Source organism: Caloenas nicobarica, chromosome 14 (assembly GCF_036013445.1).
Source record: "Caloenas nicobarica isolate bCalNic1 chromosome 14, bCalNic1.hap1, whole genome shotgun sequence".
In the NCBI taxonomy this organism is placed as follows: domain Eukaryota; kingdom Metazoa; phylum Chordata; class Aves; order Columbiformes; family Columbidae; genus Caloenas; species Caloenas nicobarica.
The window spans coordinates 5,649,536-5,788,312 of NC_088258.1; the positions used below are offsets into that span (position 1 = coordinate 5,649,536).

The 138,777-nt window shown below is 50.6% G+C and overlaps 5 protein-coding genes across 11 annotated transcripts in view; 4 read left to right on the top strand and 1 right to left on the bottom strand.

Annotated features, from left to right (window-relative positions):
• Window positions 1–154, top strand: part of TMEM184A (transmembrane protein 184A) — a 6,210-nt gene extending 6,056 nt beyond the window's left edge. The window contains exon 9 of the mRNA XM_065644914.1: window positions 1–154. This exon is cut by the window's left edge and continues 486 nt beyond it. The gene's annotated coding sequence lies outside the window, so the exon portion shown is untranslated.
• A 3,464-nt stretch (window positions 155–3,618) lies between these two features.
• Window positions 3,619–17,973, bottom strand: MAFK (MAF bZIP transcription factor K). Of its 3 annotated transcripts, none has more exons than XM_065644881.1 (3): window positions 17,923–17,973; window positions 9,647–9,726; window positions 3,619–8,536 (listed from the first exon to the last, which is right to left on the bottom strand). In XM_065644881.1, exons 2-3 carry the CDS (start codon window positions 9,680–9,682, stop codon window positions 8,102–8,104), a joined length of 471 nt encoding a protein of 156 aa, XP_065500953.1. In that variant the 5' UTR covers window positions 9,683–9,726; window positions 17,923–17,973; the 3' UTR covers window positions 3,619–8,101. The 3 variants fall into 3 exon arrangements, with proteins under 3 accessions (XP_065500953.1, XP_065500955.1, XP_065500954.1); XM_065644883.1 differs by lacking the exon at window positions 17,923–17,973 and adding an exon at window positions 16,983–17,044; XM_065644882.1 differs by lacking the exon at window positions 17,923–17,973 and adding an exon at window positions 11,774–11,858.
• Window positions 17,974–20,442: 2,469 nt separating this feature from the next.
• Window positions 20,443–31,808, top strand: LOC135994176 (lysosomal alpha-glucosidase-like). Of its 2 annotated transcripts, none has more exons than XM_065644517.1 (20): window positions 20,443–20,550; window positions 22,246–22,783; window positions 22,984–23,129; window positions 24,053–24,218; window positions 24,746–24,842; window positions 25,892–26,011; window positions 26,265–26,383; window positions 26,452–26,583; window positions 27,370–27,480; window positions 28,284–28,397; window positions 28,562–28,646; window positions 29,005–29,122; window positions 29,484–29,617; window positions 29,741–29,892; window positions 30,077–30,225; window positions 30,316–30,457; window positions 30,618–30,716; window positions 30,812–31,006; window positions 31,087–31,233; window positions 31,472–31,808. In XM_065644517.1, exons 2-20 carry the CDS (start codon window positions 22,256–22,258, stop codon window positions 31,532–31,534), a joined length of 2,817 nt encoding a protein of 938 aa, XP_065500589.1. In that variant the 5' UTR covers window positions 20,443–20,550; window positions 22,246–22,255; the 3' UTR covers window positions 31,535–31,808. The 2 variants fall into 2 exon arrangements, with proteins under 2 accessions (XP_065500589.1, XP_065500590.1); XM_065644518.1 differs by having other exon boundaries at window positions 20,444–20,550; window positions 30,842–31,006.
• Window positions 31,809–32,337: 529 nt separating this feature from the next.
• Window positions 32,338–63,065, top strand: INTS1 (integrator complex subunit 1). 2 transcript variants are annotated; one of them, XM_065644635.1, is made up of 47 exons: window positions 32,338–32,438; window positions 33,073–33,363; window positions 33,943–34,139; window positions 34,377–34,514; window positions 35,251–35,410; window positions 35,770–35,875; window positions 36,148–36,334; window positions 36,473–36,618; window positions 36,925–37,066; window positions 37,422–37,598; window positions 37,852–37,960; window positions 38,579–38,699; window positions 39,364–39,441; window positions 39,961–40,118; window positions 41,309–41,405; window positions 41,819–41,910; window positions 42,216–42,276; window positions 42,651–42,848; window positions 43,104–43,233; window positions 43,421–43,600; window positions 43,692–43,841; window positions 44,408–44,587; window positions 44,771–44,875; window positions 45,728–45,895; window positions 46,268–46,379; window positions 46,829–46,990; window positions 48,090–48,236; window positions 48,648–48,746; window positions 49,115–49,239; window positions 49,951–50,205; window positions 50,890–51,049; window positions 51,651–51,791; window positions 52,190–52,370; window positions 52,454–52,577; window positions 53,117–53,235; window positions 54,291–54,378; window positions 54,984–55,210; window positions 56,067–56,190; window positions 56,668–56,801; window positions 57,186–57,378; window positions 57,643–57,770; window positions 58,253–58,365; window positions 58,944–59,057; window positions 59,957–60,027; window positions 60,547–60,638; window positions 60,755–60,864; window positions 60,954–63,065. In XM_065644635.1, the coding sequence occupies exons 1-47, from the start codon at window positions 32,381–32,383 to the stop codon at window positions 61,067–61,069; spliced, it is 6,564 nt and encodes a 2,187-aa protein (XP_065500707.1). In that variant the 5' UTR covers window positions 32,338–32,380; the 3' UTR covers window positions 61,070–63,065. The 2 variants fall into 2 exon arrangements, with proteins under 2 accessions (XP_065500707.1, XP_065500708.1); XM_065644636.1 differs by having other exon boundaries at window positions 46,832–46,990.
• A 2,796-nt stretch (window positions 63,066–65,861) lies between these two features.
• Window positions 65,862–95,505, top strand: MICALL2 (MICAL like 2). Of its 3 annotated transcripts, XM_065644804.1 has the most exons (19): window positions 65,862–65,923; window positions 67,316–67,369; window positions 70,463–70,520; window positions 77,531–77,579; window positions 81,160–81,301; window positions 83,309–83,469; window positions 84,424–84,545; window positions 84,914–85,585; window positions 85,784–85,959; window positions 86,824–86,899; window positions 87,218–87,333; window positions 87,847–87,996; window positions 90,726–90,781; window positions 91,289–91,412; window positions 92,002–92,092; window positions 92,472–92,545; window positions 92,791–92,905; window positions 93,917–93,963; window positions 94,055–95,505. In XM_065644804.1, the coding sequence occupies exons 5-19, from the start codon at window positions 81,217–81,219 to the stop codon at window positions 94,138–94,140; spliced, it is 2,151 nt and encodes a 716-aa protein (XP_065500876.1). In that variant the 5' UTR covers window positions 65,862–65,923; window positions 67,316–67,369; window positions 70,463–70,520; window positions 77,531–77,579; window positions 81,160–81,216; the 3' UTR covers window positions 94,141–95,505. The 3 variants fall into 3 exon arrangements, with proteins under 3 accessions (XP_065500876.1, XP_065500875.1, XP_065500877.1); XM_065644803.1 differs by lacking the exons at window positions 65,862–65,923; window positions 67,316–67,369; window positions 70,463–70,520 and adding an exon at window positions 71,088–71,272; XM_065644805.1 differs by lacking the exons at window positions 65,862–65,923; window positions 67,316–67,369; window positions 70,463–70,520 and adding an exon at window positions 76,604–76,675.
• The last annotated feature ends 43,272 nt before the right edge of the window (window positions 95,506–138,777 follow it).

Genomic DNA, 138,777 nt, shown 5'->3' on the forward strand with positions numbered 1-138,777 from the left:
CCCCGCATTGCTGTGTGGGCTCTGCTGCCTCACAGCCAGTGTCTCGATGCCACCCCCGTGTCCCTGCCCACGCTGGGGGACACCAGCCAGGGAGGGGAACCGGGCTGCAGGACAGACCAGCTGCCCTCGCCGTCCTCTTACCTCCAAGCAGCACTGAGGCCTGAGAGAAATGCTTTTCTCAGCACAGTTCTGCTCTAGTTTCTCCCAATTTGAGCGAGAAAAAAAAAAAAAAATTATCTCGAAAGGCCCCATGGAGAAAACCAGCCCAGGAAGGTGACTTCACTTCACCTCAAAACCCGCTAACAGTTGAAAGACGTCATTCCTTATTTTTACATCTTCTCCCAGAAAAGCCTACGGAGTGGTGCAGAAGACCTTTACTGGGGAGGAAGAGTAAGTCATGCTCTTCTCCCTCCAGATGGGCATGCAGCTGCCTGAGTAACTCCCGCGGGAGCAGCAGGGAGGTCCCACGCGGGGCTGATGCTGGGTCTCGCAGCTGCATTTCAGAGAGCTGCCGGTGACAGAAGGGCTTGTTTACGTCTAAACCGACTTATCTCTGAATGGATCAGAAGTTGAAAGGGATTCCAGCTTCCTTATCAGAGTCTTTATTAGGGAACCAGACTGTGACTGGTGGGGGTAGGAATGTGCTTATTGGGAACTGTCTGTTCTTCCTGACTCCTCGCTATTTACCATCCCTGGGCTTTGCTCGACCTGTGAAAGGCAGGAGGGAGCTGAGTCCCGCTGGGTGACAGTGACAATGGTGGGGATGGAGAGGAGCTGGGGGCTGCTGCTGCTCGCGGCAGGACCGCTGGCAGAGGAAGATACTGCACGGAGATTTTCCCCGTATCAGTGACAGAGAGCGCACACCCATCTGTTAAACTTCCTCTCCGTTGTTTTTTTGCTGGTTTGTTTCATTTTTGTTTTCCCAATTTTTAGGCCAATTTCTATTCCCCTGTTAATCAGATGATCCCTGGGAACTCACTTAGGCACTGGCAGGGCTGTTGTTTGGTGGTGGGAGCTGAGCAGTGGAAGGACGAGGGCAAGTCTACAGCCTCAGATTTGCAGTCGCGTGGCAAACAAACCGACGGGTAAGGCTTAGAGCCATTTTACACACAACTCCTAGCAGGTTTCTTTTTTCCCTGCACTTAAGCCTGCAAAATGTAAATCACAACATGAAATTATTTTATGATTTTTTTTTTCTAATAAACAGCAATTTCTACCATGGAGTAAGCGTTTTCCCTTAGCTCAGCAAGCAAAGCCCACGTTACTGCTCTAATGCTGATGCTCTGAAGCTCAAGGTCCTCCCTGCCCCTCGATGCTGGCCCAGCAGAAATACCTGCACACGCAGCATCTTGCACATGCAGCATCCTGCACACTTTGGCATTCCCACAGGATTCGTGCTCATCTTTTTCACTCCACAAAGAGTGTGTCCCCCCCCGATTCCTCTCCTTACAATGCACCTCTTCCAACCCTTGCCTAAGCTGTGGCTGCAGCAGTTCAGATCTGCTGGAGCTGCTTTAGCCAAGCTAAGCCCAGACCAGCAGCGACAAGACAACATTTATTTATTATTATTGGAGAAATCTTATCGCGCTAGTAGCCCAGACTCCACACGAGCAGCCTGTAGCTAAGCCAGTCTTGCAAGTCCCTCTGCTCCAAAGTACCGGTGCTCATACCTGCTCAGCCAGTGAGACCTCTGCCATTTTCCCTGCAATGAGGTCCCTAAACAGGAGCCATATACTCTGTGCATCCAGGCATCCATCCAGGATCCCGAACATCCTGGGAGCAGGATCCTCTTGCTTGCAAAGTGCAGCCTCGATGCTCAGGGATGAGGCTGCTTGGCTCGGTAAGGCAGCCAGCACCAAAACAGGGACATCTCTCAGCTGAACATCTTGGTCTGCATCCCCCTGGGTGAGGGCCGGCCACAGCTGCAGGAACGGAATCTGTTCCAGCTCCTGGGGCGAGGACAGACTGCAAAGGTGACAATGGCACATCTGTCGTCATGCTCGCGGCCACTGAGATAAAGACTTGCGCAAGAACACAGCAAGAAATGTAGTTGTACTTCATTGCACAAATGATCGACTCCGGTGCATAATGGGCTGCACTCATTGCTCTTGTCAGCAGGTGCAATTCCCACTGCAGACAATAACATTTGCCTATTTATGTCAAACCCTGATTACTGTATCATATGTAAAACGGGTCTTTCTTGCAAGCAAAACAAGGGGATGGGGGGAAAAAAAAAATCAGCTGTGACTCATCCAAGTCAGTGGTGTGATACCAGCCTGAAGGAGCCATGCTGGGCTGGACACCAGCTGGCTGCTGCGCCCTGCAACAGCAGGCACGAGCTCGGCCTCCTGGTCGTCTTTTTTCTTGGAGAATGGGGAGAGGCAAGAGCTCACGGCTCAGGCTGGGTGGTGTCACAGCCCTCAAACTGTTATGCTGTCAAAACGCATCCACGGAGAACAGAAATACCAGCGGTGCTGCGGGCTGGACGCGTCCCCCGGCAGACGCGGTGCTGTGCTCCTCTGCTAACGCGTCTCCTCCACCTCCTCAGCAAGGACACGGGGAAAAGCTGGCGGCGAGCACACGGGTGACCTACACAGAGCCCGGCTGCGCCTGGAGCCACGCCAGCAGGCAGCTCGGGAGGAACAGGCTTTTGTTGCTGCCAGCAGCAGGCTCGGGTGGTCGGTGGATTTGTTCTCCGGTTGTCACTTGTCCTCAGGCTTTCCCCAAGGACAAGGCTGGACTGCAGCGATGGGTTCTCCTGGTGCTTTTTTGGGCTCAGGTCAGGCAGGTTCACAACCTGCCGCCGGCGGGGGTGCATCCTCCTAGGGCACACGCTGCCATCGCACCCTGAGAGCAGAGGGGAAGGAAAGAGCGCCAGAGCTCTCGGGCACCGCTGCCTGCCTCACAGCACCCAGTCAGAGCCAGAGACACTTTTTTGGGGTGCTGGCACCTACCAGCGAGTCCCCAGTCCCAGCTGCTGCCAGCCCCGCACCAGAGAGCAGGATTTGTGCTCCCGCGGCCCCGTTCTCAGACGTTCCTCTCCCCCCAGCCCTAGGACTTTCTCCTCCCCTACGCATGGTGCAGGTTGAGTTTCCCTTCACTGCTGAACCTCCACACGGCCCATTCCTGATGCTCTTTTCCTCCTGAACTAAAAATCGCTCCTCCACCCCACTGCCCACCTCTCTCTCTTCTCTCCGTTGGCACCAGCCCCTCGCCGCAGCCTCTGCAGGCAGGACCTGAAGCAGACGATGGTGATTTTCTTGCTCAGCACAGTGACTGCAATGGCCCCTGGGCTTCACCCGCGTCCCTGCTCAGCCAAGCCAGCCCAGCCCCAACCCTGGCACCTAATGACCATCCATTACCTGCTGACACACAAAGCATTGCTAGCCCTGCTTCTTTCCACTTTGACCATATATAATCCTACCTCTAATTCCAACTTTGGCCAATGCACCCATCTGCCTCCAACCTATTGCCTCAGCCCAGCACAGGCCAAGCGTTTTCCTCCTTCAGCTGTCTCCTAGACAAAATCCCAAGGAAAACCCTCCACTGAAGATCAAGTCAAGCTCCAAAACGCTGACCATAGACCAGGGCAAGTTCTGAAACCAGAAAATGCTTTATTGGAAAGGTACAAAAAAACCAGTCACTGCAGCTAAATTTACAGCAATAAATTACGTTGTGGCTGTCAAGAGAAAGTAATGGACACATACACAGGGCTATTCGCCTTACAAACAGGAATCCACATTGCTTGGTATATCAATAATTTATTTTATAATAAAAAAGCAGCACAAAAATAAATATTGAAATGAAATTACTGAGTAACCACAGAGGATAGAATGAGCTGGTGATAAAAAACAACTTAAAACAGAAGACTTCTATCATTAAAAAAATGAAAGCGAGTATCCACCATCTACGGAAACACCCCAGCAGACTGAAATACAGACGAAGGAAAACAAATCCACATTACAAAAGTTTTTCATTTTTGTTTTGTTTCTTTTTTCTTTTTTTTTCTTTTTTCTTTTTTTTTTTTTTAAATAAAAACAATCATGACAATGAAGTTTAAATGATTCGAGAGAGAAAAAAAAAAACCAAACAAACAAACACAAAACAACAAAATGCCACCTTCTTGTCCTCCCCGGGTCTGAGCCATCCCATGGCCTGACCGCTCCCGTGGCATCGCGCCCAGCCCTGCCGCAGCTCGGCCCTGCGCCTCGTCCCCTCCCCGGGGCTGCGGTGTCACCCAGGTCTCTAAGCTTGCTCTTTGCGGTCTCCTCTGGCAGACGGTAGAGTTGGGCAAGAGCAGAGACGCTGACTTGCTTCAAAGGGATGTGGAGCTGCCCTGGAGGGAAAGGTTCCCCGCTGCCAGAGAGAGCACGGCACACACAAGGCTACAAGAACAGCGATGTCCCCCCCGCTCCCCGTTTTGTCTTCTCCTGCCTCCCACCCAGGTCACACTGCAGATGGGGAGCAACCAAAAAAAAAAAAAAAAAGCACACCGAACACACCACCACAAAACAAAACCACACCGGACCCAGCGGAGAGGATCCCAGCACTCAAACCCAGAGCCCCCTGCATCTCAACAGCGTGGGGGGGACACAAATTAAAGAAGGGCAGAGAAGGGAGCCCCGGCATCCAAACTGCTGCAGCGAAGAGGTGAGCGAGGGGCAGGGCTGGGGGCAGCTCCCCACGCGGCGCCCGCCCCGGGGGTCGGGCTGGCAAGTGCAGGACGGAAAATAAAATTAAAAAAAATAATTAAAAAAAAAAACCAAACAGAAACAAACCGAACTCCAGAGGAATGCAATGCGACAACCCCAAGCTGGAGGGTCCTCCAGGGTGGAGGAGCTGGGCCTCCAATGCGGATAACAGCTTTCGGGTCATTCCTCCCTCCACGTTACCTTGCAATTCTGATCCCTCTGTGGAAGTTTAGCCAGGACATTTCATTCCCCTCCAGGTCACCACCCAGGGAGCCCTGGACTGGCAATTTCTTTTAATAAAGATTTACAGTATCAAACTTGGAAAAAAAATTATTATTATTATTTTTGTTGTTTTTTTACGAAAAATCTGTACGATAAAATGTATATAATTATATATTTATATATATATATTTCTCTCTCTTTAAATATTTCCATGTGGTCCTTATGGATATCCAATATGGATTACCTACCATGGCTATGGTATCAACAGCTTTAACAACACCCAGGCCTCTTGTTCTTTATCGAGTGACCAGAGATTTAAGTGCCTACCGGCACTAAACTAGCAATCACTTGGACAAGCCTTTGGCACCCTTCCAAGAACTGGAAAAAAAAAAAAAAAAAAAGAAATACTTGGCCACAAGGGAAGTGCCACGTAAAGATATGTTTCTCAACTCATTCCAACAGCAAGAAGACCTCACAGAACAAAGTTCAACCTCCGTCCCGCTCAGTGCGACTGGTCTGATCTGCCCGGCGGGGGGTCAAGGGCAGCCAAGGGTGTTCCTATCTAGCCAGGAATGTTACGGAGCTCTGGAGCTGTTTTAAAGACTGGAAGCATTTGGGCATTTTCAAGTCAACTGGCCTTTTTTTCATCAAAGTTTTCATTTCAAGCCCCAAGAGTGCCAGGAGTCTCCATTTCGCCTGTTTTCAGAGGCACCTGTAAGGTCTGGGAAAAGTTTCCAATGTTTGTGAGCTGGAGAACATGAGAGGACCAGGAAATGACAGTAACATCTTTCTCTTCCTCAGCTTCTGCTGTGGGAGTCAATAACTGGTACTGATAGACAGGACGTCAATCTGCCCACTTGGAGATAGGGAGGGAGTGGAGGAGAAATGAGGTAACGCCAAGTGTCACCCACACTCTACGTGTTAGAAAAATCACTTGAAGGAAACTCCCTGCTCCCCTCCATGGCGTGTGGATCTGGCAGGGGGAACGAGCCATCGGGAAGCGTTTCACCGACACCCTTTCTGGCTCACTAAGGTCACGGATGTCGAGGACTGAATGAGAACCAAGTCTGAGGTTTCTCTTTTCATTAACCTATTTCTCAAAGGACCCTCCTGGGAAATCCAGAGACTCCAATGACAAGGTGAAAAAAAAAAAAATTAAAAAAGCAAGCTAACAACTTCTTCCAATGACAAGTAGGGCTTCACTACATTTCTACAAACTTACTGCCATTCAAGGCGAGACAAAGCCTCAAACAACAAATTATACTGGGTGTCGGATGCCAATTCACTGTCCCCTTTGCAACAACTGTGGCACTTGATTATTCTCTTTCGGTTCAAAACGCTCATGAATTCTCCGTGATCTTCATTTTCTGGAGCCCAAATCCTCTAAGCTCTTCTCCTCATCTTAAACTTCAGCAACCTCATTCTCTTCTCACCTGTGTGAGAACAGGCATCGTCCATTCCACAAGTCTCTGCCCTGCAAAACTCACAGTCCCTTTTCTTTCCTACTTCAAAAAGAAAAACAAACAAACAACAACAAAACACACAAACACCAACATAGCTATTTTTTCTTTTTTTTTTTCTTTTTTTTTTTCTTTTTTTTTTTTTTTGTTACAGTGACCTGGAAACATTCATCTTTCCATAATCTCTCCTTTTGGCTTCCCACCTCCTGCCCACTGCCGAGCCAGAAATCCTTCTCCCAAACCATTGCTCAGAGCCATACGAACGACTTCTCCACCCCAATTCTTCCATGCCCTACACACACCGATTTTCCGTCCTGCCTTCCGTGCGCCTCTTGTGATAATTCACCCATCCCCGAGAGAAAGCGTCAAGTTTCAGGGTCACATTCACACAGGCTGGCTGAACACCGAGGGCTGTCCACTGTACTCTTTGGATCCCAACTTCAGCGCCTGATGTGCTACAGAGAGGAAAAGACTCTTCCAGCTCCCGTCTGACCTCCCCACAGCCCTTCTCTGGTCAAAAACTGGTGAGCCCAGCACTCCAGCTGGGATGTCCATCGCTACCCTACCAATGCTTTTGTCAAAGAGGAGGTTCTGCAACTTCTCTCTTCCCGTCTGAACGCTATTTGCCCTCTAGTTACGCTTCAGTGCTTTAAAAACATCTTCCCGAAATACTCTGCACAAACCCCTTCTCATAGTGCTGATCCCAGCAGAACCGTCCCACCTTCTCGCCAACAGTTCTGCCTCCACCTGCTCACACTTGCAGCATTTTTCCTCCTCGTCTCCCCTTCTCCTCCCCACCACACGGCTCTTCACAGCATTTACTGTGCCTCCTTCCCTTAAGCTTCAGTGAATCCAGAAAAAAAAAACCAAAAAACCAAAAAACCAAAAAAAAAGTCACCGTTTCAAGACTGCGGATCATTTGGAAGAAATAAACTGCATAAATATACCCAATTCACAGGCACACCTTAGGGAAGGAGCTATCGGGAAACTTGGGCTTGGAATAAAGGAAGCTGCAATGTAGTTTATAGGCCACACAGGTAATGGGGCATATTAAAATATGTAAAATATATATTTTTCCATATTTTAACAGCATAGATTGAAAACAAAAGGTTACTCCTAATGGGTGTGGTCAGACCCAAGCATTAGTCTCCAACGTCCTCCCGCTCCCATCCATTCATAGCAGGATGAAATCTAACCCAAGAAGCCTATAGCCCTGCCTTTGTAATACCAGATGGAAGAGGGGAAGGTGGGGGAGACCCTTCTTATGGGGAGTAGGATGCCACTAAAGGAAACTCTTTTTTCCCATACATTCATCTCACATGATGATTTCTACGGTCCATGTGTTCCTGGCTCTTGAGCATCATTCACAAAGACTCCGAAGGCTCCTCAGGTATCTTCTCCCAGCTGGAAAGCTGCCCACGGCTGAGAGGGGTTTGGGGAGGCAGGGGGAAGGAGGAAGCAGATCTTGCAACTTGTACTGCGTACAGAGCTCAAATCCTGGACACGAGAGGTCGATGGAGCCACTGAGTCCAGACAGAAGCAGCCAGTTAAGTTCTCTTTGTAGGTTTGGTGGGGTTTTTTTTCCTTCTCTTTTCTTAATTTTTTTGCACTTTTGGAAGAGAATTGTTAAAATGCCAATTCTTGACGTGACCAAGGACTCCGGAACAATGCATAAGAGCCTTCTCCCCTCCCCTCTGAAAGGCTGCTAGTTCCCCCCCACCGAGGGCACTAGGACGCTGCTGAAAACGGCACAGAACTGGATGAGATTTCGGCTGATTTCACGATGGTGATGACACTGGTGGTGGCAACTTTGGTCGGGGTAATAGGCCCTCGCGCCACAGTACGAGCAAAGGTCTGGAGTGCTTCGTACTTGGAGCGCAAGGCGTCCAGCTCTAGCTTCATGCTGCTGTTTTCTCTGGCCAGCTTCTCCACCTCTTGCTGCAGCTCGACCCGCTGCCTCTCCAGCTCCTCTTTCTGAGTCACACGCTTGATGCGGCAGCTGGCAGCGTAGCCCCGGTTCTTCAGCGTACGCCTCCGCTGCTTCAGACGGATGACCTCCTCTTTGGTGAGACCCCTCAGGTGCTGGTTCAGCTCCCGTACGGACATTGACACGAGTTCATCATCACTCAGCACTGGGGCATTCTCTCCTGACTCCTCCTTTACCTGTAAATACCAACAGCACAGGGGTAGCAGCAACCCGACGTGAACGGGATGCTCTTGGACAGCAAAGAGACAGGCCACCCCTCAGCAGTGTGACACCCCTACCTGGAAAACACCCCCAAAGCACTGTAGAGGGCACGTGCTCCACTGAAACATTTGGGTTAAACACGGCAGAGATCCAAGCACTGCTGTCGTCTGGGTTTGGGTCACCCTCTTAAGTTAGGGAAAGCAGTGAGTCTTACACACCCACCACGATTGTTTTAATGAGGTACATGTAAAGCAGACTGAAGCCCTTTGTGTTCCTTTGTCAGGACCCGGAATTCAAACCAAATGCTAAAGATGACACTTTTCCCCAGGATTATGCTGGGAGACCAGTGCAGTACCTCAAAAGCAGAATAGCTACTTGTATGCAGGGTTTAATTCAGCATTTTGTGGCTTTTTGTTGAAGACTGCTCATTCAAGTACTGAACAAAACCAAAACTGCTTGGCTCAAGGAGCACAGTCTGATCTGGTTTTCCTGGAGCACAGGCCAGGCTCTGAAGTTACATGAGAGACACCAAGGCCTTGTGCCTTTTTCTCCAGCAGGTTTGCTGCCACAATTATTTCCAGAACCTTTGAGACATCATCCTTTTGTCTCTTCAGAGACTGCAGGACACCTGGGATGAAGAGCCAAGACACTGAAAAGAAACTGCGACAATGCCTGCACAGACTGCCATCAAGATGGCGTATCTGAGGCATTTTTCATGGATATGAAAGACACCAGCTAGATGTGTCCCTTTCCCCAGTGCCTCCCAGTCCTAAGGGTAGAAGTACTGCATTGCTAGGCCTGGGAGCACTGGTTTCAGGATGCTGCCAAGACTTGCTATAGTCAAAAAGTCTCTTGGATAGTAACCGGGATACACTGGCCTTCACGCCACCCCAGAGACTTTATACTTTTTTCTGGGTATTGCCAGTTTTCTTCTACCCTAACCTCTCCTGTAGATAGTGGGAAATTGTATCGACACTCTCTTGTAAGTCTAAGAATGAAGAAGGACAGTCACGTATGACTGACTGAGCATGGCTCTGCGACAGCCTCCCCGCCACCCAGCACCGCCCACTCAGCCGCTTCCCTACCTTTAATGCCTTGTTCGGTTTGGGATTAGTCGTCATAACCTGAGCACAGTCTTCCGGACAAAACTGCTCAGAAATTGCAACTGGAAAAAGAAAACAAGATTTTCAGGTTATAGTAATCTCGGAGATGAAGGCAGGAGGAAGATACCCAACACACCGTCCAAACCCCCAACTCAACCACCATTAAAAGAAATAGCCACATGATTGTTTAAAACTGATCTCTGAATCCATCTCAGTGTTTACCCCATTCAGATAAAGAGAAATTTGCGTTGACAAGTGCATTGCTTTCTAATGCTAAAGACCTCAAATTTTGCTGTTAACTACACCAAGATGAAGCAGGGAAAACAGGGCAGGGATGGGGGAAAGGACACCAACTCTCGTTTGTCAACACCATCCACTGCCTTGCGATGTGCAACCCTTCCCAAGGGGAGCGCGGAGCGCGGCCCAGGCACTCGCTCACCTCCCTCCGGAGGAATCCCAGACGCTTCAAATGGCCTATTAGGGACTGAATTAAGAGTTACCTCCGCTCATAAAAGACACTAAAAAGCCACAAGACAACAACTCCCTCCGTTCTTATTTTGATTATTATTAACCCGGCTCGAAATTGAATCAGCAACCCAGAAAGGAGCTGCCTGGTTTGTAACCTGCTTTCAGTGCTGTCCCCACCCAGAGGAGACGCCACCAGAAAACCCAAACAACAGAAACAAAAGCCCCCCGACAATAAAGCAAGGCAGGAGTTCGCTTCTCCCAACCCACCAAGACTGTTGCTTCCCAATCCTCTCGGCCTCAGGCTGCGAGAGCTGACCTGCCTGATGTTTCTAGTGACGTGGAAGCATGTCCACGCTGACACGGACCATGCCCTGCCAAGACGCTGCCCTTCACTCTCACCTTAACCAGCGACTACACCTCTAACACCAACGCCTTGCAGAAAATCCACCTGCCCGCGCCTCCACGCAAACCCTTCACCCCGCGGTGACGGCAGCACGGGGGTCCGTCGGGTACCTACCGCGAGAGAGGTGACCGCAGCTGTGCCACCATCACAGCCTCTGCCTATCGCTCCCCCAGCGGGGAGGGTGCGAGGTGCTGGTCCCCCCCGAACGCAGGGCAGCTTCGAGGGCTACGCACCCCCCGGCACCGCAGAGCCCGTCTGGCGGGAGTCCTCTCTCTTCCCCCCGCCTCTCCAGCCCAGCCCAAACCCTCCCCATTTCCACGTCTGCATCGTGTCACACATCCTAATCATTCATGAAAAATCCAGCCAAAGCATCCCAAGCATGATTCCCTTCTGATAGTTGCCATGGTGACCTTGGGAAAGTAGCCAACCCGGAGACAGTCGCCATGGAAACAGAGAAGCCCAAAAGCAATAATGACTTCAGGTCATGTCTGTGCAAAGACATCACGAGGTCGTCGGAGAGTAAACAAACTCATTCATATCTGCAAACAGGGGGAGGCAGGATTGGGGGGCACACAAAGGTGGGGTGTGGGGACCAGTGGGAGCCATGCGGGTGAAGGTGCTGGCTCAGCCCGCGCTGCTGTCACTTCAATTTTATCAGTCAAGACACCTCATCGTCACACGACTTACGTAAAAATCAAGATGAAGAGCATGGGGGAATAAAAGAAAAAAACAATCCCGTAAGTGGGAAGCCGTGAGATACTATCCTAGATATTAGGGAGTACATTTAGGTGCCTCCTCTATTTTTAAGCTCCAGACAGCACAGCTCTCCACGTCTGGAGGAGGGACAAGGACAGCCGCACAGCGCACAAGCCAAGATGCTCCGTGATGAATGGACCACTTACAGCAACTGGTGTGTGCTGCATTTTCTAGAGCATCACCGAGTCCTTCCCTCCTCTCCTCCAGCACCAAACCCCACCCTGGGCACAAATCCAGCAGCCCCTGCCTCCTCATCACCGGGGCTGAACATGGGGTAAGGGAGCAAGTCCCAGTCCCCAGCAGCCACCTCCGAGAGACGGGGATGCTCCTGACCTCTGGCTGATGCCACACTGCATGTTTTGCACGAGGGCTGACTGCGGGCAGGATCTCCCGCGAGCGCAGGCATCTCTTCACGCCCCAGCGCTGCCCTTTCGCCGTCCGTCGCTTCCCCTCCACGCCGGGTGTTTGCCGCCCACCCCTACCTCCAGGCCGGAGGCGCAGACGTAGGTGTTAGCACGGAGGAGGAAGGAAAAAGCTCCTCGTCCTGGCGAGTTCAGGAGAGCAGAGCGGCTGCCAGTGCGTAAAGGAAAGGGCCGGCAGCCCCCTCCCTGCAGACGCAGAGCGCGTCGGGCGCGCAGGCAGTTGGTGCCATAGTTATGCAGTGAGTCACCAGCTGTTTACAGAGTTTGAGAGCTCACATTCCCACAGCATCAGAAACTCTTCCTTCCCTCGGCATCCCCCTCCCTCCCTCGCCGCCCCCATCCCTACAAGGAAAGGGGCACGCTGCCGTCCCGCTGGCGGCACTCCGCGCTGCTAAAAGCGGAAAAGGAAAGTCAAAAAGGAGGGGGAGGCCAACGACAGACCCGTCACACCCACCGATTACACAAAAAGCCTTTTGATCCTCACCCAGCCCGGCTTCAAAGCGCTTTCTACGCCAGCCGATGGAAAAACTGAACAGGGCTGCTCAGCTGCGCAGAGATGGAAAGAAATGTAAAATATCATGGAAAACCAGAGGTGAGGTTGTCTCCGGTGGGGGTCAGCGTGTGGGCTTATCTGCCAACCCCAGCAATGCTCCAGCTCCACCTGACCAAACCCCTTCTGGTTACCTGTTGCTCCGTGTCGTCAGAGGAACATCTCCTGACCCTGCACGCTCCTCGGGGGAAGGCACAGACACCCTTGTGCTCGCTACAGGGTCTTATGCCGCACTCGTCTCGCCCTGCACACAGAAGCATCCTGGATGGGCCGGCATCCCTCCGAGATGGGCTGAGACCCATCTTATTGAGGGTGGTGAAACACTGGCCCAGGTTGCCCAGAGAGGTGTTGGATGCCCCATCCCTGAAGACATCCCAGGCCAGGCTGGGCCAGGCTCTGAGCAAGCTGAAGATGTCCCTGCTCATGGCAGAGGGTTTGGCTAGATGAGCTTTGAAGGTCCCTTCCAACCCAAACCATTTTATGATTCTGTTGCACCAGGGACAAGGTGCCAGAGCTACCGCTGGCACAGAGATGAGCAAGGAGATTCGGGGTACTGTCAGGAATCGTGATGCGGGGCCCACTTCTAACAGGGGTGGGAGATGGGGGTCTGCCCTGACCCTAAGGGCAGGATTTGGTAGCACAAGTAGAAACACTCAAACAGGCTCGTGTTGCAGTCAGACACGAGTGCCAGGGCGAGTCTTATCTCCGCACCAGGTGAACCCTCAGGTGTGGTCCGGGCTGTGCTCGAAACCGATACAACACTCGCAACCCTCACCAACAGTCCTCCAGGCTCTGTCTGCATCTCCCCACTTACAAAATCCTTCTCATCAGGACTATCTCAGACTGCTCAGCTACCAACAACAAACAACTAATATCAGCGCAGCATCTCCCACGGTTAGAAGGCAAAACCCCGCGACACAAATCGTAAACCATCCTGCAAACATGCCATACCCAGCAGCGTCCCCTAAACATGCTGCACAGGGGTCTTCTGGGACCCTGCCTGCGATTTGATTACTAGAACCCTTTTAGTCTTTACCCTATTCCTGCCCTTCTTTTCTTAATTGTATTTGCTGCATCACATCTAAAATTAGGAGCTCAGCTTTTTGGAACAAGGACCGCATTACATCTCTGTTCTCTAAGCTGTACAACACACTTTGAACACTACATAAATAAAGCAGCGACTAGTAATACACCAACTGTAAGGGGCAAAGGCTTTTCCAGTGCAGCTCCATGCTTGTATTTAAAGCAAGCGTTTTGACTGTGGGTTACATAAAGAGCCCTTGCAATTCTGCAATAAAGTTACTCATTGAGAGCCTTGCCAATGCCATCTCCCTCTCTCAGACCACTCCTATGCCCCTTCCAACACCCTCCCAAAAACCTGGAGGTCTCCAGCTGACATCCCAAGCTGATGGTCTCAGCTTGGACCATCTAGAGATTCCCCACTTCTTTTACTCTGAAAGGGGAAGACGGCAGAAAGCCTGACTCAGGCAGAGGTAGGACAGAGCTTTCCACGCAAGGCTTGCAATTAAGAAAGAAAAACATGCCAGAATGAGATTTCAGACTTTCCACGCTACAGGGCTTTCAAAGCACATTACGCATTAAGGAATTACTATAAAGTCATTGCCGACACCCGACAACTGCGGATGAACTCGAATTTTAGAACTCTTTCTACACTCAAAGACAACCCTGGCCAGAACATGAGTGCCTGGCAGACAGCCCTGCTGGTGTTTAGCTTTCATCCTCAGACACGTACAGCAAACTGAAAACATGCAACCCTCACCTTCAGCCAGCCCAGCGACGACTTCCAGAGGGCAGAAAAACAGCATAAGGTTCAAGCAGTGATGGGGATCTCTGCCATCATGTCTCAATTCAGCACTGGCAGTTACACAGGGAATACTCTACTCATTCCCAAACGCAGCAATTTAATTCCCAGGCAGCCGTTTTAGTAAAGTTACCCAAATTTCTCATTCATCCACAAGATATTCCCAGCTCCAGAGCGCTAGCCAAACAGATGTGCATACCAAGGATAACATCAGAGCTGACAGGTGAAGGCAACTACAGATGCTTCAATCTTCATCATCATGCCTCTGCCGCTCAGAGGAACAACACGGCTTCCCAGCACATTGCAGCATGGTAGGCAGAGCACCATCCCTCTCCCCATCATTCAGAAAGGCATTCTCCTGCTCTGACAATCTTCACACATCCTGCAAGGCAGACTGACGCTTGTCACTCATTTGTAATGAGAACGGGGAGGGACAGGCTGATGGTGTGAATCAGAGAGCAGAAGCATATGCGAGGCAATATATTTGACATGAAGAGAGAGAAGACACAAGGAGGGGGTGAGTCACTGTTTACTGTTCTAGAGGAGCTCCACGCAGCCCTCACCCAGCTGGCCAGTTTTCCACTTCCCTTATGGATCGGAACCAGCATCCAGCAGCAAAGAGGAGATTCAGGAACCTTCAGAGAGCATCTGAGAGCTGCCAGGACACAGCTCTCTGAGGCACTCTCTGGGGAGGCCTGGACATGGATCAGACAGTCCTCAGTGGTTTGGTAAACAACCTAGTCAGATGCTGCAGAGAGCCTGTGGTTTGGGAAAGGAGGATACACCGTACCAGGAGGGTACGCTTGTGTGTCACCTCAGAAGCTTCATGGAGGAGGTGGCTGGAAGGGAAAGGTATGCGGCAGACAGCCCCAGCACTGATCAGCACATAGCGCTTTTTCCATCAGGCACTTATAAGCGCAGTGACAGAGCTACACCAGAATTACACCTCAGCATCACTAGCCCAGAGATGCAGCTCCTACAGACAGCCAGGCTGAGCCACAGAGTAACAAATAACTTGCTCGGATGCTCAGATGGACCCTGGGGCAGAGTTGGGATTCCCAACTTGACTGCTCCTGACCCCATGTGCCAGCCAATGAATCGGGCATCTTCACTGACTGCTAATAATGGAACATATTGGCATCGCTATTCAGGGTCCTTAAATATTGCAAGGCAGTGAGATTCGCTACACAACCTGCCCCTCTGCTCAAGAACTCAGCAGCAGGGTAATTGCTCTCGTTCCTGCCTTTCCCCCCACCAAGTCCTTACGTGGATGGTCACAGAGCTCCACATCGCTTGTGCTTGCTTCATGTCTGGAAGACTCTCTGCCCAAGTTTGAAGACAGCCTGAAACAACAGCTCAGACAGAAGTGGAAACTGCCTGCTCATCTCTGCAGGGTGCTGAGCCTGAAACTTCCTGATAATTGAAAGTGCTAGCACCACTCAAGTATTTCACAGCTGGATGTTTACAAAAATGATCAGTGAGTGAGCTTATCCCACAAATCCCGACTGCTGCGGGGGCCAGTGCTCCCAGCTGTCCTTTCTTTGCTTCCCAAACATCTCACACAGCTAGAGATTTTCAATACCAACTTCTGCAGTGCATTCCATGCCATTAATCATCTTCCAATGTTGATGGAAATCAGTGTATCAAGCTGATCTGTATTTTTCCCTTTCAGGAGGCACACAGTGGTACTGAACTCCTTTGCTGCAACAGATTGCCGAGACGGGCGACAGCACAGAAATGAGATAAATATGACAAGGCACACTGTCCTTGACAGGCGAGCAAAGGAAAAAAAGCTAACAAATTTCTGCCTCTGGTTCAGAAACACTTGCCAAGCAGGGTACAAACCTGGCGCAATATAGCCTGGAACATCTAATAGCTCAGGTGCAAAGCCCTGACAAGCTCAGAGCCGCTGAAGCAAGCCAGGTGTCCTGACAGTGAGAGTCACCGCACACCCCAACCTTGCAGCAATCGCTCTGTCGCCGCTGGACCGCCGGTCTGGCACCTCCACCGAGTACCAGCAGAGTTATCGGCGGTGCCGCGCAGCCCTGCGCGCTGCCATTGGGCAACCGCGGCGTCCATCAGCCCTAGGAAGTGACTGCACGAGGACGGCTTCTCCACAGGCAGCACCGCGTACACACGGAAGGAGAGTGGAAAAGCGGAGGAACACGCACCCGTTTCAGCAGTGAGCAAAAAAAAAAAAAAAAGAATCACAAGGTAATCTCATTTGCTGCTAAACCCTGACGGCACCGCGGTGCAATGCGCCGGGCTGGGGCACGGGGCTGCGCTTGGCCACGGACAGGGCTTATAAAGTCTGAAAGGGTAAGAAAAAGGCGTGCAGCTTTCTGGGGAAACACTTTCCTCTTGCCGGCTCCCTCTGCCTCCGCAGTCCCCGCTCAGCTTTAGGACTATGCTGGTGACGGAGGGGGCAGCCAAGTGAAAGTGAAAATGGAGGCCTTTCCCTTTTCTGTAACAACTTTGCCCAAAGTGGGGCTCGTTCCTAATTTGAGACCTCATGGCCTGCTTTCGGCAGAATCTGTAAAATAAATCCTCTGCGGAGCAGCCCACGAGGGAGGGGAGCGGGCTCTCAGCCTGAGGAAGAGGAGGAGGAAGGTCTTTCTCAAACAGACCCGGCCACACAGGGAAAGTTTGGAGATCTCAGTTCCCCTCGCTCGTGGCCTGGATGCTTCCCCACTGCCTTTACCAGGCACTCAGAAGAGGTTTCCCCCACCCACCCCATTTCTGACTAAAACCCCAAACTGTCCCGCGCCCACCCGTCACACGGCAGCATCCGCTCCCAGAATGTCCACAGGCCGCCACACAACACCCCACTTTCAGGGCTTACCCCATACACACACCCCTCCCGCCAGCTCCGGGACCAGCCCGAACGCACCACGTACCTCTCCCTCTTTCGACCCAAAAAAAGAAGCCGTGCTCGAGGGAGATAACTCCCCGCTCAGCCCTTACCCCCCCGCTCCCCAGCCCATCCGACTGGGAGCGAGGAGCCCAGCCGGCGTTTGCCACCGGCGGCTGCTCCCGCCCGATAAGGCGGGGCAGGGAGCGGCTCAGCGCGGCCGCCACCGCACCGGGGCCACCGCACCGGGGCCACCGCACCGGGGCCACCGCACCGGGGCCACCGCACCGGGGCCACCGCACCGGGGCCACCGCACCGGCTGCACCCCGGCTCTCTCCGTACTACAAAAGCTGCTATTTTTAGACAGCGGAGCGCGCGGCGTCACAACAGGTTTCTTCACATGTATTTTAAGAACCATTCAGAGGCAGGCAGCGCGCTCAACCCCGGGGCGGGGGGGGCAATAAAAACAATAACAAGGAGAGGAACGCACCGCCCAAGCGCAGACCCGCCGTCCCCTCCCGAGGGTCCCTAAGCCCCGCCGGCCCCGTCCCGCGGGCGGCTGAGCGCCGCTGGCCCCGCGCGGGGTTTGGAGCGGTGCGGAAGGTGTGCCCGCGGGTCCCGCCGAGCCCCCGCCCCGCCGCGGCTCCCCAGGTGCTCGGAGGCGGCCGGGCCGAGGCTCCGCTCGGCAGCGCTGCCCCGCTCCCCGCCGCGCCCCTCACCGCCGCCCCGCCGGGCCCCACGTGCGCCCGTCCCGGTGCGAGGGGCGGCGGCACCACGTGCCCGGCGCGGTGGTGACTCAGCACTTTTACCTCCGCCGCCCCGCCCGCCCGCGCCCAACCGGACCCCACCGGACCGAGCCAGAGCGGACCGACCCGCGCTCCCCCCCCCCCCCCCACCTCCCTCCCCAAATCGGCGGCAGCGCGCGGCCGCACGCCCCCCTCCCCCCCTCCCCAGCTCCGCCCCGCCGCGCCCGGGCGGCTCCTCACCTGCGTGCCGGCGGGAGCGCGCGCCCGGGGCGGGGGCGGCGGCGGGGGGCGGCGGGGGGGGGCGGCAGGGGCGGCGGCGGGGGCGCTGCGCGGCTCCCTCCCTCCCTGCCAGCGAGTCCCGCGGACAACAACAAGCGCGGGGCGGCCCCCTCCCCCCCGCCGCGCCGCCGACCAACCAGCGCCCCCGCCGCTTCCGGCATGGCGCGTCACGGCCGCGCGTCACCCCTCCCGGCCCCGCCCCGGCGGCGACGCGTCACCTCCCTCGGCCACGCCCGCGCGGTTCATTCATGGGGAAGGGCGCGGGGAGGGGGCGGGGCGTGCGCGGCGCCGTCACGGAGGCGCCTCCCGCCGCGGTTCGGGGCGTGCGGCGCCGAGCGCCGGGCCCCGGGACGCCGGGTTCTCCCCGGCTGCTTGCGGGCCCCTCTCCGAAAGCTCCCGCTTAGCCCGGAGCAGCCCCGGTGGAGCGGGGTGCAGTGCGGCCGTGGGGTTTTGTACCTTCACGCGTGGGTGGGTTTGCAGCGGGTTGGGGCAGGCGGCAGTGGGGGAGCGTGTCCTGGACACCGTGCGGCTCTCGGGGGTGCTCAGAGGCTATTTTGGTCCCCGGGCTCCACGAGGTGGCCGCTGGCAGGGTTTGGCCTTCTCCACCGGGCACTGGACCAGCTTTGCCCTGGCATCGCCGGGTCCCAGAGGCCCCCCCGTGTCCCAACCCTCCCCCCAGCAATGTTGCAGGGCCAAATCCTGCCCCAGGGCCAGATCTTGCACCCAAACTTCACTCTTTGCTTGTGCAATTGTGAGAGATGCTAACACAACACCTGACCCCAATGGCATGAGAGGTGTTACAGACCTTGGGAGCGCCCAACGGTGATGAAAATACATCCAAAAAATTGTAATAACACAGGCGGCTGACCCAACCCAACTGCCTCCATCAAAACTGGGCTCTCTTTGATTTTTTTGTGTTCATAACTATATTAGAAAGTCTGCGTCAGCCCTGTGCAATTTGTGCTTTCCAGCCTCGGACCCAAATATCTTCATTGGAGCAGACCTAGCGGCCATAGTTGAGGCTTTGAGTAAGATCTCATCTTTTGCTGCTCCCTTTGCACAACGTGAGCTGCAAAACATGGCAACCCCCACACCTGCCACAGCCTCACGGGAGTGAGCCCTGGCCGAAGTGGAGTTCAGGGAGACACACCTCCCTCTTGTTAAGAAACCCTGTTCTTTTTTGGAACTGAGCTAATGAGGTTGCTTACACCTCTCAGGCAATGGCATAAAGCTGCCGCCCAGTGTGACTGCAACAGCATTGGCTTCCACCTCTCCCAGATTTGCAGACTCTGGTTGAAAACCTGCCCCCAGCATGGGGATGGGGTGAGCTTGGGGCTGGAAAGTAGATTTTGACCGTCCCTGTGGTCCCCACTGATGCCTCTGAGGTTTGTCTGCAGGTCTCCTTTACATCCATGGCGGGTTCTTGTGGCTCAGAGAGCCAAGACAAGCAGGGAGAGGGGTGTGGAGTTGGGAGCCTTGGGGCCACTGATGTCTCCGGCACGGCCACTTGCCCCGTGCGCTCTCCAGTTGGTAATAATCAGGAGTGGTCAGAGCCATCCTGCATCATCCAAGGCTTCTCCCTGGGACATCCCTAAGGGCAGGAGGGATGGGCTGACTGTCCCAGCTGAGGGTCTCATCCTCTCTGGTGACAGCTCTGTGGGGTTCACAAGAATTGAGGTGTTTTCCCCCGGCTTTGCAACAACATGGATTTGACAGGTCACGTATGGCATGGAGGAAGGGGGTGGTTGTGTTGCCCAAAATTCTGTTTCTGGGTGAATTGTTCTGTTCACAACAGCTCTTATTTTTTGTTTTCATTCCCTGGGGAAAGCTACTTTGCTCCGAAGGTCTGTTGTCCTTTGCTGCTGACCTTTAGACTGCAGTGGCCTTTGATAGTAAACAACGAGCAGCTCTCCAGTCCCCCAAGAATGGGAAAGCCTGGGCAGGGAGTGTGCAATTATATACACTCGTTAACCAGATGAAAAGGAGCGCATGGGATAAAGGACCTTTGGTGAAACCCTGGATGAAAAAAGGGCTTTGCTGTGGGAAGTGTGGGGTTTTGTGGCTCTAGCCCACCCACTGTGTGCTCAAAACACAGTCAGCATCACAATTCCCTGAAGCCACAGTGGAGGATTCAGCACAGGCACCTCCTTCATGCTGCTTTGGGTAAAATGCTCTCACCCTAAAAGCTGATGACTTTTGAGACCCTGTGTGCATCCAGGCTGGGGAAAACCTAAAAAATTGGTGTTCTACCATATTCTCCACCCAGGGCCTTTTGAACATCATTGAGTGTAGATACATATATTAAAAAAACAAACCAAACCAAACAAACACAAAACAAACAAAAAACCCCCCACAAACAAACAAACAAAACCAAAGCACACAGACCAGAGGAGCAAGTGGCGAGCCGTGCGGGGAGGCGCTGCTACTAGAGAGCAGCGGTAGGAGCCGCGCGTCTTGTAGGGTTTTTACGGTGCAGCAGGCAGAGCTGCAGCGGCTGGGAGCCCTGCCTGCTGCCTGCCCGCCCGCTGCCCGCCCGCTGCCCGCCCGCTGCCTGCCTGCCCGCAGCCACAATGTCAAGAGGAGACACGTGTATGTACGCCCACGGCATGGCCGGAGCGGGGTCCAGCCCGGCCGGGCAGGGGGACCCCTGGCTGGGGACCTCCCGGCTGCAGGCGCTGGCTGTGTCCCCCTCCCACGAATGCCACCGCTGCAGGGTGGCACCGCGGGGTGGCCTGGCGTGAGCAGGGGTGCATGGGCTGGTGGCATGCCGAGGGGTCGCATACCGGCTGCGACGGTGCTCGCCGGCCGCGGCGGGTGGGTGCTGCCGCCCCCGGAGCGCCCCACGCGTGGGGAAGCTGCTGGCGATTGCGTAAGGCGGAGGAGCTGCGTGGGGCAGGCACTGGGGTGGCTTTGGAGCCAGGCCCTGGCGGGTTGAGCTATTTTAGTGCTGGAGCTGGGGGAAGGCTGCCGGGGAATAAAATCTGCTTTTCGGGGAGAGCCGTTTTGCTGAGCTTTTGCGGTTTGCGGGGCGGAGGAGAGCGGGGCCTGAGTGCCTATGGTTTGCGAGGGAGAGAAGAAAGTTGTGTGTCTTGTTCGAGGTGCTGGGATCTCCTAAGCATGGGAGTCTCCTTCACTCACAGTCTGGGAGATGTTTGCTTGAGATGTTGCTAAAATCAGATTTTATTAGTGGGAGGCAAAAACTGACAGCAGATCCTCTGCCGTCCCTCGCCAAGCCCTCCCTGGGGCTAAAACCTCTGACTCAGGGATTTGGGTGCCGGCAGAGGATGCTCGGAGCAGAAGATGTTCTGCACCTTGGAGCCGTGGTTCCCAGTGCCACGGCTCTGCTCTGACGGGGAGAGGGAGATCAATTTTCCTTGCAGCTTCCAGAAACGCTGCAGCCCATAAATTCAGACTTGGGAAAAACTCCTTGAGGGACTGCTCTGCCACCCCCCAAGAGCAGATGGGGTTCAGGCAGATGGTGCTTTGTCTCTCGGGGCTGCCACAGAGTTGTGTGGCAGCATTGCCCCGCCCTCCAGCAGGGTCAGGACCACCCAACCATGGCAAAGCCATCCTTTGCTGAGTTTGCTGCCTGCATCTTAGCCAGGGGTGCAGGGTGCTGAGGCAGGTAGACTCTGCCTGAACTGCAGGCACTGGGAGTGGCGAAGCTGGCCTCGAGGCTTGGGCAAGCTTTCCCCCTCCAAATAGGACAGCGATCATCCCCCCGTACTCGGCACTGGTGAGGCCCCACCTTGAATACTCTGTTCAGTTTTGTGCCCCTCACTACAAGAAAGACATTGAGGTGCTGGAGAGAGTTCAGAGGAGGGTGATGAAGCAGGTGAAGAGTCTGGAGCACAAGTCTTATGAGGAGCAGATGAGGGACCTGGGGGAGTTTAGCCTGAAGAAAAGGAGGCTGAGGGAAGACCTTATCACTCTCTGCAACTACCTGAAAGGAGGTTGTAGCATGGAGGGTGTTGGTCTTTTCTCCCAAGTGGCAAGTGATAGGATGAGAGGAAATAGCCTCAAGTTCCGCCAGGGGAGGTTTAGTTGATATTAGGAAAATTTTTTTCCTGGGAGGGGCTGTCAGGCATTGAAACAGGCTGCCCAGGGAAGTGGTGGATTCACCATCCCTGCACAAGTTTAAAAGATGCGGAGATGAGGATCTTAGGGACATGGTTTAGTGCTAGAGCTAGGTTAATGGTTGGACTTGATGATCTTGAGGGTCTCTTCCAACCAAAATTATTCTATGACTGCCTCACACCTGCCTCCATCTCCCCCTCGCTCCAGCACCAGGACGATGAAGTCATACCAGAAGCTGACCACGGCGGTGCCGCAGCCAGCATTGTGCCAGGTGGAGGAGGAAGGGTCCGCCCCAACGCCCGCCGGCCGCGGGAAGCTGGCCCCGTGCTGGGTGGGCAGCGGGCTGCTGGTGGCCGCCGTGCTGCTGAGCACCGTCACCGTCTGGGTGCTGCGGCAAGTATCAGGGGACTGGCCTGGACCTGTGCTGCCCCCCAAATGTCTGCTGGTACCCGAAAGCCACCGCTTTGACTGCTACCCAGAGCGGCACGTGGTGGTGACCCAGGAGCTCTGTGAAAGTCGGGGATGCTGCTTCATCGAGAGCCCGCCACCAGCAGGGGGCAAGCGGGGGGTGCCCTGGTGCTTCTACCCCCCTGATTTCCCCAGTTACACCCTGGAGAGCCTCAACCAGACGGCGCTGGGCATGGTGGGGCTGCTGGTGCGGAGGGAGAAGGCCTATTACCCACGGGACATCAAAATGCTGAGGCTGGACGTGGAGTTTGAGACAGACACGCGGCTGCACGTCAAGGTGAGCTCCCCACTGGCGGCCTTCCGGAGCTCGTGACTGTGTTCCTGCACCCTCCATCCCATAGGTGACCATCCTCTCCTCAGATTGAGTCTGGAAGTTACCGTGCTCCAGGCATGGCTGAATGTGGCCTCAATGAGCACCTCCAACCCTTTTCCCTCTTGCTTTGCTGGTCTTTTTAGCATGTTTTCTCCCTTTTGCAGATAACAGATGCAGCCAACCCACGGTACGAGGTTCCTCTTGAGGTTCCCCGGGCGATGAAGAGAGCAGAAAACCCCCTCTACAGCCTGGACTTCTCTCGGGACCCCTTTGGGCTGCTGCTGCGGCGCAGGGTGACAGGGACGGTGCTGTAAGAACCCATCTCCTCCACATCCCTGGGCAGGCTCCCATGCTCTTCCCAGAGTTTTTTCCTTAGGGCAAAGCACACTGTGGGATCTCCAGCTGATAATTACGTTTTGTCTTGATCCTTCCAGCAGTGCTCTCTTGGGAATGTGGCAGCATGTGGCTTCCCGGCCTTATGGGCTGGCCATGTGCTTGCTGTGGCCATGGCAGGGCTGGATGGGATCAGCACACCTCCAAAAACCTCCTGATGCCCCAATTCCTTGACAGGTCCTACAGCAGCCAAACATTGTCACCAATAAGGGACCTGGTGGCCTGGGGAAAGGGCCACTGAAGGGTTGTGAATTTCCCTGTTTCGCCTCACTTTTGGGTTTCCCTGGCTGTCCAAGTTATAGGGACACCCACAGCTCCAGGCTTTTTGTGGAAAAGGACTGCAGGTGGCTTTGCTGCACTGCTCTTAGTCACCTCCATGGCTTTGCCTATACTAAGCTGTTGGTGAGCACCAGTGGCTGCTTGCTGAATGGCCAGGGTGTTTTGAGATGCCATCCTTTCCTCCTCCTTCCCATTTGCTGGTGCCTGTGGTCTGTGATTTACTTGGGAGCTTCTTATCAGCAATGCCAGGTTGAGAAACCCCACCGCCACAATGCCTGGGTGGTTAATAATAACCTGGGTGGAAACTTCTGTTGTCAAAGGCACGGCTGCACTGTGCTGGGTCAGGCTAGTTCAGGCTTGGGCTGTGCCTTGCGTCCAGACAGACCCAAATTTGCCACCTGGGCCAAGGTGTTTGGGCTGGATGTGAGGTGGGACATGCTGCCGTACTGGCCCTTGGGGTGCTTTGAGAGGGAAGGGATCAACTGTTGGTAGGAAAATGGATCCAGATGGATCCCAGCATCCTCTCTTGACTTTCTCTCTCCCTTGATGTCACACTGGTAGGCTCAACACCACCGTGGCCCCCTTGATCTTCACTGACCAGTTTCTCCAAATAGCCACATCGCTCCCATCCAGGTTCCTGTACGGGCTGGGGGAGCACCGCGGCAGCCTCCTGCACAGCCTGGACTGGAACACCCTCACCCTTTGGGCACGCGACGTCTCTCCCACGGTACCATCTCCCCCACGGTACCATCTCCCCCATCCCCGCAGCGGTGCAGGGGGTGAGGATGGGCGTACAGCTCTCCAGTGCATCAGACAAGCCCTGGGAAAACATGGCAGGAGGGTGGGCAGCAGCACTGGGAGAGGCTGGGGTTGGTCGAGGCCAATGAGCAGATATGTGCCAGGGAGGATTTCGGAGCAATTACAAAATGCTCTTGGCACTCGGAGGGCCTCGGGTGTTTTCCGCTCCACCCTGCTGCTCATGCAACAGGTTGTGGCGCGGCAGGAGGTTTCCCCCTTGCCCAGCCCAGCTCAGTAGCAGCCCCCAAGCTGTGAGAAGAAGCAGCCTCCCATGGCCTTCAGCACCAGCTCTGAAACCATCCTCATCCCTCGCCTTGTCCTCCATGGAGGGACATATATGCCTGATTAGGTGGTGGCAGCAGATGCAACGCCGGAACATTTATTTGCGTGCAGTGACACAGGACTCTGTCGCTTTGCCTGGGAGCTGCTCTCTCACCCGGCACCTCCTCTTTGCAGGAATCGTTCAACCTCTACGGCGCTCACCCCTTCTACCTGCTGATGGAGGAGGGTGGAGATGCTCACGGTGTTTTCCTCCTCAACAGCAATGCGATGGGTAGGTGTCCCAGGGGACCCTGGCTGGCTTGTCGCTGGAGGATGACCCAGCAGATGGGGACAGATGGGAGCTGCTGGAGTGGCCGGTTTGGGAACTTGGGGCGAGAGGAAGCCATAAAAGGGAAAGATGTGGTTTGATGGCTCCGTTATTGAGCATAGCCATCTGTTTCCTGGCTACGGTGAGGCTCTTTAGCAACTGCCGAGCAGTTTAACCACACGCCCAGCTGCCAAGTTGCCTTTGGAAAAGCAAGTCCCTCACGTGCAGGTCCATGCCTGTTCTCCCTCCACCCGAAACGGCCTTGCCCCCAGGCCCAGTGGCATGGCACGGCAGGGGTGCAGCCAGGGGTGCCGACTGCTGCCCGCGCTCTGCCCAGCTGTGCTCTGCCAGCTGTGGCCATGGGATCCTCCCGTGTGTGCCAGCTGATGACACAGCAGCTCCCGCGGGTTCCTTGTCATGTTGGGGATGGTACCAGTGACCACCTGTCCCTCCCAGCAGCCGCTATTTGCAGCCAGCTGGGATGATGCTGTGCATTCATAGCTCCAGCTGCACTTGGCCTTATGCAGTGATGCTCCTGAGGAGGAGCTCATGGGAGAGCATGGGGGAGATGCAACCTCCTGAGCTGAGGTTTGGGGGCTTGTTGGTGTGAAAAGGCCTACACAAGAAAGCCCTTGCTACCCCACGCTCACTTGTACAAGGAGCTTTTGATTCACTTTCGAGGGGATTTTTTGTGGAGGACATGAAGGAACTCCCTGCACATACTTGGTCTTTAAGTAGGAGCTGGGAAAACAGCACAGCTTTGGGTTTAAAGAGTGCGTTTTTAAGACAGTGAGCTTTCTCCCCACGTGAAGCAGCGATATCCCTAGACTGTGATGATTTAAGCCCCCAGACACCCATTTAGCATCTGCTGAGTGCAAGGCAGGGATTTCTCTGTTCCCCTGCTGTAAGATGAGTGTTACCTGGATTGCTGCCTGGTCCCTACCATGGGGATCAGGGTCTGGGGGATGCTCCCCAGTTCTCACCATGTTTTTCTCTCCCTGCCCCTTGCAAAGAGGTGGCCCTGCAGCCCGCTCCAGGCCTGACCTGGAGGACCATCGGGGGGGTGCTGGATTTTTACATCTTCCTGGGGCCTGACCCCAACATGGTCATCCAGCAGTACCAGCAGGTGATAGGTAAGTGCCTGCACTGTGATGTGGCCATCTGTGGACACCTTCCCCACATGCCCATCCCTGTCTCACCCCAGTTCCACCACCATCCCCAGTCCTCCCAGTTGGGGAGTAGTCAGCAATCCCCAGTCGTCCCATCCCCAGCCCTTGCAGCACATCAGGGGTCAGCAGTCACCTCCTTCCCCTTCCCCTCTTGTCCTTTTGAGATGCTGCTGTCGTCTCGGGACACCCCATCCATGCTCCATCTCTCCCGCTCTAGGTTTCCCGGCCATGCCGCCCCTCTGGGCACTTGGCTTCCACCTCTGCCGCTGGGGCTACGGATCCAGCAACAAGACCTGGCAGACCGTGAGAGCCATGAGGAACTACCAGATCCCCCAGGTAATACCCCAGAGCCATGGAGGGGGGGTCCGGGCTCTGTCCCCCATGCCTGAGCCTCTGTCCTGCAGGATGCGCAGTGGAATGACATTGATTACATGGATGGGTACCGGGACTTCACCTTCGATCCCCACAACTTTGCCTCTCTCCCATCACTGGTGGAAGACCTCCACAAACACGGGCAGCGCTACGTTATGATCTTGGTACTCCCCATCCTTTCCCCTGTGTTGTCTTTGCTCCAGAGCTGGGATGCAAAGCAGAGACGTAAGGGATGCTAGCTGCCCTGGCTGAGCATCCCTGGCCTGGGGGATTTTTATCTGAGGTCGGTCCCCAGTGCGGGATGGGCAGCTGTAAACTGCCACTGGAAATCCTCCTAATGCAGGAACTGTGAAGACACAAGCCAGGTTCTCATGCTGTGCTCCTGCCTGCTGCAGGAGTTCAAGGATGTCTCTGTCCCCTGTGGGCAAAAGAACAGAGGAACTGTGGGTCAGGCTGTCTAACTCGTGGGTGCTTGGCTTGGGTCCCCCCACATCCCCACGAGTGCTGGGATCTTGTGACCCGGCTGTGATCTCCCTTCTTCCCTCCGCAAGGAAAGGGGATGCGGGTTCTGCTTGCTGGGGGTGGTGGGGACTGGGGGGCCCTCCTGGGGAGGGAAAGGTGGGGTTCCCTCCCTTTTGAACTCCCTATTGTAGCCCAAGCCTATCTGTGACCTGATGTTTCTTGCATAAGCACAAGATTTCTTGTATTTGTCCCCCTCCTCCCCAAAACACCCTAATAGGTCCCGGGGACTTGCAGAAGTGGCATTTTAGCAAACATGCCTGGAAGTGTTGAAGCAACTTTCTGTTCCCCATGGGGGAACCAGCCGCCGTGTGTGGGCTCTGGCTGACCCGTCTGGGTTGTCATCTTCCCTGAATCACGCTGGCCTGGCAGGGCGAAGGGGACATGGTCAGCCAGGAAAGGCACTAACTAACCCTCTGCTCCATCCCCAGGATCCCGGAATCAGCAGAACCAGCCCTAACGGCTCCTACTGGCCTTTTGATGAAGCCTTGAGACGGGGCTTGTTCCTCAACACCACCAAAGGGCAGCCACTCATCGGGCAGGTGAGGAGCTCCGGGGGGAAATCCCAGCTGCACGAGGTTGTGCAATAGCAGGGTTGAGATTTCATCCCTCGCGCTGGAGGGAAAGCCAAGTGGCCGAGGAACCTCTCCAGGATGATTGCCAGAGCCTGGCTCAGCCCTCAGCCTCGCGTGTCACCTCCCGGCTGCTCTACCAGCCACAGAGCCAGCCCCGGAGGCACCCGTGGAAGTCATATGAGCTTAACGGAGTCGGCGGTGCTGCCCAAGGATTGTCATCTGATTTCTCTGCCTTCCCGTTTCTGGAGCAAGGGGAGGTTGTCCATGATGAGCACACTCCTCCAGGTCTGCCCTGCAGCAGTTCCCTCCCAGTTTGTCCCCCCATTTGCTCCCACCGTCTCTCCCCTGGCATCTACAAGGAGGGGGCTTTTAATGCAGCCTGAAAACACGGGGGAAAATGAATTGGCCAAAATTCCTGGAATGAGGCAAAGTGCAGAGAAATCACAGCTCATCCCTGGCATGCCCTGGACTGGGTGGTGTTGAGGCTTGTGCAGGCAGAGGCAGAGCAGCCGCTTGATCGGTCGCTGCTGCCTGTGCGGCTGCAGGGGGATCCTGAGCACCCCGAGGTTCCCGTGTACCAGGAAGGCTGGAGGGATGCTGTGCGCGCAGCATCCAGGACTCAAAGCAGTCAGCCGGGGTTTATCTTCTGTTTTATTGCCCATTTCAGCCCCAGGTCCTTCGGCACACTCACAGCCCTGTGCACCCTGCTCTTCCTGGCAGCCCCCCCAAACCTCCCATGCTGAACCCATGGTTTTGTGGTGTTCCCACAGGTCTGGCCTGGCTTGACAGCCTTTGCAGACTTCTCCAACCCAGATACACACCAGTGGTGGCTGGAGAACCTGCAGCGCTTCCATGCCCACGTGCCTTTCGATGGCCTCTGGATTGTAAGTCCCTCCTTGTCCCCTGGGTCACTTCTGCCAGCAGCTTGGCTTGTACCCAGTATGTGTGTCCTGTCAGGACCGTCTGTCCCTCAAATGCAGCTTTTCCAGGTTTATCTGCTAATCCCCAAAACCTCCTCTTTGAAAACGCTCCATTTTTCTTTGCTTAGGACATGAATGAGCCATCCAACTTCGTGGATGGGTCTGAAGAAGGCTGCCCCCCAGGAGAGCTTGACAGCCCCCCGTACACCCCAGGTAAGGAGGGAGATGTGCTGGGAGGTACCACATGCTTTGAGATTACTGACAGCCAAGTGCTGTGGGAGAAAACCATTTTTAAGAGACATCATGTCTCTGTTTTATACCCTGAACATCTCCATCCCTACTTTTGTGTGCCGGTATCAGTGCCCCAGCCTTGCACAATTGGCAGGGCCATGTCAGGGTGTAGGATGGAACCATCTGCCTGTGCTTTCAGCGCTGGGTTGGCAGCGATGGCTGGTTCTGTGTGCGGGAGGGCTGGCTCAGAGCCAGCGAGCATGGAGGGGGTTCATGTCCCCTACATCGTCCCCTGCACCCCGCCACCACCATGTGCCAACGGGGGCTCTCCCTCTGGCAGCTGTGCTGGGCGATTCCCTCGCTGCAAAGACGGTGTGTGCCTCGGCGAAGCAGAAAGCCTCGGTGCACTACAACCTCCACAACCTCTATGGGCTGATGGAAGCCAAAGCCACAGCAAGGTACCTGAGCATCCTGCTTCCTGCCAGCCTGGGGATGAGATGGGGCGAAATCCTGCTGCTTGGGGCTGTGTAGGAAAAGGGCAAGGATTTGAGTGCCAGACCCAAAGAGGAGATGCTCTGGCTGGTCACAGCCTGCAGGATGGGAATAATCGAGGAAGGAGGGGAGCCAGCGCTGCTCCGGGAACAATGGGTGGATGAGGCTGGTCCTGGTGCTGAGCCTTCTTTGTATCACTTGGGCCAACCCTCTGGCAATGCAGGGCTGCGGTGGGGCCAGACCTCTCCCTCCACTGCTGGGGGATAAGGCAAACTCCTGGTGGGCTGCTCTCACTTCCTGCCCCCGGCTCTCCCCGTTGCCTTCTAGCGCACTGATCCAGATCCGGGGGAAGCGCCCGCTCGTCATCTCCCGCTCCACCTTCCCCAGCCAGGGCCGGTACTCGGGGCACTGGCTGGGTGACAACCGGAGCCAGTGGAAGGACATGTATTACTCCATCCCAGGTGGGTGGCATGGGCTGCATGCAGACCCCCCTGCCCCCAGGACCCTCAGCTCCATCGAGCTTCTTGCTTGTTTGGAGACATCTCCAAAAACCCCTGCGCCCTGCTGACTGTCCGTGCCCTCAGGGCTGCTGAGCTTCAGCCTCTTCGGCATCCCACTGGTTGGGGCGGACATCTGCGGCTTCTCAGGCAGCACCTCGGAGGAGCTGTGCACCCGCTGGATGCAGCTTGGTGCCTTCTACCCCTTCGCCCGTAACCACAACAGCCAGAACGAGAAGGTTGAGGGCAGCAAGCCTGGTGGGAGGCATCCCAGGGGTGGGATGCAGGATGTGGGATGTGAGATGCAAGATGGGTGATACGGGATGCAGGATGTGGGATGGGGGATGCAGGGGGTCAGGAGCAGTGGGAATGCCCAGCAGGGATGGGGATGGGGCGGCTGCTGACTCCCCTTATCTCCCCCAGGCCCAGGACCCGACAGTGTTCAGCCCCGCGGCGAGGACAGCCATGAAGGACGTGCTGCTGATTCGCTACTCCCTCCTGCCCTTCCTCTACACCCTGTTTCACCGTGCCCACCTGCAAGGGGACACTGTGGCCCGGCCTTTGTTCTTTGAGTAAGAGCATCCCTGCCGGGAGCTGGGAAGGCGCTTTGGCTGGGTCACAGAGAAGCAGCTGGTCCGAGTGGTGTCTCCGTCCCGCCACAGGTTCCCCCAGGATGTGGCCACCTTGGGGCTGGATAGGCAGTTTCTGTGGGGCAGGAGCCTGCTGGTGACACCGGTGCTGGAGCCCAAGGTGGACTCGGTCACAGGCTACCTCCCTCGAGGCGTGTGGTACGACTTCTACACGGTGAGGAGCTCGACTGTCTTGTGGCTGCGGGTGGGAAGACATGGCTGAGTCCAGCGACCCCCCCATGGAGGAAGGGGTGGGGATGGTTGCTCCCCATGCCTAAGCCTCCTGCCATGCCCATAACCCCCCCACACCAGTGTCTCTCTCACTGCCTCCCCAGGGCTCCTCAGTGAACAGCAGCGGGGAGATGCTGAAGATGTCAGCTCCCCTGGAGCACCTCAACTTGCATGTGCGGGAAGGTGCCATCCTGCCCACGCAGGTGAGCACCCACCTCTTACCTCTCTGGGACCTGTCCACAGCTTGTGTGTCCCCACCAGAACCTCAGCTCCCAGACCCTGTCTCGGGTGCTTGCAGCCCTACAGCACCCATCTCTTTGAACCCCAGAAACCAGGGACCACCAGCAAGGTGACTCAGGGGAACCCTCTGCGCCTCATCGTGGCCTTGTCCTCGAGTGGCACCGCCTGGGGGGACCTCTTCTGGGATGATGGCGAGAGCCTGGACACCTTCGAGCGGGGCAGCTACTCCTACCTGGTGTTCAACGTCACACAGGTGGGACATGGTGGGGAGGGCAGGAGTGGGGGGTCCTGTGACACCCAGCCCCCCCGAGCTCATGCCGTCCCCTTCTGCAGAACATCTTCACCTCCACCGTCCTCCACACCAGCACCAAGGCCACTGAGGTCACCATTGACACACTGAGCATCTTTGGGGTGCGGGAGCCACCCAACAAGGTCCTCCTGAATGGGCAGGAGAAGCCCTTCTCCTACCTGGACAACCAGGTATGGGCCCAGCTTGGGATGCCTTGTCCTGAGGGTCTCCATCTTGGGGGTGTCCATCCCTCCTCCCCAGCCCTTGTTGCAGGGTCCATGGCGGAGGAGGTGGGTGAGGACTCCGGGGTCTCTCTCCCACCATGTTGGGGTTCAGGGGGAGCAGAGCTCAGCTGAGCTGGGCAGGGGAAAGGATCCCTGTGCCCCCAGCTGAGGCTGTGCTCCCAAAATGTCTCCTCTCCTCCTGCAGGTTCTCACCGTGAGCGACCTCGGTCTCAGCCTCAGCCAGGGCTTCTCCCTGCGGTGGCTGTGAGTGGGGGACCGCAGCATCACCCCCGCCTTGCCGAGACCACCGGTGCGGGAGATGCTCAACGCTCCAGCCCTCGGGGCCAGGATGCTGCCATGGAGGAGGCGGTGGGGACCGTCACCTGCTGCTGGGGGGCTCCACTCCAGCACGGCTGGGGACGGGGGGCGCAGGGCAGGGGTTTGGCTGGGTGCCCCCCGCGCGGTCCCGATTTGGTGGTGGGGGTCAGAGTGTGGGTCGGGGTGTGTGCGCCTGCGGTCCCCGCTGCAATAAAGTCACGTGGAGAGCTTGTCCTGGAGCGTGATGTGGGGATGGGGTGGTGACGTGGGGGGGTAAGGGGTGGGGGGCAGCCGGTTGCTGCGGGGCTCCCCAATTTCAGTCCCTGATCCTCCATCCCCCCAAACTCAGCTGTTCAATTCCAGCACCAGTCCAAGCCCCCCCAGTTCCAGCCCCCCCATCCCAGCCCTGTGACTCCTCTCTCTGGTCCCAGTCCCCCCAGTGCCACCAACAGCCCCAGTCTCAGCCTCCCAGCCCCCGCCCCGCCTATCTCCGTCCCTCTGTGTCTTCACCCTCCCCTAAAGCCTCCTGCACCCCATCCCTGACCCCGCACCCCATCCCTGACCCCGCACCCCTCGGCCCTCTCATCCCCTCCCGGGTGCAGTTCCCCCTCCAGCCCGCTGGGGGGCGTCACTGCCCCCCATCCCGCGGCGCGCCCTCCCGCCAGCAGGCGGCGCTGTCACTGGGGGCGGGGCGGGTGTTGCGGCGGGCCCTTGCACCTTGGGGGCGGGGCGTGGATAAGAACTTCCGCTTCCGGCTGGCGGCGGCCCGTCAGTGGGGTCTGTGCTCGGGGGCTCCATGAACCGACCCAAGGCGGCCGCCGTGCGGCGGCCCAGCGCCGTGCCCAAGCCCTCCGGTGTGTCCTGGAGCCGCGGCCGCCTCACCCGGGGAGGGGGGCGGGCGGGCGGGTGCGGGCGGGGGCTCCGGTCACCGCGGGGCTCCTGTTGCGGCCTCCCCGGGAGCGCTGTGTGCGGTTCTGGGTGCCGCAGGATAAAAGGGTTGTAAAGCTACTGGAGAGTGTCCAGAGAAGGGCTGTGGAACTGGTGAAGGGTTTGGAGGGGAAGCCGTATGAGGAGCGGCTGAAGTCGCTTGGTTTGTTCAGCCTGGAGAAGAGACTGAGAGGAGACCTCATTGCGGTTACAGCTTCCTCACAAGGGGAGCAGGAGGGGCAGGCACCAAACTCTTCTCTTTAGTGACCAGTGGCAGAACCCAAGGGAATAGCAGGAAGATGTGCCAGAGGAGGTTCAGGTTGGACATTAGGAAAAGGTTCTTCACCCGGAGGGTGCTGGACACTGGAACAGGCTCCCCGGGGAGGTGTCACGGCCCCAAGCCTGACAGTGTTCAAGAAAAGACTGGTCAATGTCCTCAGACACATGGTGTGAACTGCGGGGTTGTCCTGTGCAGGGACAGGAGTTGGACTCAATGATCCTTGTGGGTCCCTTCCAGCTCAGGACATTCTGTAATTTTTTGATATGCCTGTTCCCTTGCAGCACACCCGCCACCGGGAGACTTCATCGCGCTGGGCTCCAAAGGGCAGAGTGGCGAGGGCAAAACCACCGTCACTCTGCTGAAACCGGCGCCCCCCGGGCTGCCCTCCGAGCGCAAGCGGGACGCGGCAGCTGCCTTAGCGGGCCCGGCTGGGCTGACTGGCCTGACCAAGCGCCCCAAGCTTCCCTCCACGCCTCCCCTCAGTGCCCTGGGACGCCTGGCAGAGGCGGCTGTGGCAGAGAAACGAGCCATTTCACCTTCCATCAAGGAGCCGTCTGTCATCCCGATTGAAGGTGAGGCCTCACTGCGCTTCTGCTGTGACAGGCAAGCGAGGATGCAAACTTCAATTTACTGTTCCTTAGAGCTTCAGCCTGGGAGCCTTTATCTAAACCCAAACACTAACATTTGTGTGCTGTCCTTAAGGGTTTCCCCTGCTGGATATAGTCACAGTTTTGTCTCCCCTCCTGTTGGCATTGGGTTGTGTTCATCCTATCTGATAGCTGCTTAATAGCAGCATCTGAAAGACTCCCTGAGGAAATATTTGAGTCTGGATTGTGGTATTTTATTCATACGTTTCTTTAGTAGACTCTGCATCTGCATGTTGCTTGCTTTTTGAAGTGTCTTTCCATTTTCTTGTGTTCGGTACATTTGCAGAGGAGTATTCTAGCATGGACCAACTGAAAAATAATCAAGGAGTATTGTCAGGTGTGAGACAGAACTTTTAATATCAATTAGGCAGGGAAAAGCCGTTGCAGGGGCTAAAGGTGAGCAGGTCCATGCTTTGCTTTCCTGGTGACTGGCCCTGCCAGCACCTCACAGCAGCTTGTTTTGTGTGAGGGTAAATACTGATGTCCGTGTGTTGACGATTGCAGTTGTCCCCACGGTGCTGCTGGATGAAATTGAGGCAGCGGAGGCGGAAGGTAACGATGACCGTATTGAAGGGGTGCTGTGTGGAGCCGTGAAGCAGCTGAAAATGAACAGAGCCAAACCTGATACAACGCTGTACCTGAGCCTCATGTACCTGGCAAAAATCAAACCAAACATATTTGCCACTGAAGGGGTTATCGAGGTGAGGGCTGTGCTGCATCGCGACTGTTGGGCTTATTGATGTATTGTTGCTGCCAGTTTGCGAGTGTAGTTGTGGTTGCTCTCAAGCCAGAGCGTAACCTGAGTGTCTTTATAAATACTGTAGCTCTGTGGCAAGCTGCTGCCATTCGTTTTTCTTTTTCTAAAGCTTTTCTGTATGTTTGTTTGGAGATGGCTTGATTATTTTTTTAAATTTATTTTTTTGTGGATCATCCTTCAGGCACTGTGCAGCCTGCTCCGAAGAGATGCCTCCATCAATTTCAAAGCCAAAGGGAACAGCCTCGTGTCTGTCTTGGCCTGCAACCTTCTCATGGCGGCTTACGAAGAGGATGAGAACTGGCCAGAGATATTTGTCAAGGTTGTTGAACCAAGGGGGCTTCTGCCAGAATGGGGCTGGACTGAGTAAAACTGCCCAGGGCTGGGAAGGCTGCGGGTGTTTTGGGCAGGACAGAAGCAGAGGGTTTATTCCCGCTGCAAGGGGAGGGGGTATCCAGTGGTCGGTTGCCCAGCGTGGGGAACACAGCCGCAGGGGGCAGAAATTAGAGACTGGGCCTATGCTGTAATGACAAGAGAAAAAAGCAGAGTCCTTGGTTTGTTTTTTTTTTTTAAAAGGAAAATCTCCACTGGTTGTTGAAATGCTGTGGTCTCCTTTGCCTTTTGGTGCCTTATCTTGGCTTTTTTCTGAGATGCCTTTGACAATCTGTACTAAGCGTCCCAGAGACTTTTTATTCTCTAGTTTGTCTATAGGGATTAACATAACCCCTTGGTTTTAAAAAGCTAAGCTTTTAAAAGACCAGCTTCTATATATTGGTGGTAAAAATTGTAAAATCTTTGCTAAAGCTTAATCAGCTTTGCTGCTTGAGAGGGTCTGTGCCCGGAAGAGGTTGGGGTGTGCTGCTTTGGTTTTTTTGCTCTTATGTGACTTGCCTGCACTCATCTGGTCTGTTTTTCATCCATGGTATGGTTCTGGTAGTTTCCTACTTTGCAGCTCTATATTGAAAATAAGTAAAACCTAGGGAAGCTCAGAAATGCTCCTTTGATTAACCAGAAAAAAAAAAAAAAGACTTGAGGGTGGTTTGTGTTCTGTTCTGTAGGTTTACATTGAGGACTCCCTTGGGGAGCGCATCTGGGTGGACAGCCCTCACTGCAAGACGTTTGTGGAGAACATCCAAACAGCTTTTAACACAAAGATGCCTCCTAAGAGCATGCTGTTGCATGGGGAAGTTGGACGTAGCGGAGGGGATCTTAGTGCCGGTAAGAAGATGTTTGGGAAGCAGGAGCAAGGGGGTAGGGAGAGGCTGGAGCCTGGTGAGCTTATTGAGTGGTGAGAATAGTTTGTTACTGGATGGAGTCACACAGACCAGACTTTGAGTTCCAGGCATTGCTTTTACTCTCTTCAGGACAAGACAGGAGAACATTGAGGGGATGTTTGAGGGCAGGCAGTGAAAGAGGTGTGGAGAATGTGCCCGTATGTGGTACAGTGTGAGGAAGCAACTAGTTCAGTGTTGCTGAAAGAGATCCTTGAAAGAAGCTGAACATACGGAAGCATGAGTGAGTGATCTCTAGAAAGCAGAGTTGTCTCATGGAGCATGCTGTGTGCTGGTCTCTCTTAGGGAGTAGTCCACACCCTTCCATGACAGAGGAGGAAGACAGCCAGAGTGAGCTGCTGATTGCAGAGGAGAAAATGAGCCCAGAGCAGGAGGGCCAGCTCATGTCCAGGTACAGTGTGTCTTCTCTCGACATAGCCATGAGGCAGATCTGTCTGTGCAATGCTGCAGCAGGGAGCTTCCTCTCTGCACTCGCTATCCTGTGGCATTTGCTGGAGGATCTTAAACATCAGATACAACTGGTTCTGGGAGAAAATAGTAGATTTTGTTTGTTTATTTGTAATGTGTGCCTCAAACAAGAAAGGACGCTGATCTCCAGACACAGCAAAGTGTGATCAAGCTGGCTTGCATGGAAGTGAATAAAATGCAGTTTGTATGGCCCAGGTACGATGACCTTGCAGAGAGTGTGGAGGAATATGTCCTAGACATGCTGCGGGACCAACTCAACCGGCGCCAGCCAATGGACAATGTCTCCAGGAACCTCCTTCGACTGCTCACAGCAACCTGTGGCTACAAGGAAGTGCGGCAGATGGCTGTGCAGAGGCTGGAGATGTGGCTGCAGAATCCAAAGGTAAGGACAGAAACTGTTGAAGTACAACTGTTCTGGACTAAGTCTGGAATCCAGCCAGGAGGGTGGCATACTCTGTGCCAGTTATGTTTCTGATCTGTGATGGCAGGTGGCTGTAGGCTTTCTGTTCTTCCCCTGCAGTTGACCAAGCCAGCTCAGGACTTGCTGATGTCAGTCTGTATGAACTGCAACACCCACACCGCAGAGGACATGGAAGTTATCTCCAACCTGATCAAAATTCGTCTCAAACCAAAAGTCCTTCTCAACCACTACATGCTATGTGTCAGGTGAGCGAGTGACCAGATCTGTGACGGGAAGAGAAAGCACTCTGGAAGTTGTGCCCAGGGCCTTGATGGTCTCCGTGTCTCTGCACAGTGGTTTTAAATATCAGCTTGGACCATTGGGTGTTCTCTGTAATATTTAAATGAATTTAGTTGGCCTGGAAGTCTTTCAGTAATCTTTTGATATTGCCAGACATATGTGTGGCTCCATCCTCTTCACTTTTGTGTGTTAAGTACTTCAAAGAGAAATCAAAACAGTGGATCTAGCTGCAATGAAACTTCAACTCTGATACCTCTGGTCTTCTCTTGCAGGGAGCTGCTGAACGCGCACAGGGATAACCTGGGCACCACAATTAAATTCGTGATTTTCAATGAACTATCAAATGCAAGAAATCCCAACAACATGCAGATCCTGTACACTGTGCTCCAGCATAGCTCAGAGCAAGCTCCGAAGGTAGGTGAAGTGTCTTGTGTGACTGCTGGTGATCCCAGAACCTCACTCAAGAGATTTAGTTGATATGAGGCTAAAATTAAATCTTTCCAGAGACAATTCTGTGATCTGCCTCATACTGTTTTGAAATGATATTATTGCACTTGTTAGGAATGAATGTACATGGGTGTTTCCTAACTCTTGCATTCTGGTTGGCCAGCCTTGTGGTAATGGAGTTTCCTGAGAGAAGTGTTATTGCAGCTCCCTGGGGGTCTGAAGATCAGACCTACCACCGGCATTGTTTCCTTTTGTCTTTCCATTTTGTGGATACAGATACATTACAATGCACTGAAATTTTTCTCTCTCTCTGTGGCCTCAGTACCTAGCAATGGTGTTCCAGGATCTTTTGACTACTAAAGACGATTACCTGCGGGCTTCACGGGCTCTGCTGCGAGAGATCATCAAACAGACAAAACATGAGATCAACTTCCAGGCCTTCTGCCTGGGTCTTATGCAGGAACGGAAGGAGGCTCAGTATGCAGAGATGGAATTCAAGGTACCGCTTTCTTTGACCCTTGTGCTGCTGAATGTACCAGTGGGGTACTGGGCTCTTCTATATTGTTTTTTCTGGCCGTTCTTTCTATTGTCTTTGTTATCTGAGTTAGTATTTGTGTCTCGCATTTCATAGCAGTGCTCCCACATCCTATTTCCAAACATCTGTGATTGTCATTTTTGATGAAACACTCTTCCAGAAGGCAGCTCTGGGTGTTGCTGGTTCAACTCATTTGGTTTTGTTTTGTTTTTTTAAGGAGCGGTTTGTCATCCATATAACTGATCTGCTAGCTGTCTCCATGATGCTTGGCATCACAGCCCAGGTGAAGGAAGCTGGAATTGCTTGGGACAAAGGAGAGAAAAAGAGTAAGCAGAACAATCTAGGGTTCCTCTGAAGATGGGAGGCTTGGCAGATACCTTCTGGCAGTGCTGGGTAACGTTGTGGCAAGAGTTAGAAGGGGCTGTAAGCCTCTATTCTGAACAGAGGCACAGAGGTGCTTGCTGTTATCCTGAGGTTGGCAGATGTGGTGTTTATGTGGCGTTTATGTGGCTGAGTGAATGTCCAGGAGTTTTTCATATCTGTGGCAGCAGAGGATGAGAGGCTGGGGAATGGGAAACTGTGTGTGGAGAGGACTGAGAAGCTGGGTCACGCCGGGAGAGGCAGCCGTAAGGATTACCAAGTACCTAATGCTGCAAAGACAGGCCTTTGGGGTGGCACTGGTGTGGCTGCCCAGATGTCGTCTCCTCAGAACGCTAATTCATCCACGCTACATCTTGGGGTTTCGTCGCAGCGCGTATCAAAAAGCAAAGCGCGTGTGCTGTCGGTGCTGGGATGCTTAAGGCTGTGTGATGTGCATCTCCCCAGTTTTCTGTTGATGCTTTGGAGCCCTGGTTACTGTCATCTCTTGAAACAGCCATCCTGTCTTGCTTGGCTCCTGATGGGGCTCTGATACACACGTAGTTTGTAACCTTACTGTTTTGCAGACCTGGAAGTGCTGCGCTCTTTCCAGAACCAAATTGCTGCTATCCAGCGAGATGCTGTCTGGTGGCTTCACACAGTCGTTCCGTCTATCAGCAAGCTGGCTCCAAAGGACTATGTGCACTGGTAAGAGAGTCAGCCTGGCGATCTGCTGTGCATAGCCAGTTGCTTTCCCAACAGCATATGACATGTTCTGAAAAAACATGAATATTGCAGAGTTTAGTTAGATTTCTCTGCCCTTATCAGGCAGAGAGCAGAGATAGTGTTTTAGCAGAGTTCAGGCTGGGACTATCTCCCTCTCAGGAATTTGTGCAAATGCATCCTCTTACTAGAAATACATGATAATGGAAGATATTTCTGACTTGTATTATTTGGGTCCACCCAACAGAAAATTTCCAGTTCCTTGACCGAGCACGATCCCTGTGGACCCCTTGTTGTTCTTTCGTCTGACGTGCTTTTTCAGGCTGTGTGGTTGAGGGCTCTATACATGGTGCTGTGTTCTCTGCCTTCTTCTGGTTGTGTCCTGGGGTCTGGCTCAAGGTGTTACTGAGACAGGTCAAACCAGAATTAATAGTAAGCAAGATATGTTACTGAGAGTATAAAAGCCCGATGTACATTCTGTGTAGTCCTCTCTGTTACGATTCACGTTGTTACTTTTGTTAGATGAGCTTATCTGAGGAGGCTCCTTCATGTGTAGGCTGGGAAGCATTAGCAGGAGTTTGGGGAGACTGGAGTGTTGAATGTGTTCATGAGCCTCACACAAGGTGTGGTGTTTACTCCATTTCCACAGCCTCCACAAGGTGCTCTTCACAGAACAGCCAGAAACCTACTACAAATGGGACAACTGGCCGCCTGAGAGTGACCGCAAGTGAGTGTGTGCTCTACCCAAAGCTGGGTTCAGACGCAGAGCTGCTGTAGCTGGAGGCAGAGGAATGGGTGTTTTCTGGTGTTCCTTATATAGCTCTGTCTTGGAAAGGCTTGGAACTGTGCTTAGATTTTCTTCATCTGTCTTAAAATTGAGGGTTTTTGCTCCATTCTCCATCTGTTCCTCTTCCTCCTTCATTCCTGTTCCCTGTGCCAAGCTGTTCTGTATTTTGACGCTGTAATTGTATGAAGGGCGGCCCTGCACTGTGTGGTTTACTGCAATAACGTTGGGGAGCTCAGACTCAAGCACGCCGAAGTACAGAGGTGCAAGGCAGTACAAGCAATATTCTGCAAAACAATTTGTTTCAGGTAGTTGCATTTGGAGCTGGAGACTGGGGAAGAGGTTGTAAACTAAGCTGTGATTTATCCTCTGCTCAGATGAGTTCTAGGGTCTGTGGAGGGTTTCAGGAGCCCTCATGCTGCTGTCAAGAGAAGAGTGATTGATGTGTCATGTCTCATGCAGCTTCTTCCTTCGCCTCTGCTCCGAGGTGCCCATCCTTGAAGACACCCTGATGCGGATCCTTGTGATCGGTTTGTCGCGGGACCTTCCTCTCGGCCCTGCGGATGCCATGGAGCTCGCTGACCACTTGGTGAAGCGGGCTGCGGCTGTGCAGGCAGATGGTAAGACTGCACAAAGCTCCAGCCAGCAAGTGGTTACTTCTGTCTACGTGTCCTTACCGCCACCCAAGGCTGAGGTGGCTCCTACCGTGTACCAAAGAGCCTTTGCATCCCTTAAAGCATGTTTTAGTTGTGATGGCTTAGCATTTGGCTCAAATCCAGACGTATTGCTGTTGCTTTCTCACTGGAGAAGCTTCTCATTTTCTCCTGCCGTTTCTCCGTGTTACTAATTTTCTGTCATGGAGTGTTTGGGAAATGATTCATTGTGTTGAGGGAGAGGAACTATGAATAACCACCCAAAGTTTTGAGTTAACATTTCTAAATTCAATTTAGTCTTTTAACATGCTGTAAAATAAATAAATTTTTTTAGGTCATGCAGAAATGAAAGAGTTGGAAGTTAAAGTAATTAACCTATGTATTGTGTGCTCCTCTCATTGCTGTTATTCAAACACTGTTACAGAATAGCAGTTACAGAAGCAGCCTTAGCTCTTACCCTTTTATGAATTCATTCAGCATTTGTCCAAACTCCTGAATCCATGGAGAGTTTGTCAGTTCAGTTGAGCTATAGGTGTTTGTGTTAGAGTTGAGAGGGTTGTCAGAGTTTGATTCTAAAGCATCTTACGTGCTCTTAGTGCTGACTGGTTAATAGCAAAGTCTAATCCAGGTGTGGTCAGACTTTGCTGTTGAATATGATGTGGAAACGTGTCTAGCCTCTCAGTGTAGCATTTTATATGCTGCACCGTTTCAAATACTGAAAGATGTGTAGTTAGAGCAAGTCTGAAAGCTTGCAACAAAGTTAAAATGCATTTTTAGTTCCTCTGAGCCCCAGAAGTTCTGAGCAGATACACTCCTTCAGGTCAGCAGTGAATCTGAGTTCTGAAAAAGATACAGGTATCATATTGGATGCATTTGGGAAAAAAACCCTGCCCTTAAGAGCTTAAACCAAATTGCAGCCGAAAAGCTCGATATCCTTATATATCGACTTACAGCTTTTTAAAGTGTTGCTGCTTTTTAAGTGGTGGTGGGTTTTTTTTATTTCTTTTTTTTTGTTCCTGTAATATCATGAGAAGAAGCCCACAATAACGTAGTTGCTTGAAGTAAAATTTTTGTTATGCCGTGATGCTTTTCTTGAAGTACTTTCAGCCAGGTAGACAGGTCAATAACTTGCTTAGTCTTTTCTTCTCCTCCTCCAGATGTCGAGGTCCTGAGGGTAGAAAGAATCCAGCTGATCGATGCAGTCTTAAATCTGTGCACTTATCACCATCCAGAGAATATCCAGCTGCCCCCAGGGTAAGGCTTATCACATGGACAATCTTGTGATCTGGCTCATTTTCATCTTGTGACTAACAGTACTAGCTCACAGATTTTAAGATGCTTTTCCTTTTACAATTTCTAATGACAAAATCATGAGGAAGCCTTTTCAATGTCCTGTTTGGGTGGGAATTTCTCTAGGGCAAGTAAGACCTGAGTGATGGAATGGACTTTCCCCTGCAAGCACTCTGACCTCTCTGCTCTAGAAATTTCTAGCTGAATACTGCTGTCCCTCCTGAGAGAGGCTTTTTTCTTTTTCTTTTTTTTTTTTTTGAAAGCTACAGAAGTGGTGTGGCTGAGTCTAAACAGTGCATGATTAAGGAGAAAAGCAGTTCTGAGATGGGCTTAAGTAACCAAATCAAACCACTTGTATCTGTTGCTGGCTTTTGCAGGTACCAGCCTCCAAATCTAGCTATTTCTACCCTCTACTGGAAAGCCTGGCCTCTCCTGCTTGTAGTGGCTGCATTCAATCCTGAAAACATTGGTGAGTGTGAACATTTCTCATGCCAAGGTGCTGTCTGCTGATGTCTGGTTGCCTGTGTTCAAGGCCTGTGCTGGTTTGGTGAGATAACCACAGTTAACTAATTACATATTCCCTGTGTGTGCAAAAATACAGAGTGTGGGGGTTTGGACCAGCGTGTGGCTGGAATTACGTTGTCTGTGCTCTAAGTGTGGCGAGTTGTTCTGAAATGAATTTGTGGTGTGTCTTCCCACCTTGGAGTGTGTTAGAATATGTATAAAGACCCCACTTTCTTTTCCTGTATCCCTGATTGCCCTTCTCTGCTGCAGGTCTGGCTGCTTGGGAGGAGTACCCATCTCTGAAGATGCTCATGGAAATGGTCATGACCAAGTTTGTATATTTAAATCCCTACATAAATCAAACAGACCAACGAAAACGTGTATTTCTGAATGAATTTTGTGCCAGCTGGCTCCTTCCTTTCCAGTGGAACTAGTGTAAAATAGGCTGGCTGACAGCAGCACTGCAGTTTGGGGGAAGGCATCTGTCTCACTCAACAGGAAAATTCTAAGCAAGGGAATAAAGCTGAGAAAAAGGGAAGGGTGACTGTGGCCTTACTGAAAAGCTCTTGTTCTCCCTGGCCCCGTTGGGAAGCTGCCTTGTTTCTTCTGTGTTGCCTGAGGGAGTTGAGGTCCTGGGGACTGACTGTGGTTTATAAGTTTTGAATAGGCCAAGGTAACAATTTTCTTTTTAACTTATTTTCTCAGTAATTATTCATATCCTCAATGTACCTTGACGGATGAGGAGACACGCACAGAGATGATTAATCGTGAACTTCAAATCTCCCAGAGAGAAAAACAGGAGATTCTTGCATTTGAGGGTCATCTGGCTGCTGCATCCACAAAACAAACAATTACAGAAAGCAGCAGCCTCTTGCTGTCCCAGCTGACCAGCCTGGACCCTCAGTAAGTAGCCTCCTGCAGTCTGGTGCTATAATGAAGTCCCAGATAACGCTGTCAGGAAACCCTACTGCTTGTGGGGCGGTTGATGGGGGCAAGAAGAGCCCTGAGATTTGGTAGCCTATGAGATATGTGTCACGTTTTGTCCTTATCCTGTTGCCACCTGCACGTGGCCCTCATGCATTACTGAACTGCCTGATCCTCATCAACACAAGAGTGAAGGTTTGTCTGCCTGTGGATAACTTCTTGTTTCTCTGGCAGGGGCCCCCCACGCAGACCTCCCCCACATGTCCTGGAGCAGGTGAAAAGCCTGAACCAGTCGCTTCGCTTAGGCCACCTCCTGTGTCGCAGTCGTCATCCTGACTTTCTTCTCAACATCATTCAAAGACAGGTGGGCTCCCTCAATTGCTTGACTATCTTGGGATCTGATCCCTTGTCTCTGGAACTTGAGCAGAGTGAGGGGCAAAAAGAAGCTAAGCAAGATGCAGTGGAAAGTGGTTTACTGCTCAGGAGTTAAATGACGAGGGTGCTGCATCTGTGTTCTCCTGATCTTGCGTTGTCATTCTTCTGCTTCCTAGGCCTCATCGCAGTCAATGCCGTGGCTGGCAGATCTGGTTCAGTCCAGTGAGGGCTCCTTGGATGTCCTACCTGTGCAATGCCTCTGTGAGTTCCTGCTTCACGATGCTGCTGATGAGTCAACCTCAGGTGAAGAAGAGGAGGAGGGCGAGAGTAAGGAGCAGCGTGCCAAGAAACGCCAGGTGAGTAGTCTCATGAGGATCAGTTCTGTTACCTGCTTTCTGTGCATCCCGGATTTGATTTAATTGGAAAGGCCAACTTCTTGCTCCACAGAGACAACAGAAACAAAGGCAGTTGCTTGGACGGTTGCAAGACTTGCTGTTGGGTCCGAAAGCAGATGAACAGACAACCTGCGAAGTGCTTGACTATTTCCTACGACGCCTGAGTTCCTCCCAGGTGGCCTCACGGGTCTTGGCCATGAAGGTAAAACAAAAATCTTGACTAGGGTTTGTCAGACGCTGAGGGTGGAGTCCCAGATTTTCATGTGTCCAGAGGCAGCACAGTGAAATTGTTTTGTGTCATCCTTCTTCAGTAACTTGTCTCAATCTCCACACCCCATCAAATGCACTCCTACTCCCTGCTGCTCAGAAGCCTTCTTTGTTCAACAGCCAAGTAGCACTTTTCTTAAGATAGAGCTGAGTTTTGCTGTTTCCTGTGAAGTTCAGGTGTAGACTCAAGCAGATCCTGTGCTACATGGAGTAATTGGCAGCAGCTGCTGTCTGTGGGGAATGTAAATGAGTGTCTGGTACTCTAGAGCATAGTCAAGACAAGCAAAATGGCAGAGAGCTCCAAAATGTTATTCTTCCAGAAGACTGAAACTTCCCACAGGGTAGCTGTCAAGCAAACGCATTGTATGAGATATGAAACCTGTTGTGTGCTGTGTTTGGATCATTCCATGATGTTTGAAGCTTGTTTCTATTCACTAGTTTGAAATTAGTGGTCCGGCTGTGGCTTCAAATGCAACTGCTGTGTCCCTGTGACTTCTGCAGGGCCTGTCCTTGGTGCTGTCAGAAGGAGGACTGCGTGACGGAGAGGAGAAAGATCACCCCATGGAAGAAGACTCTGGCGATTCTGAACTGCTGCAGGGGTACCAGTGGCTTCTGAGAGACCTCCCAAGGCTGCCACTGTTTGACAGCGTTCGAGCAACAACAGCTCTTGCCTTGCAACAGGTGGGTGTTCATAGCTGGAAGGGGCAACAAGCTTATGTTTTGTCCTGCTCATGCTAAAACAAATCTGAGCAAACTGCCTGTGGGTGCACTATTGACATGTACGTGCTTGGAAAATAACTTTTCTTATGCTGGTGCTTGTTTTCATTAAATCCTGATTTCTAATGAGAGGAATTCTCATTCTAGGCCATCCACATGGAGACGGATCCCCAGACCATTAGTGCGTACCTGGTGTACCTCTCCCAGCACGCACCCGTGGAGGAGCAGGGACAGCACAATGACCTCGCTCTGGTGAGAGGCTCGGTTGCTTGGGCAGAGAGGCTGCACAGGAGACACCTGGTGTGGCTCAGGACAGTGGTAGACATGTGACTGCTGTACCAGCAGGATGAGTTTTTGAGGAGCATGTAAATCTGGTAACTGCGTGTTTGTGTTTCTGTGGATGTGTTGGAAGGTAACCTGTGTCTTTGCTCTGATACCATTTCATTATATGAAAGCAATAACCTTCAGTCTAGCAGCCCATCTTAGATGCTATGGGGCATGTGAGACTGAATACTGGTTTGAAAAAAACCCCACCACCTGGTAGTGTTTCACAAGTAAGAAGATGCTAAAACTGCAGTCACATGTGTATGGGGAGAGGATGGGAAGTCAGGAACCTTAGTGGTGGGATAGGCACTCTCCTACAACCAAAACTGGATTTCTGATTTTTTTTATAAGATTTTTTTTTTGAACAATGATTTTTTTTGTAGTTCTATCTCTGGTTGCCTTTTTTTCATTGTTTTTTAAGGCCCTTATGCTCTCTCTACCTGCATAGATCTGTTTAGATATGTGGAGAAAGTTAAACGGTAAGTCAGTATATCTGTTTCTTCAGAGAAATGCAGATTTTTACTAGGTACGTGTTCACTTTGTAATGGGAGGCATCAGAATGCAGGTATGCTACAACTGGGGACACTAAGGTGTCACAGGATGCATGAAAACACTGGTGTTTTCCCTGTTGTGATGGTTTTACTCTTGACTCTACACATTGATCTCCAGAGTGGTGTTAACTGGATTTATGAGGGAGACTGGAGAATGTGATGCAATGAAGCAGGAGGACCTGGCTCTATGTCATTCAGTAAAGACCTCATGGAACTTTTCCCCTTGCAGGATGTGGCCCGACTCATAGTGGAACGCTCTACCATCATGTCTCACCTCTTCTCCAAGCTCTCGTACTGTGCTGAATCGGATGCAGTGCTTGTTGCTCTTCTCTCCATCTTTTCTCGCTACATCAAACGCATGCGCCAGAGCAAGGAGGGCGAGGAGGTGTACAGCTGGGTGAGTGCCTCCCTGTCTTGCTAAAGCAGGTGGAACAAACTGGACAAGATTAACAAAAGAGAAACCCATTGTGGGTTGCTGAGTGTGTAGAAACCACGTCTGGTTCAAGAATTCCCTGATCTGAAAATAATTGGAGGTTGGCATAGTATCAGAGCCAAGTGTATGTGTACATAAAAAACTTATTCAACTTTTTCCTTGAGTATCTTTTGTGGTCACTGTTGGAGATACTGAGCTAGGTTGAACTTTGGTCTGACAAATTTGTCGGTTCTTATGTTCTGCTTTCATCCGCATCTCACAGATCTCATTCTCCTTTCTCTCCCCAACATTGTTCATAATGTTTTTGTTGTGGGGTTTTTTTCTGCCTTTTTCCAGTCAGAGTCTCAGGATCAGGTGTTCCTTCGCTGGACTAGTGGGGAAACAGCCACTATGCACATCCTTGTGGTTCATGCCATGGTTATTCTCCTGACACTAGGGCCACCTCAAGGTTAGTGCTGAAATTTATTCAAGGGGTCATGGACAATACTGAGAGCCTTCCCTCTATCTGCCATCTCTTAACAGGTCAGGCTGGTGTTAATCCTCTACTCACAGGCTTGTCCCTTGCAATATTTGTTTGTAGCTGTAAGATCTGTCAGAATATTGCTGCACAGAATGAAGGATTTGCAGGCTTATTTTTTCCTTCTGCAGGCAGCAGGAAATATTAGAATGATGGTGTGTCTCTCCCTGCTAAACAAGGAGGACTCAAGAGTTTTTGTAGTGTGAGAACTGGGCACTCAGATCCATAGTTCACATTTATTTCCACTTTACAGTGTTTATTCCCAAGTTGTCTCTAACCTTTGAACAATAAAGTGTTTTGGTGTATTGATTTGTATAGAAAAGGCTAAGGTGTTCTATGTGCTTATGAACATAGAAAATAATTTTGTATTCACTCTCAAGCAGGGGATGGCGATTTTTACACCTTACTGGATATATGGTTTCCGGAGAAGAAGCCCCTTCCTACTGCTTTTCTGGTTGACACCTCAGAGGAGGCTCTGCTGCTCCCCGACTGGCTAAAGCTGCGTATGATCCGCTCTGAGGTCCCGCGTCTTGTGGATGCAGGTGAGCCTGGGGGGTGTTGGCTGGTGTTTCAGACCCTCCTGAAAGCAAAGGGAGAGGCTTCTGCTCAAGTCTTCTGTATGCCCAGCCGTCCTGCTTGGCTTCCTTTGGGTGGAGACACCAGTCACTGCAGACCCTGCAGCTGAGCAGGGAGCTCGGATTTAGAAAGCAGTGTGGCTCAAACAGATGTACAGAATATGAGCTGGTTCTGAGCAGGGTATGTTATAGGATGTCCCAGGGTGATTCCCTACTCAGCCATGATGTGTAGTTGGTGTGTTTGCGAACAACTACAACCTCACTAACTGTCAGATCCCACAGGTTAATCCTCTGCATTAAGAGCAGAACTCAGTGAAAGCTGAGACTGAAGAGGAGGTCAGTGCCTTTAGTAGAGTATGGAAGGCGTTTGATCCAAGGGCTGAATCTTGCTGGTTTTTATATGCGGTCACTTACTTTTAAAGTAGGGGAGTGAATCTGTATAGATATTGTGCTTTCTGTGTATTTTGAAGGAAATGGGGGACTCTGAATTGGAGTCACATCTTTGTTATAATTCAGACTGAACTAAGCTATGCAGTCACCAGACAACAGGCACAGCATTGTTTCCATAGTGCATGGTGTGCTTGCAACGTGGGGAGGAGCGTCTGAAAGGTATAAGCTACACCTGTAGTTACTTTTGTCCTTGCACAGCTCGTCAGTGCTCTTTTTCTTCTTGGTATTCAGCTTTTGTCCCTTTCTTACTAATTAAATGACAGCTCTCTATAGCCCGTGATTGAATTATTCAATAATTCCTGCCTGCAGCCATCAACAGATAGGGTAGAAGTTATTTTTTAATACAAATGATTTGGTTCCTGAGGTTTCGATCAAATTAAACAGAAGATCAAATTAACCAGTGAGTGAATTAACTGGAAGATGCAATAAGAAGGCAATGATTTGCAGAGCAAAGAAAACGTAGTAGGCAGCTGTCAGACTTCTGGCTTTAGGCTCTCTGCAGCCCTGTCATTAAACTGTCACTGTTGGTCCAGCCAACAGCACAAAGATCAGGTAATAAAGATGACCCTCTATGAGCAATTCAGAGGACTGAAGACTTTGTGTTTGTGTATTTCAGCCCTGCAGGACCTGGAGCCGCAGCAGCTGCTTCTCTTTGTTCAGTCCTTTGGAATCCCAGTTTCCAGCATGAGCAAACTTCTGCAGTACCTGGATCAGGCAGTATCTCATGACCCGCAGACACTGGAGCAGAACATCATGGACAAGAGTAAGAGCTTCATATGAGGCTGACTAGACATTTTAATTTTTCTTGAACAGTTTTCATGAGTCTCTCCTGTGACTTCCTTGGAAAAACCCAAACTAGTTCAGCACACTGTGCACAGTCTACTTTGGCAGCCTGTTGTCACTGTAGGCACCTCCCTAGAGCTTCTCTGGATGGCCTTTGGCTGTGTTTCCAGAAATAGAGAAGGATTTTCTGGCTTGGACTGTAGAGAGTCTAAAAAGTAGTTTGGAGGCTAACTTGTGGAAAAAAAACAGGGCTTAAAAGCATCATGTTCACAAAGTCCATGGGAACAGCCAATTCCCTTCACTGTGGGAGCTGTACAAACAGCAACCAGTTCTGTTCTGCTTTGCCGAAGAGGGTGAGATGATGATGTGTTCATATCTTGTCCTTTTTCAGACTACATGGCTCACCTTGTGGAAGTTCAACATGAGAGAGGAGCGACAGGAGGCCAGACATTCCACTCCTTGCTCACTGCATCCTTACCAGCCCGCCGAGGTACTGCCTGGGATAGCCTAAACTTCCGAATAGCAAAGTCTTCCAGCCTCCCTTCCTCTGTTGTGGTTGAGAGGGACATGAAAAGCTGCCATCAAAATGGGTTGTGTTGCAGTATGTCAGCAAGCTACAGTTAGGCACCAATCCTTGCTAGGGTTTTTTGCTCCTGGCAAAGGGAGAAATTCTAATATTCTTGGAGTTTACTACAATGAGTTGTTCTGAGTGATATGGAAAAATAGGTCTTGCTTGGCCTCAGGAGAAAACCTATTGAATTCCTTGGTAGTTAGAGACCGTAAAGTTGAAGGTGATCCAGTGTTGGGGCTCTAGATGCGAGCTACCATAACAGCAGTTTTCTTTTATTCCTCTTGCAGACAGTGCTGAGACTGCAAGGTCAAAATCTAGTCCTGAGAACACTCAAGGCCAGAACCGAATCCGTGCCTTAAGCCAGGTCCGGGTTCTGGGCCCAGAAGATGATTTAGCAGGCATCTTTCTGCAGGTACTGGTATAACCTCTAGCTGATCAGCTACTTCCTTGCAGCAGCTTTACAAAATTTGTTTCCTTTACACTTGCATCTTCTGACCTCTTCCTTCTGCAGGGTTTGTAGGCACTAAGAATGAAAGGCCTGCATGCAGCGAGGCTTTGCCATCACAGCCTCGTCGAATTGATACTGGAAGGATTTTTTTTTTCTTGTAGTTTGAACATGATGTGGCTTTTGATCGTGCCTAATACTGTCAGTGCCTCCTAGGGTGTTACTGTCTCTGCACCTTGTTTGTTCTGTGTATAGTGCCTTTCCTCTCTCAGCAGTGGATGGAGGATTTGTGAAATGCTCGCAGGGCCTTGTCAGCAAAGCTCTGTGCAAACAGCATTTGTACTCTGGCTTGTCTGCCTGCAGAGCTTCCCTCTCTCCACTGACTCCAGAAGGAGTCTACAGGGTATTAATTGGCTAAGTTGGTTGCCTGTATTTGGGTATTACGGTGATTCCCTCACCGTCAGTGTTGACAGGCATGTCGGGGTTACAAAGACACTGTGCCTGTTCCTGTACCAGGCACTAAAATATTGAGAAAGCTGCATCAGAAAGTTCCAGTTAGCCCACAATCACTGTAATGTATTAGTACAAGTTAAATCAGTTCTCTGCCTCAAGATATTTATGGTATAGCAGTTCCTTTCATTGGCTCTCATAAATTTATTCCCTCCTGTATCCTACCAGCTTTTCCCATTAAATCCAGACCCGCGATGGCAGAATTCAAACCTGCGCCCGCTTGCCCTGGCGTTGCAGCAGGCCTTGGCGCAGGAGCTGGCTCGCATCCGCCAAGGGAACACACAGGTGACGGGGATCACAGCACGGCTTCTCCAAGCAGTAGCTGCGCTGATGAACTCTCCGCACAGCGGAACGTTGGTGATGGCAATGCATCGTAACCACTTCATCTCCTGCCCGCTGATGCGCCAGTTGTACCAGTATCAGGTGAGAGGTGTAAAACGGGAATCTTTGTAGCATTTAACAAAGAGAGATGAGGAGGAAACAAAGTCTGCAGCGCATGTGCTCTGCTGTGTGCAGACCCTCTACCTGTGTAATACTGGAAATAGAGCCTGGGCAGCATGACAGAGAGGGACACAGACATTGGGATGCAGGCTGGCCACATGAACCTGGCACTGCAGAGAATCTGAGCTTATGTGCAGGGTTAGGTGGACCTTACCTAGTCTGGTAACTGTGCAGCACTGTGGATTTGTGACTGTGGCTCTTTGTTGGGATTGGGATCTCTAGTCTCTGCTGTTTTGTAGCATGGACATGTCCTGCAATCCAGGACATTTGCAGACAACTTGAGAGCTGAAGTCTGTAATTCTTTAAAGAAATCTTCAGAGCAGGCTGAGATTTATCCAATGAAATATCTCATTCTTTTAATCATGATGAAAGAAGGCACAAAGTTACCCTTAGTTACGCCAGGAGAGGTATTGTTTGCATGACTGAGTCTTCTGCCTTGCATTTGTACACTAGAAGCTGCTGCTGCTGCTTCAGTGAGCTATGGTCCAAGAGAGTAGGTGTGCTCCAGGTATTCTTGGCAGTATGTGCCACTGTCTGCATCTTTCCTGCTATGTTTATCGTATTCTTAATGGTATATAAGCAACTCTCTTTTGTTATTTGCCCCAGCGCTGCATGCTGCAAGACACCACCTTCTCCTCGCTCTTCTTCAAAGTCCTCATGCAGATGCTGCAGTGGCTGGAGAACCCTGCAGTGGAAGATGGTCCTTTACGTGCTCAGCTGAAGGCCTTTGCTGTGCAGTACTCCTCGAGGCACAGGATCAGTGACGGTATTGGCATTGCGCAGCTTACGAGACTCAGAGCGGACTAAGTGGGACAAGAAAGGAACAGAAACAAAATGGAGCAGAAAGTGCGGTGGGCTGGTTTTACAGAGGTGTGCTTAGGAGTAGCAAAGAGGTCTTGTACCATGCTATATAAACTCCATGAGGATGCAGAGAAGTGATTCAGCTCTGGGGGTTTGCTGTAGACACCTGGTAGCATCTCATCAAGCACAGCAGATCTTTCGGGGAAAGCTTCCAATTGCTCAGGCCAAGAATTCTGAGTTAGCTGTGGTCCTGAAAGCTGAGTACAAGGTCACATCATGACTTGTAGAGTTGTTTATCATCTGCCATCTGTTGGGAAGTGGAGTCTATAACCAAGAGCTTAGGTATGGAAATGAGTTTGCGGCTATAGAGTTTTCTCTTAGCCACATCCCTGTAACATGCAGAAGAGCTGCGAAGGGGTTTGGTGGGAGTAAAATGGCAGTAGAGTTAAGTGTGTTTGTGTGTTTGAGTAGTTGTGCCCTGGAGCCACTTGGGGCATCTGTAGAAGGGAAGCCTGATGTGGGGACTGTCTTGGCCTTGTGATGCCAGTGCTGTGATTTCTTTGCAGTTCGTGGTGGCTTCTTGCACCTCACAGAAGCTCTGAATTTCCGTCGTGACCCTGACTTGATCAGCTCCACAGTACGTGCCATCATCGCAACCGTGAAATTGGGAGAGAAGTGTAATGTGGAGCCAGAGCTCATCAACAAAGGTATGGCCATCCCTCTGCTCTCCTGCACTTTTGCAGCATCAGGTTGAACTTCCAGCCCTGAACTGTGCAGGCTGTGGGAAGCTTCCTTCTGCCTGGATCAGAAAATGTGAACTGATCTAAACTTGGTCCTATCTTGTATCACGCCTTCCCCCGCACTGGTACGTGGGTTTATAAACTATGATTTGGGGTTGGGATTAAGTCTCTCAGCAAACTATTGGCTTCCACTAACAAAATGAGAAATAGAAGCCTACTATCTCAGATAAAAATGGCTTCACTCTTCCTTACTGAGCCAGGCTCTCGGGAGTGCTGGCCTGATTGCCTTCATGATGCTCTTATAAGGTTCCATAGCTTTCACCATATCCTGAAGTTAATGAGTGATGTCTTTCTTCCCCTGCTAGTCCTCCAAGGTCTAATTGAAACTCACTCTCCGTACTTGGAGGAGCTCCTGACTGTCCTCTTCTCAGCTACTGTCGAGACCACTGCCAGGTTTCCTGCCATGAAACCGATTGCTGTGGTGAGCTCCTTGTTGCTCCAGGATAAAGAAGAAACACCAGTGAAGAAGGAGCTGGACAGTTGCAGGTGAGCTTAGGCAATGATGGGAATTCACTGGGAGGTCTGAGTTTGTGACATTTCCACTGACACTAGCTTGTTTTTCTCCTCAGTAATGAAGCGGCTTGGCTGGGGCCTTCCTCTGGCCTTCTTAATGACTGGCTGGAGATGCTGGACCCAGAGGTGATCAGCAGCTGCCCTGACTTGCAGCAGAAGCTACTGTTCTCCTGGAACAAAGTAAGAGTTGTTGAGTAGAGGGACCATCAGGCTGAAAACACCTTTCTGGGCTACAGACCTGCACCTGGAAACAGGGCAAGGCGTAGTTTTATGTTTTACCGTGTGTACCTATAGCAATTCTAAATCAGTTCTGGCTGACTAGGAGGGAGATTCTGGTGCATCCTCCTCAGCACAAGGCTTATGTTTCATCTCATCTTTGTATTTCCTCAGCTCTGTTCTTTTCAGGACTTCAAAGTGCATTACAGACACAACACAGTCCCATAACAGCCCAGCCAGCTGTGTTTTCATTGGTATTTTTGCACACAGATAAATAGATTGCCCAGAAGTACTGTGCCAAAGCTAAGACGAAAACTGGATTTCACGGCTGATGCCACGTTCTGTTAGAAAGTACTGCAATTCACATCCTAAATCCACATGTTGTCATGGGTGCTGTCTGTCTGCCTGGATTGTCATCCTTCTCTGCCATACACAAGATCTTCTATATCCACCTTACAGCAAGGACTCGTGTATTACATCTCTTCCTTGTTTGGTCCTTTCAGGCAGGGTCCCAGGTGCCGTCCTTCCGCCCATATCTCTTGGCTCTTCTCACTCACCAGTCCAGCTGGAACACGCTGCACCAGTGCATCAGGCTCCTGCTTGGCAGAAGCCGGGAGCAAAGGTGAGTCTTGTTTTTAGGGCCTAGCAAAGAGTTTTGAGTTGGCCAACTCATTGTGTCTGAGAGAACAAACAGAAGCTGAGAACAAGAGCTGCCACGTTCCATGGTGTGTCTGCCAGGAGATGTAACCCAGCCAAAAACAGGCTTTGTGAGAAGGATGCTGATTTCAGTCATGCTGATTTGTATACCTTGATATAAATATTACCTGCTGTTTGATGGAAGCAGCACATAAAGATTTGGCTGCGTTTGAACAGGAAGTGCTAATCGCTGGGTAATCCATCTAGCATTGTCCTTGTTAATAATCTTTATGAACATGGGGTTTGAAAGATGGCTTGGATAGCAAACTGGCAGCAGTGTCTGTACCTGGGCAGGCTCTGCTGGATCTTTTGCTTGTACTAAATGCCATTACCAGTCTTTCTCTAACCCGCTTCCTGGCATCAGGCTTCCAGTTCTGATCTCTGGAGCAGCCCTGGCTCTCAGCTTCTATACATCACTCTCAAATACTGAAGCGCCACTGTAGTAGTATCTTGCTTAAACTCATTATACTTATGGACCAGGAAATGCTAACATCTAATAGGTGTAACTCAGGACATGACTAAATTAGCAATACTTCTAAAGCTGGCAGTATTTCAGCCTTCTTATTATTTTATTATTGATCTATTGCTCACTAACAATTCATTAATCTCTGCAATCCAGGATAACAGCCAGGATGTTCTGTACACTGGGCCAGTACGATCACTGGTCTGATTGTACCAATTATTTGTGTTGACGACAAACTTCTGGTCTTGTGGTGCAAGATTCCACGTAGCTGCCACACTCCTGCTGAATGCCACTTGTTCAGCTCTGTACCCTGTGCCATGCTTATTGCAACAAATATTTAGTCATAATCTGGGAACAGAACCAAACCCCTTCTTGGGACTTAATGGATCCTATTTTTATATTTGCAGATGTTTCTTCACAGTACTTGTGATGTTTAGAGACACTACCATGTGTTTGTGTGCTGCCTGAGGGCTGCGTTGACTCTAATTGCGAATCTGTCTTCTTTCGTCTTCTGGCAGGTTTGACCCAACTGCATCCTTGGATTTCTTGTGGGCCTGTATTCACATTCCTCGGATCTGGCAGGGAAGGGACCAAAGAACTCCTCAGGTAGTGGTTCAGTTCTTCCAAGATTCCTCTCTGGTTGGAGTGAGAGGCGATGCTTTCACACTGCCTGATTTTTCCCGTGGCCCAAGAGGTGGCTGGAGTGACACAGGTGCAACATGCCAAGTTTGCTGCGGGTACCTCAGCTGGTTACTTAGCAGCTCTGCTATGTTATGTATTACAGTGGCAATTTTGAGTTCAAAAATCTGACATGAATGCACAGAAGTTTTCCCACTTGGCATTTCCCCTGCAGCAGTTGCCACAATATTTGATAAACGTCTAGGCACAAGGCTAGAGTGGTGAGCAAGGTAGAACCCAGTGTGGGATAATTCCCATTTCACCAATAAAAGGGGTTTACGTCTCTTCCTTGAATTATGGTTTCTGTCCCATCACACATTCTGAGTTGGAAGTAAATGAGTTCAGAAGCAGAAGAGGGGTGAAGAGATTTCATTTGGGGCTGTGGTGCATGCTTTCAGAACTCTAGATCTGGGACTACTCTTAAGTCTAGTCCTAAGAAATGCTCTGTTCCAGTTGGGGAAAGTGTGACTAGAAGGAACTAAGGATCTAGGGATTCAGGTTGGATTCATTTTGAGTGTTCTCTTGCGTTACAGAAGCGCCGTGAGGAATTTGTGCTCCACCTAAAGGCATCAGAATTGATCAGCATGGTGGAGCTGATCCTGGCTGAAGCAGAAACCAGATACCAGAACACGGAAGAGGCCTCGTGCACACTCATCCAGTCTCGACTGCCTTTGTTGCTCAGTTGTTCTCATGGGGACCTTGAGAGCATCAAAAAAGTAACAGAGTATCTGACCAGCTGTATCCAGCAGTGGGGAAGCAGGTGGGGTTGAAAATGGGGAGCACTATCTACTTTAACTGTAGTTACTTGTCATTTCAAGTGGTACTTGGACCAGGAAGGGGACTTTAAAGGGGGCATTTCAAGGCCCTTTTGCTTTTAGGTCTTCAGGACAAAATGCTTGCCATGTGTGGGGTTTTTTTGATTGTTGCTTGTTTGTTTAAGTCACTGGTTATTTTAAATTACCTGTTCCTAATGTGGGATTTCTTGTCTACTCATCCTTTGAATCACTGGTTATACCACATTCTGCTTGCAATCATTATGATTTTGTTTTAAAGCTGAATGGAGACTAGATTGTTTCCTAACAACTGTGTTAGCAGTGTGAGAAGAACAGGAAGATGGTGCATTTGTGGCAGTGAAACAAACTGACCTAATCCTAACCTCACTTGTGGTGGTGTTAGAAAAGATACTGAGTAATCTCCACCGCTGTTGCATTGTAGAGCCTCCCAGCACAGCCTGTGCCAGGGGTCTGGGGAGGGCAGGTGTGTAGAGAACAGGCTGGTTAGTCTGAGCAGTTGTGTTTCTGGCTGCTCTTCCAGTTAGAATGGGGATGACCATGAGTACCACATGTAGGAACTCTTCACTAGAGATGTAAGCTGAGCTTTCTTCTCCTGTGCCCCTTTGTAACTGCAGTTTTCCAACTCCAAATGGCCTAGTGATGGACCCCTGTAGACTGTGAATGATTTGAGTAGTTCAAAAGAAGCAAAGCCTGAAAAAACACTGATTCAGATTAGTGGTAGCTGCTCTTTTACATGGTCTGTTACTGATCTGATGGGTCTGAGATATTTGCTGGTTGAACTAATGCAGTAACCAGTGCCTGACCTCTCCCTTTGTCCTTCAGCTCTGTGGGAAAATGCTGCCAGGACCTTCTGCTTCAGATGTACCTGCAGCTACCTGAGCTCCTTGTGCCTTTGCCTGAGATGCTTCTCACCAGTGAAGGAGCCAGAGACAGCAGCACTTGCAAGGTAAAGTTAGCGGCATAGGAAAGCCACTCTCTAGTTGTGTGCCCAGGGCGGATGCGGCCTTCGTGCCCAGTCTAAAAGGAGAGGAATGGCAAAAGCTTCCTGGGTCACTTTGGTTTCTTTACCTTGCTCTTCTATTGTTGCTTCCCTGTCTGCACTCTCAGGAGCAGAGTGTTCAGGTGTAGTTTATTTTGCAGTGTCCTCCTGTAAAATAGTATAATCTCTACAAGCTTCTGTGTGCCAAAAGCTTCTGTAAAGCACAAGTGTGCAGGCGTCTGATCCTCCTTTGATGTCTGTAGGGACTGTGGACTTCAGATCTTGTGCCAGCTGGAACGTTGCTTCTGCTTGCAGATTCTACCTGAAAATAATTCCTATTAACCCCGTCTGTAGCTGGAAAGGCATTGGGAAACACTGCTGAAGAGCCAGGGGCTTGATTGTGCTTTAAACTTCTTAACTGTGTTCTCATTACTTTTCTTCTAGCTGGATGCCCTGGTTCACAGATTCATTAACCTCCTCGCAGACACCAGTGACTCCAAGTCATCAGAAAGCCGTGTGTGGGACGCCAACATGGCCTGCAGGAAGCTGGCTGTGGCTCATCCCATCCTGCTTCTTAGGTACCACTCTGGCCTTTCACCCTCTGTTTGGCTGGCGTTCATGGAAAAGCATCTGCCCTTCTCCTAGAAAGGGAACAAACTTCAGCGATCATGATGATTGTGACAGAATCCACATTCATGTACAAAACTAAAGAAAAAAGGCAGCTAAGTCATATCTCTTATAATGAGGCAACACCTCTTTTGGCTCCACGCCTGTCTGGAAACAGTCCTCTTGGAGACCAGAGAAGAGAATATGGGTGGGAATTGGCAGCTGCTGATTCTATGGATACAGGGGTCAAATCCAGAACCCTGGGAGAGGAGAAGGGATGCTTCCTTCCAGGAACTGAGGTGTAACTGTTTCTTGGAAGCGGCTAGATCTGGATTTTCTTCTCTTTGGCATTTCAGGCACTTGCCAATGATTGCGGCACTGCTGCACGGCCGTGTTCACCTCAATTTCCAGGAGTTCAGGCAGCAGAACCACTTGACCTTCTTCATCCACATCCTGGGGATCCTGGAGCTGCTCCAGCCGCAAGTCTTCCAGAATGAGCACCAGGCGGCACTATGGGACTGTCTCCTGTCCTTCATCCGTCTGCTGCTGGTAGGAAAGTCCCTGCTCTCCATCAGTGTGTGGGCTGCCAGCAGACAGAGGGAGAAACGCATGTAATGCAGGGCCAGCCCAGCTCTCCACCATTTGAAGGGAAAAACTTCATGTAACCGAGAACAAGAAAGTATCAAGCACCTTGGAGAGCTTAAAGAGAAGGCAGGAGATCAAAAAGCTACTCCCTGATACCCAGAGGTGCAGGATGGGGCAGCACATCACTGCTTTTTTTGTTAACTCTCATCTTTCTCGATCCTTTCTCAGAACTACAGAAAATCCTCACGGCACCTGGCCGCCTTCATCAGCAAGTTTGTCCAGTTTATCCACAAGTACATCACATGCAATGCCCAGGCAGCTGTCTCCTTCTTGCAGAAGCACTCAGATCCACTCCAGTAAGCGTCCTGTTACCCCATGGTTAGCTCATGGAGAGCTTGCGCAGTCAGGCTGCCATGAGCTAATTAGACCCAAGACAGCACGAGGATGTGACAAAATAGTAATTAATGTGGCACTTTTTCACCCTTAGCTGCTTTAAATCTCTATTGAGATGAGCAGCATATCCCTTTTTATAGGTGAAAACTGAGCCCAAGGAAGTGAGATGATGATTTTAACTCACATAATGGTCTAAATCTCCTATTGAGGCATTATAGTGCCCTGCTGTCACTTCCAGAGGCCAGCGGGAGGGGTTTGTCCCTGAGCGGTGGCTGCAGGGTCCCACTTGCAGATATAGGGAAAAACGTATTTGAGTTCCAGTTAAGATGAAAGGAAAAATCTTGTTTCTGTTTCTGAGAAACTGTTTGTTTTAGTGTATATACATTTGTGCTGTCGCTTGTCGTTGTGCTCTTATTGAAAGCTAAACATGCCGTCTCTTCCCCAGTGACCTTTCGTCAGACAACAGTGACCTTGCGATGCTGAAGTCCCTCCTGGCTGGGCTGAGCCTGCCTAGTAAGACTGGCATCTTGGACAGGGGCTCTGATGAAGAGAAGGATGGTGAGTCTGAGTGGGGTAAGAGTTATCCCAGCTGGTGAACCTGCAGTATGTTTTGGAGCACAGATGCTTTTATGGGCTGTACGCTGTGCTCGTTCTTCTCCTAGCAGCCCAACAAAAGGGTATTTAGAGTTGAGAGTAGCACTTGTGTACTCAGCAATTTGGAACCAGTATCTGGGATGAGTTAATTTGTTTTCCGGTCAGTGATATCACTGCTGGAGCAGAAGAGCAGCTCTTAAGAAGAGCGAGTCTCGTGGATTCTGTCATCCTCAGCCGCACTTCAGGACTGACCTGTCAAGAGACCCTAAGGGTACATCCTCTTCTCCACTGTTTTCTTTACAACTTGCATGGGGAAGTTACTCAGTATTAAAACAGCTCAGGAAAGTTCCTTCTCTTTGCATCAGCTGAGGGGTACCAGAAGTTGTAGTGAGGCTAGAGACAATGTGAGAGCCAGGAATTGTATTGAAAGTTTTCTGGTCAGCTCATGGTACACCACTGTACTGGCAGGGAACATTGGACCTTTCTCCCTGTTAAAACCACATAGACTGTCAGGAGTGACCTGTGCTTTCTCTATCTCCCAGATGAAGCAGCAGCTGGCTCTCTCCCCCTTGTCAGCGTGTCTCTCTTCACTCCTCTCACACCAGCTGAAATGGCCCCGTATATGAAGAGGCTCTCTAGAGGCCAAACAGTTGAGGGTAAGTGAGGACCTGCAGAGCTGTACAAATGCACAGGGCAAATGCAGACAGATGCCAACACTGTTACTTATCTGACAGCTACAGGGTAGTTTCCTGTTTCAGTCTTGTGTTTGGAAGCCTCCAGCAGTTAGGATGTGGTTTTGTTTTGGATGAATTTGTCTATAACCTTCTGTGATTCTGTGACAGAGGCTTCCTATGATGCTGTTATCATTTAGCTCAGTAGTGCTGCAAACGCCTCTGCTTTGGGGCGCTTCAAGGATCTTGTAAGTGCTCCGGGAGACAGTATGAGTAATTCAGGGAGCACTGCAGTTCTCATCAAGCCAGGTCTGGAGTGCTGATAGGAATGTCATTTTTTTTTTTTTTAATGATATAAAAAACCAAACTGATGAGAAGCAGGATTTCATCAGAAATCTCCAAGTGGCTTTCATGGAAGAAAAACATGTTAACCTGGCATATGGGAACAACATACTTCCTCTCCAAAGGTCTTCTGATATCACAGGTGTCCTGTGTTTAGACTAAAGTTGTGGTATTGGGGTGACAGGTTTCCTTCCACACTAGAAATAGGGGGAAGAATTGCCTGGATGCTATTTTTAAGGTGGCTTTCTGTGAAGATCTTTCAGATATAGAAGGTGATGTTCTGGAATTGAAACCTCACACCCCACTCCCTCCCCTGCCTATGGCATGACAGTGCTGGTGACCTCTGCCTGGGCAGGTTGGGATGTGCCGATCTGGCATGTGACCTACCTGTTCTCATCCTTTTTGAAAAATGCCTTTGTTACTCTAGCTCTGTGTGGGGGTGGAAAAACTTGACTGCTTGGAAGATGGGATTTATAGGGAAAAATATCCTTTGCTGGATCAGTGAATTTTAGCCACCCCTTTCAACTTGTGTCTTCCACCAGACATCTTGGAGGTACTCACAGACATTGATGAGATGTCCAGACGGAGGCCAGAAATTCTCTCCTTTTTTGCTGTGAGTATTAATGTCTCAAACTGCCACTGGAAGGAAAAAATTCTTTTCACCAGTGTTGCACAGCCAGCTTAAGTACTACCCATCCTCTGCTTTTTGAGTGGTTGTTGCAGCATCTCCGGAGACATTTATCTTCAGTTAGTCTCTCTGACAGCAGTATCTACTTCCCTATCATCTTCTCTTCATTGCATACTGGATCATCATCCACTTCTCTCTGTGTCAGAGGAAGAATTAACCCTCTACCCTCTTCCCAGTGTTGGGGCAAGGAGAGAGCAGAATAGCTCTGAAACCAGTGGAGCCTAGGGAAAACTCAGCTGTCCCATGTGGAATAAGGTTACAGAAGGGTGCTTTAAAGTATTCAAAACAAGAATAATCCTTCTTACAGACAGGGATTTCCTGGCTCAGCCAGTACCTACGAGATGTGTGTTGGGCTGGATTGGTGCTGAGGGGCAGTAATACAAGTCTGAGGAGTTTGTGCTCCCTGGTTGGCCCTCTGATCCTAATCCATGCATCTTCTGTCAGACAAACCTACAGAAGCTGATGAGTTCATCAGAGGAGTCCTGCCGAAATCTGGCCTTCAGCCTGGCTTTGCGCTCCATCCAGAACAACCCCAGGTGAGGACTGCTGGAACGTAGGCTGTCCCGAGTCACTGATGGGTGCTGGCTGCCCGTCTCGCATATGTGTTGATGGTGATCTGGACGCTACTGACACTGTCGCGTTTTACTCCCAGCATTGCTGCAGATTTCCTTCCCACCTTCATGTACTGCCTTGGCAGCCGAGACTTTGAGGTGGTGCAGACAGCGCTGAGGAACCTGCCTGAATACACCCTCCTTTGCCAAGGTACGTTGGTATTTGCCACCTCTGGCGCATGTTTGGTCTCGCAAAGGTCAGAGCTGGGCTCTTGGCTCAGCTGTCTTTCCTTTTCACAGAGCATGCAGCGGTGTTACTGCACAGAGCCTTCCTGGTGGGGATGTACGGCCAGATTGACACCAGCTCTCAGATTTCAGAGGCTTTGAAGGTTCTGCACATGGAGGCCATGATATGAGCGTGTGCTTCTGGGAGCTTCACTTCCAGAAGAATTAATTTGACTGGACCTATTGGCTGCATTGAAGCCCTGGAAGAAGATGGTGTATTTCATCCCGTGTGCTGGCGGATCGAAGAGGTGATGTAGCAGGCCAGACTTCGCTGGAAAAGGAGAGTGTTCTGACTGAAGATCAGAAAGGGGCAAGGATCGATCTGTCTAGCTCAGACGCCGTTATTGTGGGAGAAAAATCTCCTGAACATTGTGCCAAACAGGGACCACTTCCTTTGTGGGATCTTGGGGCACTGGCTGTCAGTTTGTTGTTTGTTTGGAGTTTTTTCTTTGTCTCTCCAAGAAGGCTGCTGGGAGAGCAGAAAGGAGCATTGACCCTTGTGCTTGGGTCTCTGCACTCTGTGTTGGAGGGAACATGCAGATCTGTGCAGGGGGAGACACCACTTTGTTTTCTGGAGGTGGGTGGGATTTCTGGTTTTTAATTCTCTTTGTTTCCATTGTGCCGTTCTCTGCTCTGTGCTGCCTTGGGTGTAGCTTGACATCCCTCTCTCCCTGTTCCTTGGCCTCTTGTTACTCTAGACAAAACGTTCTTGGAAGACCTGTCTCCATGGCCAAATGGTCACCAAGCTGTTGTGGCCTTTTACAGGATGTGCAGGCAATGGAGGAGATTTAGAAGGGTCAGTGGAGTGTAACAGATGAGTTTGGTCAGCACCAGGACAACTTTCAAGAGGTTCCTTAGGAAACTTTTCTTTAAAAAAAATACGAAGCAAACTGCTTGGTACGTCTGCAAAGATCTCAGCAGCTGGCCACTGTCAGTGGAGTGTTCGAACAAGCAGCTGGGTTTCCTCTTTGGGATCTGCGAGTTCCTCCCTCTTCTGACCGCTGCTCTTTGGTCTTGTCTGCTGATCGGGGTGATGGCTTATTTGCCAACTGTCATTTGAGGACAAAAAAGGAGGCATCTTCCTTCCCTCTGCTCCAGAGAAATAACTGTTACATATGCCCCTTCTCCAGTCTCACTTAATTCTAGTCACCAGTTCGCTTTTACGTCATTTGTCTCTATTCCTCTGGCATTCTACTTGTAGTACTCTAAAGACAACGATCCTGGAGGAATTTTATAGATAGTTGTAAATAAGTCTCTATCTCCTTGCTGGTGGCAGGGACGGTTGTGACCTCATGGGTGGCCGGGTGGACAAAGATTATCCATTCTGGCAAACGAGGAGTGCTAGAGCTGAGCGCTTTTGCTAATGTGTCAAAATGCGAATGAATGTCTGGCTGGCTTTGGAGAGGGAGGGGAAAAGGGAGTGATCTGAATCTCCCATCAGCTGTAAGTAGCCTTGCCCTTAAATAAAGAGATTAGAGCCATCACTTAAGGGTGCAACATGCGCTTTTCCTCGGCAGCATCTGCTTTGTATCCAGAGCCAGCAATTAGCTACATATAAATTCTGTGGAGGAACAGCTGACAAAGATCAAGTCAGGGAAATGGTTTTCCTGAGGGGCTCAGTGACAGCAGGATTAATGCTGGTCTAAGGGGTTCCCAGTGAGATTACTGACTCCTCTTACCTTAGTCCCTTCTCAGACATCATTAAGGTAACTGCTCAGTGTGTCAGAGCAGGGACGTGTTTCTTTTGGTGCTGCTGTGGGCTGAGAGCAACTGGGAACTTGTGGGACTGGCTGGGAAAGGGCTTTGCACAGGACTTTGAATCAAGGAGTGAGGAGTATGTCTCATGACTGTTACCATGCAAAGGCAGCGAGTCAAAACAACATAGCGGTGCTTTGGTGAAGATCCTCCCTGCAGGTGGGTCTTTCCAGAAATCCTGCATCAGGGCTGCAGCTAGAAACATTTACGGGCAAAAAAAATTGTGTGCTCTGCCCCAGATTCTACTCTGATGTTTGCTGTGAGCAGACCAGCTCCAGGAGGCCTCGTTTGGAGGCACAGGGGGTGCTTGGATGTTGGCAGAACTACTTAATGACCTCAGACCAGGACAGCCAGGCTTGGCAGGGCAGTGTGAAGAGGTGTCTGAGAAGGTGGAAGGAGTACCTCTTTATCAGCAGCAGCATCTTTTGGGAGATAAGGAAACAAATTCAAAGGGAGGGGATGTGGGTGGAAGTTACTGGGCCTTCCCATAGATCTCCCAGTACAAAAACCACAATCTGTGATTTGTTGATCTCTTTCCTTTTTGCTGCATTGGAGGTTCCTACGACACATTTGCTCTGCTGTCACCCTCTGCTCGGACCCAGTGGAGCTGAGCAGGTTGCCCTGGCTTGAAGCATGTCACCGAAACCAGATCAGGGCTGAGAAGGGGGCTGTCACGGGGCGCCTGGCTGTGCAGAGACAGCTCGGGGCGGGAGCCCGTCCCTCCTGTCTGCAAAGGCAGCGTGACAGCTCTAAAACAGCAGCAGCGTTACTGATGCCCTGACACCCGCCCGCCTTCTAATCCGGGCTCTGTAGCTTTCATCTCTGCCTGGCTGAGCACCTTCTCTCCTCCCATCGCTGCTGAGCTGACAGCGTTCTCCTTCATGGGTCTCCTGGGCTCCTCCTGAGGCCTGGGGCTATCTCCTTTGTCTTCAAGGAGAGCTGGTGTCTTGCTCAGAAGAGGAGTGGTGAGGAGGTTTGCAGGGTCATTCCTGGCCAAGGCTGTGGTGCCCCATGCGTCACCCAGTGGAAATCCCTTCTCTCATCTGTGTTCCAGACAACACATCCCAATGTGATGCAAACTCACTGCTTGGACTCTTCTCTATCGCCATCTGCTGTAATCAAGAGCTTCCTCGGAGAGCCAAGGGCTACCAGGGCTGGTGTCTGAGAGAGTCCACGCACTCAACACTGGCTCATGGGGAGGCTTTTGGTCTCCTTGGGTAGGCTGGGAATTGCATCCCAGATCCAGGGAGACCATGATGGAGAAGGGAAAACTGCCTGCCGGCTGCGCCCAGCTCAGGGCAGGGCTGGCGCAGCCCCCATCCATCAGCTGGCACCAGGCAGGGGAGCAGAGGGAGCCCAGGAGGAGCTGGGTCATGCTGGAGCAGCCCAGGGGCTGCAGGGCCCCTCTGCGAAGCACCGGCTGGCAAGGACAGGGCAGGAATAACCAAATCCAGGTGGGAATAGGCCCAGCCTGCCTGGGTGGAGGCAGTGGCATGGTGCAGGCAGGCTGCAGCGGTCGAGACCAGGCTTGGGAGGAGGGGATGTGGCACCTCCTCACCCATGTTGTGGTGGCATTTGCGTCAGGTCCTCTCAAAGCCCAGCTGCTTCCCCACAGAGGTGACCAAGTCCCACCTCCGTACCCTGCAAGCATCAAGGATCACAAATGCCCTGCAAACACCAGGCACCTCTTGTGATGGTTTCCTACTGCAAATTATTTCTGCTACAAAGATCAAATGTTTTTATGACCCATGATCAAAACATGTTTTTATAACACAGATTGTGGCAGCCTCGGGAGGGAGATGGACACTTGTCCGGCATGCACATGATGGACCTTCTCTGCCGTGGCTGTGCACAAGTGGGCATCTCTAACCTGGCCCATACCACGTTCCACCAGGCCCGGTGTGGCTGGGAATGTGACCCCCACATGTACCAGTGCCCCCAGGCAGGGATGTGGCTGTTTGACCCAGCTCCAGGCAGGGTTGTGCATCCTGGGAATGGTGAGGGCTGTCCTGGAGCACCACATGAGTTTGGCCGTGAGCAGGACATGACTAACTGGGGAGGTGCCTGCGTGCTCCTGACTCAGCAGCAGCTGCCTCGGGGCACGCTTGATGTTGGGGAGCTGGAAAAGTCCCAGCACCTGAGCTCAGAGGCAAATCTGCCCGACCCACTATGTCAACAGCGGAAACGCAGGGAGAGGTACACAGGTAACAGCCAAGAAACGGGATTTCATGGTTAAAGGCATCAGCGTTTTGCCAGCCACTAAAAAAGAGGAAAGGTAGAGAAAGAGGAGCAAGCCTTTGCAAGGAGGAGCATGCAAGAAATCTCACGTGAAAAAGGGAGAGGAAACCTCCATCTCCATTACTTATTGTCTTTGTGTAAATGTGGGATGTGGAATCTATTCCTGGGACTGTTCACTGGGCCCCGCCATCCTCTTCCTCCAGCCAACCTCACCAGTGACCTCAGTCAGTGACAAACACAATCCCGGCCCTGCCTGCCCTCAATTAACTTTCTTCTGGCTGTAGCACAGTTCAGGACATGGTGATTGATGCTGAACTCAAGGAGTCGTTTGCTAAAACTAAAAACGGTACGACTTTTGTTAGCTTTAGGCACATTAAAGCCAGCCTCACACCAGCTAAGTAGCTTGGCTTCTATAGAGACAGCATTTCATAGAATCATAGAATGTCCTGAGTTGGAAGGAACCCACAAGGATCATGGAGTCCAACTCCAATTTACCTAAGGTGGACTGATTTTTACATCTCCGTATTGCCTCTCCATGTGTTTAGATAATATAGAGCTTGCACTTTCCCTCTCTTTTAAATTCAAGAGACCTTTATTACAATATATCTTCCTGTCCCCTGTAGCTGGTGGTGTCTTGCCTTTGGCGTTACCATGTTTGCACAGACAGCAACTCTAACACAAGAAGATAGTGGGCAAAAGAATGTCAAGACCCCCAGCAACAATTAAAAAATTCATTCAGCTACAATAGGCTAGTCATTGCTGGGTAATTATTAAGCTTTAAAATTGCTAATTGTCTTATTAGCACTAAAACAATTATGCAAATAATGGAAAACATACCATAAGAGTAATAAAACTAACTCACTTTCTCTCTTTTTTTTTTTTCAAACCAATAATGAGATTTAAAATCTAAAATGATGCTTATGGTTTTGCTCTCCAGGGTTTTTGGGAACTCTTTGGAGAGGAGCGAGACCTCTAAGGGCGCTCAGCACAGGGTGAGTAGGACACCTTGAACCACATTTACCAGGAGTTGTCTCGCAGGGCTTGTAGTGCCACCACACCAGGCTGTCCCCCCGTTCTGCACCCACAGGGACACACAGCTGATGGCTTCAGAGCACCATGCAGTGGTCACACTGCTAGGCCAGGACTGGAGAGAGTTTGAATTTTGTACTATCATAGACTTGCTATGGGAGCCCCTGTTCTCCTCCAAATAAACCATGTGGTGCTTCACGTTTGGTCTGGGTGACAACAAGGCAATTTGTGGTTTTTCACATCAATTCAGCACAAAAGAGGAGAGTTCTGGCCTTTAAAGATATGCTGTTCAAAGACTTTATTACTATCAAGTCGGTAACTTCAGGTATGAGCTGGCCTCTCTTCTGGGTGAGGTTCCTGCTGGATTTCAGAGATCAGCATTAAGCCGAAGGCCGAGCAAGTGCCTTTGTGTTCCTGTGAAACGAGAACAAGACCTCGTTTACCCCCACCGGCAGGACTTTTTCATGTCCACAATGAGCTTGGGAAAGGCAAAGTGCTTCTTTGCTTCAGCACGTTACCATTGTTAATCACTAACAAATATTACTGTGTTTGCAGGCTTTAAACTCTGCCCCGCAGATAACACACAGCATTTCAAAGCAGCTCCTGCTCCAGGGTGGATCCTGCTCCCATGGCGATGCCATGATAGATACGGGTCACCTCACCTGATCTCGTGATCCAAACATGTTTTGGTTGGCAAAACTCACCTTCACTTTCACTTTCTGATAAGAGCAGTGAAGTTTGTGGCTCCCAGAGGGAGAGTTCTGCCACGGTAGTGCACAGATCGGACATCACCACCTGTTTAGCTTCCTTGGAAGAGGGGGGCAGGTCATCATCTGAAACAAACCCGATCCCCTTGGAGAGCTGCTTTTAGCTCTCTGAGACTCTCTGGTCACCCACCAAGCAGCTCTTTATGGCCTCTTCATTTTCTCCTTCTCACCTGGGGTGTAGGATGCAGCATGTGAGCAGTTTCCCATCCTTGCTGCCTGGAAATAACGTTGACATTCACCTCCAGCCTGTCCCTCACCTCACTGCTTTGGGGACAGGAAAGCTGGCAGGTGATTTTGCCAGCAGGCAGGAGGGACAACAAGGGAGAGAGACTTGTTTCTTTTTTGATGTGACATTGTGTTACACCTGGAGTGACAGGACACACTTTGCTCTGATGCTCACTGGTTTTGGTCCTTTGAGGCTTTAGGATAATAGATTTACCACTTATGAGCTGCTCAGAGGCATGTGTCATGGACAGATTTACCAAAGCGCCTCTTTCTGTGACTTTACATTTCGCTTTCATCTGCTTTCAGTGGAAATTCATGTTCAGACTTGAATTTTTTAATAACGTTTTTTCTGCTACTTTGCAGGTCCAACAAGCCGGACGCCGAGGAGAGGCGGGCACGATGCGGAAGCGTTTCTGTGTGAGTAGCTGTGAACTTGCTGGGGTTTTGTTTCCTCTGGCTTGGGCCTTTCCGTCTCTGTGGAGTCAGCCTGGCTGCCCTCCGGGAAGAGAGCGCTGATGAGGCACGTTACTGATGAGGCGCCTAATTTTTCCTTCTCGTTTTGAATCCCTCAGTTTAATACAAGCACAGGGATGTATGAGCACTCTTGGCTACGACACACACTTCCTACTGTTGGGAATGAACAGCCTTGCATACAGCCTGCAGCAAAATCACAAAGTAGCTCAATTTGATCAGCTGATTTCCCACAATAGTTAAAAGATGTGATCTTTCTATGATGTCACACTGTCTTATGAGAAAAACTGCATCACTTGATTCTCAGCTTCATGAGGCTGGACATTGTCTGATGTAAGGATTGACCCTTTCCCCCTCCCTCAGGTCCTCAAGCTAACACACACTGGTCGTTTTTCTTTGGGCTTTAGCGTGGTCCTAGTTAAATATTTAAGTTTTTTCTCTACTAGCAGTAAAGTCCAGGCTGCTGCACATGGGAACCAGGATAAATTTAAGAGATAATGGCAGATGGTGATCCCTACTAGTCATAGTCATAGCAACCATCAGGAAGCACTCCGCATTTCTCTGTTCCAGTTTGGTATCTAGGAAAGAGAACTGAAAAGGACTGTGGAAGTGAAAGAAGTGCCTGGAAGCAGAGAAGAAGAAATCAGTCCATGTCTATGGACTGCTGTGCTCCAACAAGCTTCCAAACACACCTCGGGAAGGGGTCTAGAGGAGCAAGCACTGCACTTGCAGGACACGCTCTGCTCCATGAGCCGGCAGTGCCTCACGGGTGGGAATTTCACCCAGCAGCACTGCGAAAAGCTCAGCGAGTGCAGACAAGGTCCATGAAACGGGCTGAGGACATATGAGGTTCCTCCATGGAAAAGATGTAAAAAGGCAAAATACAATCCAGAGCAAGGCTTTGCTGGCATCATCCCACCAGGAACCCCTGGGAGAACAGAGGTTGCAGGTAACACGCAGGCAGCTCCGCTCCCTGCCCGCCCCGTTCCTCCCTCTGGTGCGTGTTGATTTACCTGTTAGTGCATTAAAGACTCATCATAGCTGTAAACTCCCGCGGAGCTCTCCTTAATCACCAACTAAGAACACAGCACAAGTGGCTGATGCCTGTATTTGGAAAAGCCATTACTGGGCCAGCTGTAATGCTGCATTAGCAAACTCCTTCAGTGATGTCGTTTTAATCACCTTTGCGTCTAATGTGGACCTGATTCTTCTGGTGTGCCAAGGCCTTGAAAGGAGGTTGTAGCATGGAGGGTGTTGGTCTCTTGTCCCAAGTAGCAAGTGATAGGACAAGAGGAAATGGCCTCAAGTTGCGCCAGGAGAGATTTACATTGGATATTAGGAAATATTTCTTTACGGAAAGGGTTGTGAAGCACTGCAACAGGCTGCCCAGGGCAGTGGTGGAGTCACCATCCTTGTAGGGGTTTAAAAGACGCATAGATGAGGCTCTAAGGGACATGGTTTAGTGCTATATTTAGGTTATGGTTGGACTCGATGATCTTAAGGGTCTCTTCCAACCGAAATGATTCTATGATTCCAACCTAATCTTCTCTCCGGATGCGCAGCTTGGAGCCTGCGACTAATAGTTTCTTCTTCTGGTGCCTGCAAGCCTGGACACCTTTGATACGACTGTTTCAGTCAAACACAGGCGACTGGGCTGAGCACAGGGAGGGACAAGGTGAAATGTAGTGGCCTGTGATACACAGAAAATCACAGCTGCTCTCCGAGTCCAGCCTGGCTTTCTGCTCCGTGGGTCTGTGTCCCCCGCCACCCAGCCCCAGCTGCCCCTTCCCAACACGTGAGGTAATGAGAAGGGACTAACTGCATCAACTCATTAAGCCGGGTTTGTTAGAGGACAGATTGTCATGTTAAACAAATATATTTTTAAAAAACTAAATATCATTCCCTGGGCTGTGCCCCATCTGGGCCATTAAATCTGAAAGGGGTAACTACAGCTGTGTCAAAGCTGAGCTCAGAAGCTGATTTTTTCACTATTTGTACTACTAGCAATTGGCAACAACTCCATTTTCAAACATAATTTTCTTCTCATTTCCCAGTGCTGCACTCTGTAGACTGTAAGCACGGCAGGTAGATGCACACTGCTGAACACAACAGTCTTTGGGACTCAGAAAAAGAAACCCCACAAATGCATTTCCTAAATCCCTTGCATCCTCTTTGTTTCTCACCAAGCCCTAAGTTACCTGCTGACAGAGGATGGGAAGGGCTGCCCATCATTAGGCAGTTGGCTTTTCATAAATTATGCAGATTTTATCAAGCTAATGAAAAGGTGGTGTGGAAGCAAAGTGGGAGAGCTAAGCTTTCAGGGCTGAGCGCTGCAAGTTTCCAGCTTGCAAGAAAGCCAGCATGTTTTTTGAGGGAAGGGAAAACACCAACAAACAACACAACTTTGAGTTAATCCAGCATTTCTTTTGATCGGTCCCTTGGCAGTCTGATTAATTTTGAGTGCAGATGTTTATGTTTTCCTTCACAGAATACACCCAGTACTCGGGAGCAGGCTCATCGTGCCGTATTTCCTCCTTGCCACGCCGTTCTTGTTACGGTTGTGCAGCAACATATGCTAAGGCCTTATTACAAGGGATTCCTATAAATGGCATAAAGGATTAATAATGTATTTATAACACAACTTTGTTTTAGTGTAAAGTGATCTATAAATTTGTAATAAATGTTTTATAATGTTTTTGTAGCCTGTTATAAATGATAAATGGGAGACTATAGATGCCACATAAAATATTCATGCTGCATTGTGTGCATTATTATGCCGTTACTGTTCAGGAAACCATTAATAATAAAGTGAATGGAGATGTAAAAGTTGCTGACATGCCCAGCAAGCCATTTATAATGAAATGTATAATCCTTACCATAAAGTAAATACTTTGGCCGGTGATTGTTGATGAAATGGGAGCACACTGAATTATTTGTGAGGTATTTATATATTAATGTATATTATCCATATCATGTCATAGAAATGCCATTAATATATTATGTTATATGTATTATTAATTATTTTTCCCTAATTTATAGGCAGCTCTTCAAGCGTTACCGCGGCTCTTCGGCAGCTTGGTCAGCCGCACGGGAGCGGGTGAGTTGTTTTAAGTGATGTGGGTGATGCGGCCGTATGAACCCGCCACGGCGGGGCTGCCCTTGGCCTCGGCCAGCCCAGCCGGGGCAGCCGCCACCCCGGCCCCCCGCGCGGGGACAGCGAGCGGAGGCGGCTGCGGCCGATGGGCGAGGGCGCTGGTGCCCGACGCGCCGTGCCCGGCCCGGCAGCCCCGGTGCCCACGGCCGCCCCCTCCATCCCCAGCCAGGGCGAAGCCTCCAGGCAGCCGCGCTTCGGCCTCACACCTCCACGAAGGCAACGTGATTTGTGCGAGGGCGTGAAGGAAGTTTTGCATGTCCCCCGGGCATAAGCACAACGTGTGCGGTCCCATGTCGCGACACGGTCACGTCGGGGGAGCCGCCGCCCCGCCGGGACCGCCGCTCCCGTCCCCCCCGCCGCGTTCCCGGCCACGTCTCCCCGCCTCCGCGCAGCTCGGCCCCGGGCCAGGCGGAGGGAGGCCCTGAGGGGCCGCCGCCCGCCCCTCGCCCGCCCCTTTCCCCGCCTCCTCCCCGCCACACGCCGGCTGCCTCCGGCCGGGCTCGGCGCGGCGCAGCGAGGGGCTCCCGCCGCCTCCCGCGGCCCGTCGAGGCCATGGCGGCCATCCAGAACCTGCAGCTGTGGTGCAAGCAGCAGTGCGAGGGCTACCGCGATGTCAGCATCACCAACATGACCACCTCGTTTCGCGACGGCCTCGCCTTCTGCGCCATCCTCCACCGCCACCGGCCCGACCTCATGTGAGTACCGGCGTCGAGGCCCAGGCGGGGGCGGCGGGCTCGGCCGGGCCGGGACCCTCTGCTGGCGGCCGGGGGCCCTCGCTGGGCTGCGGACCCCGGCCCTCCATGGGCTCTCGCTTTTCCTGGGGACACAGCCCCACCAGAAATCCCAGCTCCTCCTCGGGAGATGCTGCGGGCGGGAGCCCAGCTGGCACCACGCTGCAGATCTCCAAGTGAAGAGCTCCGCTCTCGCTGCCTACGTGCTTTTTGTTCCCCTATATTTCGACTTTTTTTTTTTCACCTTTTTTCTCTCTGTGGCTGAATTACGAATGTATTAAATGCATCCTTTCTGTTGCAAAACAAGTTCAGGCACTGATTTGTGGGGAAGCGTTTCCTTCTTTGCCGCTCGTGTTTGCTTAGGCTGGGCTTCCCTCGCTCAGCCCGACCCCGACGGCAGCTCAGCCACTCGTGAGGTGGGAGGCGAGGGCTATTTAAACAAAATACAATAGAAGGGCAGGGCCTGGCAGTCACTGGATTCTTGCACATTGCTCATTTTTTCCATCTAGAGCTCTGTCTGTGTGAGACAAAGTGCTTTTCGCCCCTTGCTTGTGCCATTGCTGGTGCCCTCTGGGTTTTGACCGCTCCCTGCTCAAATGTTAACATCTGGGAAGGTGAATCGCTGAAGGGAGACATAGATCCTGCTTCTTAGTTCTTTTTGTTTGTTTGGTTGGTTTTTTTTACTTCTGGGCGCTTTGGACTTTGAGGTGGGGGGGTTGAGGTGGAAGGTCATGGCAAGGGAGCAGTGCAAAGATTACCCGGTATTGATTTAAGCGTTAGGGTCTTTCCCAGTCAGATGTGTCCAGCTGGTAGAGGACCAGGTTTCTCTACTGCATTTTTTCTCCTTTTCCTTGAATTCTGCCTTTTTCCTCGTGCTCCCAGGAGAGCCTGATGCTTGAGTTTGTGTGCGGAGATCTCTCTTACATGTGTCTTGCTTCTGGTGGAAGCCCAGGGAGAAGATCTCCTCTTGCTCTCTCTCCTCTGTTGTCTCGAAACGTGGAAAAGGCAGGAGCAGGCTTGGGCAGTGGGAGGTCCGTGCAGGAGCTTCAGGCGCACTTTTCTCTGTAGTCCCCAGTGCTTGGGCAGTCACCATGGTGTTTCTGTCTATGGCTTCCTGACATGCTGTCATGTGCACATGACTCCAGATATTTCCTTTCCTTCCTTTGATTCACAGTCCCAAAGATAGAAAGGTGCTGGTAGAGGGACTGCGATGGCTTCCTGGCCAACTCTGCAGCTGGCCCGTCCAGAGCATGGTTGTGCACAGCAACTCGAGAGCTGGAATAATTCTGTTGACCAGTTTAGTGGGTTGTTTAGAATCCTTGAATTGTGTATCAGGGGCTGTGGATAAGCATGTCTTAAATAAATTCTCCTGTGTTGAAGAGTGAAGATGTTCCTTGTGGCATCTCTCTGTTCCCATTCATTTTCTTTTATGATGGACTTAATTCCAGTTCCTGACTTAATTCAGGACCTCACAGAAGCTGTTTCTGACTTGGACCAGCTCAGCAAAGACTGCCTGAAGGTTAAAGTCAGAGAAGTTTTTATCAGTCACCTCCCTCACCAGTGTCACTGGTGTAATGCAGGAAACTCCAGGTGTATCCTTGGCTGGGCAAAGTCCTGCTGGAAGGAAATTATGCTCTCAAGTGCCTGGTGGCCAGGGCTGCTGGAACTCATATGTTGGATCCTGATGCTGAATACTGGTGCAAATTCTCCAGGAAGCTGTAAAAGCTTCTCTTGAGTGTTGATAGTGCAGAGAAGTGCGTCTGGGTGCACGTGTGGCTGTGACTCCTTTTTCCTGGGGGCTAGAAGTGGTTTGTTCTGAGCTCCTCCCCTTGCTTCCAGCACAGATCCTAGTTGAAGATTAAAAGCATCACACTGAAAATAAAACTAGAAAAGGATAATTGGTGTTTGGAGCGCTCGGTGTGTTTGCAACAGCTCTGCTGTGTAAATCACTTGCAGAACATGATTTAGTCACGGCATCAGAGTTTTGCAACAGTATGTTTTCCGTCTTGGTGTACACAAATGGCATTCTTGGGCTGAGGAGAGCAGGGGATTTCTCCTTGTAGGAGCCTGAGAAATTCCCAGGAAAACTTAAAGCAGTTGCAAAACATTATTGTAATCCTGGGCTCCTCTTGTGGGGTATGTGGTTCAGAGGACAGGCTAGTGGGGGGTCTCTCCCCCCTTCCTGTTTTCTTGCTGGAAAACATATGGAAAAGATGATAACTTCTCTCAAACTTGGCTGCGTATGTTACTGGTGAACAGGGCAGACTGTGTAAAATTAGAAATGCATTTCCCACTCACTTCCCACTCACCCAAGGATGCTCTGGCAGAGCGGAGGCACATGCTGAATTACCATGGAAATTAATTTCTCTTTTGTCCCAGCTGCAGCGTTCTTCATGGCCAGCCCCAGCCAGGCACGCACGCTGGGTCAGGCAGGTCCCAGCCCATTCTCTGGGATGACTGTGGAGCCTTGAGGATCCTCATCAGAGGGACATGGAACCTCACGGCAGCGTGGTGGGAGGGTGAGGTGGCGATGGCTGTGCAAGCTCCGGCCACCGTTTTAGTGGCCTTGGCCCGATCAGTGAGTTAGAAGCAGCAGGGGAGCCGTGCACACTCACTCGGAGATTAACGCCAGATGTCAAGGCAAGGTTTTGATTAAGCTCCTTCTCTTCGTCCGGGATCTTGCTCTTTCCCAGCCTGTGAGCTGGTGTTCAGCTCAGCGTTCTGGGAATTGACTGGTTGTGAAATCCCCCTCAACAGCTGAGCAGCAGTGAGTGTCCACTCCTGCAGCAGCATCTCCTGGGCTACTGTCAGCTCAGCGGGGCAGAATGGGGCTGACGGTCGCCGATATGGACAGAGTGGGCTCTGGTCGTGCTGAGGACGGGTCGCCCGCAGCCTCCATCCCCTTAGCAATAGGCTGGGGTGAAGCAGAGCTGCGGCTTCCTTGCCCTCCACGGGGTTGTGGTTTGTGTGACAGGGGTAGGCGAGGATGTTTTGGGGGTCAGGGGGTCTTGTCTGTTGTGGGTCACCCCCAGCAGCACGGTGCGGCTTGCCAGAGAGACCAGAGCAGTGTGGAGCAGGCGTTGCTGAGAGGAGGAGGAGCACGTGGGGGACATCTTCCACCTGGGATTCCCAGCCCTGTCCCTTCTCCCCAGGTTGTTTGCAGCTCCAAAAGGAGCACCGCTGAAAGGTCCTGTTCCCAGCAGACCACACTGCATCTGAACCCTCCATTCACGGACTGTGAGCTCGCAAAGGGTGCTTCACTCTTTTTCAGTGATCCTCTTGACTGCATGTACCTTATTGTCTATAGAGAAAATAGTATGAAAGTACCAAGAAGCAGAAGGTTTTTTTAGTACCATTGTGGCACTGGGATTGTTTTTGCTCAGTCTGCTCCAAGGTCAAGTTGGCAGCAGCAGAGATTCCTCCTAGGGAAGCACACGTGCTTGCAAAGGACTGGAGTGCTGGGTCTGTGTGGCTGGAGCAGTGAGTGGGTCAGGGGGATTTGAGGGCATGAGAAATGCTTGGCCACTTTTTGCTAAGAGAAGGATTTTTTGGGGAGCTAAAAACTTCTATTCCTGTGCTAGCAAACTCCAATCTGATTTGTTTCTAGCACTGGAGGCCCTCTCTTGGGTCAGATTTATATTTCTCACCTCTTCCAATTAATTCAGTTGCCTGTGTTTTCTCAGTGGAGAACTCCTACTTCTCCATTTGTATTAGCTTTGCTTTCTTAGGATTACACTGGTGCAGAGAGCTTTGATATTCCAAGACAGGAGATACACCAGCAAGATAAATTTCCAAAAGAAATATTATATGTAAGCAGTTCACCTGACTAACCAGGGAAGGAGTGATGCTGCGAGGGCAGGAGGCTCTTAAAATGACCATGTAACCTGGTTGTTTGCACTCTCTGTCAGGGAATAGAAGGGGATATCAGACATTCACCATCGGAGACTTGGATTTTTAGATCTCTGTTACGTGCCTCGCAGCGTGAAGCTGCAGACATGCTGCCATAGCAAACAGTGTTCAGCGTGGGAGCAAAAGGTACTTGCCGACAATAAACAGGTAACTCCAGTACGTTATGTTTTACGTGTCAGAATGACCAAGGAAGCTGGAGCTCCCCTTTGCTCTTGCAGGTATTTTACTCTGCTCAGGATGTCCGTGCTACAGAGACTTTATTAGGGAGCAGAACCGGGAGTGAGGCAGAGAGCTGCAATCACCTCCTTCAACTGACTCTTAAAAAAGCTGATTTTCTTGCCTAACACAAACCAGGATAATTGTAGCTATTGTTTCACTGAAACTTTTTTGGCTTGTGATTATTTTTGTTGCTCTTTTTAATCTATTGTCTCAGGGAAGGGAAATCTCCCTGAAATCTTCCTGGGCAGGAGCACTGCTTGGAGAAAAACCTCTGCAAGTCCCTTTGATTTTGCACAGGAAAGAGTACATGATTTAGAGGTGGGATGTGCCATGTCTTTATGTGCTTCTTGGGGGAGTTTGACCTTTGGGTCTTATCTCTTGCTTCCTCTTTGTTCTCTCCGTATCCCACATAGCAATGCCAGATGTGGGAATCAGGGAGGAGGCCCAGTCTGTGGCACAATGGACAAACCTATTTGAAAGCGCCTCTCTTATTTATAATGTAATGCTCCACTTTCTGTGCTGAGCAGATAAAGGACCTGACTTGTTCTGTGCCATTACAAGTCATGGAAAAAGTTCCCCTGCTGCGATAGAGATCGTGTGTTTGTCTCATGAATAGGTCACTGCGAGCCAGCATTGCCCTGGCTTTCACACAGTTATCCTGGCTCCTTTTAAAGGTGAGGGGCTGGCTAACAAAGGGCAGGTCCACATCCACTAGAAAGGTACATACAAAAATGCCAAGTTGGTGCTGTAGCCTTTTTTGTTTATCAGCAAGAATTTCCTCTCTAATATCAGCCTTTTCGCTTAGCTGTGTGCCAGCAGGTACAAGGATTGTAAAGTGAAACTGGGTTATCAGAAAAGAACTGACCATGCCTGCTTGCCCAGGCAGAAGGCAGCGGTGTTGGAGAGCAGGGCTGCCAGCTAACACTTGGTTTTGTATTCCCAGTTTAGCAAGCGACAGTCAGTTTTAAACAAAGCTGGTGGTGGCTGTTTCTGCTCTGCTAGGGGAGAGAAAGCATGCTGCGTTGTGGCTCTGCTTCCAATAGCACAAACTCACTCTTCCTTGTGCTTTTCTTGCTTGTCCTCCAGTTTCTGAGTTCCCAGCACGGTGCAGAGAGAGGTGGCATCTGGGTTGGACCAGAGAGATGAAGAGTAAATCTGGGGAGAGGAGAAGAGGAAGGTGATGTCCAGGGGCCGCAGAAAGGAAGACGGATTGTTGACTTTGGCTTGTAACTCCAAATAGTAATTGTCTCTTCCTTTTCAGTTATGATTTCAAATCAAAGGTGACAGCCCTAGGGAAAGAAGGATAAGATTTCTACAGGCAGCTTAGGTGTTATCAGCTGCAGTACTGTGTTGTGGGCAGAGATATTTCCCAGGCAGATTCCTAGTGCTGGTTTTGTGGAACTCTGCCAGAGGAGGAGTTGAAACCAGAACTTGTGTGCTGATGGAACCTGTAGTTTCTGACACCAGAGGATACAGGTATGTTGGTGAAGCGTGTGATGCATGTGGCGTCTGAGGGATCCACATCTCCTTGGAGCTGAGGTCTCTCAGTGTTGGGAAAACTTGAAGATAGGAGAAGAGAATGGATGTGACTGTTTGGAAAGTAATTCCAGGGAGAGAGTGTTGCAAATCTGGCTGGCAGGCATCCGTGTATCTTTTTGAGGTGGGAGATGAGGAAAACTTTTTGGGGGGTCAAAAGACCCACCCCATGAGTTAGAGTTTGCTCTTTGCTGTCTCAGCAAAACCCCTGAATCTGCAAGGGATGTTTTAGCATCAGCACATCCCGTCCATGGGTGGCTGCGGGGTGTCAGCCCTGCATGGGTAGATGTGCCAAAAATGTGTTGTGCTGCCTGTGGGCAGATGGCTGTGCCTGCTGGGTCACCTGCACGTCTTTGTCCTGGGAGGGACAGCAGGTCTGTGACTGTCTCAGACAGGATCTGCCACGCTGCTCCCTCCGAGCATCTCTGAGCAGGCAGGGTTGGAGGTGATGCTGGGTCCCCTCAACCTGTGAGGCACAGAGAGGTTAGAGAGGCTGGAAGCGAAGCAGCTTGCTTTACATCACCAACCTGAGATTTTTCTCTTCTTTCTATTTTTCAGAAACTTCGACTCCCTCAGTAAAGAAAATGTGTATGAGAACAACAAGTTGGTAAGTGACTTTTAATGTTTTACTTTTGGTCTACTCTATGACCTGGCGCCTTGCTTATGTGGTTTAGTGACAGAAGCCCTGCAGATGCAGTGTGCTGAACATGCCATTTTCAAATCCTTTGTCTCATTCTGCATGTGTCCAACCTTCTGATTTGAATGGCAATGTCCAGGCTTCCTGGCTCCTCGAAAGCACCCTCAGACTGCTCGTACTTCTTCACTGGCTGCACAGCGATGCCCCTGGCCAGCTGCATCCTGTGGCGGCAGGAACTCGGACAGAGATGCTGGAGGTCAAGACATGGACATGTTGAGTACATGATGCTCCTGAGGGACGATGCAAGAGCTGGGAGGTAGCCGATGTGAAGGAGGAAGCGCAGTTGGTCTCCCCGCACTTCTGCTCATTCCCAGTGCAGCAAATGAAGGCTGCTGAGAGGTGAAGATGTCCTAAAACCTCATCCTGCCTGGACACTTTACTTCAGGGTGGGATTTGAGTTTCTCTTGTTCTCTCCATGAAGAAAGGAGAAGTTGGGCAGGCCAGCCCCCTCCTGCACTGAATTCAAGCATGGGCTTAGTGCTCCAAGGAAGGATTTTTTCCTCTTTCTCTCCTTCACAAAGAGAGAGGAGGCGGATTAAAATGCCTTTTTTCCCTTGGCATCACTCCACGCAGCTTCGTGGCTGCTTGGCAGGAGCTGGGGATGTGAACTAACCGCAGCAGCTTACTCTTCTCTGGACTAGAGGAGTGACATCCTCTGACACAGTGACCTGTCTGAGGTGGTCCTTGCCTCCAGGAGACCTGAACTCGCCCCCCATGCTCCTTAGCTTCTGCTCCCCTTCGGTCCCAGCCATGTTCACAGCGCCTGTGACAGAGCCCCTCTCCCCAGGCTGGGGCTGCAGCGTGTGAGCAGTTATGCACAATCTCTGGGGTTCAACCCTGCGTGTTCCTCTCCTCTGGATGAGATTCACACCAGGCATTTTTGCCTTTGAGGTTTGGTATTTGGAGGCATCAGGGCCTTTTTGCCATGGACGGTCACCGTGGCAGGAGCGCTGTGAAGCCCCGAGTGTTGCTCCTTCTTCAGCTGGGCTGATGTTCTCTGCTCTGCTGGCAGTTTTGCTTGTTTCTGGGAAATGAGCTGTACGAGCCGCCTCCGCTGCTTTCATTAATGAAAAGCTTCTTTGTGCCTCTCATAAAAAGAGTTGCTCCCCTCCTTTGTCACAACCTGCGTTCCCCCCACTCTACTCCCTCCATTTCTTAGTTTCTTTTATGTCCTTTGTTTTGTGTTCTCTTCCTTATTCCACCTGCTGTAGGACAACTTGTCTGTGTTGCCCTTTCGCTGCTGGTGTCCTGCTGCTCTGGCTGTGCCCTGAGTGAGGGTGACCCCTCCATCTCCCTGCAGGCTCCTGGGACTGCTCTCCATCCCAGCTCCTGTTCCTTCTTCCTCTGGCTACCTTTGGGATATAAGTGGGTCTGATTTCTCCCAGCGCTGTTCCTCTTCTATTTTTCAGACCCTCCTTGATGCCTCAGTATTCAGTAACTTCTTTTCAGGAGCTGTATTATTAAACTAAAAAAAATCTTGTCGGGGCTGCAGTTTGCTGTATAGAGTCTTCTGCCAAGGGAGAATGTGTCACTTCTCAAGTGCCAAGGAAAAACAACCCCAACCCCTAGAAAAATTTCGGTTAGTGGCATTTTTTTTGCTAAAGATTTCAAAAATATATAAGGGGAAGAAAGTGTTCTAAAGGCTTTGGATGCAGTTCTTTCCATGGATGGTGGCATGGTGTTAGTAGGTACAGTGGCGGCTTGTGTCAGAAGAAAGCTGTGCCTGGCCGGCTCAGATGGCCTCAAGTGCATCGCTTTGCCTCCTCTATGCAGAATGGGAGCAGGGGCACTTACCTCTTTCATAAAGCACTTGGAACTGCACTAATGAAAGATGTTATGCGGAAATAATGAGTTGCCTCTTTAAAGGCCAGCCTGGGCAGGCAAGTAGAGGAGAAGGGCAACAGGGCCGTGTTTGGTGGTGATCTGGTTGGATCTCTGGGCAAGAGCCGATCCCAGGAGCACGAGGATGCTGTAGGCACAGGGAGCGCTGCTTCTCTACATTGCTCACCTGGTTCTGGCTGAACCAGTTGTGTGCATAGAGCATCCTCCTCTCAGTGGTCCAGGCAGCCCCTCGCTCTTGTTCTGTGCCTGTCACACCAGTCTCGGCTGTGTCACCCTCTGCAGGAGGTGGCATGGCCTGTGTTCCCGCTACACCGCACACCGGGAACGTCCAGCAACAAAACCCCGCTGGTCAGACCAGTTGTGCAGCCAGTGCGATAGGGAACACGCCAAAGAATATATTAAGTACAAGGTTACAAGACGTGCGAGCGCCAGGCTGGCCTGGCAGCCAGGATGACGTAGCCGGAGGTAACTGGCTGAAAGTGCACTTAATGTCAGCTCAGCTACATTTTTACTGGGATACCCAATGGAAAAAAATGGTAATTATCTTGCTAAAAAATAATGGCTGTTTGTTTCTTCTAAGTAGGAATAATTGGCTTGTACACCAACACTGTTGCGTGTCTGTGCCAGAGGTCAGATGCGGAGGGTTTTAATATGTTCGAGTCTTTCTTTAACCCTTTCACTGTGGGGTTCGGCAATAGTTTTCCTTGTGCCTCTGCTCCTGCAAGTGCTGTTTTCCTTTGCTGTGTTGGCGTTTCAAAGGGGATGCTCCAAAGTGGGAGGGAAAGGATTTTTTCCCATAAGCCAGGAAGGAAGAGGGCTGGAGAAAGTCCCTAGTAAAAGCCCTACATTGAGTTGAGCAAGGGCAAAGTTGCTTTATGGATGTTGCAATTTTTTTGTCCTCTAGAAAGGCTCTTGTTCAAAGGCAAAAGAAGGCGACTTTTCCCTCCTTTACCCGTCTTTTATACTGCAGTTTCAAAGCAGAGTGGACCGCAGAGGAGACTATTTGCCCCAAATACGTGTTAGGCAGCATGGAAATGGTTAAGCTGGAAGGGGTGCTAGGTATCAGGAATTCTTCTGCATTACTCCTTTTTTCCCACTATCTAGTCTGGGAGAGCTGCTCCCTCCCGCAACCCCAGATTTGCCCTTTTTTTAGCAGGCAGGATGCGTTAAGATTTGCACAGTGCTCAGAGATAAAAAGCTGCCTGCAAGCACCTACCGGCGCACCGTTAACTGGGGAGCGCTCCAGGTTGGGCTGGAAGCCTGGAAAGGCGTCTGGAAGCCTGGAAAGGCGTCTGCCAGCCCGGACTGACACATCCCCTTCTGCCAGGCCTGGCTCTCCACAGCTGTGCATGGGCAGATCGAGGCAGAGCAAGGGAAGCCCAGGTGAGTTCCTGTGCACCGAGCTACGGCCAGCTTGCCAGGCCAGATTTTTGGCTTCCTGCCTGAATTTTTCAACGTGGTGGCTGGAAGCCATGGCTCCGTCGGTTCCTGTAACGGCCGTAGGATGTAGGAGTTAAACTGGTGCAGCTGTTCCCCTGTAGAGTTATCATTCAAGTGGGGCTGTTTGCAGCGGAGTTTCTTGCTTCTGATGAGGAGCAGCTCTAAGACCGTCTTTTTTTTTTTTTTTTTTTTCTTCCCCCTTCTCTAGGCATTCCGAGTGGCAGAGGAGGAGCTGGGCATCCCAGCCTTGCTGGATGCAGAGGATATGGTTGCTCTGAGAGTACCAGACAGGCTGAGCATCCTCACCTATGTTTCTCAGTATTACAACTACTTCCATGGACGGTCTCCTAGTAAGTACCATATTCCCTGGAGGGGTGGGAAGGAGTTGGGCTTAATTTTGTGTGATCCTTTGCCTTCCTAAGCTTGGAAAAGCAAAATAGACTGCACAGAGACCTTTTGGTACCAAAACTGTTTCAATGGAGGATTTGAACTCTTTACATACTGACCTGTGGTACCACCAGTGCTTTTGGAAGGGCGCAGGGTCATGCCTTGTGTTTAAAACTAGTGCCTTAAAATGTAATATACAATCTAGAATTTCTTACGGTTCAGCCAGACAAGAGCGGTGAAGGCTCCCCTCTGTGTCCCCACCTCAGCTTTCCTTTCTCAAGCACCTCCATCCCCGTTCCAGTCCTTCCCACACTGGAGGGCTGGTGAGAACACGGAGTCTAACAAGGCTGAGCTTGCCTGTGAGGCTGTGCCACAGACCAGCATCTGTGTTAAGGCTTGTACAGAACAGCAGTACTGATATAAGGAAGAGGAAGAAAATGCCCCCTTTAACTGGCATAATTGTGATAGCAATTCTTTCAAACATAAAACAAGCCACAGGGCTGCTAAGGCATTATATTCACATACCGGAGAGTTTATCTGGGCTCATAGGAGCATTATTGTAGACTTGGTTTATATTTGGCTTTAAGCTCATACAAAATGAAATAATACGATAAACCAATTTCACAGGTTCCTCCAGAGGAAACTTTAGAAAGTAGGACATGAATGACTTAACTGGTTAAGGTGAATCTAGATGGAGAAGACAGATATGTATTGAAAATGTCCTACATCTTGGAAAGAAAGCACAATTCACTCTCACAGAACTGCCTTTAATGTTTAAACTCTTCCTTATTCTCCACCTTTTTACACATTTAAGCATGTTTGTTCTCTCCTTCCACAACCTCTTCCCTCCCCCCTCTTCATCTTTTAATTTCTTGTTTTAAAACCATTCTGATTGAAGTCAAACAAATTCCATCTTGTTTGTGCCAAGTGGTGGGAATCTGGGTCAGTTTGGGGCCTTTATCCCCTCCCCTCAGCATCTTGCCCACCACATCATCAAGCACAGCACATTTTTATACTCTCTGGTGTCCCACAAAACGCTCTGGTTGCATTTCTGTTGCTGGGGTGAACGTGCGGGTCTGAAAATGAGCCCAGCCAGGAATGTGCCCTCTCACACCGAGCAGACTCCTAATACCACAGTCGTGCCCTTCGACTCCAGCAGGACCACAAAATAAGCAGGAGGCAGAAGGCCAGAGAGGGTGAGCAGCCAATATTTTATTGAGGTCAGGCATTTACAGAAGAGTAGAGCTGAATCCACCCATCTTTGTGCTGGGCTTCGGGAATTCAGTGAGTGGCACAAGTTGGGAAGTGAGGAGGCAGCTTGAGTACAAACCATTTGCTGGGTTGGCTGTTACCAGTCCTCTGGTCCCTGTAGTAAAGATCCCTGGGTGTTTATTTGGATAGGGAGCTTTTTTGAGAGAAGACTTGTGGGAACAGGGCTTCCTCTCTGCTCCCTACACCCTGCCCAGGCTCCCTCTGTATTTACTGAGAAGGATACAATATCTTTTCAGATGGATGGTCATTTAATTGATCGCTCTTAAAGTGAATCTGTGGCTCAAATATCCCACAAGGAGCACAGAGACATCTCATTCAGAATAGAAAGTAGCACAAAAATAACATCTCTGCAAGACAGATGAGGTGTCTCGTCTGTAAAAACTGTGCATGAAGCCTTATTTCCCAGGGAAGTCTCTTCCCAGGGCATGTGGCATCATTCCTTACTTGGCTGAAGTGTGTTGGGGATTCTCTTTTTTCCACTTGTTGTGAATTTAGAGGCTTTTCTTTGATCTGCAGAGCAAAGAGGATTGGGCATTTGCAGGCTTCTTGTGGCAGGTCATGTTGGAAGCCTGTATGTGTCTCCTCTTACGCATTTCATGTTATCCATCAGGCTTCTCTGGATCTTCTTGTATTGTAAATGACTCCTAAGCCCATGGATTATCCTTACGTTATCTTAAAATCTTCTTTCTTTCTTCTAGTTGGAGGCATGGCTGGAATCAAGCGTCCTTCCTCCGAACCTCAGGAGCAGCCTCTTGGGAAGAAAGCTATTTCGGAACCTCCTAAGCCAGTGCCACCAAAACTGCCTTCTGCCCACCCACCAGCCAGAGCTAAGCCAAAAGAAACCACCCCAGTCACCACAGTAAGAAATGTGTTTTTGAGTGTTCTTTAAACCTTAAATCTCTTCAGTGAGTGAGTGTGATGCTAGTTCAAGGCTCCTAGTGGTAAGGACTTAGTCTCTAAATTTTCTGCTCAGTACAGGGTATTTAATCCAGAGGTCTGGTTGCTGAACAGATTTAGGTGGGAGTCATTGGAAATCCATCAGTCAGCTGGAATTTATCTAGTGGTGAATAGGACATAGAATCATAGAATCATTTCGGTTGGAAGAGACCTTCAGGATCACAGAGTCCAACCATAACCTAACTGTGGCACTAAACCATGTCTCTAAGAACCTCGTCTAAATGCCTTTTAAACACTGCCAGGGATGGTGACTCCACCACTGCCCTGGGCAGCCTGTTCCAATACCTGACAACCCTTTCCGTGAAGAATTTTTTCCTAATATCCAATCTAAACCTCCCCTGGCTCAACTTGAGGCTGATTCCTCTTGTCCTATCACTTGTTACTTGGGAGAAGAGGGTGTCTTAGGACATGGCTATGCTGCTCCTAGATCGTGGGGATGGAGATTTTTGACAGAATGTATTATTTTTTTGCTAGAAAACATTGATTAAATTCTTGGAAACAGTTTCAAAGCAGAGTAGGGTCAAAAACGGGGTGGAAGAAGGGAAGCTTCTCTCTCACCAGAGTAAGGACCCTTCTCAGCTAGTTCAAATCAGACGCCTTTGCACTTCAGTTTCCCACAAGCAGGCAGAACACCCTGGTCTCCTGGCTTTGTGGGAACAAGTTCCCCTTACTTTGTCCTCCTGAGGGCTGTTCTACTTCATATGAGCAATGGGTTAGCAAGAGTAAGAATTTTCTGGGTATCGCTTCTCTATCCTAACCAACCGGCTATTCATGTCGACTGTTCGCCCACCTGGGAGACTCGTAGCCGTGCGCAGGGCCACGGTGCTGGCTGCTCACCCACCGCTTCTCCCCACAGAAAGGGGTCCTGGCAGAGACCGGGAATATCCCCAGCAGCAGCTGCGGGGTCTGCGGGAGCCACGTGCACCTGGTGCAGCGCTACTTGGTTGACGGGAAGCTCTATCACAGGAACTGCTTCAGGTACAGATCGTCAGCGGGTGCACGGGTCTGTGGGTCGCAGAGGGGCAGCCTGGTTCCCTTGGGACTGGAGGGGTGGTGGCATTTGAGGTGACGGAGGACACTTTTGTCAGAGTGGTGGCAGCCTGGGCCTGCCCAGGGGAAACTCCCTGCACAGGTCTGTTTTCAGCCACACCTTTCCTACTTCAGGCCGTGCTGTCAGCAGCTCCAGTTTTGGTGCCTAAGGAACGTTCACACGGGGTCTGCTCACTGCCAGTGCGGTACCGTCACCTTCTCTATGCTGGCGGTGGAATTGTGCCTGCACTCTCAGCTGTGTGTCAGTGGCCTCCCAGTGTTCTGGAGGATGTTTTCTGAGACTTCTGTATCCACAGGTGCAGGCAGTGTTGGAATGTCCTTCTTCCTGGAAGCTACAAGGCTGGGCCTGAGCCCGGTACGTTCATCTGTACCAGCCACCAGCAACCAGACAACATCCAGATCTCTGGTCTCCGCAGCACTGGGAACAAACCTGAGAGTACCCCAGCCCCTACTGCTGCCAGGGCATTCCAGAAAGCGGCAGAACCCAAGAAACCAGAGCAGGTGTTGAAGAAACCCAGCCAGGAGGGCCTTGCTCGTTCAACCAAGCCATCTGTTTCATCTTCTGGAAGCTCTAGCTTCAGAAGTGTAAATACCCCATGGTCCTCTTCAGTGATAAATAAATCAGATGACTGCAAAGGAACCCTGTTGGGAAATAAAACAGATCACCATGAAGGTACCCCATCAGGGCCTCTTCGGACAACCTCCACAACAAAAACACAGCAAGCCCGAGAAAATTTTTTTCAGTCATTAGAGTCCTCCAGCAATAAATCCTCTGACACTAAAAACCAAGATCCTCCTTCTCATGGCCCTGGTAAAATTGCCTCTGCCAGAGCCACTACTGAGGTCAGTCCAGCGACTGCTGAGAAGGATCAGGCACGTAACCGTATCATACAGGCTCTGGCTGGATCAAACACCTCTCTGAACAAGCCAGGAGGACTCAGTTCCACTGGCTCCTCAACGTCCAGCAGGTAAATACTCTTTCCCTTTTTCTCCCAAGATGATCCTTGGGATAACTTGGAAAAGTCCCTGCATCTTTCTTCCCTTTTTCCTGATTGCTTTTTTGGCTGAGATTTAAAGACATGTAGAGGGACTCATCCAAATCTTTGGAACAGAGGCCAGTAAAAAGGTCTGTCCTTTCAAAAATACTTGGTTGTTCTTTATTGCAGTGGCAAGCTTCCTCCCACCAGTTCTCAGTGGCAGAGTCCAGCTCCAAAAGCACAGCCCAGTAAAACAGGGAACACAGCACTAAAACAGGAGAAGGTGACAGACCCTCTGCCCAAGAGCCCGGCTGCCAGCAAACCTGTTGACTCTGTGCACAAGCCAGAGTCAAAAGGCATTAAAGGTGAGGGTGACGGATTCACACGCAGCTCTGCTGGGACACAGCATGCCAGCTGTATGCCTTTCTCTTGGACCAGTATGAATGTGTCAGTGGCTCCTGCACTTTCTGTCTCTACCACCATATAAGAGTTTTCTGAGTTCTGGGCTCAACACGCCTCCATTTTTCCCTGTGCAATTGCTCCCTCTAGCACAGCGAGTTTTTCTTCTCCGATGATCTGCAGGTATTTGAAGTTGTACGAGCTGTTGTCAAACGCTGGGATTGTGGTGGGTTTCAGAGGCTTAGGTAGACTTTCCTAGATGGGAGACCTTGCCAGAACTTCAGGATGATTTTGTGATTGCAGTTGGGGCTCACTCAGCCTCCCTGTCAGTTTTGAACTGAGCTTCCACCATGGTGACTGAGCAGTGGGCCAGGGGGTGATGTTCTGGGGATCCCCCGTGTCTCAACCACCTCCAGATGGCCTGTCTTTTTTGGGGCCAGAAGCAGTGTCTGTCTGCAGTTTGGCTACGAGTTTGTCCTTTTTTTGTCTCTCCCCCCTTCCTGTCCCATCCTTTGGTCTGAGATCTGAGCTGTTTGTGTTCTATTGCAGTTGAACATGCCTGTTCATTTGCACTATGGCTGTGTTTCTGTAGCTGCATAGGTTTTAAAACATTGGAGCTGAAAGGGGCAAAATGCCACCAAGGTTATTTCCTGCCTATTGTATGTGATTGTGTCCATGTTAAACTTGTTGAACTGGTCCTGGTTTGCTGCAATAGCATTGTAATATCTACCCCAGTGCATGGATTTTCTCCTAAGATCCTCCTGAGACTCAAATCGGGCTTGTTTCTTTTTATTTGGTCTGATATTATCTTGCTATGTCCCTTTCTTTAGGAAGCATGAATGTTGGTGAAGACAAGTCTGAGAGCCCAGCAGAGTGGAGATCTCGGTTGAAACCTGTAGCCAGCAAGTGAGTGTCTTGGAGCTGGTGGGTCTCCCTGGCAAGTGAACAGGGATGTCCGTGCTTGCACCTGTGTTTGCTGCTGCAGGTCTGTGTGCACACAGGAGGGAAGAGCTCCTGTGTTTTAATGCTTCTGTTTTCAGCAATTTGATGGAAAAGTCAAAGGCTTTCATTTCTGGGAAGGGAAAGCATATTTCAAATTGCTGGGCTCTGATTAGAAAAGCGTGACCATCTCAGATGGAGTTCCAGCCCAGAATGTCCAGAACTCTTCCTTGGGACCATTCTGCAAGAGGGACGGTTTCCTACCTTTGTCTTTCTTCTTTGCAGAGACCAAGGTGGCTCTAAGAAACCTACTGATAACTCCCAGGTGGGAACAGGCAGCCCAGCACACAAGGAGACAAAGCCAAGTCCATTAGTTGTCCCACCAGCAAAGCAGGACTCTGGTATGAAGGATTAAGCTTTGCCTTCATTTTGCTAGTCAGGCAGGGGACAGGCATTAGTGCTGCAAGGCACACGTGAGGAACATGTTGGTGGAGATGGTGCCTCATGGGATTTTTGCTCTCTGCACCTGCTTTGACCCTGTGGTGCCTTTATTTGGAGACCCATCCTTCCCCAAGGAGAGGGACTCGGTCTTCACAGGGTGCACTCTGCAAGACAGCTAGCAAGATTTTGCTTACTCTTTCTTGCATAACTGTGTAATGGTGAGAAATCCTGGTGTTGGTTCCTGACCGTTTATTCTTCTCCTCCACCCTTCTCTTGTACTCTGGCCTTGTAATCGGTGGTTTCTCCTTGTTTGCTTTGGGCTTGTGCCCCTCGCTATCATCAAGAGAGGAGAACTAGGACTAGAAATTTAAGTGGCTAGTGGCAAGTTCCAATGATGCTGGGCAATAAAGGGATTTTTATGAGATAAGGGTTGAAATTTCTTACCTAAAACCTGTCTGTGCTTCTTAATCCAGCTTCATCTGGTGGATTCATGAAGAAGAAGTTGATCCCCAGCTCAGATCTTATCAGGAGCTGTCAGAATTCACGGCAAGGCTGGGAAGACCCTGGGGGCTCTGCCAAGAAGGAGGAAGAGGGCAACCAGTTGAAGAAAAGCACTATCACATGTAAGGTCTCTTCTGCCTGCAGGGCACTCTCTCTGCACTGTCAGGGAACAGCCTGGGTGGTCAGTGTGGGAGATGTGTCCCTGAGTGTTCTGTGGCTGTTGTCACAGGGGAAAAATCCATGTCATTAATTCTTGTTAGCCAGCTTGGCCTAAGCAGGAACCAGCCAGGCCAGGGAATTCAGTGGGAAGGGAAGGAATTAAAATAAGCATTTGTCAGGGTCACTGCCCTGTCATTCTTTAGACTCAAAGCTATGAAGAGGACCCTCTCCTAATTTGGGGAACTGGGATCTAGTTGTTGTCTCTGTTCCTCTGCAGTCGAGTGGCTTTGGGCAATGAAAGGAATGCACAGAACTGCCAGCCAGGGACTCCAGCTGGCGGGACCCATGGTAGGAGCAGCCAAGGCTGCTGCTTCTTGGACTTTCAAGGATGTCCTGACCAGTTCTGACCATTTTGTCCCTACCCTTAATCTGGTGTCCTACTCCTGTATGTTCAACCACAGCTTTACCGTGTACCTCTCCTCCTTTGCCCAGTTGTCCTTGCTCCTACATATCCCACCACAATGCATATGAAATTTTCTGGAACTAACCTGATGTTTGCTGCTTTCCTGTTTTCTTGGCTTGTTTGTTCTCCCCTTTCTTTGCCCCATCTGGCTCTGTCTTACCCGTTTGGACTAGATGGTCCTCAGAGGAGGGCTCAGCCCTGACTCTGATGTATGTCTCAGAGCAAGCAGGATGGATCCCGATGGCTTGGTGGCCTCATGCTTTAGTATTTGTTAGCATTGTCCTTACCCTGCACCTCTGACAGCTACGGAGCATTCAAACTCCAATTGTGTTGTCTATTTTAAAAGCTTAGCATGCCTCCACTGCCATCATTTTCCCAAAACTTTCCAGCTCCTTTTTCCTCAGGTTCAGCCACAAGATTCAGCATTACATCTTCCCCAGGAAGCAAGCTGTTAAGATAAGGAAGACTGGTTTTATATCCATCTTTCTAAAGCTTAATGATTGCTGTTGGGGAGTGCCCACTACAGGAAACTTTCCCAGCAGTTTCCCCCCATTTTTCATGTGGGTACAAGTCTGCCATCTGAACTGGCTGTTCTCTTGCTGCTGTCGCTTGACAGCCTGAGGATTAAGGACAGACTTGTTGCTCCTCTGTACAGGTCTTTACCTCAGCACTCAGAGAGCCGCTGTGAACAGTCAGCTGCCGTTCCTGCCCTTAATCCCGGGTGTTGCGTGAGGCTGTGGATGGCGAGCGTTTCTGTAGATTGTTAGTTTTCTTTGGCGTAGGTAGTGTTTTCTGTTGAGAAAGGGGACTGCAGGGTTTTCTTGCCAGCTGTCCTACTTCCAGTTTGCAGGCAAGCAGCCAACGCATCTTGTGTCCGTCAAGACAGAACTTGAGGGTGTCCGGGGATCTCAGACCCTGCGCTGGTCAGGAGAGCGTTGCTTTACTCGCTGTTCCCCTCCAGTGACCTTGGTCTTCTCATGATGAGTGGTGCAGCCTCCTGCCTTGGTTGGAGATGCTGCAGAGATCAGCCAGGAGGAGCCTGGAGGTGCAGGGCTGAGCTGGAGGTGTTGCCCGTGGCAGCCCAGGTCCCTCTCAGAGGAATTTTTAAGAAGTGTGAGTTGCTGGTAGTGGACAGGGCAGCAAACCAGCAGCATCCAGAGGGATGAGGAACCTGATGGAGTCCAAGCAGTGCAGGGACAACGCAGCTGATAGCCACATCCACCATCTTCTCCTTTTGCACTCTTCCTAGAAAGTGCAATAGGGCAAGGACTGGGCAACTGGAGATCTGTCCTTGAGCTCCTCTTCGAGTTGCACCGATTGCCAGAGACTCTCGGGAGGCTCCTCTGGTCTGTCTGTCCTGTGTTTGTCCTTGTGTGTGAGCCTGCACCGCTGCTGCTTTTCTTACAGCCATGCTCTTTTGATACTAGAGTTTTCCTTCCTCTCACATCATCCACGTACGCCTCTGTTCTCTCTCTGTGGTAATTATCCAGCCCAGCCCCTCGGGTATCGGAATACCTCACACTCTTCTGTAGTTATCCTTGCAGCACAGTTGGGCAGAGGAAGCTGAGGTGCAGTGGAACAAACACACATTGCTTAAAGATTGATTTTAATAGGTGTCCAGGGCCTAAATAATGTTGTATAGTGGGGCCTAAGGGACTTCTCACCTAGGAAATGTTTTGTGGAAGGAATTGAACCTTAGTTTCTTGAGGCCTGTGCTAAGGTCCCCTAGATCATCTTTGTTTCATCAGTATTTACTGATACTTCTTTGTACAAGAGCACTTAGAGGGGCATTTTTAAGTATATCTTGGTGTTTCCTGTGATAGTAACCCAGTATTTCTGTTCGATCCTTTGGAAGCTTTATAAGGGGTGGCTTTTGCCACAATAAATATCTTTGAGTTTTAACACAATAATGAACATGGAAGTCAATGTTCTCAGTTGCAGGCTCCCGAGTGACACCTGAGTTGGGTGAGTGCCTGTGCCCTGGGGATGAAAACAGCACCCTGTCAACAGAGGATGTCTGAGTGTCCAGCTACCAGGGGTAAATCAGGCTGGGCTGTTCCCTGAGGACACATCTCTTGCCTTTGCCAGGAGTGTCAATGTGTGTCATTAGTGCACTCCGTTGGGTGGCAGGGACCTGTTGTGCTCTCTAGTAGTGTAGGCACTGTCCCACACCACAAAGTTATTTAAAGTCTGTTGTGGTATTCTTTGTTTGTTTTTTCTCGCTTCTAGTTAAACCTTCTGTTCCGAAAAGCATCCAGAGCCCTGAAGCAGTGTCCCCAACCAAGGTATGCCTGTAAATCAGGTGTAAGGAGAACAGGCTGGGGTTGTTAGGTATCCTGCTGGGGTGCCTGCCCAGATATATCTCAGTTTGTCTTATTGGGAGGGTTTATTTGAATTCCCAGGGAAAGGGTGAAAGGTTCTGGGGCAAAGACAAGATGGAGATACTGCTGGTTATCTCCCATGCAGGGGGACAATAGAGATGGAAACGAGACAAAACCAAACCAAATTCTGGTAGACATATCCTTCCTCAACAAAGGAAGGACAATGTCTGTGGATTGACAAGTGTGGGTAGATGTTACCACTCCCAGCGAAGGTCTCGCAGCACCGTAACGCTGCAGTGGCTGCTGCTCTATTGTGAGCAGTCAGCTCTACATCTCGGCTGAGTTGGCCCTTCCAGGATACGGCTCTACAGTTGGGCTCCTGACATCATTTCCCATCCCTGTTAGGGCTGCGACCTCGGTAGACAGTCTAAGGGCACTGACCTGTATTTGATCCTACATTTGTTTTCTTAGCTGCACCCAGACTACCTCCCCGAGGAGCAAATCCAGGAGAAGGTGCGTGACATCGAGAAGCAGCTGGATGAGCTGGAATTGAAAGGAGTGGATCTGGAGAAGCAGCTGCGTGGCTGCGAGGGAGGTAAAGGAGACTGGGGGCCAGCTCTGTGATGGTGGGAAGGTGTGAGGCTCATCTCCTACCCCTGGGCATTCTTGGCTCCATTTCTAGGAGCTCATGCTACATGTGAGACACCAGGTTGCCAAAGGTACCTGGTAAAGCAGGGTAAAGCCCTGGGAATTTTGAACCCACTCTATTTCCTAGCCTATTGTTTGAGCAAGGTCTTGTGCTTATTTGGCTGAAGATAAGGAGTTTTGATAGTAGAAGGCCACTTTCAATTTGGCTTTTGGATCCTAAGCCAGACTGGCTGTCATAGCTGGCTCCAGTTTTGCAGGACTTAATGAATTCATTCAGAATGGCTGAGTTGGGTTGGTCACATGGAAGATGAGCTGGTTGCCCTGTGGCAGAGTATTTGTGAGCAGCTTGCTTGAATCTGGAGTGGTCTTCGTCCTTTCCCTTGTACCCCAGAGTATTAAGGATGAGCTGTTTTCGCTTGAGGTTGCCTGTGGCTCATAGAAGATATCCTAGGCTCTCCCTCAAGTAATTGTGTGTTTAAGCCAGGGAGACTGAACTGATGCAGCTTCTGGAGTCTCACCCTTTGTCTCCTTTGCAGATGAGTCTGAGGATGCCCTCATGGTGGATTGGTTCAAACTGATCCATGAGAAACAGCTGCTGCTCAGACAGGAATCTGAGCTGATGTACAAGTAAGTACAACCAGAAATTCACCCGTCTGCTGGTGCATTCCACCTGTGAGCAGTAAGCAGGGAAGGACAAGGGAACATGGCAGCCCAAAAAAATGATGTGCCAATTGCTGGGATGAGGGAGGGTTTGAGGACGTCTCTGGGAGAACTGCCAGCATCCTGAGGTAGGAGCTGGTGGGCCTTTGAGCACTGATGAGCACCCAGGTTCTGTGATGAGTTTGTGTGGAGGGAAACCTTACACATATGATGGAGGAAGATTTCCCTCGACTCACTGTACCCAGGTGGTCAGCAATGCAGAGATGAGGCTTTAGCACAATATGAGAAGGGTCCAGCCCTGGGGCATGGAGGGGCAGTAACTCATCACTTCTGTGGTTCATCCCAGGATGAAGCAGCAGAACCTGGAGGAGCAGCAGTGGAACATTGAGACGGAGCTGCGACACCTCATGAGCAAGCCAGGTAAGGACCAGCTGCATCGAGTCCTGCTGTCCCCTGGCTGTGTGGAGCCCCTGGCTCTGCACACCAGCCCTGGAGTGTCCTTCAGATCTGAGCGACGCTGCCAGGGACTGCAGCTTCACTCAGGGCATCTCCAGGTTGCGGTGTTGAGCTGTCAGGTTCAGACTCTCGTTAACATCCAGCCCACCTGTGCTTTCTGAGGGCATGTAAGATGCGTTCCTTAGATGGGCTTCCCTTGTCTTGTGCAGAGGAACTGAAGACACCCAGGGAGAAGGAGCGAGAGAAGGAGCTGCTGGAGTCGTACTTGAACACGGTCAATGATCGGAATAATATTGTGGAGTGCCTGGATGAGGACAGACTGAGGTGAGGGGCCTCAGATGGTGGGAGATGAGCCAACACCAGGAATGATTTCTGTTGAACTTCCTCCACTGCCCAGGCTGTAGGGGTGGATGAATGGCTATAATCCAGACTTCTGCTCTGTGAGAGGTGGGTGGTGACCTGTCACCAACCATCTTGTCCTAAATGCTGCTGCCCTTGCTTCCTTGGCAGCCATTAGAAACTGAGATCAGGACTTCAGCTGTGGTCAGTGCTCTCTCACACTAATGCTGCTCTGAGGACAAGGGCTGTGAAAATGTGGAAAGCAGAGAAAGAGAGGGAGAGGCTGGAGATAGGGAGGATGGGAGGCCGTGTGGGAGCTGCAGGAAGACTTTGGAAACATGAAGCCAGGAATGTGTTCATCTGCTGCAGCAAGCGAAAGAACAGCTCCAGCCGGGAGTTGGATTCTTCCCAAGTTCAAAGGAGGACTGCTGTGTCAAGTAGCTGGATTTGTGCCTCCTCTTGCTGAGAGCAGCCTCCATTTCTTGACCTCAGGGCACTGACTCTGGGATTCTAGGAGTGCACAGGCTTTGGGCTCTGGCCTTGCCCAGGCCCAAGGAGATGGCAGCATGTTTGTCCCTCATGGCCATCAGCACCTCTGCAGCACCCCAGGCTACTGGTATCTGAACCTTTATTCATCTCCTGGAGTGTGGTCGTGTCTCACAACACGTTGAAGTTGGATGATTCATAGGCCAGCTGTGGGAAGGGCCTCCCTGCTGTGGTGCTGGACTGCCATGCTCTGGAAATCCCCACACAGGCCCTTGATTTCGAGAGAAGCACATGTGATTTGCTAATGTCTAGGCCTCCTCTGTTTTGTGGGGGGTTTTTTGTTGGTTTTGTTTTGTCTGTTTGTTTTTCCTGCACCCTTCTCAGGGTGTGCTTTGGAGCTCGGTCATTTCTGACCGGGGAAATAACAGTAGTCTTTGCATGGTTTTTAGTGTCTACCACCTTGTCATAAAACATGTCAAAGTTTTCTAATGCCATGCTGTTCCATTGCAGAGAGCGAGAGGAGGACCAGATGTTGGCAGACATGATCCAGAGGTTGGGTAAGGGCCCTTTCTGCTCTTATGGAGCAGCACTGCATGGCACTGGGGCTGTGGGTCTCAACTTACTCTGTATCTGCTCCCTTTCCTGCAGATGGATCTCGAGAGAGCCAGGAGACAGAGAAGAAGAAGAACAAGTTCTCCTTGTCCAAAATATGGAAGCAGAAAAATAAGAAATAAGAAAAAATAAGAGTAAAGCTCAGGATTGATGTTCCTGTGCACAGAGGTCAAGGGAGGGCTATCAAAGGTATGTTCCTTCCTCACTGCTGCTTTTCTGGAGTCGTGCAGGACTGTCATGAGGCTTCTCTGCTCCCTGACATGGAGACTGCAGGTTTGTGGACCAAAGGGACAGTGTGAATCCCCTCTGGCCCTGCTGTGGGGCCCAAGGATACCTTTTCCAGAAGATGGACTTTTAAGACTGTTTTACTTCTTTCGATCTAGCTCAGAGCTGGCTCCAGCCTCGTTGGCAGCTCAGGAGGGCAGAGCTCCATTTGCCCAGCTACTGCTCGAGTCCTGAACGAGCATGTCACTGTGTGTCACCCCACGGTGCCCCACTCCTGTTGGCCAGGGCTCAGCAAGGACACTGCGCTGGTCTGTGAAAGGGCTGTTCTCCCTCCCTTCCTCCCCCCAGCATGTGCTGTGGCTCTTTGGCCAGGATCAGAGACGCAGAGAGGGAGGTGCTATGGGGCAAGAGACATTGAAGATCTTATTACTCCAGTGCAAACTGGAGCTGCGGGCCCCACAGCCGGGGGGAGGCAGAGAGCAGAACCACCTCTGATCTGTGGGGTGGAATGGCCTAGACCAGAGCGGTTCCAGCAATAGTGCTCTGTTTCCAGACCTCCTTTGAGGAGTTGCTGTAGGCTGGTTTTTCAAAGCCATGAGAGGTTGCTCACTGCTTTATTCCCTCTGTGGGGGACATTTGTAGCTTCCTTCTTTTTTCTGACTGCACAGTGAAGCAGGGTTTTCATTGTCTGTGGCCCATTCTACTGAAAATGGACAGGAGTTTTCTTTTAACAACCTGGTGCTAACTGGGAGCAGAAGGGAATGAACAGGTTTGCCTCACCCATGAGTCTTCTGCATGGGACTGATATTTCAGTTCCTGAGGCTCCATCCCTCACAGCTGGCACCCTCAAGGGTGCTGCAGTTCTCCTTGGTGAGACCAGGAGAGTACCAGCAGGCCCTGGGCTGTTGGCTGAGTCCTTCTCTTCCCAGTCAGCCTGGGGAGCAGGGATGGAGACAGGCAGGGAAAGATCAGATTCATTTGTGATGGCTCTGGTATGTGCGGGCTTCCCTCCTCCCTTCAAACCGGGTACTTTGAGGTTTCTCTGTGTCCTGTTCTCCAGCAGGACCTGGGATTTTGCAGGGAGTGAGTGCTGCCCGCTGTGCCTGGTGGCAAAGCAGAGGCGATGCGTCCCTTACCCACGAGGTGGCAGTGGGACTCTCTGTCCCAGGCAGCCGCCCTGGGCACCGCAGGGGTGTGCGCCATGAGGTACCAAGCGCCCGAGGGGGTTCCTGGTGCCTCCCGGGTGTGCTGTGTGTGTGCATGTGGTGGGACACCCTGTACCTGCATATGCTTTTGTCCAATAAAGAATTGCTGGACCAAATCTCAAGAGTCCCAGTGTGAGTTTGGATGTGGGTTACTGGTGTGGGTGCCCTGGTCACTGTGGGTGCTGATGATGCCTCTCTGGATTTCTGAGTGGTAGCAAGAGCTTGACATACCTGGGATGGAGAGACTCACCTGCCAGAGCTTGCAGACCAACTGCAGGTCCTGGGAGAGCGGCAGTGCCAAGGGGTTTATCAGTGATTTGATTTATGTGTCAAATTCCCCTCGGCTCTCAGGTAAGTGCATTTTCTACCTTTCTGATTTAGCATCGCACACATCCACATGCCCTGTGGGCTCCCAGCCGAGCCAGCAGCCTGGGGGAGAAGATGAGAGGCAGAGCTTGTTCTGCCATGGTTATTCTGTGGCACTGGTGACCTGAGTGGCTGAACCACGGTTTCATCAGGTAAAACACTGATGGGAGCGCTGTCACCACACTCATTGCTCCATGTTGGCCTGTGCTCACCCAGAGGGGAAGACAAGCTGTTTTTGGGGCACATGCTGACCACAGGGGCTGACGTCCCGTGTCTTGCCATCTCAGACTGCTTGTTGGGAAGTTTGTTCTTTCCTGGGGCTGTGTGGAACCATGAGGGGAGGCAGAAGGGCCCTTCTCCCAAACCTGGGCATTAGCAGCAAATGCCCAGAATTAAACCTGCCTGCATGGGCTGCCAGCTGAGAGGGAGAGAGCTGAAACCACCTCTGCTGAAGAGAGAAATACCCTTCCTGATGAGTGGGTCCCACCCCTACAGCTGTCCCAGGCTGTCGTTATTGCTGGGCTTTCATCTTTTCAGGCTCAGATTCTCCAGCCACAGAGTTTAGTCTGTATGGATTTAGGGGTGGCGGCGGCGTCCAGACTCATCCAATCCTTCCATCTCCTAGAGGCATGGGGCAGTTCAACCTTTGCCCATCTTGAAGGCAAATGGGAGATGGGTCTACACAGGAACATGATTGCAAGGTGCTTAAACAACAACCCTTGGGGCCCTGCGGTGGCAATGAGTGTGTGGTTTGATCTGCTGTAGGGTTTGCTTTCCTGAGAAGGCAGAGTGCTGCCAGAAAGCAGACGCTGGTTACCCCTGCTAGCTGCTACGTGCTCACCTGCCTCCAAGAAGAGGTTTTGAAGGCAAAAGTCTGCTGCTTCTCCCATCTGGAGTCCGTTGGAGATGGTAACGGTGGTCTAGGGGGTATGAGGCTCACCTGGAAATGCTGTGTGGGTTTGAAAGGTTTAAGTGGTCTCTAGGTAGAGAAATACTGAGAACAGGAGTGAAGACAGGCCCCAGCCTGCCTCACCGTGCTGCTGCGAACAGGAGGTTCTGGGCTGGTGTGACACTAACTTCAAGACTGACCTCAATTCGGCACTAAAGATGAGCAGATAAATAGTGGAGTAGTGATCCAAACCACCCTGCCCAGGGACCCAAACTCTTCTCTGCGCTGATGGAGCACAGTCTGGTCATGGCCATGGCCCAGCCTGCCGCAGCCCCACAGCTCCCGCGCACCCAGACAGCTGCTGGTTGTGAACGTGAGGACAAGCCAGCTTGTTCCCGCTTCCTCTACCTTGAATTTAGAACTCAAAGGATTTCCATTTCCACCATTCTCCTAATCCAAGGCTTGAAACGAGCCCTAGTCAAATGGAGCCGTTGGCTAAGGTGGAGAGAGGGGATGGCTTTTTTCCAGCTGGCTGCTTTCGGCTGAGCCAGTTTTCCCCCCCCCGATCCCCATTTGCTCTCCCGGCACAAGCAGCTTTGCTCACCCCGTGGAACTGCTCCAGGAGGCAAAGCAGGAGGATTTGGCCTTGGGACTGAGCAGGGAGGGAGGCATTGGGAAACTAGCCCTTGTCTGCCTCTCCATAGCAGTCACCCCCGAGGAACTGGGCAATCCGGGCATCCTCCTGTAACCGAGCAGGAATCAAATTCCTCTCTGTTCTCTGCGGGAAAGGGCTGTTTGTGCTCTGCTCCAGCCCCATCAGACGCCAAGCCCCGAGGTCAGGCTGGCGGGGGGCTGACTGATCGGTTGCCTTCTGCATATGGGTGTCTGCTTTTCGGTGATGACTGAGAGCTTAATTACTCCTCTAGGTCAGCTGCTCCACTTCCAAAACGGTTTGAAGGGGGCTGAGCTTCCTGCTCATTTCCTGATGGCCTCCGCTTGGGTTCGTGGCCTCTCCAGCTCCTGGATACCCGGAGTGCCGCTGCCACTTACTTTGTAGCTGGAGAGGAGAACAGGGGGTGTATGGGGCCTGGAGGCTGCACCCCTGAGCCTCTGCTGTTTAGGATGCTCTTGGGAGTCCTTTTGTCACCCTGGGGTGATGGGGAGGCTGCTGTCTGCTCCAGCACTTCAAAACTTGCAGAGGAATCTGTGATGAGGCAGTGTGTGCGTGTGTATGTCTCTCTTCTGTCGTTTTCTTTAATTACAATCTCAGAGGTAATTTCTGATGCATCATTAACAGTTCTGAGTAAACAAGGGGAATTCTCCAAATTATTCGCCATGAGCACAAAGGGAAATTGGCTTTCATTGTCTCCCTCTTCATCCAAGGAAGAAGCTGATGTGCAGCGGGCACGGGGAGGAAGGGAGCATCGTGGCTGCCCCTCGGATGCCTCCAGTCAACTTGAGACGGAGCAGCGACCCATCCGGTACATCCAGCTGACTGGGAGGCCAGCTCTGGCTGCAGCTTTTTGTCACTGCTGCTGAGCAAAGTGACTTCGGGCTCGTCATGGTTGTGACTGTAAATGCAATGTGCTTCTTGCCTGTGAGAGCTTTGGGTGCTGCTTTTTGAGTGTTCACCTCCCGGTTCCAGCTGGATGAATTGGTACCCGAGCTGCTCAGGAGACAGGATGGACCAAAAGCATCCTCAAGGTTGTGTCTCAGCATGGAAGGTGAAACCCCGATCCTTGGCCGTTGGGGTGAAGGGTAATACCTGAAGTCAGCGTGGGGTTGGGAAGGAAGGAGCACTGATATGGAGGGACTTGGGGCCTGGGGAACCAGGTTTGGTCCAAAGCAAGAACTCAGAGGGATGCTGGTGCACCCTGTGAGAGCAGCAACTCCATCTGGCAGCTGGGGTGGGAGGAGGTGGCTGGAGAGGACCTCTTTGCTGGGAGTCCGTGGGAAGGCATCCCAGCCTAGAGCAGGGCCCAAGGTAATGGAGCTTCGTTATCAGGGTGGCACATGGAGCTCAGGCGAGGCCGTTGCACCCCTTGGAGCACCCACACCCCTCCCTGCCCCGTGCACCGCGCCGACAGCCCCTTCACCTGCGCTTCGGCACAGCGGCAAAGCGTCTGCAGCAGCAACCATGGGAGCGAAAGGTTATTTATATTCATGTTGTGGCTCTGCCAGCCGTGACTGTGTTATCTGCCATGCATGAATATTATTTGAATACGGAGTTTGTCGTGACTATTCTTCCGCGTGAAGCGAGGGATTTGCTGTGGGATGGAGCCCTCCCTCCGGCTGTCAGGCAGGAGGGGTTTCCTTTTCCTGTCTCGTTGGAAGCCGCGTCCCCAGCAAGGTGAGACAGTGGACACTTTTTCTCTTGTTAATATCCATGTCTAATCTCCTCTCAGAGGGGCCCTTTGTCCTAGACTGTAGCCAAGATGAGTAATTCAGGGATAGATGAGACGCTATAATTGGTTTGTGACAAATTAAAACATTTTTCCTTCGGAGCTGAGAGCAGGACTGTGGTCTGGAGCTGTCAAGCGTCACAGGGGAGGGCGATTTTCGGAGTAAGCGCATTGCAAATTGGCTCCAGATACGCCTTGGAGTCTGAAATTAAACTCCAGCTGGTGACTCTTCTCGGTTGGGGTTTTATTTTAGGGGGTGACAAAGAGAACATGTGTGGGGAGGGACAGCCTGATCAATACAAAGAACATGACTTTTTTTTGCATCCTGCAATCAGCTGGGGACCAGAGCAAGCCGTGATGGGGATGCTGGGGAGCACCTAGAGGTGTGATGGCAGTGAATGGGCAAAGAGCCGGAGCCCACCATTGCTGGCCTTTCCTCCACCCTGCTCTCAATGGCTCCTCCATCTCATCCCAGCAAGGAAGGACCATGATGGAAAGTTGCAGCTCACACCATCTCTTCCCCTTGGTTGCAAGTGGGTGCCAGGTACAGAACCTTGTCAGGAGCTGCATGCAGGTCCTTGCCCTGTAATGCTTGTGTTCCTGGGCTAAGGAGAGTCCCTCACCTCTACCTGGAGAGCAAGGGACCAGCTAGAAGTCAGGAACACAGAAGTGATCAGGACAGACAGTTTGAAGTACTTGGTTTGACCCTGAGGTGTTTATGAGCTGGTTTTGGGCAAAGGGATGGAGGCAGGTGGAAAACAACTTCATGATGCAACTGCTCAGTGCTGCTTAACAGAGAGTGCTCCAGCAGCGGCATCTCCACCTTGTGATGGAGAAGGATGAAGAATGAGGGAATGCATGAACAGCAGGCTTGGGAAGGATGTGGATCTGTAAATGGGGTTTAAAAGAGGCAAGAGGAGTCACCATGTGGGCTGGTTTGTGTGTAAAGGGCAGTAGGGCAGGAAGCTCTGAGATGGGTCGAGCGGACGAAGTCCAGAGGACAGGGGTGTTGGGGCTGGGCCTCGCCAAACTGGTGGGATGGAGACTACAGGCAGGTTCAATATGGGAATGCATCAGATGAGTGGAAATGAGGCCTTGAATTGTTTGCCTCAAGATTTTGTATCTGATACTGAAGAAAAAGGAGGCCCAAGGAAGGGGTGCCATGAGTTTTCCAGGGGGGCTGTATCCCAAAGTGAAGGAGACAACCCGAAAGAGAAACTTGTAGGCATCAAAAAGGGCAAGCGCAAAAGCTGTCAGCAAGTTGGAAGAGTTCAGACCCTGGAGGTGTCGGCTGAGGAAAGTTGGAGGAGATCTGGCCATCTCTGAGATATGAAGGGTACAACTAGCAGGCTGCAGTGGCAGGGTGATGGTGGTGGGGAGCTGGAGGACTTGGAAGGAAAGATCACAGGATCTCGCTCAGCAATGGGAAGTGCAGAGACGCAGCAAATCCTGAAAGGCAGGATCAGATGGTGAGCTGTGACTGGTGTCACTGGCATTAAGACGTTAGCTAATCCGGTTTAAGGGGATAAGCCCAAGAAAAACTGTGGAGACCTAAATTGGAGCTTGTCACTCTCCTGTGGAAAGCAGAAGTGTGGAGGAGGATTTACTGAAAGAGCCCCTGGATGGCTGGTCAGAAACAGAGGGTGGCTGGAGGAGGCCTGCGAAGACGAAGGGTCAGGAGGTGTCGGGTGGGAAGGAATGACAGGAGTCACCAAAAGCTTCACGGGGTAGAGAAACAATTCACTGTGGCAAGGAGAGGCCATGGGACAGCCTCTGTGAGGGGTGGCCAGGGCAGAAGGTGATTTAGGGGGTGTAGGAGGGGAATGGATGGGAGGAATCGGGGAAAACCTGCTTAAACAGAGAAGTCTGTGACTTAGTGCACTGAAGGGTTTGCTGTATTTCAGAATTCACACTCAATTTTACCATCTTTTCTTACTGTGTGATGTTGTTGCGATAGAATAGCAAAAGGATAGATCAAGTTCAATTGTCTTGCTGATGAGAGTAAAATAAATACATAGCCATGTTCTTTTTATCAATATTGCTGGATATATTTCAAAAAGGAGACAGGGGAGGGCACTGAGAGTTTGTAACTGGAAATTACAAGCTCTGGAAGAAATCGCTGGTCTAGTTTCAGTCCGTCTGTAACTTCCTTTGTTGCGGTTTGTCCAGGAGCCTCCTGGGCTGCACAGTCTCTCGATAGCTGACCTGTAGCCCGTCCTATTGCTGAAACTGGTAAGGTAGCAGCGAATGTACAGAAACCCCGTGATTATGGTCTGGGAAGCTTATATGATGTGTATCACAGCGAGTATGTGAATTGCATAAGTGTGATGTAGGTCTGGCACTAAAGTGATAAGAGTCATATCAAGGGGATAACTTAATTAACTGGTCTTGATCAAAGAACTAGATGAATTCAATAGCCCAGTTTTCAGTGCTAAATGATGAAGTTTAGAAAAACTGCACTTGACGCAATTATCAATTTTCCTGTCCGAGGAGCTTTGAAGTGGCATTAAGAAGGGACAGTCTGTTGTTCCATTTAGGACAACTTTCTCCCTCCCTCCAGTGATCAGGAGGCAGAGGGGCTCCCTCTTCTTTTCAAGTGCTCATTTGAAAGGTTCTGAAGCATAATAATCACTGGATGCCAAGGGGAACGGTATCTCGGCTTTCACAAGTTAATTGTTTCAGATGGTGTCAATCAGAAACAGAGAGCTGTCCTTTCCCTGCCAACCAGAAAAAAAATAATCTTAATTTCCATATAGCTTTCATTTTGCTCAGGATTTTGGAGAAGTGGTCCCATTTAACTTGCAATGGTCCTGGACCTTTTGGTCCCTCTGGCATGTCTGCCTGGCTGTGTGATGTTCAACCAAGATGCTGGAGATGAGAGCATGGAAGGAGTTAAGCTGTAGAAAGGCTTCTGGAAGTCTTTAAAATTCCAAATGCCATGTGTGTTTATCCAATTTGGATGTGTCTGTACATACCACAGTGCTCGTGTCTATCTCACAAGTTGGATTTCTGGGCTGAATGACTCTTTGGGCCAAATGGAGAGAGAAACATCTGGCCAGCATAAACCACAGTGGTCCAGACTCAAATATTTTGTCCAGCTGAGCATCCTCATCTTGATGGGTTCCTCAGCTGCTGACTCATGTGGGCACTGGAGCTGGGTTTGCATCTTGATTAACCAGTGCCTATAGAGCATTGATACAGTCTCTGGAGAACACACACAGCAGTGTCCTGCCACAACTCACTCGAGCTCAAGGACGTAGATTTGCCCCTGTTAAAGGACTGATGCACCTGAATCTGGCTGCAGGGAGGGAGGATGTGTGAGCGCTCCGCAGAGTGAGAATATCCCAATCCCTTACTTTGAATTCACTCACAGCCAGTGATGAAGTCCATGCTGAAACACTGGGTCAAGGAGCAGATGTTCTCTGCTAAAGGGGACAGATCAAGGGACAAGCAACCCAGGAACACAGAGTTATATGAAGTCAAATGTTTCTTTATTTTGTAAATGTTTGTAAACAAAAGAAAAGAGAAATCAAATGCTGAAACATCATTAGGAATAACAGTGAAAGGCCTGTTCTGCAGAGGGGTTTAATGGACTTTCTGAGCAAAATCTGGCCTGTGTATTTGGTCTAGGACTAAAAATGGTGTCATGGCTAGTCAATGAGATATTTGTCTGATGAAATCCACCCTGTTATGGAAGCTGAGGTTTAGCCTGCACAACTTCGCAGCTATTTTAAGGGAGATGGGGAAGCGGGCAGCCCTGCACCCTCCATCACTGCACGTGCACTCCTCCTGTTGCTGGTGGCTTCTCTCCCCTCCTTCATGTCCAGCTGGTGCCCTGGAGACTCACCCTCTGCTTAGGTAGAGTCAGTGCAGGAGATGGTTCCTTTCTTCTCTGTTACCTTGGCAGACACCGACCAGGTCTTCCAGAGAGGTGTGCCAATGTGTTTGGGTATGCCTTCTGGAAAAGGATACCTAAACCTTGTTCATCCATCAGTGACAGTGATGGGAGAAAAGCCATACTGCTTCCAGCTGCTGCTGCCTATGGACAGATGTCCTCCTCTCTTCTCCATCCCCTGGGCACTGTGTCCTTTCCACCGGTGAGTGCCTCATTCCCAAGGCAGGAAGAACTGGGGATGTGTTGTGTGCCTGCCAGGTACGGTGTGAGGCTGCCGTGAAAAGCTGAAGAGCCTCAGAAAGGACAGACTGAGAGAGTTGAGGTTGTGCAGCCTGGAGAAGAGAAGGATCTGGGGAGACCTTGTTGCAGCCTTTCAGTACTTAAAAGTGGCTTATAAGAAAGACGGGGACAGACTTTTTAGCAGGGCCTGTTGCGATAGGACAAGGGTTAATGGTTTTAAACTAAAGGAGGGGAGATTCAGGTTAGACATGAGGAAGAAAAATTTTACAATGAGGGGGGTAAAACACTGGCCCAGGTTGCCCAGAGAGGTGGTGGATGCCCCATCCCTGGAGACATCCCAGGCCAGGCTGGACGGGGCTCTGAGCAACCTGAGCTGGGTGAAGATGTCCCTGCTCGTGGCAGAGGGTTGGACTAGATGAGCTTTGAAGGTCCCTTCCAACCCAAACCATTCTATGATTTTTTGAAAGGCCCTTGGGAATTCGAGAATTAATTCAATTTCCTTACGGCTCCAGGACTTCCCACTACAGAACGCAGATGGACTGCGGTTTTGCTCTATGAAATGAGGTGGTTCCTCCTGCTGGGCAGACAGAGGGAATGATTTCCAAAGGCAGCAGCCCCAGGGTCTGCTTGGCTGGGTCTTCCCCAGAATAGAATGGAGTGATGGAGGTGGGATGATTCTCTCTCCAAGCCACACCGCTGGTTTTTCTCCAGGAGCTGGAAGGAAGCTGGGTGCTGGTAGCCGGGAGGCAAAGCTGCAGCTGGCCACGCCGGCTCTGAACGGCGAGGGCAATTAGAGATCAGAAGAACTGGGGTGGCTTCGTCACATTTCCCTGCTGCCGTTCTGGAGGTGATAATATAATTCATATCAGAAGAGTTAGTGGGCTGAAAATGAATTGGAGAAATCAATCCAGAGGGTATAAATGAATTAGCATGTAAATGAGGACACTTGCTCTACATAGTTTAATATTGCCTGCAGCTGTAAATAATTCCAGGGATGGAATCAAAAGCCGCAAACAACTTCATTTTTGTGCTTCTCCCCTGTCCGGGAGCACCTGCAGCTACGACGGATCCACCCTTGCAGAATCATTGCATTGCAAGGGAATTAAAGGAGATGAGATGTGTGTATATATATTTTTTTTCTTTTCTTTTTCCCTGATTGGCCATTATTTACAAGGCTGCTGCTCCTGGTTTCATGCACCAAGTCGCTGTTTGTGCATGCACATGGGAGGGAAGGGGGAGGTGGGTGACCGGCTCGTGGTGAGATCCCGTGCAGCACATCACGAACCACGAGCCATCCTGGTCACCCCGTGGTGGGTCAACATCTCTGTGAAATAGCAATTTCTCACCAAGACCTGCAGCGCGAAAGGCCTTGATTGGGGTGGTGGACTTGCCCCTCCTGGGGTGTCTAAGGGCGGGAGAGGTGGGTGCCTGGAGAGCAGGAGCCAGCTGGGGGCAGCGGCTGCTCCAATAAAAGGGTGGTTGGAGCTATCTGGAGAGATGGCATTGCCAGGAGAGATGGAAAAGTGTTTCCTCTAGAAGCACGGTGGGACTTAGCGAGCGGTGTACAGTCTGGAGAACTGGAAGAGGTGCAGAGAGGGGTCATGAGAGAGGGGAGGTATTGGGAAGCCCCTTGATGAGAGGGGACTAAACAAGCACGGCTTATTTAGCCTGACAAAATGAAGGCTGAGAGGAGATGTGATTGCACAGGCAGATAAGCACGAGGGAGGGAGAGGAGCTGCTTAAGCTAAAGGCCAATATTGATACCAGAACATGCAGATACAAACTAGTCATGAATAAATTTCAGAGGGAAATGAGATGGAAGCATCTGAGCGCCAGAGTGGAGACGCAGGTGAGCGCTGGAGAGTCCTCACAACCAGGCTGCTCTTGCGCTGGCGTTTGGCTGTAAAATAGGATTATAGGAGCAAGTCTCTCGGGATCAGGCAACTGCGTTGTGTGTTGTGGGAAGTCCTGCCTGTTGCCAAAAGCCCCTTTAATATTCTGGCAGGGGAAGGGTGCAGATCTGAGGAGGGCATATGTCTCGTTGAGTGACTCCAAGAGCAGTGGTTGAGAGCTTTTGGAGTGGTGCTGATGACAGGAGGTTAAAGATGATCCTCAACAGTCTTTTATCAGTGCTCCCCTCTTGATTTTGACACTGACGGATCACTGAGTTCCCTCTTTCATCAGGTTGGAGTTTCAGGTTCTGCACTAACTAGATCTCCCAGGTGTACCGGAAACACTGATTAAGATGGATAGAGTGAAAGCAAGTCCATTAAATTGTTAATAAAGAATATTACACACATACCTTAATCTGCAGCTAGCCTGACACTTTATAAAAGTACATTAGGATATAATCCAATTGAAGCCACAATATCGAGAACATCTTATCTCATCACAAATTGAAATTATATCATATTCCTCATTTCTTAAATTAAAAAGCTAAAACCTTTTAGTTTGCTCTCATATGCTTGTGTAAAACTTAATCAGTGGTTTTAACAACATTAGTTTTCAATATGGGCCATTTCTGCTCTCATTTATTTACAAGAGAGAACTTCCTGGTAGGAGAAGTGATTCAATTTGCAGGAGGATACATCAAGCACTTAAGGATTTTGTAGGGATTGATTGATTATTTATCATGTTATCTTGCCTGGAGACGTCTGATATGCCTGTGCTTTTGCTATCTCTCATTCCACCTAATGCTCTTCCTTTGCATCTTGCTCCCCTCCTGCGCTAAGGGTGCTCTTCACACACGTGTGTGCCTGCACGAGGAAAAGAGGGTCAGGGAAGGCGAGGCTGAAGCTGTCTCTGTTGGAAGGAAGATGCTGGACTGGGCAGATATGAGAGATTCATTTCACTGCAAGATAGCACAGAGGTAAGAGAGGTTAGAGGGTGGTTTGAAATTCTGCTGGATTTTAACCGCAGGCTGCTGCGCTGCTCAGCTGTAGATCTCCAAGCGTGTCAAATCTCTCCATCCTTGCAGAGGAAGGAACTGGGGCACAGAGATGCCGTATGGTTTGCTGGAAGCCCCACCAGGAGCAGAAAAGAGCCCCAAGGGGCCATCAGCCCTGGTTGCAATTCGGACCACACTACCTAGGGCAGCTGTCAACACCTTCCAGCTGCCCAGTGAAGTCCCAGTGCTGTCTGGAACCGCTGTGGGATGACATTCTCTGCTCAGGCCAGCTCTCCTGGTGATGTGTAACAACTTACAGAATATCATAGAAAGTCCTGAGTTGGAAGGGACCCACAGGGATCATTGAGTCCAACTCCTGTCCCTGCATGGGACAACCCCACAGTTCACACCGTGTGTCTGAGGACGTTGTCCAGTCTCTTCTTGAACACTGTCAGGCTTGGGGCCATGACACCTCCCCAGGGAGCCTGTTCCAGTGTCCAGCACCCTCTGGGTGAAGAACCTTTTTCTAAAAGGCTTTTTGAGGGCTCTTTGCAAAACCACCATTCCTACGCTTAGGATGAATGTGGTGTCCTGATGAGGCCAGGTGTGTTGTGCGAAGGTGAAGGGGTCATCTCTTCATGCTTAGAGGAAAATGCTCTCATAGCAATAGCCTCGCAGGGCTGCGGATGCTAATTGTCTTCTGCTGCCTCACTGTTAGCAATGGCATGTCCTCCATGGAAGTGTTGAGCTCGAGGCCAAAGGGGAGACACTCAAGGTCTCCATTTGAGGCGAGATGACCCCCAGGAGCCCTGCAAGAGGGCTGGGGCTTGAGCTTTGTCTTGAATGTTTGTGCTGCCTGGCACTGGGGCGGGAGTGGGAGACTGAGGGTGCTGCCCACGGGGGCTCTTGGCCTCACATCGCTGGTGGGGCTTTGGGGCATTAGATAGAGCAAGAACGAAAACTTTTTTGATTTTAAGCAAGAAAAAAATGACAGCAGAAACTCCAACCAAATCCTCAATTGTTTGGACTGTGATTGTCTTTCTGGCAAGGGGAGGCACTGGGAACAAGGACGTTTGTGGTTTATTCTTTTCACTGCTGCAGATCTTGGCAAATGCCTCTCGCTGCCATAGTTTTCCCTGAGCAGTTTGAGATCAGCTGGGTTTATTCTTTTATGAGTATTGGAGTGCAGAAATTGCTCTCTTCTGGTGAAAATAAATACAGAAATCCTGAAGCACTACTCCAAAGAGAGACAAACCTGCAAAAAAGCACCATGCTGGAAAGAGTATGTTTAGCTTGTATTATTTTTCTTTAACTTTCTGGACTTTTAGGCTTCCTGTTGTAGGGATTTGTCCTGGTTTTAGCTGGGATAGAGTTAATTTTCTTTGTAGTAGCTGGTATAGGGCTGTGTTTTGGATTTAAAATGAGACGAATGTTGATAATATACTGATGTTTTGGTTGTCACCAAGCAATGTTTATACCAAGTCAAGGACTTTTCAGCCAGAAGGCTGGAGATGCACAAGAAGCTGGGAGGGGGCACAGCCAGGGCAGCTGACCCAAACTGGCCAAAGGGATATTCCATACCATATGACGTCATGGTCAGTATATATTTTGGGAGAAGAAGGAGGAAGGGGCGGGGGGGACGTTCAGAGTTATGGCATTCGTTTTCCCAAGTGAGCAGTTGCATGGTGCTGAGTTGCCGGCTGTGGTTAAACCACAACAGGATTACACCGCGATGACAAACCAGAGAGGTTTGAAAAATGGAAATGCAATCCCCTGACTCCAGGAGCTCAGACTGAAATAACAACAAATACCTCAGGATGTGCCGGTAAGTGCTGGTGGAGCATCTGACTCGGCAAGCGTGGAGGTGAACAACTCCACAGCCCCATGGTCCCGATTTGCTGAACCCAGTGGAATAAATTCCTGCATGGGATGATCCACGTGCATGGGCCCCCGCAGGATCAGGCCAATGTTTGCGAAATGCTGTGAGATCCTCGGGTGAAAGGGACTACAGAATCTCAAAGTATTGCTTTTTCATGATTATGCAATTGCTATCCTTGGGGCTGTCCAAATGTTGTTCCGAGTGAAAATTTTAAATCCTTTTGGCACGTTTCTTTTTTGCATTGTGATAAATAGAGATGGAGGAGGAAAAAAAAATCTCCTAACAGTGAGAGAAGGAAAGCAGTCCCTGTGCAATTTGTTACACATCTCATATGTCTCTGACTGCTAGCTGTAGAGATATTTAGAGGGAGTATTTAACCAACCCAGTGCACAGCTTCTGGAGTACCGGCTTCTGCTTTGGTCCATGCTTGGTTGAACCTTTACAGCAGCTTTATGGTTTTTTTGACACAGCATTTCAAGAGAGGCTTTGATTCTGGAGGATGCCAACTGCGCTGAGTGGGGCTAAGATGATTAATCAAATTATTTGAAGGGTGTTCGCCAGAACTGGGAAGTGACCAGTCTCCATCCTAATCTCTGGATTGAGATGTCAAGCCAGCCTCCAGCTCAGAGCACTGAGCTCGCCAGGAGACAGAGAGTGGAGAGAAATCTCCGGCGGCGAACAGCCTGGTGTGGCTGCCCGTGGTGGGGAGGGATGCTGGGCATTGGGGCCCGTGGGCTGATGCGTGAAGCTGTGGGGGCTTTGCACATCAGGAAGGCCAGGCAAAGCTTCTCGAGCTGCTACGGAGCAGAAATAAGGTGACGGTTGTGCCTCAAGCTGCCTTCCTCCCACAGGGCTGCAGGGAGGGAGGGGAATGGCTGGGATGGGCTGCAGTTCCCAACCGGCCGTGAGCTCCTCTGCTTCTGCCCCGATTTTGGGTCTTTGCTGAGCAGAATGGAGGAAAAAGTGGCCTGGCTTCAAAGAGACACAAGCACAAAGTTGTTTTGAACTTGGAGACAGTGTCAGGTGCTTGGAGGAGCTGGAGCTTTGGTTGAAGTCTTGCAGGGGATGGCTCTGTGTGGACAGTGTGGGACTGCGCTGGGGGGTTGGCAGAGCTCTGTGAGACCAGAAACACGGTGGAGAGCAGGGACTCGCCTCTGACGATGTGCTTTTTGGGGACCAGGTGTGTCTGTCATCCATCTGCTTTTGCTTTCAGTAAATGCTTGGATTTATCCACGGTTAAAGGTGAAGCCAGAGCACTTGAGAAGGAGAAGGCATGTGCTACAGCAGCACAGCATGGGGTGGCTGGGGCTGAGTTGGACACTACAGGGCTAAGAGGGAAGCCACCCACATGGAGACGAGGGACTCCTGCCTGCCCTCCTGCCCCTGCCTGCGCCTGGGCTTGCAGGCAGGTGGGCTTTCCCCAGAGCCAGGGCGAGCACTTGGCACTGCTGCATAGGGAATTGCAGGTCTTGACCCTGCTATCTGCTGAGTGTCCCTGCTTCCACATGAGCCCCAAAGCGTGACAGGATCCCTTTTGCAGCACCACCTGGCAGCGCCTGGGGTGTTTCATGGACTGGTGCCCTGAGCATCCTTGCTCTCTGCCTTCCCCAGCACACCCGATGCCACGTTGCCATCCACCACTCAATTCTTCCTCGACAAACACCTCTCACCATCTTTCCACTTCTTTTTCAGCCCCAAACTGGGGGGCACTTGCCCTTGGCCGGAGCAGCACCAGGGCAATGCATTGGCAGATCCTCACTCGCCGTCTGCGCGGTGCAGTGCCGGTGGCCGCTGGCTCCCAGCCAGGCCGTGGCGGGTCAAACCGCCAGCACCCCCGGCCCCTTCACCGGGCACCCCGAGGTCCCCGGCGCCCACGGCACCGCGGTCACGTGCGGCCATCAGCTGATGGGGAGGATGACTCAGCTGGCAGCTGTCGGCCCCTAAAATAATGACAAAAACAATTAGCAGTCCAAGCAGTAGCCTCTCCTTAATTATCTCCTCCGAGTTTAATTAACTAGCTAAATTATCAGCAGTAATGTAGGCATTAATTATGTCAAATTACAGTGTAAAAATCACAAAGTGTGGAAAATGTCAATTCAGCTGTGCTCACCTGCCGGGCTGAGACAGTGCTGGTGACAGAGGCTCAGCCCGGCGCGGGGGAAGGGGCTGCTCCCCCTCCCCGGGGGATCGGGACCCCTCGGCGGGACCGGGGGGGACGCTGATGCCGACAGGAGGCGGTGGCACAGTTTTGGTTGGGAGCTGTCGGGGGCCGCGTGGACGGGTGCAGGAGCGGGGAGGTGGGAGCGTTCTGGCTCTGGCAGAGGGAGGGGAAGGAGCATGGCTCCCCAAACCAGATGGCTTGGATGCTGAATTATTAAATTATGAATATTAATACAAATCAGACATGGAAGAGGTAATAATTTTGCTGCCCTACAGAAATAATTAACATAATTTTGATAAATTACATGATAAGAGAATCTCAAAATTGAGGTAGATTTATCTTAATTAATATCTTGGACTTGCTCCGAAAGGTAAATTGTTCCACTGTGGACCAGGGAAGGGTGAAGAAGGAGCCCTCAGCTCCATGAGCCGGACCCTTCCCAGGATTACTGTGTGTGAGGGGACAGGGCAGCTCCTTCATTCTGCACCTCAGCCCCGCCACGCAGGAGGAACGATGTCAGGGTTATTTTTATTCCCACGGGAACACCAAGTGACTTATTTCAGGTTGCGCAGGTGGGTCGGAGAGCGGAGGTTTGAGCCAGCATCTCCAAATCCAGTGTGTCCCCAGTGCCACCCTCTGACGCGCTCTGCTCTGTTTCTCCATGGCAGCAATGCTGGGTGTGCACCAAGGTCCGTGTCCGTAGGTTAAACAGCTTCACCAGAAACTGCTGCCCAAGTGCCCCTTGGCTTTGCTTCGGATACCTCTGCTTGGGCACGTGTGCCAGTTTTGCATCCATCCATCCGTGCCACTGCATGCATGCAAGCGTTGTCAGTGGCTTCTCCTTTTTGTGACTCACGCAATAATGTGGATGTCCTCTCTTGTCCATGTCTAGCCAAGGGCTGGACACGTGAGCAAAACCACATGTGCTTTCTGTGCTTGCACATACATGGTTTTCACCATTCCCAGTGTATTCTTAACACCTTCATCCACATGCTGGAGACGAGCATGCTGCAGAGCTGGGCCAGCGCTCCCTCCCAGGGCCCGCGGAGCAGCGTCCGTGCTGCGCATCTCCGACAGCACCACTCCAAGGGACTGGGGCAGGGCTGCGTCCCACACAGACGGAGACACGCCGGGCAGGTGTGGGGTGTTTGTTTTCTGCAGATGAGCGAGCGAGAGCTGTACGTGGCTGAACCCAAGTCACTGGGGCCATCCCAGGGTGGAAGTGAGCCTGGAAGGGAAGGGGGCGTTAAAGTATTGAGTGATTTGCTTCATCATCCATCATTGTGCCGTTGGGCTGCTTTCCCACTGCCCCACATTGTTTTCCTTTGGCTTGCGTGACTCCAGAGAAGCCCATATCCCTCTCCAAGCGTGTGAGCAATGAACGGACAGTGCCATTCCCCTTTGCTGTGGTCACTGCCAAGCTCTGTGTCTTGGTGCTGCTGCTGATCATCAGCTCAGCCTGCAAAGGTGCAAATCTGCCCAAAAAGGGTGTACAGATGGGGTATGCAGGTTGCTTTATGTAGCGTAAAATTTTGCGCTCAAATCCCAACGTCACTGGGGAGAGTGAAACCTCACACGTTCACTAGAGATGCAGCCCAGAGCAGTGACTTAACCCTTGAAGCAGCAAATGTCCCTCGGCGCAGGCAATGGGTGTGCGTATGGAGATCACTGATAGCTTATGGCATCAAAGCTGTGACTCAAACTACAGGGCTAATTGCAAAATTAAAGGGAAATTACGCTTTACTATGACATTTTTGCAATACTGGTTCAAGCAATCTAGGAGAAGATGTAATCTGCACATTAATAGTGTCCATTTAAATGTCCAAGCGGTAGCTCCACTGCAGTTCTAGCTGTAGCCTAGTTACGTTTCAAGTATGTGTCTGCCGATACAGCTTATAGCTCGCTTACTTGATATATTTCTGACAAGGTTGAGAGGGAGGAGTGTGAGGAGCAGCCAGGAGAGGCTGTTCTCAGGAGGCTTCGGTCTTGGTCTCGAGCTCAAGAGGTTTTTAGATTCACATCCATGCGTTTGCCAGCTTAATTGGCAAAAGCTTTAATTTTTCAGAAGGGTTAGAAATCTTGTTGATCTGTTCCCACTGGCAGTATTTAAAGCCTCAAACACTTTTCTTTTTCAAAGAGCTGTACAAATGTTAACTAATACAGCCCCAGTTAAGTGTGATCTCTAGACAGGGAAACAGAGTCACACACCGCATGAGTCCCTTAGCCTGGATGAGGGAGTTTCTGGGTCCCTGTCCCCATGCTGCCGTAGAACCAAGCTGTATTTCATGTTTTTGAGCTGGTCAGAAAGTAGCAGGAAAAGAAAACCCAAAGCCATCGACTGCCAAGGTGCAGACTGGAAGCAGAGACTTTTCATGATATGGCAGATTTGGTACATCCAGGTAAGATGGAGATGGTGCCCAGGAGAATAAGGAATATTCCTGGGGCACAGGAGCAGTAGAATCCAGTATTGAGAATGTCATTTATGGGAAATACACAACAGGAGAGACTCTACCTTACTGGGAGCTTTTAAATATAGACAGGGTGCTGCAGCCACAGGGGTTTTTTTAAGGAGAGTTAATGCTGCTATGGAGCATGTGGCCCAGCATCCCCCATTGTCACCCTGACACCCCTTCTGCTCCCCACCCGGCTCGTGGGGCAGCAGAGGAGACATTTACCTTGGCATCCCCCCTTGCATGGACCCCATCTGACAGTCCCCATGGCCAGAACTGTGGGCAGCCCCAGCAGCAAAGCAGGTCGTGAAGCCCACGTGTCTGGATGCCGCTGGAAATCCTGTTAAAACAAGGGCACCCTGCTGAGGGACACCGAAGGCAGCTCTGTGACACCTGCCCCCTTGGCTGGGTCCTGCCGGGGCTCGTCCATGTTCACCAGCCAGCTGAGCAGCCCTTCCTCGCACACGTACTGATGGGCGCCCAGCTCCTGCAGCAGCACGGCTGCACCTTTGGGCTTGTATATACGTACATCTATATATTTTCCTTGCAACAGCAAGTTAGAGCCAGGGCTCTGCTGTTGCAGGAATACCCTGTGTGCATCACACCACACAACTCCAGGAGTGTTTTTCGGCCGGCAAGACTCACGCTGTGTGTAGATATATGCATGCACACACGCATGGATGGACGGATGGGCACCAACGCCCGCTGCATCCAATGAGTCAATTTGAGTCCAGCCTTAACCTCTTCTCCACTGCAGGAGGCATGCCCTGAGGCTCAGTCCCATCGGGAGGAGGGGACGCGCTGCTGGTGGCATTTTGATGGAGCTGTACCGAGATGGCAAGGATGGAGCTGGCCCTGGGGGGACCAAATGGTTCACCTGTGTCTGGAGGTAGGAGATGGAGAAAGGAAGCTGAAGGTCAGTGTAATGTAGGGTAGAAAGGGGGAATTTTAGGAGGTCTGGGTAGAAGGAGGGTTGGATGAAGAGTGGGGCTGGCAGGACCCCCCTTCCAGGCAGCAAACCCAGAGCTGTAGGAAGAGAGTGTGGAAGGTGGGGGAAACTGAGGCAGGGAAATAGGTGGAGACCTATGGAGAGGGCCAGTTGTTGGTGTGACCTCCCTGCTTCTCAGGAACAAGGACAAGGTGTCGGGGTGAAGGACACTTGCATGGGGCGAAGGAGAGACAGCAGGAGGGTACAGGAGCCACCCCCACACGTGCACACACATGGGTGCGAGCAAGATGTTCCCACCTGGGCGAACATGTCCATGATGTGGAACCAGTGGAAACCCCATCCTTCTTCCCTCATAACCTCCCCTCTGCTGGGGCTGAAGGTGGGGAGACCAGCTCTGCTTTTGCCTTTTGTGGTTGGTAGTTCCACTTTGTTTCAGGTTTTTCTCCTCTGTTGGGACTTTGGGCCTTCCCGTTCCCCAGTAATTATATAATTACTTCACAACATGCTGCAGGAATAGTCGGGGAGACGGCTACAGCTAGCACAACAATGGTGACAAGTAAAACATTAATTTCTGGAGTTCTTTTAATTAATTCATCAGGAATCGTGCTGTGCGGGATGATTACGTTAAAGTGTTTAATTACAAATTTATATGTAATGATGCACTTTAATTACTTTGGACTGGTACAATATTATTGGGCCCTTTTCCCAAGATTCCTGGCACTGGGTTTGGGCTGCACAGAAGCAGTGCCATGGATGCTTGTGTGTCTAAATTATTTACATGGCATGGGAGAAATCCGGTCCTGATTGATGAGAGTGAGTTTTCCCCTTAGCTGAACAGGAGCGAGGGCCATGGGGAATCTGGAGAAGGAAGGTCAGCGCGGCGTGTGTGTGTCAGGCAGAACATCAGCGCGTTTTTCTGTTGGAAGAATCGAGGTTAATCTGGTGGAAACTGAAGTGATAGAGAGCCAGGCGCGATAAATATTTATCAAAGGGACTGGTGTCAGGATTCTGGTTCACCAACACAGATACATCCCTGATGGATCTCACAAAGCAGCACGAGATGCTGCTGCAAACAGCCCTCGCCAAGGACGAAGGGTGGTTTTCTCCAGCTCTGCTCCTTTCGCTTGTCCCCCTTTCCTTTGTCTCGCCTGTCTTTGTGTGTGTGTGTGCATGCATGCTCATTTTCTTTCCCTTTAGGCTCCCATTCTCCCCTCATCCCGTCTCTATTTGCCTCCATGCACGGGGAGCATCTGTCATTCTTCTTTCTCCTTTGTCAGCGTCCTCCCAGGCTAGACGGACCCCAGAGGGGCAGCCGCGCTGTTGGAAAGGCCTGTGAGCTAAAGTGCTGCAAGTTAAGTTTGAGGTCAGCCTGTGTTTAAGCTGCTCTACATGCAAAATGACCAGTTGTGTAGTACAGATCTGTGTGTGTGTATATATATATATATATATGCGCAGCTGTGCTGCACGGAGTAATCTGCACGGCAAGCCCTGCCTTGCTGTTGTGACTTTGCAGTGTCTGGCACACGAGGGTCTGGTGAAAGTTGATTTATTTTGAGTTTGCTGAGCAGGATCCAGCAAGGAAGAAATCAGACAGTTTTCTCTTCAAGAGCAAGGGAAAGAGAAATCAGCTCTGGGTTTGTTAGACTGACGGATTCTGATGGATGCACCGGGGAGGTTTGGTGTCGTGTCACCAACACTTGTCTTGCAGTGGCTTTGTGTCATTGTAATTGCAATCAGAATTTGCTGGCAAATAGTAGCAAACGGACCCTGTGAGATGCTCTGCTCCACTGCAGCCGGGACTTTACCTGCTTCTTTCTTGTGCAGTTGCACAAATTATACGCTGCTTTGCCTAGGACTACAGGGTCCCGAGATCTGAGCCATTTCATTGTATTACTTGGCTTTGAAACACACAAAAAAAGTGACTTTCAGTAGCTGATATCACACTGTCTCTGGGTGGGTGCAAGTTGCTCTTATGGGCGAGCTGATTTCTGGTGGACCTGGCTGGGAAGAAACAGGAGTTTTCTTGGGAGCAGGCACAAGTGCCAGGGCAGAGGCAGGCGGTGGTTGTCCTCATGGCCAGCACCCACTGCCTGCTCTCCAGAGCACCAGAGCTCAGCGGCTGCTTCGCTGAAGTTGAATTGACCTTCAGAGCTCTGCGGTGGGGGCTGCGGCCACCTCGTCTCCTCCATACAGACAGACGGACGGAGTTTCAGAGCTTCACCTCACTGCTGGGCTCCAGCAGGGTGGTAGGTGAGAGCAACTTCAGTGGTTTCATCTCCTGGGGGTGCCAGCTGGGGGAGACTGTGTTGATTTTGCCTTCATTTTTCTCAGAGCTTTGCAGGTCTTTTTTGATTTGTAGCTATTTGTTTTTCTTCTCCTCAGCTAGTCACCATCTCTCTTGCCTCTTCCCACCTTGCCTTGAGCTCTCTTGAGCCGCTCCACCATCTCAAAGCCATATTTCATCACAGCAGTCCTGTAAAGGGAGTTTGTTCTCCCTTGCTGGGTCAACCGTAGGTTTGGATGGGTAACACTGGGGACCTGCCAACTGCAGAACAGAAGGGGACTTAACAGAGGGGACTAGACCCAGCTCTGGACCCAGAACACCTCCTCATCCACACAAACGGACTGAAAACCAGATCTTTTGGTAATCTCCGGGTGGCTGCTGGCTGGAGGCACATAGCTCAGATGATGCCCAATGACAGCCTTGGGAATATTAGCTGCAGTTCGGTCTGTGGACGTGGGGAACTTCACAAGGAAAGAACAACACAGCTCCTACGGGGCTTAGGCAGGCAGGAAAGCACATTGCCAGGGTGACCGAACATGAAACTTGTATGGAGAAGGGTACAAGCTCACTGTGTCCTGTCAGAGGCACTTGGTGTTGATCTGCTGGATCATCAGATCACTGATGTGTGCAAAAACGGGGTGCTGTAAGGAGCTGGTCCCTGTGCGTTCTCCATGCGAGAGCTCACAAACAACGCTGTCCGTGCTCATACTGTCAGCTGGATGCAGCTCCTGGGGATGTTCGTTATCCTCCGAAAGGTGTCAGGGCTGTTACAAGAGCGGTGTAGCTCTTCTGCTGTTAGCAGGGATGGCAGAGGGATTCAGATGCCCTCCTGGCAGAGGAGGCAGCGTCTGGTCCAGCTGATGCAGACCTGCAGCACGAGAAAGCTGTGACGGCCTCAGAGAGTGATTTCCGAGTATTAGTTATGGATCCAGATTCACAATCCAAGCCTTTGTCTGAGCTCCTGGCAGCCACTGCTCCATTGAAGATGGAAAGGAGCATGATAACTGTGTCCTCCAAGAAGATGTAACATAGGGCACGTGGGATAAACCCTTGCAGCGTGGGCTGCGCACCTTGGGCAAGCAGCAGGCTGATGACTGCTGAGCAAGAGAGGTCCTGGTGAAAGCCGTTCACGTGGCCTTCATGTGGGTAAGCAAGTTGAAGAGAATCCCACCAGGAGCCAAAATACGCATCGCCCTGCTGACTCTCAACAGCTGCTCTTTCTGATGATGCTATAGCTGAGGCAAGGGGGGAAAAGCTCTTTTTTTTCCATGGGAAGAGTGTTTGCAATCCCAGCTCGTTCTAGAAATATTTGTCTCCTGCATATCCCCTGTGTGACCATCGTGTGGGCCGTGGAAGCCTATTCCTGGCTGCCTTCAGAGGAGCGCGTTGTGCAAGCGCTGGTAGGAGCAGGGCTGTCCTGGAGGGTGGGTGGGAGGTGGGGGGTGCAATCAAGATGCAGACTAAATGTATGAGCATCATGAAGAACCAACCAAACGGACTCATGTCATCCTGAAGTCCTATAGTGGGACATGTCCTGCACATCTTTGTAGTAGCCATAGACTCTGCATGATGGAGTTTGTCAGACTGCCATGCAGGCTTCAGATGTCTTTTTCTTGCCTTCGCATTACTCCAGACATCCAAGAATGGTTTTAGTGCTGGTACATATCATGGGAGGAAGGAGGGGACAGGGTGCTGCACAAATAACCCACTGTCCCAGCTGCATCATGCTGGTGAGAGGCACAGAGCAGCTTTCCAGGGCTGAAACCTCCCTGAGCAGAGAGATTCATTCTGCCATAAATAATTCCTGTTTGTGGTTTTTCTCCTGCCTGCATTGAGCTGGTTCAGGTGCTGGAAGCAGAGGACGCTGCCTCACCACGATGTGTTGGAGCCCAGCATGTTTTGCCGGGGAGGGGTCCCGGTGCCACCTCCCCACTGCCTGATGCTGGAGGGGCCAGGGGGCTCCTGGGGGCCACGGAGATGATGCCTGAGCTGTTCTAATGCAGCTGAGGGTTGCTGAAGGCTCCTCTTTGCATGGGGTCAGGCTCCTGGCAATAAACCCCCTGCTCCCTTCTCCCAGCTCTGTCCCCAGCAGCATCGCGGCACCTCGGCCATGCCGAGCGTGGCTGGCACCGTCCGTCCGGGCTGCCGGCACGGGGAACGGCTCCTCGGGCGGCAGGCCTGCCAAAGCCAGATGGTGTTTGCGAGCGGCGCCAGGTCCCAGCTGAGCAGTGCCCGGCGAGACACGCGCAGAAGCTGCCGCCGCAGCCGGCGCTGCCAAACCCGCGGCATATGCTGCGCTCTGCCCTACACCTGCCCATGGGCAGCCCCCGCATGCCGCTCGCGTGGCGCCGGCGTGAAGGAAGGAGGAAAAGCGGCAGCCCCATCTGGAAGGAATTTAGTGGATAAATAAGGGTGGTGAAACCTGAAAATGAAAAAAAAAAAAAAAAAAAAATCAGAAAAAAGAGAAGATGCCGCAGGGGGAGCAGCAGCCGCCTTGGTAAGGTCGTGGGGCGCAGTGCGTGAAGGATGAGCAGCACCCAGGGGTGGTGATGCATGTGGTGGCTGGGACATGTCTCCTTTGCATGAGGACCCCCATTTGCACCAGGACCCCTCTTTCCCTGTGCACAGCCCAGGGCCAGCTGCCCTGCCACATCCCTACCAGCTCCTGAAAAAGGTGCTGGGAAACTACTGGGGGATATTTAACTTCTCCTTCTCAGGAGCAATCCCCAAGTGATCGTGAGCAAAATTGATGGGAGAATATACTTTCTGCCTACTTTGAATTTACTTTGGTAAACTGCGTGCACACAGGGCTTGGGTCTATAATTTATTGAAAGGAACCAGACTGGAAACCAGCTTCATACTGTGAGTAATTTCTAGCATCACTGTAATCTATCACCAGGAGACAGGGCACTTTGTTCCTCTGAAAAATTATTTTTATAGTTGGCTTAGTAACAACAACAATTATTATTATTAATATTAATAACTACTTGTGTAAGGCCTTTCATGCATGGTTTAGAAAGCTTTTTGCACATGAGTCATGCAGCATCTCATGGGAAGGGAAACTGAGGCACAGATTTGGCCGCTACCTTGCTTAGGCTCACCCTGGTTTGCAGCATCCTTGCTCCCAAAATACAGCTTGGACCACTGGATGCTGCTGCCCTTTGTGTATTTCTAAAATATTTGCGGATTTAGTAGTGGCAAAGGAGTAGATCAGGAAATTATTTTCTTTAAAATTTGGGTCTATTTGGGTTCAAAAAATTATTAAGAAAACTCCAGAAAGAAATAGCCCTTGCTATTGGTGGCTGGAGCTGATGCGCAGATTGTTCCCGTTTGCTCCAGCTCATCCCCTGGGAGAGCATGGAAACAAGCACAACATCTCAGCTCAGAAATAGCGACTCAAACTTCTCCTCCACTTAGTTTTAATGTAAGGGAAGTAGAAAACTGCAGAAGCCTTTGATTTCCCTCAGATCGGCTCCCTGGTGTCTGGCCTGTGGTGACTCAGACCCCAAAACCACCATCTCCATCCTCAGCATTGGTGCCAGGGCTGTGGAACGCGCATCCCTAAGTCCGTGCTTATTAAATAACACGGTGCCACTTCACAGGGATCTCCTCAGCCTCACTTTCCAGAGTGGAAAAATGCCATTTCTGAGTAGAGAGCAGCAAATACCTGCTACTGAAACACAGCGGCTGCTGGGGTCAGGGAAAGACCCCCCAGCCCTGCTGCTGGGATGGACAGATGTAAATGGGGACACCTCAGCGTCACCCTCTCTTGTCTTCTATGCTATTTAGGCCACACGCAAACTAAACGTGGTTATTCTGGACACGTGTGAACTTACTGTAATTTAGAGAGTGAAACTACTCCAGGTGATAATTGCATTCTTCTGTGGAAGCGGTGTAAACTTTCTATCCTTACACCATTCAGGACACTATTTTATCTGTAATGAGAGAGCTCTTTGGCTGAACTTTATCCCCCTCTCTTTTCACTTCTTGCTTTGTAGCAAGAATGATAATATTTAACATTAATGGAGCACTTTAAATCTTCAAAGTCCATTTGCAGGTATTAACTAATGAAACCTTGGGCCGCTCCTGTGAGGTGGAGGGGCACGGCAGCTCTATCTGCATTTGCAGGTGGAAAATTCAAGGCAGGGATGGAAGTAGGGCAGGATCAGGACCGGAGCCTGGACATGCCCAGCCCCTGGCAGCATCCCTCAGTGCCTCGCTGTGGCACACCACCTCTGAATTCGCTTGCAAAGTGTTCACCTCCAGTAAGAAAAGTGGATTTAAAAAAATTTTTTTAAAAAAAGGAAAAACATTTTTTTCCCTCCATTAGGAATTTTAGCGCTTTTTTGGCATTATTTATTTAATGCCATGAAAAATGTTCCAGAGCAGAGCCATGTTCCTTAATCCTGTACAGCGGCAGTATAATCTGCATTTGTTCAGAGCCATTCAACCTGAATCATCCCTGAGCGCTGAAGCTGACACGCAGGCAATGCAAGGCAATAAATCCACCCACCACCTCAGCGTAGGCGCTTCCAGTTCAAACACAACGAGACAGCCCGGGCGCAGGTGAGGCAGGACAGGTACATTTGTTCCTTTACCCAGAGGCACATCAAGCCGAAGCCTTTTTGGAAGATGCCCATTTCTGCTCAGTTTGCAGCGCTGAAGTCGGATGCGCAGGATTTACTGTGCAGGTATGTGGGTCCCAGACACATTTTGCCTGTGCTGTCCGTCTGTCCACGGTTTCTGGATGTCGGCAGTTCCAGCAAGGTCATGCAACATCTGCATATCCCTGAAAAGTTCCCTTTTTCCACCTAGAAGAAAAATTCCAGGAAGGTGTGTTGGAAGAGACACGGCATGTGGCGGTGGTAGTTAATTATCCAGTATCCCGATGGGACTGAGCCGTCACCGTCACTGTTAATGCTGGAGGAGCAGCACCATGACCCTGCTCACACGCAATGCCAGGCATCAGATGGAAAAGCAAAGTGTTTATGCTGCCAGCCCCATCATCGCTGCCTGCAGAAGTCAGAGAGGATGGCAGGCAGAAGCTTGGGCAAACCTGTGGCCCACAAAGCATTTTTTTTTGCACCCAGTTTTTACCCATTTCCCAGGACTTTCGAGGGTTTTTCTCCATCACTGGGTGACGAAACCAACAGATGGCACTGTGCTGTTTCTGGAGGAGCCCAGCCTTGCTGGAGGCCAGACACAGGCTGCCCAAATGCTGGAAAAGCCTTTGCACTTCAGGGAAGTTTCTCCCCGTGCAAAGGCACAGGCAAAGTCTCCCTGTAGCACATCGTCCACCCTGAGCTGCTGCTGCTTTGGCCCAAAGCATGATGCACAGTGGATATGTTTGTACACAACATCGGGATGTTATCCGTTAACAGGAAAAAGGATGCAAAACCATCCTGCAGACCAGGTCAGTGTTGGGAAAGCTCACATTCTCATTAAGAATATTTTTCTCCCTGTATCCTTTGTGGCAGGCACAAACAAATCAGACCCCTTCGTGCTGTGCCAGTACACAGCTGAGGAAATCAATTGTGGGGAGCCGATTATTTTGTCAGGAAGCGCAGGGCTGTCTATTAGAGCAGCTTGGTCAGCCACTGATCCTCATCTGGAGTCTGACTTTAGCCCAGGGGCTCCTGCTGTTTGGGACCAGCAGAGGTGAGGGATGGGGTGATGCTGGGGGTGCTTCCTGGCAGTAAAATCCTGTCTGTTCTTTTTGTTAAGCCTACCCTGTGCATGAGTGCCCTTCATTTTATATGTCCTGCAGGTTTGTACTTGCTGCTTAAGGAGCAGAGACGCATTTATGGCTCCAGCCATAGGTCTGCGCCTTGTAGCAGGACTGGGTGGGTGGTTTGGGGTGAGTTGCCCCACGGCTCAAAATATTTTCCAAGCTGAATCTCTAACTTGTTTCCAGTCCAGTATTGCGAAGTCCTGTGGCACCGTTCCCCAGCGTTCCCAGTCCTACTTGGTGGGTATCACCGTCATCATTGATGTGCTGGGCTCTCTTGTTTCCAGCTCCTTAACGAGCCTGCCTACCCTGAGATCTCTTCTCCCTCCTGTAACAGTATTGCATCCTCCATCCAACAGCAAATACCTGTGATGGGAATGGGGAAAACTGGGCTCCAAACCCAGTGCTGGGAGCTGCTCTTTCCTGGTAGCTACCCCTGAAAAGGCTTAGCTGTCAAGGTGGGGGAACTCAGAAGTGTGGCCCGATTTTCTTAAGCCGCAAGACCTTTTCCGGCGAGCGGGGCCAGCAGTGAGTGCGCACCACAGCTCCGCACCCTGCCGTGCCGTCTCTCCGCCTTGCCTTCCTACAATTTGCCATTGCTCTTTTTCCCTCCCTTCCTCTTCTAAAAACCCTCTCAAGGTCCAATCCAGCAGAGCCTCACAGCATTTGCCGCCAGGTCCTGAGCATCCCCGCCTCCCGCAGACTCCCCACGCACCCTTCGAGGACGCGTTCGGCATTGCCGCTGCCCCAGCCGCCCCCGCACACGCCGGCTTGACCCGCTGCCGCCTTTCAAATTGCTGATGTCAAATTAGGGTAAGTAGCTATATTAGGCTGACCTATGGCTTGTCAATCTTTACATCATTCAAAGGCAATTTAGCCTATTCATTCATAACAAGAGGCTATTGATTGAATAATCTCTGTTATTAGCGTTTGGGTAGAACTTGCTGTTTGTTTTATTTTATTATTGTTTTTGTTGGTTGGCTTAAACCTGCTTCTGTTTTGCCCTCCTGTAACTGCCACTGCAATTACAGTAAAGAGTCTGAGCAGATACTTGATTAAGCCTCGCAGAGATTATTACAAAGCAAGGCCTCTTTCTGAATGCACATATTTCAGAAGAAATAGCATAAAGAAGCATGCACGTGTGAATTCCTAGAATCTGCAAGCACAATTTATTCTTGCAGGTCAATAGCTCATATTGTCTGCTCTGCCAAATTGTTCAAACATATATAATGCTCTCAAAACATTGCTTAATTAGATTCTAGAGAACATTGACACACAAACAAAAGATATTAATATCAAGGATTTCAGCATCAAATGTAGTTTACACAGATCAAAGAACATTTTTGGTGCAAAGAGGTTATGGATGTGACAGGTTGTTACTCCACAAGTGCAGAATATGACAAGAGAGGGAAGCAGTGATCAGAGAGCGGAGCACAGAGAGGAACGAGTACAGACTCCCGGGGAACACGGGGAAGATAAAGCTGTGGAAACAGAGAAAGAGTAAGATTACTGGAGAGGCAGGGAAAACATCGTGCAGAAAACAGTGACAGACTCCTTGGTAATGCCTCCTAAAATGGACATGGAGGTTTTTTGGGGTATAGGATTGTGAATCGCTTCTGTGCTGTAGGACGAGACTTGTCCTTTTTCATAGCAACGGTGCATATGAAGCAAGATCCAAAACCTGAAAGCGTGTTTGTAGGCAAAATCTTCCTTGAAATTAATGGCTCAGGTCTGAATGGAGACTTGGTTCTCAGCTGGGAGCCTTCTGTGGTTTTGATGTGGTCTGTGCGGCTTGAAACTGGGATGAGGCAGTGAAGAGATGAAGGAAGGGGATGTGGAGATGAGCTGGACGAGTTGTGAAGTGACAGGTCTAAGTCAGAGGTGGTTTGTCAGAAGATGTGCAGTCCTAGCCAGGCCTGGGATCTTGGGGGGCAATGAGATAAGAAAGGAGACAAATATTGTTAGCAATTGTTCTGAGTTTCACAATAGCTGCTAAGAACAAGTGACACATCTGCATATGCTCGGTGTGGGGGAGATTGATGGTCTCCTTGGGATGTGGATGTCCTGTCTCCACCACCTTGGAATAGCTACAAGGTCTGGGAGCAGCTTTGTGGAGCCTCAGTGATCCTGGGACAAGCAGGACTGCCCCAAACCTGCAGCTCGAGTTGGGAAAAATTTAAGTCTGGTCAACGGGATCTTAAATCAGCTTATCCACAGCACCTGGAACAGAGAATTACTCTCTGGCATCTACATGGAACAGAAGCAAGGAGCTGGAAAGAAGACATGGGAAATGGATGTAAGGGTAGGCATAAAGTAGCAGGTCGGGAAAACATGCAAACAGCTAAAAGAGCAAGCCAAGGGGAAGTCAACAGAATTTACTTAAAATACATATGAATGAACAAAAATTAACAAGCCAAAGCTGTATTTAATGTCAATATTGCTGTAGTAGTCTGAGAAATCATGAATAAATAAAAGCAGATGGTGGATTGATCATACACCACCAAGAAAGGCACTTGTGAAGAATATTTTCTTCTCAAGGCACACAGACTCATGCGCGTGTTTCTCATTTGCTTTAATGGGAATCATGTTTGCAAACTCATGTGTATTGAGAAACAGGTAAACCTCAGTGGTTAAGGCTTGTTGTGACACAATTATTTCCTTATTCTCCTGGAAAGTATGAACTTCTGTTTCGAAAGTGTTCCACCTGCATATTACGCTATATATCACAGCAACCTGCCAAATCCACTGTAAATTATTCAAAAATACGCAGACAAATCAAGGACTAGCGTTTTAAAGTCTGGGTAATTTGCAACACTATTGAAAAGCACTCTGTCCCTCCGACTTTTCCCAACAAGCACTAAAAGTAAACCGTGCCTGTCACTTCTGACCAGGGAAGGATTTACCCTCATCCGAACGCTGGCCGAGCTGCTGGGACCTGCACCTTGCTCCTGTGGGACGCTGAGTGCTCTCAGAGCCAAACACATTGAAAAAGCTCAGCTCCTTGCCCAACTTTGCATCTATTGGTTTTTCCATGTGGATAAGTGCATCATAACACCCCATTTCAAAAGACTGGAAAAGAGGAAACTACATCACAATGAGCTACATATTCCTGGCATAGAGGGCTTGTTATTAGGCCCTATTCCAAAAGACAGATTAAGCATGCACTTTCTGAACAGTCTTATTTTTATCAGGTCTTTCATTAGGTACGTCCCTAGTTATACTGCAGTTGCAGAGACCAAGAAATTTGTCTATCACTAGGTCTCATTTCCGTGGTATGTAGCCTTCAGAGACTGAAATAACATCCTTAACATCCCTGTGAAAGTGCATTATTTGTCTTAAAATGTAACTCCTGTTATTAAAGTCAAAGTGAGAGCAGTAAAGAAGTGGCCAGGTGCAAAATCATCAGAGTATGTTCAATTATGTGCCATTTTTATCCCAACTTTAGCTCCCCTCATCAACAGGAAAAACAACTTCTGTGTTTCTTCTCAGAGAGGTGAAGGTACAGTCGTGCCAAAGCCTGGTGAGTGTGACGTGTTGCACCATCGCTTCGGAAGGGTAATTGGAAAATAATGCAAAGGCAGAGCCATGAGAAGAGCAGAGCTGTGTACCTGTTGCATGGAGTTGCTCAGTTTACGGTCACTTTGGGCCACCGAGCAGCAGTGGTGACAGCTGGAGGGGGCTGGTGCACAGCTCAGGAGCAGGGCTGCTTCGAGAGCACATTCTTGCTGTCTGCTTGTACCTTACAACGACATTTCTCTGTGCCGTAAGCAATTCATGTTCAGAAAACCTCTCTTGTAGCCTTCAAGATGGGTTGCTTTGCAGTTTGATCTCTTTCTGAAGCCCTGGAGCTGCCAGAAAAATTTTGTCTACTTAAAGTGAGTTGCTGTGGAGCACCTGTACATGGCATGGCCATCGTGTACTGCGAGAGATGCTGACCTGCCTGTTGATTGTGGTCTAATTCTGTAGACTTGCTCTTTGGTCCCCAAGACAGTGCAGAGAAAGCCAAGTCCCTCTTCATTTATCACTGTCACTATTCGCATCTCGTTTCAAACCCACTTTTATAGATCACAGCCCATGTGTTCTTCCATTTGCATAGTACCTGTTACAGTGAGATCCAATTTATGGCTTGTGCTCTTCAAGTGTTTGACAGATCTGGTTTATTTGCCCCAGGAGTTTTGTTTTTCCCCTGGAAATGATTAGGTGGTTGTGAATTGACATGAGGAGCTATCAGGAGGAATAGGCAAGAACAACATTAACACAGGAGACCTATATCAAGAGGTATTTCAGAAAGGCATTTGAGGAGTTATTCTCAGGCCTTGCTAGAGGAAACAACTTGCAAAGCTATCAGCTTGATTGCCACTGGGCTTGAACCCAACTTACAAAGTCAAGTATGATTCACGCATGTATACAAACCTACATGACTGGGCAGCCCGTGGTCTACTCGGTCTGTGCAAACCTCAACTGCGAGGTCCCAAGTGTGCAGGCTTGTGGATTCAGAGGTGGAGACTGCCTCTGCCCATAGTGGTGGACTCAAAACTTCCAAAAAGCAGCAGTCAGGTGCAGGACAGACTGTGTAGTACTGAATCAAAATGCTGCTGAGTGTTGGCTACTCGTGGCTGTGAGCACCCTCAGCTGGAGAGCATCAGCAACTTGGGGACAGGAGACTCTGACATAAATCAGCAGGTAAGGAGATCCAGTTTTCCCGTGAAAAAGAAGGACCAGTCCCTTGTGAAAAGATGCAGACACACCAGGGTAGGGAATGGTGCTGCCTGCCAAGCAGGGGTGGAAAAGGCTGAGGGGGTATCGGCTGAGGTTTAGGAAATCCTGAAGGCAGCGGATAAGCTGGACACAGAACAGTCATTCACCAAATCCTGTAATAGAAGAACAAGGGGCACTTGATTGAGAACAGTGACTAAGTTTGAGATAGATAAAAGAAAGCACTTCCGGACACAGCAGGTAGTGAACTTTGGAAACTTGTTGCCACAGGAGGAAAAAGAGATTAGACAAACTCATGGAAATATCTTTATAAATAGCAGCTAAAATACCCAGGCAGGGACGCACCCTCCAGCATCCCTGCCAAGACATCTTGGGATATTGGGGAGCGTGAGGAGGATGGAAAGTGGCCGGGGTAGGATGCTCTCCTTAAACACCATCTCCTGCTGTGCCAGGCTGGACATGCCGCTGGCTGGAGTCAGCCAGAGTGTCCCGTTCACCGAGCTTTCTGGCACGAGCATTTCTGCTGCACTGCGCAAACGCCAACTCGCAAGCGGGCTGGCACGATTCCCACGCCGGGCGTGCAAAGGCCATCGCCCTGCAGCTTATTCTGCATCCCAGGGCAAGAGGCACAGCTGCTAGTGGTGGGGTTCACTCCCCCTCCTCTGCTGTCCCCCCTCTGTCACAGCCCTGCTCTCCATCCTCCCGTGCTGTTTTGAGCCCCAGCGATGGCAGCTGCCCGGAGAGTACCTCGCTGCTACACCATAAGACACGTGGATCAATTAACTTAGTTGCTGGCTTTCGCTTTTGAATCAATTAACTGGAACTGAAATTAACTAAAAATATCCTTTGCTTATTAACAGACCGAACTAATTGCAATAAAAAGGTGGAAAAAAAGAGAGACACGGAGATGCTATTTGTCACAGTGAATCTCTGCCCTCATCTTTATTGCAAATATCCCTCATTTACTAGGTGGACTAATGACTCCACAACCTGCAAATCAGTGGTGTCATCCCACGATGAGGTGGCTGCGTTTCCCACCATCCCCAGCAAATCCTGGCTCTGCGGGGCTGGTGGCCGGGACCCGCTCCCGTCTCCCCCGGCTGCTCCGCCGGGCCTGGCAGCAGGCAGCCCTCTTTGTCTCGCCTTCCTTCCCTTTGTTTCTGGCTCCAGTTCTTTGTTCGCCTGTTTTTTTCCTTTTAGGTCTTTCTTGTTTGCATCGTTCCTCCATTGGCCTTTCGCCTGTTTCCTTCTTCGTGCGTGCCCCCACCCTGTCCCAGGGATTCCCACCCGTCCCCCCCAGCCCTTTCTTTCTTCCCATTTCCACCACCCTCTTCCCCTTCCCTCTGTCCACAGCGCTATCCCGCTCCTTTCCTCTGTCTCCCCAGCTGCAATTAGAGCTAATCAGATACCTGAGCAGCTCTGCAAAGCTGTTCATGGCTTCCCGCTCATCCCCAGGGGAGGCGAGCAGAGCTGGACAGTTGCAGCCCCCCACTCTGATAAACACAATAACCAACAAGGGGCAATGGGCACATCTCTGCTGATGGTGGGACCGCGCTGGGCATGGCCCCATGAGCATCCCTGGCCGTGCTAGTTGTCCCACAGTGGGAGCTGGCACATGGCGTGTTCCCGAGGAGCCCACCCACCCGCCTTCCCCCTCCTCTCGCTCAGGATCACCCCGTTTTAGGAGCCTGGGGGATGCTTTTGGTGGGGGGCGCAGCCTCTCCTGGGGGCCCAATGCACAGTGTTTGTTGCAGAGAATTTCCCCGCTCGCTCTGCAGCCCGGCGCACCCCTCCTGCTGCTGGATCTATGAGCTGTGTGTGTGTTTTGTAATTAAGCAGTTAATTGCACTGGAGTTCTTGATTAGCTTTGGGGGATGGTAATGTTCTAGCAGGATGAGATGTTGTGTACAGTTCAGAATCATTTACAGAAATTGGAGCTAATTTTGCTGTCTGTGCTTATTACTGCATTAATTTAATTTGGGTTGCTTTTAGCTCATTAACACATCTAATTAATTCGTTGACATCACTATTAAGATGTCTCTTTGAAATTGGCGTCTCCAGATAATCAGGATGGAAGAGGCTGACAGATCAGGCGCGAAGCTGACTGGGAAAATGGGGAAGAGAAAAAAAAAAAGGGACGACTAATGAATTTTCCATCAGAATCGCACGGTTTGTCAGAGTTGGTATCAGAGAGGCAGAGACGGAGCTAGCGAGACAGAGAAAGGGCATGAGAGAGACAGCAATGCTAAAGGGAGACTAGTCCTTTCAAAAATATTATATTTGTTAGGAGAGCAAGCAAGACGCATGAGAGGACAATAAATATTCTTTAGCAAATCGACATCAAGGCTGCATATTTCTTAGTTAATTTTCCTCTCTCCCTGGTTTTCGGCTGCGGCCTTTTGGCTGTTTTCTTTTCTTTTTTCTTTTTTTTTTTTTCTGCACCACCAATGGTTTTGTAATACCAGCGCAGGGGCTTCGATGGACCGATGGGGCTGGGGGCTGTGTGATGCCCCTCCTGCTTTGCCAGGAACGGGGGAAGACTGTGGGGATGGGAGATCACCCAAGTTCAGAGGATGGATGGACAATTTCAGGCAATTAAATTACCCTCATTTAATGAGTTAGCACATATCAGCAGAGCCTCGGTGTCTGGCTGTACGCTGGCCCGGCTGCATTTGTGAAATAAAACAGCTTAGCCTAAGCCTGCCTTCATTGTGGTTGTAGCCAGCAGAAGAGAAACGTCGTGTGTGTTTGGAGGCGCAGTTGTGGTTCGCTGGCCCGGGTGGAAAGTCACAGCAAGAGTCTGGGACAATGCTGGAGGTCGGGAAACGGTCTGTGTGGGAGCCAACGTGAGCAAACCCAGCAAAATGTGGCTGGCAGCAAGGAGGCAAATAATGCCTTCCCCTAGGCAAGGGTGGGTGCCCATGTCCAGGGCACAGACTCACAGCCCATTTTTGGGTGCAGGCGTGAAGATGATGTGGTGTGCTGGGGCTGGGTGGTGGCGCGGCTTGGGGACTGTCCCTTGGCAGGGGTTGGTGTTAGGTGGGCTGCAAGAGAGCAGGGAGAGGAGCTGACACTGACTTTGCTCCATGACACAGGTTGATAAGGATGCAGCACGTGCTTAAAATGACCCAGAAGAGCTGATTTTCTGACTCCAGGACCCAAATTTGGAGGGTTGATGTGGAAGGGAAGGGACTGGGGAGCACAGCTGGCTAAAGGCAAACAAGGTGGGGGTGAAGGGGTGGTGGAAGGTGGTGGAAATCTTGCACAAAGGGCAGAAATATCACAGGCAGAGTAAAACCAGAAAGGCACAGAGGAGTTCTTGTGTGAGAAGTGAGAACTAGGAGGTTCCTGGTGTTAGAAATATTTACTAAAAGATGAGGCAACACTCGAGGAACAGATGGGGAAACACTGTGGACACAGACCCTTTCCTTTCTCTTTAGCCCATCAATGTCCACCTCTTCAAAGCACCGAGCCTGCAAGCATGTCCCTCAGCATGCAGCTGAACTCTCTAGCCTTTTGGGTTTTCTCTGTTCTCATGTTATTTCTCCTTTTCCCAGAGGTTTGCAGAGAAGTGCCTGGTCAGCACAGCGCAGAGCTGGGATGCTGGGAGCCTGTGTGGCCACGCTGCCGCAGACGGAAACTCTCCTGTCCTCCAGCTCCGGATACATCTTCCCAAAACCATGGAGGTCCCAGACACGAGGGGAGGAGGGAGCACACACAGGTATGTTTTGAGGTTGATTATGGTTCTATCCTGTAGATCCCCCCCATCCAACTGCAGAAGACACCACCTCTTTCCATTCCAAGTTCCCCGTGACAAGTGGGACAGAAACAGGAGAAACAGCCCCGAAACCCACTTATCCCATGGTTTTAGCCTTTTTGGATTCACAGAACACTCAGGTTTTCAAGGTGCATGTGCAGACCCCTCCATATACTTAAAATTTATGCTGACTGACAACAAACCAGCTTTTCTCAGTTACCTTCCACAACCCGTGATGGGTCTCTCTAGAGTCTGTAGGCAACACATTGAAACCACCAATCTAGTTAACTCAGCACACTCCCAACTGCATCCTGGATGCGCCAGCCAGCATGGCTTGTTTCTGGGAGCATTTTCTATAGAGTTACCAACATTATCTGGGCTTCAGACGTAATGTTCCCTTCCCACCATCCCTCTGCCCCTCTCAAAGGAGATGCAGCATGGATGGAGGCAACAGAAGGGGCATTTTCACTGGGAATAGCTATCTCACAGACAAGCTGTCATAAAGTCACTTCAAAATAGTTGATTTTAAAAGAGAAGAAAATCTCAAGTTGCAGTAGGAAGGCCCTTGTGGAGGGAGAGGATGATTTTAAAGGGTCTATGCATTGCACTTGGTTCCATGGGTGGGCCTTGAAGATTGTGAGATCAGTGCTCTGACCCACTCACTGAACCTGAGCAGCCCAGCACCATGTCCCTCACTCCAGGGGCATCTTTGTCCTCATCAGATTCATCATCTACGTGCCCTCTCAGACTGGAAAAGCCAAATGGAGCAAGCAATTTCTTCCTTACAGCAATTACAAGCCTTGCTGAGAGTGAGAGGCTGGGGGAAATGTCAGGCAGGAGGGCTGGACCTTGGGAGAGCAGCCTCCAAGGGCCCTCCAGGGACCTCTAGGTGGTGGTGAGGGGTTGCAGAGATGAAATCTCCATCATCACTTTCTTTGCTTCGTTCAGACCTCTCTTGGGAGAAGCTTGTGGCAATGGATAGAGGTGGGGGAGAGCCAAGACCTTCCCATTACAGAGATAAAGGTAGTTGAGCTTTGAGTTGTGCTCCATAGGATGGGTACAGGGAGGCTGTGCGTTCTTGCCAGGACTGTCAGTCTTGGAAACATGTGTCGTATGCAGGCATCTACCTGGTTTACAAAGGTACCAAACCAGATCGGGACCAAATTATAAATAGATAAGACTGGTTTTAAGTGTTTCTTTTCTGGCTGTCTTGGTTTGTCCCACTGCCATCAAACTGAAATGCCCAGGCTGGCAACACAACTGGAGCTATTATCTGTTCTCCTTTCCAGATAGAGCCCAAATCCTCCTTTCAGCCCACTCCAAAAGAGGGAAGCACAGTATCATACTGAATGCACAGTCAATCTGAAAAGCCACAGAGGTGAATGGCATTGGCTTCCTGGGATTCCTTGTCCAACAGTGATGCTAAAATGGAGCACGTTTGTAGGTGTCTTCTCGTTTCTGTGATACTCAAGAGTATCCCCACATCCTCAGTCTAACGACTAACCCCAAACAAATCTTTCTCCCCTGCACCACAAGGTTCTCCATGTGAGGAGCGTGGGATGATTTATTCCAACACGGAGCTGCAGTTTCTACCTGAGGAAGAGAAGTTTGCTCAGATTTCTATTAAATTTCATTCAAGGGAAGAATATTAGAAACTCTACTCTTTAGCACTTCATTAAACACTTCAGTTTAATAGCATCCTCCAGGGAATCCCAGTCTGGACCACGTGAGCCAGGAGTAAACAGCTGCATCAATTAACCCCATAATCTCGAGGGTGCTATTAGAAGGTAAGATACCCTTAGAAAGTGCATATGCCTGCAATTAGACTTAAAATACTAACGTGTCAATAGCTTTAGTTATTTGTGCTCTCTGCTATTGATCTTGCTTATGTTTTCCACATTAAACAGTCTTTCTTACTTCATCAATAAATTAAGTGCTGTTTAGATTTATTTGCTTTTTCTATTAAATGGTGCAAGCTCCTGAGCTCCTGACCCTGGCCTGGCTATATCTGAGACGAGGGGCTCCAACCCTCTTTGCTGGCAGCTCCATCTCGCTCTTGTTTGAAGAAGGGGCAGGATCTATGGGACCATGCAGAAGATGAGGCTCCCCCTGGCTTTTCTGCCCAGGAAAGGGCTTCAGGGGGAGCTTGACATCTTCTGAAATGGTAACAGTGCTGCCAGCTGTCACCTCATTGGGAACAAGTGGGGTGGGATGAAGGGCTGGTCCTCTCTTCTTCCTCCTCCTGTTTTCCATCAGATTCATTACTGATTGCAGCCTCTTCCTTCAGTTTATTTGGCCTAAAACCAGGTGTGTGCAAAGACAGAAATATGGTGGTGCTTGGTGCTTCTGGCTGGAAGCTGGGACAGCTCTGGGACAGCTCTGGGACATACAGATGTTCTAGGGTATCGGAAAGATGTGAAATGTTGGAGCCACATTTGCCTGAAGAGCTGGTTGAGAAGGTACTTGAGGAGGGTGGAAAGTTTTGTGGTTGTTTCTTTTTAGTAGCCAGACTTTTAAGCTCTAATTCTTACTCATATGGGAGAGGACCAAGGCTGGGGTCCTGCTCCAGGATAAGTGTTGTGCTGAGAGTTGAGCACACTGAGCAAAATAGCAGCTCATGTCACGGGCCAGTGTTGTTTCACACTGAAAATATCTACTGTCCTTTTCATTCTTTAAGTTCTTCAAGAGTCTTTGCTTGTTTTCACCAGCTCCCCCTGAAGATCTGTTGGCTCTCTGTAAGGAAACTGCACAATTATTTTCAAGGAAAATAATTCTGGAGGTAATTCTTACCTCTCTTTTTCTCTTTGGTCATCCTGGCTTTTCTGTGCTGTGCTTAATGAATGTTGTGGTGTTTTATGTGGAGCACGGGTGAAAAATAGGAAAACTGAGGGCATTTAAAAGAACAGTCTTTCAGGTAGTTTGCATTGTTTAGTTCGCTGCTCCCTTGCCCATCTGGTGTGCATCAGTGCATGCAAAATTTTATTTTTAACCAGGCTCTCCTGCCCGAATGGAGCCCGGCAGGCCCTTGTTGTTACAATTAAGCCATGTACTACTTTCCATAACTCATTAGCCCTTTAGTTTCTGGATTAATTCAATGTGCAAATAATGTCACAAATTGAATATTAGTAGACTTTGATTGAGGATTAAGAGGCAGTAAAAGCATATCGCTATGTCTTCATTTTGCTTTGGATGGCTGTGGTTTGTCCAGCATAGCGAGTGGTTAGTTAACCACCCGATAGCTCGCTGCCTTCTTTCCCGTGCTGGTTCTTCATGTAATAGCCCAGCTATTAGAATAGAAAAACAACAACTGTGCATGTAAAGCGAGGGTACACAAAATGGATCTCCCTATTAGCACTACACAGTGTCCAAACTCTTATTTAAAGAACTTTGCATGAGGATGGCCCCAGCTCTTCTGCAGTTTCTCCTGCAAACACCCAGCAGTGCTCTGTCGACAGCAGCCCGTGGTTAGCTGATGGGCTGTACTTGCTCCAAGTTAAACACTTCACCTGTGTCATTTGCATGGAATTTGCAATGCATTTTGTCACCTCTACTTCTCTGCAGATACAAAATTTGGGTGGAATTGCTTAAACCAGCCCAGGCATCCCTATTGTTGCTACAGAGATGAAACAGAGAGGCAAGCTTTGGAAAGGGTGCGATGTCCCATCCCAGTCAAAGATCTCCTTGGGGGTCCCAGCACCTGCCCCTGAGGGTCTGGCTGTGGGTTTGGGACCCACAGCGGGCACTGCAATGCCAACATGACCCCAAAGCTTTTAACTTGAGACGTGTTGGTGGTGTCGATGTGGGGAGAATGGCTCTGTGCCATCAGAACTTTCAGGGCATCACTGAGCAAAATGGGTGCAGCTTTCTTATAATGCACTGAAGTGGAGGCAAATTTCAATCTAATAATGTAAAGCAGCAATAACCATTATAATTAATTTATATAAAAGATGTTATAAAATTACACTTGATGCATTTAAATCCCATCTAGGAGTAGTGCTCGTTTTCCAGTTAAGCTATGGGCTGTGCTAAGGCAGACGGGGAAAGAGGTATTTCAATATTTCTTATAATTTTATATTCTTTCTAATATCTCTCATGCTAATTTCATTATGCAACACAGTCAGCACAGTGATGTAATTATTGAAAAGTAATTTTGCAATAAATGGATTTAAATGTGTTCAAGTCCATTGTAAATTCAATCTCTTGGTAAAGGTGGATTGAACAGGCAGGAAGAAGGGAGCAGGGAGGTTGCTGGGTGAAAACTGAGATGTCCTGGGCATCCCATGTTGAGCATCTGGTTACACCAACTAATAACATCCACTTCAGATGGAAACTGCTGACGGAGCCGGCCTCCCTCCCCTTGAGCTCCCAAAGTCACTCCTTGCAGAGGGAACTTCCAACCTTCCTGGCGGGGGAAATTTTGGATCAGTAAAGTCTCCTCCTGGAGCGAGGCACTGCCGTTGCTGGGTGTCTGTGCTGCTCTTCGCAAAGTGGGTCCTGTGTGGGCGTCTTAGTCTGGATTAAGGGCTCAGTTACTGGGCAGGGACATAAAGATATTCTTCTGCATAAGACATGGGAGACGTGATTTCTATTCCTGGCTCTGTCAGAGACTTCCCGTGTGATACTGGGCAAGCGGTATATCATCTCTGTGCTTCCATTTCCTCATCTGCACAATAGGGATAAAGAGTGCTTCCCCAGCTCATCGGTGAAATTAATGTAACATATGTAAAGTGCATGTATATCCCCAGATGAAAGGTGCCATTGTAATAATATTCAAATTATTATGGAAAATAGATAAAGCGACCAACCCCTGCTAAATGATCGTCTAGCTTTTCCCCAGATTCATGAGATCCACGCGAAATGTGATAAGAAAACCTCAGATGTCAAGTGGTTTAGAGTCAGACTCTGCTCATGAAATGGAGCTGACTGTGCCTTTTAAGTGAAGGATGAGATAGTGAAGAATTTGGGGCTTGGAAAGTTGTTGCCGTGGTTAAGCTGCCCTGGTTTACTGGATGCCACCGTTCATCTAGAGGGGAAGCCTGAGGGATACAACACCTAATGTCCAAATCAGGACCCAGGAACCCTTCAGTAACACTGAAGTCAAAGTGGTAAAGCAGGGCTGTATTTTTTATTTCTGACCCTCATGGCTGCATACAAGTTTGGGATAACCCAGAAGGGTCATGTGCAGGTGGAGGTGGCAATGGGGAGATTGGATGCATTGGCTTAGTAGGAATACTTTACCTCTAGGTAAAGCCTTGTGGGTTAAGGAAAGAACTCTGGTGTCACTTGTAGAGCATTAGCAGATACTGCAATGGGAGGATGTTCAGGTCTGAGTACCAAGGTGATATGTCTTCCCTGATGTCCTTTTGCATCTCCCTTTTCACAGCATTACTACAAGGTATGTTTGGACAGGGCAGAGACCTCTGCTATACAAGCAGTATGCATGTTTTGAGCAATGCTGGTAGCAAGCAGACATCTGAGGGTTTTCTCTGACACGAATGTCCCTCCTGGAGCTTCCTTCCATTGTGAAGGAGGTGCTGGCTTGGCCTCTGCAAAGGCCATGTTGAGGATCACTTGAAACCTGAAGTCACTGGATATTTGACTCCGAAACTGCTGTGCCTGTCTCTTCTGGCATCATTGTAGAGTTGCCCAGCACCAAATGCTCAATTATAGACAAAATTGAATTTACAATTTGCTTTTGGGCAATGTGTAAATTGGCCCTTCATTGATTATTAATGAAGTGCTAATTGCTCTTTGCAACCAATTTTTATGCAAATGCTATTAGTGTTATTTGCACAATCCTGCAATTTACAGTTTTACATTTGCAATGGCCTGGTGAAAAGATGCGAAAAGATGACAGCTTGTCCTGAAAGAAAACGAGAAGGGAAGGGGGGAGGCAATCGCAAAACTTGCAAAACTTGGAGTGGCAAAATAAAACAATTACAAACACAAAAACATTTTTTAAAAAGGCATGAACAAACAAACCCTCTGTCTTTATTGATTGTTACAGATTCAGTGTTGACAGGGGTTGTTCTGAATGTAACAAGATCCCATGGCAGATGTAAACCAGTCTCCAGGCATTCGCTTTGTGTTTCACCAAGGAGGTCAGTGTATGAATTTGCCTGTGAAAACATTGACGCCGAGGCTGCCAGCGTTACCTATTCACAAACTGGGTGCTTTTCTCGGTGACAAGTGACGTGGTGTTAGTTTGCGAATCACGCGTGTGCAGCTGCTGAACTGTTTTGGCGCAGAGCTGCTCTCCCACGTGAATCCTCCCCGCTGTGCGGGACCGGGGGCTGAGCACTCACCGTCACCTGCCCACGGCTGGTGCAAATCCACCGCCCTCCTGCCCTCCTCTGCCATCCCACCTGGCTTCAACAGACCTTATTTCGCTTCTGCACGGCAGTGACACCTTGTAGACAGCACAGGGAGTTACATTTCGGCTGTGTCCTGCAAACCAGGAGTGCTACGGGTCTCACTTTGCTAGTGGGGAATGAAGGTCTCCAGCAAGGGCTTGTTTGCAGATCCAGTTTCCTTAGAGGCTCTGGGTGTTGCTGCCTGCTCAGAGGCTTCACAGGAAGCCTTTGGTGGAGTATAACATCAAATTAAGCTCCAAGCTATCCCCTAATTGCGACCTGTCTATCAGACAGACTTTTCAGTGAACCGCACTGAGGTGTTTGAGGCAGCAGAGTGGCCTCATCTGCTGCCAAGTGACAGACGTTGCTGGTGGAACAGGGCTTGCTGAGTCCTTAACAAGAATGTGGGGTTTTTTTAATTTGAGCAGGGGCAAGCTATTGTCATTAGGACCCAAGGAAGCCACAGGTAGCCCCTGTGTGATGGGACAATAAGGAAACAGCTCATATGAGTGACTGCACGGGCGGCACTTGCTGGGCAGGTTGAAAATAAATGTGAGGGGATCCTCAAGCAGGGTACAAGCAGATGTCAGTTTGAACCCATTTGTATTGGTGACAATGAGATGACAGGAGGGTTTGTTGTTGATCCACAACCACATTTTATTTTATTTTATTTTATTTTATTTTATTGCTTATATCTTTGAGCAGAAATATGCTGGGTTTACATACAGGTCCTCTGTTCATACGTTCAGGGATCCTGTCTATTCTTTGTCTAGTGCAGCACACTGAGAGCTGGTGCTGAGCTGCTTGCTCACAGCAGCTCCTTGTCCTTCTAGAGCTGTTCCTTTTCCAGGTGCACCCCTCTGTGCCTTAGAAGATCACTATGCTCTTCCTCCTGACATACATAACCTACCCTTGGCCACATTAATGTCTTTTGCTGGGATGAGTCCCAGCCACCAAAAGGTCCCGACTGCACTTGTTTTCATTCTGGTTTTATGTCATGCCCAACTTTTCCAGCAGCGATTTGAAGTTTTTGCAGAACATTAATGAGAATTTCTGCTAGACCTTGTGCCATTCTTGTCTTCAGCTTTTGGAGGCGGAGGAAGCAAGTGGATCTCTGCCCAGATGTGTTACCCCCATCCAGACCTCACTAAGGGCATGAGCAGTTTGGGGAGATTGAGGCCAAACATGAGGAAGAAATTTTTTACGATGTGGGTCGTAAAACACTGGCACAGGTTGCCCAGAGAGGTGGTAGATGCCCTGTCCCTGGAGACATTCAGGCTGGATGGGGCTCTGAGCAACCTGATCTGGGTGAAGATGTCCCTGCTCATGGCAGGGGTTGCACTAGATGAGCTTTGAAGGTCCCTTCCAACCCAAACTATTCTATGATTCTATATCCCCGGTTCACGGCAGGGCACTTGATGAAGGTGAAGGTCTCTCTGCTGCCCATTGCCACGAGCAGCTGCTGCTCCCAGGGCTTTCCCACCACGCTGCCAGCAAACACTGGCTGCCTGCTCCATTTCCTTGGGCAGCTGTGTGGGAATTCTGCTGCAGCCGCAGGGATCGCTGCCGGCTGCCTCGCTCACGCTGGCAGCAAGGGAAGATTTCCTTCTGCTTTGATTACAGCACAGCTTGTTTTCTGGGTGGGACACTGCTCCTGGCCCTCTGGTCACTGATAGTGCAGGGCACACAAGCGTCAAGGAGGACGAGCTGGAGCCAGCGGCTGCGTGTCCCCGCGGAGCTGCGTGTCCCCGCGGAGCTGCGTGTCCCCGCGGAGCTGCGTGTCCCCACGGAGCTGCGTGTCCCCACGGAGCTGTGTGTCCCCGCGGAGCTGTGAGTCGCCACAGAGCTGCCTGCTGTAAGGCCCCACGCAGACACAGCGTGGCACTCTTTTCCAGAGCACCGTGCCGGGTGTCCGTGCGAGCCTATCCCCGTGCCTGTCCCTGTCCCCAGCCTTGCCAGCAGCTGCAGTCCTCCCGGTGCTCCCCCAGCCCCACTCACTCCTCTGCATACCCTGCTCCAGCCACCCCAGCTGCCGACCCTCCAACATAAAGTTGGTGCTTTGCTGAGCATCGCGATTCAGAGACCTGCAACCGCCAGAGCCATCCCAGGGCTCAGCCCCAGGAAAGTGTTCAGAGGATGCTTTACAGCTGCTCAGAGCATGTGTCAGGACGTGTGCGCCTGCACACCACCAATGTTTTGTGGATAGACCAACCAGAAAATAGTTTCCAGGGAAGTAAAAATCTTTATTTTTAATCCTAGGAGAACTGTCTATATGTGACTTGAAGGTATGTCACTTTACCTTGCTTTTGGGGGGATATAATCTGCTCTTTCTGGGTGGATGTGGCCCTAAACTGGATGAGGACCCAAATGTGA

Bases quoted from the DNA above. Each gene is read 5' to 3' on its own strand.
- MAFK (XM_065644881.1), bottom strand. From the start codon at position 9,682: ATGACGACTAATCCCAAACCGAACAAGGCATTAAAG. The intron at 8,537-9,646 runs GTAGGGAAGCGG...TGGTATTTACAG, and splicing joins AACCGAACAAGGCATTAAAG to GTAAAGGAGGAGTCAGGAGA.
- LOC135994176 (XM_065644517.1), top strand. From the start codon at position 22,256: ATGAAGTCATACCAGAAGCTGACCACGGCGGTGCCGCAGCCAGCATTG. The intron at 26,584-27,369 runs GTACTCCCCATC...CTCCATCCCCAG, and splicing joins AGCGCTACGTTATGATCTTG to GATCCCGGAATCAGCAGAAC. The intron at 30,458-30,617 runs GTGAGGAGCTCG...CTGCCTCCCCAG, and splicing joins TGTGGTACGACTTCTACACG to GGCTCCTCAGTGAACAGCAG.
- INTS1 (XM_065644635.1), top strand. From the start codon at position 32,381: ATGAACCGACCCAAGGCGGCCGCCGTGCGGCGGCCCAGCGCCGTGCCC. The intron at 36,335-36,472 runs GTAAGGACAGAA...CTTCCCCTGCAG, and splicing joins TGTGGCTGCAGAATCCAAAG to TTGACCAAGCCAGCTCAGGA. The intron at 48,237-48,647 runs GTAAGAGCTTCA...GTCCTTTTTCAG, and splicing joins GCAGAACATCATGGACAAGA to ACTACATGGCTCACCTTGTG.
- MICALL2 (XM_065644803.1), top strand. From the start codon at position 71,130: ATGGCGGCCATCCAGAACCTGCAGCTGTGGTGCAAGCAGCAGTGCGAG. The intron at 77,580-81,159 runs GTAAGTGACTTT...CCCCTTCTCTAG, and splicing joins TGTATGAGAACAACAAGTTG to GCATTCCGAGTGGCAGAGGA. The intron at 87,997-90,725 runs GTAAGGTCTCTT...TCTCGCTTCTAG, and splicing joins GAAGAAAAGCACTATCACAT to TTAAACCTTCTGTTCCGAAA.